Here is a 144,179-nt window from a genome sequence, read left to right on the forward strand (position 1 = left end):
CTTGTTGTAGACTATTCCTCCTTTGGTAACGTTACAAGGCGACGAAGGTGGCGTCATTCAATAAAGGTAAAGTGAGCTAAACTAAGCTATGTGCATGACATTATGTATTTATGAATTCTTAGGATGAGGCATTTTGCCAGTCCTTTCCGTTTCATTCAATAATTAATGAAGTGTGACCCCCAGTGCCCGTGAACTCAAAGAGTGATGGCGAACAAGCAAAAGTTTAGTTAGAAATGAAGGAAAGTACAGAAATACTGCAGTCAAAGCTGATACTCAGCTCTTTCCAAGGGCCTCTCCTCTCAGTTAGTATCTGCTCTGATCAGTCAAGACCCAACTGCACATGCATTCTTGCAGGATGTTAAGTCTTGACATCACGGTAATGAGACTTCTCTCTCTACTTGGGAAACCAAGTTTTAATGGACTATTTGGTAGTCAGTAGTAGCACTATGAGGAGTCAGAAAGGTGAGGGGTAGTCCCATCTGCATAGGAATTTGAAAGACGGTCTAAATGAACCAACCTTTCACATTGACAAACCACGCAAGCTTTCCGAGTCCATTTGATGGAAGGCTTGATCTTGTCAAGGGTAGATCTCGAATCATCGCTAGTGCATTATACCACTTGGACACAAATGACTGTTGAACTCTTTGAGACGTGACTTTTACTGTGCACAACATGCTTTTCCTCATTCTGGCTCATAACAGTCAACTTTTAATCTTCCAGGAAAGATTTTCTTCTAAGACAGCTGTCTGTTGGTATCAATACGGATTAGTTAACTTTTAATAACGAGAGCACAAACCAATCCCTCTGTTCCTGGGGAAGTCTTCATCATAGCTCCCGAGTGCTGACAAGTTTCTATTTGAATAAAGTTGCTAAATATTCTCCTGGATCTCATGTTAGTTTTTTATACTCTGGACCAAACTGCCATGTTTTTTCTGGCCAATGGATTTAAAATCTAAACATAAAGGTTTATTTTTCATAAATATATTTTGAGTTTGACCTTCACAAGGAACATTTTGAGTGTTGTAATCAGTGAAGTCTCAGGTACCTCTTTACAGAGAGCTACTGTGATTATGGTTTTTGTGGTTGGATTTTTCTGAACCCATTAGCTTCATGGTAATGGAGTGAAGGAATTAAGGTTTTGAGAATCATCGCAGTACCCGCTTACCAGAAATTCAATAAAAAACAAACATGAGTGATAGATTAATGCTCTAGGTAGTGTATATTTTTAAAAATGGGGTTTGGTAAGCCCTTCAGAGGAGGCATCAGAAGGACATGAAAACCCAACTTTGATCCACTGAGCCTTTTTGTAATTGAACTAGACAACTCGTGTTAAAAGATCCGATGAGTGAGACAAAATGTAGGCACAGGGATACGATAGGTTACTCCATGAGTGGAGAGGGAGGCTATCTATGTTCAGATTAGTTTAAATAGGAAGACATGCAGATATCATTTTCTAGTGACCATACACTGTTAGGCCAGCACCCTCTCCATTCATTTATAGCATCAGTGGAGCGTGTCTGATTCCTCATTATGAATGCAAAGCATAATTAGTAACTAACTCCTTGTTAAAGGAGTTAAAGATATGTAATTGTGGGTCATGATGAAAACAATAATTGAATATGAAATATTCTCTTGATGGATTTTGACTTTGTAGGAAAAATGGTATCCTAAAGCTTGGTCTTGGTAGAAAAGGAGGAAATTTTATTTCTTCACAAGTGGTATTTGTATTGCTGGTAACATGCAACAAAATACGTGAGTAGAGTGATTTAAGAAAGGAATGGTTTACATTGGCTCATAGTTTGAGAGTATAGTCCACCATGGTGGGCAAAGTCATGGAGGCAGGAAGTACAGAAACCTGGCCATGTTATATATTCAGCCAGGAAGCAGAGGGGAATGAATACGTGTATTCAGCTCTTTTCCTCCTTTTGATTCATGCATTAACTCTGGAACCTTAGCCCATGGGATGGTGTTGCCCACAACTAAGGTAGGTCTTCCTATCTCAATTAAATAAATTTAGATAATCCTCCCCAGGCAGGCCCAGAGGTTCTTCTCCTTCGTGGGTTCTAAATCCTGTAAAGTTGACACTGGGTATTAATTATCCCAGTATTCTACAAGTTAACGAATTACAATTTGGTTAAATTAATATACAAAGTCTGTGGGTTCTAAATTGTTGGAGAAAACATCTTGATTTTTTTTTGTTTTAAGTGTTGATTAGGGTTTGTTATTGATATGATTGAAATGGAAGAAAACATTTTCTTACCCTGGTTGAAACCACTGGATCTAAAGGAGGTTCTAAAGTGAGGAGGGCTAAAATTTGTATCAACACGATAAGACTATCCCATTTTAAAGCAGAAATATGGAAGAAGTGAGCTAGGCTATAAGTAGTGACTAGAATCAGAGCTCATGTTTCTGGCTTTCACGTTTCTCTATCATCTCCACTACCATAGTTGGAGTATAATTCTTTCTTGAGTGATGCTGGTGCGTCTTGTTTCAGTCAAGTTTAAAACCTAAATGACCAGAGATTGCAAGTTCAATTCCAGGAATGCTACACTCCAAGATGGAGGTTTTCCAGCGAGGGATTTTGGACCAACACCTTAGACCAGAAGGCTGAGCCTTGTGCTAGCTCTTTGTTCACTCCTGGGGTGGGATGTACTCCATTAAGGAAGTCCTTGGGTGGGTGTTTCTTCTCTTGCTGGCCATCTTCCAAGGGAAAGTCAACAGTGAGCTGTCAGTACTGAAGATCTGGGAGAGTGATCTGGCCTGTACCCCAGTGTGCCTATTTCCTGCCTTAATGGAATGAGTGTTCTGTGCCCACTGCTGACTAATCCACTCTGCACAGGACACTACTAGCTCACATAGGATCTACATCAAGAGCCGTGATGTTATCCCTGCTCCTAGCGAAGAAAGATTTAGATGTGTCTAAGCTCATACTGCAAGTTCAAAGCTCATGATCTTCTTCCTCGAAGTTGTGCCTTAGAGTAAGAGATAGGGTGGTGCATGATCTCAAATGTAAGGTTCTCTGAATCATTGGATTCTGGAGAAAACTTGAATATTGAATTGTTGTCCTGGTTCACACCACCACCACCAAAGATAGATTTGGTACTACTGACTAAACCACGTTTTAGTTTAGTTAGACATCTAACCACATAGATGTTATTTCTGGCTTTTAAGGTATAGACTAGGTTATGGAAGCAAAATAATTCATTAAAAAGAGATGCAAAAAAACCCTATTTTCTTATTAACACCTCCAAGTGTGTATGGAAGTTGCAGTAACTTAATTTACCCTAGTAAGATTACATATTAGATACAGTAATATCTATTTTCTCTGTTTTAATTCAGTACGAAATTACATTGACACTCCTCAGAAAACAGAATCATTTTTATTGTTACTTTTATTTTCAATAGTACTTTCTCCCTAGGCAAATCAGTAGATTATCCCTGGAACTTAGCCTTCTCATTGGTAAAGTTCGGATGGTGGTCTCGGTGAAACAGGTTCATAGCAAAATAGTAGCAGACTAAGAGTTAGTGTATGGCTGCTAGGGAAGCATTATCAACCCAAATGACATAACTTCATTTAAAATACATGTATATGTAGATATACTTCTGTGTATTGTGTGTAATTTTAGGTAAATATGAGACAATATGATTTTTCTAGGTCCCTTTCAAACATGCTATTTGCATGTTTCACTCATCCCTCTTTCCTTCTGTGTAGTTCTCACCTCTGCACAGTTAAATCCCATCTCCTTTGTATAGTTCATGTTCAATATCATTGTTATTCATCCCTTTATATAAGGCATGAGAACCTTCCTTTCTTGTGGTTGGTCAGGGCAATCTAAGAGACTTTCAAAAGAGCATAGATTATTCCTCTTGTCCTTTGTTGCCTTCCAGAACTTGAAGGCAAGTCCCTCTTGCTGAAGATACCATGCAATTTGCACATAGGACTCTGGTGATTCAACCTGTATCTGACCTGAAAACTTCCTTTCTAGACATTAGCACAAGAAGGTACTGGGCAGGCTGCTAAAGGAGGAAGGCAATAGTTTTACCAAGCTATGATGCCTGTGAACCACAGATGCTCTGCATGGTAAGATATTGGAAATATGCGTGCATTAGTGGCATACATATCTTGGAGGTAACCAATGGCTGATTGGCCTTACGGACCACTTAGGAGAAGGGAACTCATGCCTGATGCTGTAAGGTTTACAGTGTAAACCCAGTCAACAGGCTGTAGCTGGTGAAGTCAGAGATCCTAAAGGATAAGCTAGTACTTTCCCAGGCTGATGTAATTCCTAACCAAATTATAAATATTTATCCTGTTAGCCACAGTAAGAGTAGCTCGCATCCCTCGTCAAAGGGGTTTCTTTTTGGCAACAGACAGAGACTACCACACAAAGTCACTACTGATCAAAAAGGAAAGAAACACTGACTATGGGGTACCCAGAAAATGCATAACACAACTCATACCTCAGACTCAGGGAACTTCACATTTAAAAGAGAAAGAAAGAGTTTCAGAGCCAGAGGAGTAAGAAGTCTGCTGCAAAACTTTGTGTTCTAAAATTGACAGGGAAGTTACACCCATGAAGTCTTAACAATTTGGCTTCCTAAACAAAACCCAAACAATGACAATGCCATTGGCATGCCAGTTCTGGTAAGAGAAATCTCAAATGCACCGCCTCTAGGTGAAGAGCTATAGATAATCAATCATTGCTGAGAGAATGAAAATCTCCCTGCCTAGAAATGATCGCCATAACTGCCTATCTCACACCATGCCACTAAGTGGCCATCCCTGAAAATAAACCTACAGGCAATGTTAAATGGACCTATATAGCAATAATAATTAAAATAAAAAAGATAATAAACTTGAAAATGAGTGGCAGGGGCTATGGGAAAGTTTAAAAGGAGGAGAGAGAAGGAGGAAAATGATGGAATATTTTAATCAAAAACAAAATAAACAAATAACCTTTTGCTGATGGTAGAAGTCTTGGTGGTTCAAGGTAAAGCCTTAAGTTGGGTTTGTTTTGTCCCCTGGGGAGGTTCACAGCATTGCACCCATGGCTTCCTGTCTTTCCGACGGTAAATCCTTCTTCTCCTTGATATTTATAGTGTGTACCTCATACATAATAGGGTCTGAGAATGTTTATGTCACTATACTGGAGTAAGCATATATTATATAAAAGCAAATAGAGTGTCCACCATAGATGGAATTCAACTAAACTATTATGACCAGCAAAAGGATGATATAATCAACTTGATCATTTCTTTTATCAAGTCAAAAAATCTTGACTTATTTCAGAGAAATCTTGCAATATAAACTTATTAATTGTAGGTACATGTGGATTATGTGCATATTTTGATAATTTTGCTCAATTTTTGCACATCTGAATGGCAAGGAGAGTGCCAAGCACTGGAGGGTCAGAAATTAACCAAGCATCCGTGGCACCTGAGTACACAGGAAGGCATACACGTTGCTCATGTGCTTGCAAATGTTCTTTTAAAGCCTGACTTCTTTCTGTGAACCCGTGGTCTTCAATCAAGAAAAAGGAAATTACCAAGAAAGAAATCAAGTGTAGTGAAACACGACAAGGGAACCTCTACCAAATTTCAGAGCGACTACAGCCCTGTGCTCAGATCATCTCTGTTTTCTTTTTCCCTTCTCCCTCACACCAAGACACCTCCAGGCTTTCCCTGTGAGACCAAAGGACTTGGTGTGACTGAGCTCTGGCATCAGCTAGTGTCACAGTGTGAACTACTGATAACGCCACCACTATCTCTTAGATAGCTCTGTGCCGTTCATTCTTTCTCCTCTACTTCCGTTTTGATTGGCTGAAACCCAACGAATCTAAGAGGAAGGAGACAGCAAAGGGTTCCCACCTAATCTGTGTTCAAGTTGTTTTTTTAACTTCTATGTACTTATTGTCAGTGACCAAATAAAATCACAAATAAAATGTGATATATATATATATCCATAATAATTACATATAACAAAATCCACTTGCCTTAGATGATTTAATATCGATTTATATTATACATCCTTAATGGGTAAGGTTTCTTCTAAAAGCCAACATCAGATCCTCTGAGTCTTGCCATCAATATTTACTTATTATTTTTAATGTCTATTCTTATAAAAATTAACCAGAGGATCAGTACAGTAGTATTTCTTGGGTGTAGCACCTATCAGAGTAGGATTTATATGGTTTCTCCACGAATATATTAGTAATATTAAAATCTGCCTTTATTAATAGTCTTATTTCAAGAGAATGATCAAGCTTAAGATAGTCATTCAAGCCAATCCTTTAAAAAAATATAGTTTCTGCACTTTCTACTCAGCTTCTAACCAATCACTCAAACTTGCACAGAAATGCACGCTTTGCATTGAAAGACAGTACCTAAAAATGACATCACGGGGCGCATGGGTAGAGGGAGATAGGGCATAGTACTTTCTTTGTCTCGGGCTCCAGCAGCCTGAATCTAATGGTTGAATAATGTGCTTTGGAGGACAGTGGTGTCTTTCACCGAAACACTGAGCTGGAAGTTCCAGTCAGCCAGTGTGCTCTTTCCTCTCAAGCAGCAGAGACGTCCCATGCTGAGAGCAGCTGGAGAGAAGCAGCTCAGAGGCGAGCTTCAGCTGGTGGGCGTGAACCGCGGGTTTTTAGTATGTAGTTCTCCTCTGAGCAGATGCTTACACCTAGATGCCTGAAGAGATGCGTGAGCTGTCTCTAATGTTGGTGCCTGTTACAGACTTCTATTCAAAAGGATTTTTGTATACCTGAGATGTGACTGATCATGTCCTGTCAGCGACACAGCAACTCCCATTTGCAGCCACCTTTATAGTCTCTGTTATGTCTTGGCCAAAGGCTTGAGATGAATTTTAAAACAATGTGAGACATCTGGCATTATCTTTGTGGTAAAGTAAGTAGTGATCCTGGTCTACCATCCTCCCTCTTTTGATTCTGAGAAATGGCTTAATATTATTTTTTATAGGAAAGAAGTTTGCGAGACATTATAATATTTACAAGAAAGAATTGATTAGAGAAAAGTATTTTTGACAGTGGAAAAATCTATTCTTTTGAAAATCATGTACATGTCAAGTATTTATATACCATCAGAAGAAAAAGGTTCTGTTGGAATTTCTGCCCACTTTGTTCTGCTTCTTCTGTGCAGTGAGATTGGGAATTCTTCCACTTAGAATTTGCACGAATATCCGGATGGTTCTTTAGAAAATGCCCAATGGCATGCTCTTCCTAAAACCAAAACGGAAAAGAAAATCATGTCGAGCCTGGCGTACAGGCCTCTAATCCTAACTACTCAAGAGTCTGAAGCAAGAGCAGAGCAAATCCAGTGCCTGCCTGAACTCTGGACTGGACGCAGGGTATAAGACACACTGAGCAAAGACCCTGTCTCATAGCACAAGGGCAAATGAAAGCTACAGGTATGATTCAGTGATACAACACTTGCTTAGTGTATGTAAGGCTTTAGGATCAATGTCTAGAAACACATACACACACACATGCACACACACACACACGCACACACATGCATGCACACACATACACACACGACAAAAGGGTGTGAAAAGAAAGGAGAAAATGAGAAAATTGTACTGATTTCCTTTGGTAGAGATTGAACATATCATTTTATCCAATAACATTCAGAAAGATCTGCCATCTAAATACCCATTTCTTTTCATTCGTTAGAGGAAAATCTGTTTGCCTCGGGTTCCTTATCTTTTCTTCTGGAGATTTGAGGGCAGAGTAATCTTACCACCCTGGGTACCATGAGCCCCACCCCCACCCCCATAAGGAAACAGTATCTATTCCTTAGCTTTTTTTCTTATGTGGGAAACCAAATTGCTTTTGCTTGAAATTTCCGTTTCACTCCTGCTAAAGACATAGCTCCTTCTATACTACACAATAACATGGAACATATAAGTATGGTGTGTAATTCCGGTAATTCTCACCAGTGTTACTGTGGCAGAGAATGGGGACAATTGTGTTACAGTCCGTCCTGACCCAGAGGCTCATACCAGCCAGAGCTTACCTACCTGAGGTTCCAAGGGGACCATGAAAGGAATCTATTAATATTTTTCTTTCTGCAAACTCCCCCACAAACCTAAATGGTAATCCAGAGCATAGAGGAGATTTGGCTGAACTTGTAAATTCATCTCCTCTAGGAGAAGGGAAACAGATGCCTGCAGCCGAGCCCTCCTACGCTCCCCGCTCCCAGCAACAGTGAGGTTTGCCTCCACCCAGACTGCTAAGGCTCTGGGGCTCTTCTGTTTTTAGGCCTGGGCCTCAATTGGAAACACACTGAGCTGTTTGCTCAGCAGCCCACCCAGCCCACCCACTTTTTGGTGGTTTGGCTCCTCTCTGGGTTGCCTGCAGGTGTGACCTTACTCACCTAGAGCTCCTCTCGCTACCATTTTCCTGAAGTTTAAAAATACCACTGGCTCCGAGAGCACAGCGTGCAAGTTGGTTTTTATGCCCTCCTGGAAACGTATAATTATAAACTTTTTGTGACCTCTCTGAACGTGTGCGTGCGTGCATGTGTGTGTGTGATGACCCCAGGATTACTGAGGAGGATCTCTGGGGCCCAGGGAAAGCAGTTAAATTGCAGCCGAACTTAGTGGGTTTGCTCCACAGCTATAACCTGCCAGGGGCTAGGTTAGCTCTTCCATCAGCTTAGCCCCCAACCTGCAATCAGATAACCATCTGAGCAGCGGTGTGGCAAACCCCAGTCCAGCCTGATTCTTCATGGCCATGTCAACTCCATGGAAGTAATAAACAATTTTCTACTGCTGGACATGACTAGCACACTACCTTAGCTATATTAAGTAGAAAGGAGCTGATTTTTTTTTCCACACCGAACCACACTTTAAATCTTCATGATCTGTCAGAGCTCGTTCTATAATTCCAAGCCAGCAATATTCAAAATAGCACAATAAGTACTGTTAGCGAGACGTGGAAAATTTGTTGAGCAGCAGCGATGTACCCCAGAAGCCAGGATGTTTGCCGGACATTAGCTTCACTTGTGTTCAACCTGTATTGGCTGTCCCTTCGGGACTTGCATTTAGGGCTTCAAAGAAGACCGATGAACATAAATAGGCTGGGTCTCATGAACCCTCAAAGAGACCCTCTTGCCTCCTGACCTTATAAACTACCCATCGTGATTCTTTTCCTTAGGGAAACCTCCGATTTCCTCATAACCCTTCTGGAATTTTCTTCTCTATAAAGAAACAACTGAAGTTATACTGTTGCATGAAGACTGAACTCAATATCAGGGTTTTAGAACCCAACAACCTTTTTCTTTTTCTTTTCCTTTCTTTTGTTTTTTTTTTCTTTTTGACATGTGGAAGCCAAGGCTTTGGTGGCTCCTTACTGTCACAAGAAGGGTTCTTAGGAACGCTAAGACTACAGACTCTGTGATGCGTTTATAATATGGCCCAACTCACACAGTCAGCACAGATGGTTTTAGGGAGGCAACTGTTTGCCCTTTCTCATCTGAGAGAACAAAATCACTCACGAGATGGTGCTGATTCTTATTTTTATTTCTCCACCTCTTTCCCTGTTATTGTATTTCCTGACAGTGTATAGGGGCTTCCATGGTTGAGTTCTGGTTTAAGACTGTCCCTCGAAAGGGGCCATTTCCATTTAGAGAATCTCAAGAGTTTCCGGTCCAGCTTCCTGACTGAATTCGTCCTCTGTACTATGATATTCCACAGCAATGGAAAATATTTCATATCAGCTGGGCCCTGTGCTTTACTTAAAGTCAGAAGAAGCTTTTACGAGTTCAATTTGAGACTTACCGGGGAATTTTAAAATAGTCTTTTTCTCTTTTGTCTTTCACAACTGAACTTTGCTCAGATACTCGAGATCTATATGATGAGTCAATGTCATATAAATATCTTTAAAGTAATTGATTTTGGTGGTGAACTAAGGAAAATGGAGAGTATATTTAAGTAAGAATCCCTCACATATAGTATGTTCATACTGAAAAATTCTGCTTAGGAAATATATGTCATAGAATTTGACACCAGCTTTCCCTTACTGCTAAGAAGTTTGCATGAAGAAGTATCCCACAGTGGGACAGAAAGTGTGTCAGCTGGGCCTGCAGTTTGCCTTCCTCTAAACCTGCACTATTTAAACTGCTTCCATTTATGTGCACAAGCTGGAGTGGCTTTTTTTTTTCAATGGCCCCAAATTAAAGGCTCATGTGGAAAACTTGAGCTAACATCCAGACCTAACATCCATCCAGTTGCCATCTTCACCCGGGCCCCTCCCTCCTTATGGGGAAGGTCAACTTGCAAACCCCAAATTTGCTTCTAGCTGTTAATTTCAGGTTCGTCACCTACACCGCATTACACGAAACAAACAGGAAGTAATAACGGCTACCAGCTCTTAGAGTTTATTTTCCCCTACCTCTCCACTGACCGTGCTCTGTTGACTGTACATGAAGACATCTAAAGGAAGACTTCGAGTCATGATATTAGGCTCCCAGAAAAAAATGAATGGGCAGATGGTAGAAATGAATGTAATCAACAAATTGTGCTATTATATAACAACCACCATGAAAGGACAGTGAAATGTCATATTCGAGCACCCCGTGGTAGGTCAAGTGTACTGCCATTGTGGACAAGTTACACGCTCAAAGGTTAGTGATGTGCTAAGTAACGGGGAAAGACATCATCGCCTTCCTGGTTGTAAGAGTGGTGATTAACTTTCATGAGACTGGGATTCTCTCTCTTTCGGTACTATTTGGCGGTATCTTTTCAGGTAAGCCAGTTTGCCTATGAAATGCCGCCTAGATGATCCAAACAGAAAGCTTTTCTTCCTGTGAGACAACCGAGTGAGTCTCACCCATTGTTTCTCTAGTCTCTCTCTGTGGGTAACCAAACACAAGGACGGTAAGGCCAAACTTTGATGAACACTTGGATGTTACTTTGCTGTCCCCTCATGCAGACTGGCTTTGGCAGGTTGAGACCTTGTGTGCTCTGCTGCAGAGACCATTGTCACCTAAGCAGACCGTCAGAGTGGCTGGTCATCATTTGTACTTCTTGTCATCAGCCAAGTCTTCAGGATAAGGTGGCCATGACGGTCAAAGGCATTTTGTCCCCAGTAGCTTTGTGTTCATGTAAATGGGTGAAAATGTAAAACACTTACAGTCATTGCTGGACAAAAATTCTGGGGAATTTTTACTTTCTTGTAATCAAACCCATTTTCTTTTCTTTGCTGATCTCGTTCAGGAAGCAAGGCCTGTAAAAATCCCGTGAACTCTAACCTCATTCATTTTTGGTTCTCTACCCTCTGTTTCTCCCTATTTTGCTCTAGATCCTTGAAAGCTTCCTTCTTACCTGTAGGCAGTCATCCCTGACATATTTCCTTCCTTCCATCTGCAATCTCTATTCTCTCCTTTCATCTTTCCCGTTTTTTCTCTCTGTTTTTCCTTTCAGTCATTTTTATTTTCCTGTGATGCTGCGGATCAACTCTAGGACCTTACAAGTGCTCAAGAAATGGTCTGGTGGCCCTGGTCCACACCACAAACTAGGTTTTTGCCTACATGCTTCTCTGTGTGCCATGTGTATGCAGGGCCTACTGTAGCCAGACACCCAGGAATTGGAGTTACAGATCCTTGTAAACCACCATGTGGATATGGGAATTGAACCCAGGCCCTCTGGAAGAGCAGCTCATAATTGCTGAGCCATCTCTCCAGCCCCCTGATCATGGCACTATCACTACAAAATTTATACATAGGCTGTTGTACTCAGCTTCTTGTTCTGCTATAGTAATACCACTTTCCGTTTCTGTCTGTCTGTCTATCTATCATCTATCTATTTAGTCTGTCTATCTATCTAGTCTATCTATCTGTCTATCTGCATTTCTAATAATTTGTATATCCCATACAGTCAGGGATGCTATCTTTTTGTTTAAACAAAGCATTCTGCTTTTCGAAGGTTCATTTATTATTTTATGCATGTGAGAACACTGTCACTGTCTTCAGACACACCAGCAGAGGGCATCAGGCCCCATTACAGATGGTTGCGAGCCACCACGTGGTTGCTGGGAATTGAACTGAGAACCCCTGGAAGAGTAGACAGCAGTTTTAACCTCTGAGCCATCTATATTCATCCCCTGCTGTCTTGTATGATATTATAATTTTAGAACCTGGAACTGTGCAGACACATAGAAGTTTCAGAGGTCTTTACTGAATGAGTGAATGTAGGGGATGGAAGTAAGAAGAGGGCAGAAGTACTGTGTATGATACTCACTTGTCACTTAGAGATGATGAGACTTCCAAACTTATACTTGAATTTTGATAGCCTTTCTGGTCCTGTTATGGAGGGTAGCTTGGAGATGGCAAGAGTATTGAAGAACTGTGAGATCAGATCCTGAGCTTAATCTTGGAAAGAAAAGAGAAGATGCTTACACTGCATGACAATGGATGGAAATCAGATGAAGGGGTAGATTTGATAAACATGAATATAGTAAATAATGAGACATTTGAAACCTTTGAGAAGGAAGAAAGAGGAGATATAAAAATCTTAGCATATATCTGATATCTTTCATACTAAGAAAAATATCAGAGAAGATGCAGACCATTGTGGAATGGTGTTTGGACTGTTGGGTGTGGTAGTAAAAATCAAAAAAGGTCATTTGCTATCAGTTCCCGTGAGTCAGAACCGCTCACTCCCGCTGTCTCCCTTTCAGCCGCCCTCTCTGCACAGTCCCCTAGGCAGTAGTTACCATGCCTTGTACACACACACACACACACACACACACACACACACACACACCTCGTTCTGTGGGCCCTCGGTAAAAGTCAAAGTTTCAGAAACTTGTAATTTTAGCAATTAGATTTATATGTTAAATTCTCAGTCCAAAATTCACACACAATAAATTCACTGCTAATTGATAAAGATATGAGCTGCCCACCCAGACAAGATAAAGTCGATCGAGTTCACCCAAATCTGATCCAACCTCCTTCCTTAGACTCCATCTTAATCTCTTTTGCTCCTCCTCCTCCTCCCTAGACTTTTCCCCACCTACCCTTCCTTCTCATCCAATGATTGGCTTTGCCTTATCCACCTTATCCTACAGTTGGGCCTGAGGGGTATCCAAGAAAAGATATCTAGCAGACATTTGCAAGCAAGGATATGCATAAGCATGTATGCTGCTAGCATTTGAACACTGAGGAAGCCTTTGCTCAGATATGGTCATCTAAGGAGAAAGAGTACAGAGAGAGGAGATCTAGATAGAGCAGTGCTCACTGGGATGTTGGCTGTGGACACATTTGGCAGCAGTGGCATCGGATGTCTGTAATCAAAACAAGTCCACCTCTCAGGTCCACACTACTGTCATCTATGCTTTCTGTATCCATGCCTCATTCCCACCCCCACCCCCTTTCTTTACCAGCCCATCAGCTTCGTTCTCTGTCAGAGTGAATGCCCTGTGTCTCTATCTCGCATTTCTCAGAAAGAAAAATCTGAGGATGTTTGTGATTTGGTTCTCATCAGTTCAGGGTCCACCCCTGGAGGCAAGCTGTACAAATATCGTCATTAGTGCTGCAGAGGAAACAGATACTTTCAAGAGGAGCTTTATGCCTGGAGACTGTCATTCATGGTGGTGCAAGGGGTGGGGCCCTGCCCAGAAGGGAAAGAAACTAGCCATAGACTTAGCTGACCCGTCAGTTAGCATCTCTCTTTCCAGAATTTGAAGCTATGGATGCAGGTCATTTATTCCAGAATCTGGTGAGATAGCAGCTTCCTTGTCTATGTGGACAAGGAGAGAGGTACTTAACTGCAGATATTCCCCACATTAATGAGAAGACCTGTTCTTTAGTCTGTGATGAAACCTTATGTCTACTTTCACCCGGCAGCTTTAGGGCTTTTCAGTTGTTTTCTTTTTCAATTACATTTTTGAGATTGCAATATAACCATGACATTTTTACATTTTTCCCCTTCCCATTCTTCCCTACAAACCTTTCCATATACCTATTTGCACTTTTCTTCAAATTGAGAGATTCCTGTTTAACTTTATTATTACACACACACACACACACACACACACACACACACACACACACACACACACACATATATATATATGCATGAGAGATAAAAAAACTGGAAGAATCAGTCTGAATAATCATCATGAGTCAACACATTCTCTTAAGCAATGTATTAGGAGTGTGCTCATTGCATGGCAAGTAAGTCCTTGATTTGATTAATCCAGAGTTGTACATCTGTAGCCTACGAATATGACTGAGGAAACAAACATACCTATTGCCAAGAAGTAGATTAAGTACTCTGACATGCAGTTCATGTTGTTTCAAGTTATCTACTTTATGAGAGAAAGGAAAGGCTGCAACTGGGAGAAGAGTTTCCCATGGAAACGAACATGGGTGTGCATACGTATATAGTGTCTAATCCTCTTTCAAGGTATCTACGGTACATCTCCAGAATACGCTGACTCTAGTGGGGCTTATAACCATTCACTTGATTAATGAAATATTATCTTTTGCAGTTGAGTATGGGATGTTCTCTTGACGTGGTGACTAAGGAAAGACAGGGTTAGCTGTTGAAACAAGAACAATATTCCAGAAGACCAGGATGTGTTTGGGGGTGGGGTGGATAGGCAGACATTTAGAGAGACTGAAAACGTTTTCAAATTGAATGCTGCCCATCGGCGTCTTTCACTTCCCTGTCGTGTTAGGTTTCTCCTGTGTCAAACCTAACTGGACCGATCCAAGTAAACAATTTCCTTTTGAACTCACGCCAAAATCATTGATATAACTTCCTCTGAAGGCTGCTTCCAAAGAGATTTGGAGGTTGAATAATCGCAAGAGGAAATGAAACTGTCATCTGGTTAACTTTGGAGGGACCGTGGGGGAGGGGGGCCATGTCGTAAGGCTGTGGGAGTGAAATGGTCTCCCCACGTGGCTGCTGGAAGCTCCAGTAGGAAATGAGAATGGGCATTGTCAGTCTGGGGTAACAGAGACCCTCCTTGATATGGAAACACTCTCTCTCTGACAGCAGAGATTAAGGAGAATTGGGAGATTGGGCTGGGTCCCTTGCCAAACCTGTCACATTAACACAATCACAGATGCCACGGCCAGATTGCCTTCAGATTCTTTCTTGTCCCGAATATGTTCATAGTCATCAGAAACGAACTAAGTACCTGCTCTGATGTGAAGTCGTCCATTCTGGATATCATCAGCCACGCAAGTCTTGTCAACCTCGGAAATGTTATCTACATTTCATTGATGCGATTTCCGTCTGGCAGCTCTGCAGAAATGGGTAACTCTCCTGACCCTTTAATGATGACACTGGTCCCAGAGTTCTCAGCTGTTGACTTTAGGGCTCATCTCTAGAAACTACTAGAGCTACTAGACATTTTGAACTTTCAAAACATCAGACGAGCTCTGAATTCCTTACAACTTGACATATCACCATGTATATTGCAGACAGCTGAAAGTTATGAATGAAGCAGACAACTTCAGGTCCATCTTTCTTGGGGTTTACTAGCCACTCTCTCACAAGCTGCTAGCTACACCTATCCAAGAGCTCAAGTGAAAATATTCAAGTGTGTTTCTTTTCTTTGTTGTTGTTGTTGTCATTGTTGATTTTCAAATAAGGTCTTATGGAGCATTGGTTGGTCTGGAACTTTTTACATAGCCAAGGCTGGCCTAGACCCTTTGACTCTTCTGCCTCTTCATCTCAAATGTTGGGGTTACAGTTGTATCTGACACTTGGGTTTTGTTGACCATTTAGCCCAGTATAGAAAAAAAGTGGATCTTAAAAAATCATCTGCTTAAAAATCAGCTACAGATGATCTCTTATTTGATTTATTTAGCAATTGGGTGTCAGAAGTCCCCATCTGGGAAAGATTTAAAAGACATGCACTTTGGATTTCAGAGTGTCAGAATCAAAATCTCTCAAATTAAAAAGAAAATCGAACCATTAGCATAATGTTCACTGAAACTGGGGAGATGGTTAAGAGCAATTGATGCTCTTGCAGAGGTCAGAGTTTTATTCCCAGCATCCACATTGCTGTTCACAGCCATTAGTAACTGCAGTTCCTGGGGATCCAATACACTCATCTGTCTTCTACAGGTACCAGACACATACATGGTACACATAAACACATGTAGCAAAATATTTGCACACAAGATAGTATAAATAAATTTAATTTTAAAAATGTAAAGGGATGACTATCAAGTCTATATGCAACTGCTACTTAGTAAGCTTTGACATACATTTCCTGGAGTTTAAGATTCACTGAACACGTGGGCCTTCACAAGGTACAGTCAAATTAGTGCTAGACGTTTCAATACACACACAAGAGCTAAGTTTGAACTTTGGTTTGTTATTACTTACATTACCTGAAAACACTTTCTGGTACTCACTAGAGCTGAGAACACTTTACTGTATATGTCTTTGAGAAGCCAGTGACTTACAGACTTTTACTTGGGTAGGTTTTAAGAAGCTATGCTAACTCTGGTTTTACTGTAGTCCCACTCAGTACCTACTTCAGTAGCCAACTTTTTAAGAAGCCATTTCTATAAGAGAATGAATGAATTTCTTATAAACGTGTGCGTAGATGGTGCATATATGTATGTGTATGTGCTTGTATGTGCATGTGTGTGTAATGTATGCCTGTGTATGCATATGTATGTAGGAGTATACTCACTGGTGCATATGTTAAGGACAGAAGCTAATGGTGGGGGTTTTTCTCTATCAGGTTTCCACTTTGTAACATCTTTCATGGAACCTGAATCTTGCCATGTTAGCTAGACTCACTGGCCAATGTGGCCCCGTGATCTACCCATCTCTAGGCCCTTGGCACTCGCATTACAGATATATGCCACTGCACCCAGATTTTGCTTGGACACTGAGAATCCAAACTTAGGTCTCCCTGTTCACACTACAATCACTTTATCCACCGTGCTGACTCCCCAGCCCCTAAACATTTTCCCTTCACTTGTTTTAATTTTATTTTACTATTTCATTTTTATATCCCAACCTCTCCCCTCTCTTCCAAGCCCCCTCCAATCTCCTCTTCCCCACCCCGTCCACTTCTCCATTTCTCTTCAGAAAAGGGCCAGTCGCCTATGGCGAATTAATTTCTTAATGGAATGGCTCATAGTATAGGAGTCAACTAACATTTGGTTAGTCCATAGTCAAGTGCATACCAATGAAGTCAAATCCAACATTTTAACATTTCAAATGAATTTCTGAAAACATACTCAATTTAGGCAATGCTACTACTCATTGGAACTTTCCCATTGATAACTTCTCTCTTCATTTCCCACTTTGCCCTGCGTATTTCTATTGTGCTCGTCTTCTTTTCCACACAAGACTCTAGGCTCCCATTCAGCATAATTAGTGAATTTTGATTGTGCTGCATATCAAGCATGTTACAGGATCTCTGTTAGTGATATTTGTTTTAGCCAGAGATGGAGGTGGGAGTAACTCACCATTTTTACGATGCTGAATGAGAAAATATATAGCAAAAGTATAGTGAAGTATAGAGAAAATATATAGCCATGTATAGTGAAGCAGTTTGCAACTTTAATGAGTATTTTGCTATCATTCCTGACGTGGCCTTCCCTTCAGTAAGCTAAAGACTATACAACAGCACTCTCGAAATTCTGTCCGGCCTCTGTAGGTGGGTCATGTGAAAGAATGCTTTAAAGTAATTTTAATTCCCTTTATTGCTTTATTACTTGTCTCATTCCCCAGTGACTGCCTGAGGGATAAAGAGTCTACCAGGGTTGGTGCTATTTTAACTCGTATAAATTATTGATGCGCAGATTTTCTATTGCAGTAAGGAGCGATGAGAGTCAACACTTAAATATTAGCCCTGCATGCCTTGCACAAGTGTCAGGATGCTCCAACCCATGCCATCCTTCCAACAGCCTAGGGAGGGGTATGAGTTCTTTATAATCCCTAGTGCAAGGGAGATGAAACTGAGGCAGAAACCTGGGTTAAGGGCATCAGGACAGTTCAGTGCATAAAAGTGCGCGTCATGCAAGCCTGAGGACCTGAGTTCAATCCCCACATCACACAGTGGAAGGGGAATAATTTGGTAAATGGATACAAGAAGCATAGTATATTGTTTGGGCCTTACATATAGGGAAATATATTTTACCTTAGGTAAATAATACTCCGATCTGTTCACATAGCATGAAACAAGGTGGGTTTTTTGTTTGTTTTTGTTTGTTTGTTTTAAATCTTCCATTTTTTGTTTTTCTTGTTTTAACTCTGGTGCCTATTATTGTGTATACATTAGAGGCGAGGATGGTTTCTTTCTCCTCTGGGCCCAGGATTCAGGAAAAATAAATGAAACGTGTCTGAGAGTCTCAGTCATCCCAGTCTTAGGGCATGCACGAATGAATTACAAGAAAGAACACCAAACCCTACCCAGAGACGTGCCACAACCCACGTACTCTTCACGCATTTTCCAGGCTTACAATTCCTTTGGTTTTGCATACTGTGTGTAGTCATTCTTTAATTAAGACACATTTCTGTTCATTTAAGCTATTCTTTTGTGTCTTTACAAATGTGACCACTGACCGGCTCCTGTGTCAGGGACACCCTGGAGTGTTTCCAGCAGCCTGGCTAACATAGCCAGTAAGTAGCCTTTGTTTGTAGAGTTTACAGACCTATGGGAGAAGACAGACAGTAAATAATCCCACAAGTAGAAGTAACACAACCTCCCTGGGTAGTGCTCTGAAGGCAGACGTGGAACACGATGCTCTGGGGGTAGATAAGAAAGGGCTTTGGCAGACATTTGACAATCATAGTTTGTATTCTTCTTTCTGTCTTTGACCCTGTCCAAGTTGTCAGTGATTCTAGAAAAATAGAACAAGGACTGCCAGATAGGGGACAGGGTTGACCAAATGGCATGACACAAGCTAGTCCCGGGGAGTGACAACAGGGATAAGCTAACTTCAGCAGGCTAATACCTCTCAGCGTTTGAGCGATCACTGAAGATTAAATGATCAAAGAAGATTAAATGATGAGTGGAATAGCTGCTACTCTCAAGAAATCTATTGCAGTCAGTCATTCACCTCCACCCAGTAAATGTCGAGCACTAACAGGAAGTTTGAAGTAGTTCACACAGCACAATTGAAGTGTTATTGTTTGACGCCTTTTGTTATGGTTTTCGAGTAATTTATTTAGAGTGCTTTGCCCATAATATTGTTATCATTATTTATACAAACATTTCTAGAGCATGAATATAAACTGAAGAAACAATGGTAAACAGGGACACGGGAGACCTTGTTTCTCATCCGATCTGGTGTCCAGGCCGTAGTGCGGAATAACCAAAAATGATCCTTAATGTTCTCATACTAAAAATGCTATAGCGACACTTCCCTCTTTATCCAACAAGACTGTCTTACACGCACTCATCCAGTTAACGTTGATTGTGAGCTCTCCTAGTGCATTGAGACGATAGAGGTGTGCAAAGGAGCTGTAACCTTTGGCTTGGGGAACTGACAGTTCAACAGCAGAGAGTAAAAATTCATTTACAGGGGGCCTTAGTTTTGCTGTGTCCATTGGCCAAATTGTTCATGTCCTAGAGTGCTTATAGCACGTGCCATAACTTCTGAAGGATTTCTGTTTAAATATCACCTGTGGAGAACTATCGTGTGTCTCATTCCCACACTTGGGCTCTTTCCCTTGCTTTACTCTTTTTTCCACCTTTGTCACCATTTGTGTGACACTGTTGCTGGGTGTGTTCACTATTGCTGTGATCAAATACCCTGAGCAAAGTGACTTGGGGGAGAACAGGCTTCTTTGACTCACAGCTCCAGGTTAGTCCATCATTACAGAGAAGTCACAGTAGCAAGGGCTTGAGACAACTGGTTCCATTGTGTCCAGAGTTAAGAAGCAGAGAGACGTGGACTAATGCATGCATGCTTGTCCTGGCTTGCGCTCTCTCTCACGCTCTCTCTCTCTCTCTCTCTCTCTCTCTCTCTCTCTCTCTCTCTCCCCTCCTCCTCCTCCTCCTCCTCCTCCTCCTCTCCCCTCTCCTCTCTCCCCCTCCTCTTTCCCCTCCTCTCTCTCCTCTCTTCTCTCCTCTCTCCCCTCTACCCCTCTCTCCTCCCTCTCCCCTCTCCCCTCTCCCCTCACCCCTCTCCCCTCTCCCCCTCTCTCTCTCTCTTCATTCTTACATATAGTTCAGGATCTCCCATCTAGGGAATGGAGCCACCCACATTGGATATGTCTTTTCACCTCAATTAACATAACAAGATAATGTCCCAAGCAAGCCCACAGACCATCCTAATCTAGAAAGACTTGAGCTTGGATTCTGTTTCCTGGTGATTCTGCATTGTGTCAAGCTGACAACTAAAACTATCACACCACTTTTCAATACATCATTGTTTTCTTCAGGTCTAAGCCTGAAGTGTTAATATTTCATATAAAGACTGCCTTGCTTCTTGCTATATTCTGTATAGAACAATTTTTATTATATAATAGATAATACTTGCTGAATGCATGAGTAAACAAGATGATCATATAAACATATAATTATAAACCACAATAAACAGAGGAGACAGTGATAACCCTTATTTGAATTTGAAAAAATGCTAAAAGGTAAGTTGTCTAATTTTCCTTTCTGTTTTCTACCCCCTGCTTTATATTTCAACATTCATTTCCCAAGAGTGTATGTATGTATGTATGTATGTATGTATGTATGTATGTATGTATGTGTATATGTATGTGTGTATATGTGTGTGGTGTGTGTGTATATGTGTGTATGTTTGTGTGTGTGTGTGTGTGTGTGTGTGTGTGTGTGTGTGTGTGTGTCTATATACCCATGGTCTTTAACACTGAACTTTCCCTGTTTGGTTTTAAGGACTCTCTGAAGTAGAGACCCCTAGCATACCCAGTAAGCTTTTGTGAGATCTCTTGTTGGCTCTTAATCCCTGTATATTCTTTGCAGTCATCTGTGATGTGTGGGCCCTTGCGTATCTTGTATGAGAGAGTTCCACTGTCCTTCCCTGTCTTCTTCGAATCTCAAGTTTTGCTCTCTAAGATTTGTATTTATCATTACTTTTGGAAAGCCATTGGCATTTCTTTGTCTCCTTGAGGTCCTTTCATTCCTCTTAATTTTCATGCATCTTCTCTAACATTTACTGTTTGATTGCCCCAGTAAGTAGGATCCTTGTTTTATTATACATAATCTGATCCCAGCCCTTCTCTCTCTCTCTCTCTTTAATGACCAACAGTGTGGGGATGTGGCAACTGCAGACTTGTCCTGTCCAATCCTTCTGGGACCTTTACTTCTCCGTGTTACCCTAATGACTACCCTAACACCCAGTCTTGCTCGTGGACCCTCCGAGCCCCTACTGGCTACATCATTCAGATAACGTTCAATGACTTCGACATTGAAGAAGCTCCCAACTGCATCTATGACTCGCTATCCCTTGATAACGGAGAGAGCCAGACAAAATTCTGCGGAGCGACTGCCAAAGGCCTGTCATTTAACTCGAGCGTGAATGAGATGCATGTGTCCTTTTCGAGTGACTTTAGTATCCAGAAGAAAGGCTTCAACGCCAGCTACATCAGAGGTATGTAAACCACAGGCAGAGCCAACCTTCTGCTTCCATTTAAGATGTGCTGCAGTAAACAGCAGGGCTGGAGGACAGAATTATGCTATTTTATGTGAATGATCAGGATCTGGATTGAAGGGTGAGGATCTATTAATAGTTTCTGAGAATCCTCACTACCAAACTAGGACTACTTTATCCAAATCCTGGTTTCTTCAGAACTGAATTCTAGACTGTCTGTCTTCATAACATTTACTTTATTTTCTTCTAATATTCTTTTTTTTTTTTTTTTTTTTTTTTTTGGCTGAGGTTTTAATTTGTAGCTGTGACTGGTCTAGAACCTGCTAAGTAGTTCAGGTCAACCTTGAACTCACAGAGATCTGATTGCCTTTGCCTTCCAAGCATGTCACATGACCACCTCTGCTTAGTCTACTGGTAATAATGAAACTCTGTAATTCTAATATCAACTCAGTATTAATTGTATCTATTTAGAAATTATTTTATTTTGAACATATGCAATGCTTCCCTTAAGATAAACTCATTAGAGGACAAACAGAAAATTAGTGTGGAAGGAAAAAGGTGGAGTATAGAAATTCTGAATGAATGAGATTTGCCTGGAAATATTTGAGAAAGTGAAAGGTAAATATTAGTGAAAACTAAAGCTGGTTAGTGTTCAGAAAGTATTTAAGGAGTAGCATATTTTTTAAATCCACAATATGCAAATTAGAGCACTATGAAACTAGCCCTTTGTTATTTTGGTAATTTTGTTTCTTAATTTTTAATGTTTGTGTAGAGAAGTTAAAAAAAAAGCCAACATGGTTGTCACCAGGTGGGGTGGCCTATTGTTATTTTTGGTGTAAGACCATTGGCAAAAGGTAGGTGTTAGAGGCTAGGGAGAAAAGGGGATAACACCAGCTCACAGATTAAGCAAAAAGTTAATGGGAAGAAAGTGGCAGAGTTCTGAGAGACGCGTGACACTTTGCATCTCGGCCCATGTTCTAGAATTATCTTTCTGCTTTCTCCTAGTTGCTGTGTCCTTGAGGAATCAAAAGGTCATTTTGCCCCAGACCTTAGATGCCTACCAGGTATCAGTTGCAAAAAGCATCTCCATTCCAGAGCTCAAAGCTTTCACACTCTGCTTCGAAGCCTCCAAAGTTGGCAATGAAGACGACGACTGGACAGCTTTCTCCTACTCAGACAAATCCCTGACACAGCTGCTCAGTCTTGAAAAGGCCAACAATGGCTACTTCCTGTCCATTTCTGGCTCAAGATGCTTGTTGAACAACGCACTACCGGTGAAGGAAAAAGAGGACATCTTCACAGAAAACTTTGAGCAGCTCTGTCTTGTGTGGAACAATTCTTGGGGCTCCGTTGGTATAAATTTCAAAAAGAACTATGAAACTGTTCCGTGTGATTCCACCATCGGTACTGTCGTACCTGGGGATGGAACATTGCTCTTGGGCTCTGACAGAGATGAGATCGTCTCTCTAAAGGGTAGCATCTATAACTTCCGACTTTGGAATTTTACCATGGATCCGAAATCCCTCTCCAACCTCAGCTGTAGTATGTCCGGGAATGTCATCGACTGGCACAATGACTTTTGGAGCATCTCAACCCAGGCACTGAAAGCTGAGAGCAACTTGAGCTGTGGTAAGACTTAATGTTATCCATGGTCTTAGCGTTGCTTGGTGAAAATGCTTGTCATTAAAAAATCAGATATGCTGGGCCAGAGAGTTGGCTCAGCTGTTAAAGGTTAGGCTTACAACCAAAAATATAAGAAATATATATGCAAAAAATGAAAAAAGAGATTACATATGCATGCTAATATGTAGAATGATCACAAGGAGCTCCTTTTTATTAAATAGTTTATGTATTTACATTTCAAATATTATCCCCTTTGCCAATTCCCCCTTCTCCCATCCCCCTCCCCCTGCTTCTATGAGGATTCTCCCCCTCCCACCAATGCACTCTCATCTCAACCTCTTTTAGTTTCAGAAAACCTTACCAGTTCAGCTATTCATAGCATGCGTTTGATGATGAACTCCACTTCCTTAGTGAAAGTGGGTTTGCCATTTTGAGGAATTCCCCAGGTCTAGTTATCTCTGATGAAACAGTCAAAATGACTAAATGGCAGATGTAACCCCTGGCACTAGACTTGAACCACAAGAAACCGTTAAATAAGTGGTAATTTTACTCCTCAAAATGCTGCCCTAATATATTGAAAATAAGATCCTAAATAGAATTTCAGTTGCATTACCTAAATAAACAGTCACTGTGCAGGACAGTGTTTATTCAAATATCCAGCTTTCTATTTTATGGAAATTTTGTATTAATCTAGAATTACGAATCTTTTCATTGACCTTTTATCACTATTTACTTGACAGCAAACAGTAGTGGTTCACTTCAAACACTCTTCTCTCCTAGTTGTTTTTAGGAGACTTCAACTGTGGCAACATTGGAAATAGCTAAATGCAAATTACTTAGGAAAATTATTATGTGTAACAAAAAGCATATTGAAGTAGACTTCTTTTTAGTATTCTTTCTATCATAAAAGTCAATTCTAGAAATCATGTTTTGTTATAGGACTGATTTAAGCACCCACAAAAAATGTTTCTGTTATCAATTTAAGACGTCGTGACATGAGTTCTCAGATGCTAGTGACATATATTTTAGTTAAAGAGAGGAGCCTGCAACTCAAAAGAATTTGTATGTGACACTGGAGAAAAATCCCCTAGGCCAGGGTTTGGCAAAGTGGGAGGGCTTGTAGCAGACAACTTGCTTTATAAATAAATTTTATAGGAAGACAATGAGGTCCATAGATTTATATACTGTAAGTGGCTGGGATTATACCAACAGTGCCAAATCGTCTGATAGCGACAGATGTAGCATGGTCCGCCATCTTAAAGTAAAAATCAATTCTGAAGTCCCGCCGTCCTAAAATGTTTATTTTCAATCTTCATGAGTAAAAACATGAGACTGTCAACTAGCAGAGAATCCTAACAGTGGCTGAAACTCACACTTGGAACAACAGTGGGAAAGATACTCCAGAGGTCGTGAAGCCCTTAGAGCTGGGAGGTGGAGGTAGACTGACATATGTTCTCCACCCGCATTTCTTACACATTATGCTGCTCAATGGTGACTTTGTTTCCAAAGCTCAAAAATTAGATTCCACATAAAATGAATTATTTGGTTTTCTTGGCAAACACAAATGCCTGGCTAGAATTTCCGCATGGATAACACAGCTACGGCAAAGTGGTGGCTATTCCCTTTGAAGAGGTTTTAGAGTTCACCTCAGCCATCACACTGTAACCCCAGGCCCACAGCCCTGTTGGCTTTTTCCTCATTAGGCTCTCCTTCTGACCCTGGTTGGCATTTAAGCTGGAAGATCTCCCTTGAGACCACGCTTTTTGCTTTCAATAGTGAGGAAGTGAAGCATATAATTGATCAGTTGTTGAAGTGGCTAGTTCGCTAACACACACAAGATCAATTTATCCCTGGCAGTCTCACCTTCGAAAGCATTTTAATTAGTTAATATTATTTTCATTGAGAAAACTGCATGTATTTATACTGTATAATACAATGTTTCTCTATGTAAGTTGTGAAATGGTTAAGCTCGTGCATCCTCCTTAGTCAAGTATTGATAATGAAAAGATTTTAAATCTTTATCAATTCCCTTTTAGTGTTTTTGCATTCGGGGAAAGGGACACATCGACTAGTTATGTTGTTAGCCCTTTCTGAGCAAATTCAGGCACATACTACATCATTCTCAACTGTAGCTGTCACGCAGATCCTCTAAACTCATTACTCCTAGAATTGTACCCTTTGTTTGACAACCTCAGTCACTTTGACCCACCTTCTGCCCTTGAGGCTTTGTGAATCACAGTTCTACTTATTTCCATGATTTTAACTTCTTTGGGATTCCACGCATAGGTGAGGTCATGCATTCCTTCTATTTTCTTAAGTACGGCCCCTGAGGTTCCCATCCTAAAGCCTGAAGATTACCGGAATGTATCAGATGAGTGCGCACACATCTTAGTCATCCGTAAGTCCACAAAACGATGTCATCATAAGACAGCACACTCTTACAGGCTCTACGCATTGCATTCGATTCTCTTTAACCTTACAGCTGTCGTCTTCACGACAGTCCTTGGACACCACTCCCAACCCCCAACTGCATGCACTCAGATGTCTTGCTGTGCCTGTCAGGAGGATTGGTGGGAGAAGGAAATTCCTGCTGCTTAATCATCTGCCTGGGGCTGAAGAACCGAAGTCACTTATTAACTGACAGGAAATACCTGTACCAGATTGTATCTTGGCCTTGTTGGTTAAGCAGAACTCCAATAATCAAGAAAAATAAAGGCTATTCTGTTAACATTTTAACCTTCTTCGCCCCCCCCACCCCAGAAAATATTGTGATTTCTGTTCAGAGTCATCATAATTCCCCCAAGCTTTCAGCAAGCACAGTAACCAATGGGAAAGTGCAATCTCATTCCTTACATTCCAGAAGACTGGCAAAGTCTGCCAAGTATTGACTCTTCTAGTACCCACTTGTGGTAGAAAACGAATATGTTTTCCATCTGTGTGTGCCTGGGTAATTTACAAAAACGAGAAAGTAAGGGGAAAGACAGAACAGATCACATTGAGTATAGGAGTATGCTGTCACAAGTCACACATTAAACATAAGACTAATGTCATCAATAACTCTTTCAATAATTTTTTAATCGTGTTGGTTTGCTCTCCTACATTTTTCTAAGTATTTTGGGACTATCTCTGAATTAAAAATTTTTTAAGCTGGTTTGTCATTTTAAAAATCACAGTCAATCTTGTCTGCCCTTTTCTGATACAAATGTTGTATTATCGATAGCACTTTTTAAACCTTAGAGCATCTTTAATTTTTGTCTAGAACAGTTTTCAAACGTACCCGGTTTTATGACCTTTGGGAACAGGTCATTTCCTTCTCTGAGCCTTTAATTGTAGGTACACGTATCTGCCATGCTATGATTACAGTTTAGACAGTGGCGACTGCCCTTCACGTTTCACAAAGAACAGACAGTTCTTTGGTTTTATTTATTCAACTGATTGCCGCTCTTTCCTGAGGAGTGGTATAGTAGAACTCAATGAACAGTGTAAGTTCAAGCAAATTACATGTATTTATTCAGCATTGCTTAAGCACTTCCCTGACTTTGTCCCTGTGGATGCAGAGATAAGACACAGTTGTAAGTAATCAACTTTGTCACTACTCTTTTTCTAGAAATGTATGGATTTTTTTCAGTGGACTTTAAATTTCATCTCTAAATTCCCACTCCTGGTCACCAACTCTCCAATTCCCCTGCTTTCATGATTACCCAAACAATAAATTTTAGTCCTGACTTTCACAATTCTAAAATTCAATTACTGGTACTTAGTTTCATACATAACCAATTACCAAGTTCACTGTTGCTAGATTTTTAGAGAATTTTAAACTGAAATTATAATCGCGTTATCATGACAAGCAAATTAGTCTTTGAGGATGCTCAAACTTATGAAGAGCCTAGGTGATCTTCATAAATAATGATATATACAAAGTAATAATAAAACTGTTGCAAAATAGGACTGGAGGAGATGACAAAGGACCTGAGTTTGGATCTTGGAACCCACCTAAAAAGACTATACCTGTAATCTCAACAGCGAAAAGGCAGGGAAGGGGTCTGTGTGGCACACTAACTAGGCTGTGTAATTGAATCGTTGAGGTCTGGGTTGAATAAGAGATTGTGCATCAAAAGATAGGATGGAGAACGATTGCCTGCCATCAATTTCTGGGCCTCCACATACATGTACATATTCATACACGTGTAGATGTAGTCATGCAAACATATATATATATATATATACACCCCCATACACATACATCATAAAAAAGAAAAATGCAAAATATGAATCATAAAATAATCTTATATTTATGAAATTTATGAAAATTATAAAATTACAAAAGATGAATTATAAAATTGATCTTTTACTGAGATGCTGTTACTCAACAACAAGAAGGAACTTGGAAAACCTTTTTTTCTGACTTTCTGCAACTTACTTTAGCATGACTAAAATTATAAGGAGGATGTGCGATGAGCAACTGGCTAGGCATCGGTCCCTTGTAGCACAGCCTGTATAAGAATAGTGACTCCTTTCACTGCTGTGTCTGGGAGAAGAGTAGACAGAGGAGAAGCCCGAAGACTTAGAGGATTTCTAACAACTGCCTGTTGTCCTCTTTTGAGATCCCTAACTGGTGCTGCTCTGAAGTTCCCTGGGTTCCAATGATAATCTTGGTATGATCCTCCTGTTTCCACCTCCCAAGTCTAGGATGCGTGCAACAATGCCAGTCCAAGGTAGTGGGACTGAAACGCAAGATTACATGGTTCTAGGCAGGCACTCTACCCACTGAGCTGTATCCCCAGTCCTAACTCCCCGTTTTCAAGAGTTTTCTTTCACGCATAAAATGGGCCTCTAATTTTTTTCTCTTAGCTAATAAGCTTTGAGTACCTTTGAGTAGACTCAGAAGGCAGAGAACGAACATACAGAGATGACTTAAGCTCCAACTGATGACTGATAGGCCATCATCCCAAGGAAGAGTTTGTCGCATCTTTCACAGTCCCCCAGTTGTAACTCCGTAAGCCTAGAAAGCTGAGCAGTGAAAGTACATCACTGTGAGCATCAAGTGAAAGTCCTATGTGTTCTGGGCATATTTCCTTATTTATTGGAGGTAGTGTCTTGCTATGTTCACCAGGATAGACTTGAACTCTTGGGCTCAAGTGCTCCTCCTGCTTCAACCACCCGGGTTGGTGAGCACTGGCAATGGACAATGACATTTCAACATACCCCAGCAGTATTTTATGTATCTGTTTATGTAGTCCCACATGTTTATAATGCACGAGTGTAATTTCCTTCTAATTAAATTAGGACTTTTTTTTGTATCCCAGTTTCACTTAAAATAATTATGATGTAATTTCTATTGCTCCAGGAGACCATAATACAATGGTATCTATTCAGTATTTATACAATGCTAGCAATTCGATAAACTTGGCCTTCCTCTAGAGAGAACAACTAATTAAAATATTCAGAAGTGAATGTTTACAGTTTTAGCGGAAAGGAAGCCCCAGATTGAAATGTATACAATGAAGCTGATAAAATGGTCAAGATCTTGTTTTAAATCATAGCTCCTCTGACATTTTCCCTTATTGCCACCTCTGAGCTCTTAGTTAGATATACTGCAGTGGACATGTAGTTAGCTTAAGAACTCCTTTCCCACAACCTTGTCCCTTATCTCTCTTTGTCTTGGAGAGATACTGTATCAGTACCAGAAGCCGCTAAGGAGCCCTGGCCTGCCAGCATTGTGTGTAATCTGAGAACTACAGGAACCTCATCCAAGGGTCTCCAGAGTGTTCTGTTAGCAAGCTGAGATTTCTCTCGTCACGTGAGTCTGACAGGCTCACTACTTTTCTAGAAGTCCCTTCTAAAACATGAATGAAGGCCCGTAGAAGTGAGGTCCTGGAAAAAGTGGGCATGCACGAAGGGCAACAAGCTCCCAAGATAAGGTTCTCCCTCTCTCGCACCTCCCTCCACATCACCACATCACACGTCTTTCCCAGGGTACATGCTGGCTTAGCTTTTCAGTCTTCACAACTCCCCTTCCCTATCTCTCCTTCCTTGCACAACCAGGCTTCCTCTTGTGGCATTAACTCTCCAAAACCCCACAGCCTGAGGGTCATGGTTCCCACGAGACTGACACTAATTCCTGTGCTGCAGACTTAAAGGTCTTTTCAGTCTTTATCACTTCAGCCTTTCAGTCCCACTGATTGTTACCACACCCTCCATTCAACTTTCTTAAATTCTGTGAAGCCACCTTGACCAGGAGCTGTTTTTATCTCCCCAGATCGCTGCCCTGAAAACTAAAATACAGCCATAGCTGAAATCTGACTCTATTCTTTTCTCAAACCCATACTCCGGTGAACGCAAACCTTTCAGTGTCTTTTGTTGAGTGGTCTTAGAGAAATAGCTTCTCATGTGAACACTCTAGACGTGTGTTCTTTGTCTAGAAGGCAAATGATTTCCCATGCCAGACACAACAGAAGATAATTTCCCTCTCACTATTTCCTTTCTCCACTTATGAGGTCATCATGCCCAGTTTCTCAAGTTGGAAACCAGCAAATTACTCTTCCCTTTCTCTTCCTTTTTCCAATTAGTCACCGACTCTTACACAATCTGTCTTCACATTTCATGTGTCCATTTCTTTCAGTTTCTCTTCTTGATACAATGTCAAGCCTGGATGATTAATATTCTTTTGCCTTCTTGTACCCTGCCCACCCATCAAAAATTGTTGTTTTCCAAATGATAGTCTATGGTGTCACCATGAACCCTTTAATTTATTCCAATTGCTTAAAAAAAGAGTTCAGACATGTAGCTGTCATTCATAATGCATTGAGTAATTGATGGAGTGAAGCTTAGGCATACAGCACTACTGTGTATAGGATTCAGCATTGGGAGAAAGACTTGGTCCTGCTGCTGTGCTGTAGATGACTGCCTTCTATGCTGTTATAGGCTGCACCAGCACACGTCTTCTTATGCCTACGCTTTTCTGTAATTACTCTCCTACAGTCGTGCCAAGTGTGGGCATTCTCAAACCTCTTCAGTGCCTCACAGACACATGTTTCAGAAATCCTATCTGGTGCCTCGGTGCTCTGTCAACCTCAGTACCCATGTGCAGATTTCCTGCTCACTCTTCTCACCAAGCGTCTGTCCTGGCTCCCAGAGGGCCACCACCAGCATTGAAGGTCTTCCCTAGGCACTTGGGTATATGTCACCTAGAATAAGGCCAGCTTGTACTGGTGCCGCTCTGACAGTAGACATGGCAGTAGGACTTTTTTTCTGCCAGCCACAACTCAGAAGCTGGAGATGTCTGTGTTTGTCACAGGAACCTATGAAGTAGCTTCTTACCAGCAAATGTCACACGATAGACCTGCCTGTAGGGCTGACCTTTTCTGATGTGTCACCATCCTTTCCATGAGCCCGAGACATCTGAGAAAGAGGAAACTATACCTTCCTGGACGCCGTTAAACTGTTGAGATGTTTTCTGCTTGTTTATCTACCACTTACCTAATTAGACATTCTCTGTGAGCTCATACACCTGCTCTGTCTGCTTATATGTCTGCTTCATGTCATGTTCCCATGGGAAAGTTGGGCACATGTTTAAACATTAGAATGAATTCACCGCTACACTAATGTGTGTGTATGTGTGTGTGTGTGTGTGTGTTTAATTCTTATGTCTTTATACAAGTGCCATATTATTTTCAGTACGTTTACCCCATAATCAGCACAGGACAATTTAATGCAACCAAGAGCACCTAATATTTCTATCAGAAAAAATCAGCTCAGTGTCTATTTCCCATTGAAGAGGAATCAGAGAAAGCTCGAAGTCAAACGAAACAGGACTGACTTGAAATCTCAGGAAGATACTTCTGGAATTGTAGAGTTTGCACAATTGTGTTTACATAAGAAAAATCAGCATTTTATGAGAAGTTCACATTATCCAAGTCCTGCTTTGAAATGTACCCTGAAGGTTCATTTTATTCTATTTACATGAATTGCCATCCAAGACTCATAGTTCATTATTTAGAAAAAAAATCCCTCAAATTTTCAAATAAACTTTAAGGGACAATCACACCTCTTTATTTCGTGTACATATAACTGAGATATTGAGCTCAAGGGTATGAAGGCAATTTGAATTCTTCAATTTTTGCATTTGAGGAAAGCAAGACATAGTCACCTTAGAAGACATTTTCCTGTGGGAGTTGATTCTCCGGAGGCTGTTTCTTCTGCTTTACCAACATGACTGATAATATTTACCTTTTGGAGTATATCAGCAAATCCCAAGTTAAATTTGCACGTGCTTCTGTGTTGATCAAGGTTCCTACCTGATCCCGCTTCCTGCAGCAGAGCTGACGAACTGTTCCGATCTGGGGACTCTCTGTCAAGGTAGGGAGCTGACGTCATCTTCCCAAACCTTCTCACGTTCTTAACTCTTGCTGTCTGGAAAGTTGTTGTTGTCACTGCTGTAGATGTTATCTTGGTTTTCACCTGAAAAAAAAAAACCCAGAATTTCTGGATGTGTTTTGGCTGTGTGGGTACACAGTACCAGTATGCACAAATAGTGTGCTCTCGGGACTTATTAGCCATATTGGCCCCATTTCCGTAAAGCTCAGGTTTTCTAAATGTGAGTGGTTACACGGTGCTCAACAACAGTTAATTTCATCTCCCTCCGTGTTTCTTCTCAAGATTATCATATGCATCTTGGGTATAAGCAATACCCATATTCATAAATTGTGGGAAATGCATATTGAATATTTAGATAAGATTTGAATATGAGGCCATGAGGCACATTATGTTATATTATATATCTTAAATCTTAAGATTGGTATGGTTATAGTAGGTTAATGTTAATAATAAGGGTGTTAATTATTTTGATCCCTAATGACTATATTTTGAATAAAATTGTTTTATGTACTAATTAGTTGCATGCTAATAACAGTTACACATGTACGTGTAACATATGACATAAAATAATATGCATGTGTTGCCATAAATATGTCATTTTGCCATCTAATATTTTGTGACCCATTTTCATCCATCATCATGTTACATGTTACATGCCTGCATAAAATGTAGCATCTTCTGTGTTCCCCATGAGACTCATGGGAATGCCTTTCCATAAATGATGACTTGATTAAGAGGATCACAGCACAAAGGTGACAGATTAGAAGTCAAGCATGACAGAGTAAGGAGGAGACTCACTATTTTTAGATTTTCCTTCTAAGATACATGAATAATATTAACAATCAATTCTCCACGAGGATTGAGTGTTTTTTCTTTCCATGAACTTTGTGCAATTATGAAGTAGTTGTATAGACTCTACTTCTGTAGAACAGAAGACCTTTGATGGGAAGGCTTCAGAAACTCATTAATTTGTTTCTTATTCTTTAAATATAAGTATCTAACCTGAAACTCAGCTTTTTCTTGTTTTATGCCTTGTTTTCTCCTTGACGAATAAAAGCATTTTAACAGTACATGTACATTATGATGAACACAATTTTTCACAATTAACAAAACCATCAAAGTGATTTCCAATCTTAGATTTTTATTGTTGAACGGAAATTATTTTGCCAGACGAGATGGCTTATGCCTTTGTTCCCAGCACTCCAGAGGTAGAGCCAGGCAGATTTCTGTGAGTTCAAGGCCAGCCTGCTCTACAAAGTGAGTTTCAGGACAGCCGGGGCTGCTACACTGAAAATCCTGTCTCAAAAAACCAAACCAAACCAACCAAACAAACAAACAAAAATAAAAGAAAGGAAAGAAAATTATTGTAGCCTACATACATTCTACGTCAAGGAGTTCAACTTTTTCTCTAGTGCCATTAGAAAGTAATTTTCTGTATTTTCTTTATTATTTTATACTTATGTAACATTTAATAAAAAGATATAAAGTCATTATACTCATAACTGTGCTCCAACACAAATGCACCTAGAAGATTAACTGAAGGACAGTTATGGGCTTGGTTAATTTTATTTTTACAGAGACATGGCTTTCTTGTTTGGGCCTTTTAGATGCACAGCTCTAACACAAGACTTAGAAAATACCTTTCCTTTAAGGTCTGTCCTTATGGAATATGTCCCATCTATCAGTGTTTTTAGTTTACCCCTGCCTGACACACACACACACACACACACACACACACACACACACACACCACACACAAACACACACACACAACACACACTACACACACACACACACACATGAAACACACACAAAACACACACACACACACACACACACACACACACACCCCTCACAACACATATACAACACACACACACCCACACACACACACACACACACACACACACACACCAACACACACACCACACATACACACACACACACACACCACACACACACACATATACATACACACACATACACACAACACACACACATACACACCACACACACCACACACACACACACACCACACACACATACCTACCACACACACACCACATGTACACACACACACACAAACATACATACACACACACACACAGCACACACACACACACCACACACACACACACACACACACACACACACACACACACACATACACACACACACACACACACACACACACACCACACATACACACACAGACACACACACACACACATACACACACACATATACATAAACACACACACACACACATACACACACACACACACACACACACACACACACACACACACACACACACACACACATACACACACACACACATACCACACACACACACACACACACACACACACCACACACACACACAGACACACACACACACACACACACACACACACACACACACCACACCACACACACACACACACATAAACACACACCACACACATACACACATACAAACACACACACACACACACACACACACACACACACACACACACACACACACACCACCACCACCACCCCCACCACCACCACCACCACCATCATCATCCCCTGGACACATGTTCCACTATTTTTAAAGCAGCCTTATTTGTAATAGCCAGAAGCTGGAAACAGTCCTTTTTCCTTTTGATTGATTTTATTTTGGTATTTTATTTCTCTAGTCTTTTTATATCAGTGCAGGTTGACTCAGTAAACTTCTAAGGTTAATCTATGCAGATTGCCTGCTTTTAACCTTCTTCAAACAGTCTATGGGTCCTAGTTCTTGGAATGAGATCATTTCCCATGTGTTACCAGCCTGTTGATAACAGAAGCGGGTGTAGAGTGCTCTGTGTTTTCCATTTCCTGAGTGCCGGCTCTAGACCTGTGCACACTGTAACAGCCAAGCCACGCAAACTGATTCTTCATGTACCCTTGAAAGCCTTGCCTCCCTTTTTTGCATTGTAAGCTTTTAGTCTATTGTATTAGTAGCATGAATTTTTTTCAACTCTCCTATGCATTTTCATAAACGAGCCGTAGATTGCTTATCCATATTAACTGTTTTATGCTCCTTGTAAAATTGCATCTCTTTTATCTTTATTACCAGCTACTGTAAGCCCTCCTACTCCTCCATCACCCATTGTCACCACTAATATCCCCGTTACTAACAGAATCCGTAAACAAAAGAATGGTAAGATTCATTTGGTAAGATACTATGTGTAGTGTGTCTGGAGTATGTAAAGTTGTATTCTGAGAGTGGGAATGTAGAATGTTCCAGCAAACCTTGGTTCGTTTGTGCATTGAAAACAAGGAAAACAACCATCATCTCTGGTCCCAACTGAACCAATAGCTCTGAGGACTTCTTCACTTTGAAATTAAAAACTGGGTGATGGTGGTGGTGCACGCCTTTAATTCCAAGACTTGGGAGCAGAAGCAGGCAGATCTCTGTGAGTTTGAAGCTAGCCTGGTCTACAGAGAGAGTTCCAGGACAGCCAGGGGTACATAGAAAAACCCTGTCTCAAAACCACCCCCAAACCCCCTCCAGAAAAAGGAAAAGAAAAAGTCATTTAATTGAAAGGGATCAATTTTCATTTTAATATATCTGAGAGAAAAAGGAAGCGCTCTTCTTTATGCAGTGTTTCTGTCAAATTAAGAAACCGTTTGCTTGAGATGGGATCCCTCTGTGTACCCCAAAGGGCAGCAGGCTGGACAGTACCAAGGGCACCACCTGAGGAAACAGGTTTTAAAAGGATGTGGTTTTGAAAAGGATGTGATGTGTGGGAGACCTGCTTCTTGGCATTTAAGTTTTCGTGGAAGTCAGACTTGTTCTCAAACACTTGCAACATTTACATCAGTGGCCGTGCAACAGGTCGCACGTTTCAACCACTTCTTGATGAATACCAGTTAGCATGTTATTTTCAGTTAGTCATCAAGCAAGCGGGGGTTTATTGTTGTTGTTGGTGCTGGTGGTGGTGTTTTTTTGTTTTTGTTTCTTTGTTTTTGTTTTGTTTTGTTTTGCTTTGTGGTGTTTTTTGGCAGAGGAAGCTTAACTCCAGGGTCATTAGACAAGTGCCTGCCTCTGAGCTCCACCACTTGGAGCCCCAATATTTGAAAGGCAAAATTTCAATCGATTTCCAGCATTGACGGCCTTTTCTCTCCATTTGTATTTTTCTCTTGGTGCTAATCATACTATTCAAATACGCCTGTTCCATCTTTTGAGAAACTGTTGGACGAAAAACCCAATGTCTTTATAATCCTGCTGCACATAAGGATCACATACATGTGCAATTTGAAGTTAGTGGTTTCAGTTTCTTGTGACACAAATCCAAATTCCAGTCAAGGGACTGCCCCCACTGCCTTCAACACAGGAATGTTCTCAAATATGAGAAGCGACGGAGTTTTATAAAACCCAGTCCTTTAGCGTGTAAAGTCAAAATATTTATAATATGTCGCCAGGGTTCCGAAACCAAGGGAAAATAAAATAATTCTACACAGTTCACTTCTATTTTCCCCTTAACTACTTCAGGGGTTCCATCCACTTCCTCTGTAAGGACACTTAGATTGGAAGTATGGAATGGTTTACATGTAACATAGATATAAATTTCAATAGGGTTATAAAGACATCGAATCAAGGAAGTGTTTATGGTTATTCTGCGGGCTACACCACAGAGATTCAGCACCACCTCCCCAGGCAGGCAGTAACAGCAGCTGCACTTTCCAGAGCATATTTCACATGGACTCCTGCCAGCAGATGGGAATATTATAATTCTAACTAAGTATTTCCCTCTTTGTATGAACACACAAAGAGCCTCTGTGGCGTTCTCCCTCCAGAACTGATACATCCTTTGCTGCCCCGAGAAAGTTGACATGACTGCTTCAGAGCCCTTGACTTGGTGGATGGGAGCTGTATTCATCCGATCGTACAGTTTCTGACACTCTTGAAGAGAGCCTTGTTCAGGCCGCCCCTCTCTGCGTCATAACCTTCACTGGAGTTTCAACAAAGCAGGCAAATAGTAGAGTCACTTAGCATGGCTTACAGTGACCACATTCGTAAAGAAGAATCTAATTCGGATGACGGTCGTGGTTAACGTATAATTTTAACAGTTAAAATATTCAGTGTGGTGGAAACAGGTTCAATATTTTGGGCTCCAAATATTTTTTTGCCGTCTTAGCAATTTTAATCATATACTCGAACCATGTGCCTCTCTTACATCAGCCCCACATTCTCTTATCTGTATTTAGATGAAATTTCACTATTCTATAATGATGCTCTCACTAAAGTGAAAACTTAAAATAAGTGTTCCCAACCACCTTTCATATTCTTCTGCACTTCGGGGGCTTACAACCTGGCCCCTTCACTATCTTTTCCAAAAAAAGAGAGAGAAGTAACTTAGTATTCCAGACAAAACAATATCCACATAAATTTTCCCTCTGTTCTAATTTAAAATAATTGAGAAGAGATTATTTTTTCCTCTGTAAATAAATCACATTTATGTCATGTCCCAGACAGACCCTTTAATGTCATTCACATATTATCAACATTTTTTTTTAATCCTTTGAGAAACCATTACAGTAAACATTCTCAGGCTATCATCTGATATTTAAGAAAATCATATTTTTCCATGACTGGAAAGATTGAGATAACTGTCAAATCTATTCTCTACCTTGTCCAGCCCTTTTAATTATGAGCTCTCAGAATCTTACTGAGTTCATCAATAATAATCTACCAGTGGGGAGGAAAGGGAGAGAGTGCCAGAGAGAGAGAGAGAGAGAGAGAGAGAGAGAGAGAGAGCACTAGACCACTTGATAATCAAATAGTCTACCTCACTATGCCAACCAAATCGCTTCTAATCGTCCTGTCCCTATTTTCTTTACAAAGCTCATTTCACCATTTTAAATAGAAATTTCATCCAATACCTAATATTATATACAACGAGAGTTTAGGTAATTTTTTTTTTTTTTGCTGTAGCAAGACCGAAAGTAACTTAAGTTTATTTTGGTTCCAGAAGGATACAGTTCTCCCCCCCCCCCAATCTTTATTAACTTGAGTATATCTTATTTACATTTCAATTGTTATTCCCTCCAACAATAATACCTCCCCAACGTCTTGTCTTGGGTGTTCCCCTCCCATCCTCCCCCCATTACCATCCTCCCCACAACAATCACATTCCTGGGGGTTCAGTCATGGCAGGGAGTTTAGGTAAATTTTTATAGATAGTCTAGGCATTTCCACAAATAATGAATCTTTGCCCAATCTCCTTGACCTTCTCCCCAGATGATGCTGGGATGCTGGTTACTTTGCTTTGAACCAAAACCAATCCAACCGAACAGAGAATGTCTGTGCTGTAGGCACAAGCAACCCAGCCAGAGAGCTAATTCCACCTGTTCTCAACACTGTTCTGAAAATCCAGTTCACAAGTGCCAATTGCACTGTTCTTCCCAGTTTCTCACATGTGTTCAGCGAGTCAAATAACAAGTTCACTTGCAGGACACTTGTGGGTGTCCACCAGTCACTGTAGGTTTGCATTGCAGACGTCTTAAGACTCTGCAGATTGCATCCATCATAGAAACGCAACTTCGTAATTGCCTACTGGCCAGTTTGGAAGAACAATGTGAAATCTAAAATAACATTTGAGTTGAATTTTAGCCCTGCCTTTCAAACAAATATATTTAAGCTCATCATTTCAATCCTGTATGTTGTAACTTTATCGGTAATAAATATTCCTCAAGAAACCTGGACTGTGGCGTGGAGAGAGACCTACAGTGGGGAGCACTACGTTAATACACTATCTGCAGTAGCTGTTTGAAGTTTTATGTGTCTAGAAGAGTTACTGACTGGAAAGGCGATAGATATATACTTATTTAGTCTGCTTCTTCCCTTAAAAAATTCTATCAGAGGCTCTTCTGGTCTATACGCCATCGTTAGAACAATACACACACCGTTTGAAGTCATGTACAGTTGGCTTTCATATTAGAATATCACGCCAGTGTTTTCTATCTGTAGGCAACGACTTGCTGCTCTGATAGCATCAGGGGCCTGTTTGTGTTTCTTAATGGCATTTCCCCCCCCAGTAACAATGTTTAAACAAGTTCATTTTTAACAAAAACCCTCCCTGTCACCAGACGGCCAGTATACACTCCATGTTCTTTGGTTATAATGGTTGTACATAGTTACCCATTGAATACATAACTCAAAACATTTTAAATAAGTAACAGATAAGCCCCACTAAGTTTTTAGCTAACTTTCTAGTACCGAGGTTTCCAAGCAGAGACTCCTTGGTAATTGTTCATAGCACGAGAGAATCTGTAATACAGATAGTAGTTAATTTGTGCTATTAATCTATCTGTATCTCTCACAAGCAATACTAAAAAGCACTAAGGTTATCGGATGCTGAGTGTTCCATTTTATGAAATCAGTGAACTGAAAAACAGAGGAGCAGGGAACGTTTAAAATGGAAAGTGACTGGGCTAAATATTTGAATGCTTAAATAAATGTTCAGAAATGCCAATGGTTAAAATATTGACATTTTTACTGTTCTGAAATCTTTTCAATGTAAGAGAAAAATAATTACTTATATTTAGTACTCCATCTAGTGGTAGTTTTTGGGTAATCTTCAGGGATCTGCCACTGTTTCTAGACTACCCCTTGGATACTGGCACAGTTGGACTTCTGCAGCTTGAATATCCTCAAAGGCACTTAGCAGGGCCCTGATTTGATGAGATGTGACCTAAGGTATAGGTTTTATAAAACTTGAGTTACTACCCTCTCTTTTTACGTGCGTTCTAAATAGTCGCCATTCGCACCATGCTCTGAAGGGAAATAAAATTCAAGGTTTCTAAAACAGTAGGAGTTTTAGACATTGACGTAACCTCATCTGTATGAATTAAGTTCACCAGTCTCTGAACTTATTTTCCATATTTTATAGCTGTATGAGAAGATAGAAATGTCTATTATTTCACATGAGACATAAGACTGGGATTTTTTTGCATTTTTGGTATGGGTGGGACATACCAGAAACATAATTCTATATATTTTTGTACTGTTTCCCCAAATTTTTCATTGAATGAGCTTCTCAGCATTGCTTATATATTTCTAGATATTTTATGCTTTTGCTTAAGACTTGCCTAAAAAGCATGGAGTACGGTGGCTATTAATGGTAGATCCCCATTTTCCCCTTCTCTTTAGCTTCTGTTTTAAAAGGATGTCCTCCACCCCGCTGGCTACTTTGAGTCAGATGTGGTCTACCAAGCCCTTTGTGATGAGCTCACTTTTCATGAGGACAAAAATATTCAACTCTTTAAAGAACTACTAAGACAAAAACCCAGCCTTGTTTTCAGAACATGGCTTTCTTTATAAAACCCATTAAGGGGTTGGGGATTTAGCTCAGTGGTAGAGCACTTGCCTAGCAAGCACAAGGCCCTGGGTTCGGTCCCCAGCTCTGAAAAAAAAGAAAAGAAAAAAAAACCCGTTAAACCAGTTAAGATTCTACCTGTTATTCTCCACTCTGCTTTGGTAAAGAGGCTATCCTTAGAAATTAAATAAAATTCAGCCCAATACTTTAACTAGAAGTGCATGCTTCACTGGGGAGAGGGGCCTGAGGAAAGGTGCATAAGAGTCACTGGTTCACTTCCAGTTTAAATCTTGCTAAGAATTCCGCTTACCATTTCCTATTTTCAAACTACCATTTTAAATCATATACAAAAAAGGCATAATTTCATAGTATCAAAAATCAAGCCTCACATGGAAAAATTATCACTTTATCAGTCCTAGGTATCAGGGATCTATAGAAGTAAAAAGTAGTTTGCAATTACTGTAACAGTCATAGCCAAGTGATAATTTAGAAGCCATAGAATATCTGTAAGAGTCCGCTAATCACGAGATACTTCTAAGCACCTGCAACAGAAATTTTAACATCAAAATTGGCCCAAAACTTCCTTTGCCTATGTGTCCTTTCGTTATATGCAGTGATGTGATGATGAATTTGTATCGTTTATCCCACACGTAAGGTATGATTAATTATTAACACTATTTCCAACATGCAGACGGAATAATGTATCGAATATCTGTTGTGATTCACAATGACTTGAATCACCCTGAAGTAAGAGTGCAGAGCAAAGTAGCCGAATGGGTAAGTGAAATTATTCTATTGACTCTTTGCTTTAAAACTGTATCTTCTTTATAGACTGTAAAGATTCTGAATGAAACCAAAGTGCTTATTACTGTACAAATAATGCTCATAACAATAATAATAATGACAATAGCAACAACAATAGAGGGAGGGGCTCAGTGGATATTGCTCTTTCAGACCATCTAATTTCCGTTCCCAGCGCCCACTTCTGGTGGCTCACAAATGCCTGCCACTCCAGCTCCTGGAGATTTAATGCCCTCTTCTGGTCTCTATGGGAACTGCACTGATAGACGCATGTTCACCCACCCTCACAGGACACACATAAATAATTAAACATAAAATAGAAAACATAACAACAGTATACGACTAGACAGAAACAAGGTCTTGGGTAGAGGATACAGACGTAAACCTAAGTAGTCTTCATGGATCGAAGCAATAACTGTGTACTCAGTTTCCAGGCTGTGGAAATGGGTGCCTCTTTGCATCCCCCTTTCTTTCCACGGTGTTCTTGTTATATGTTTTTACAGGCAGAATGACTTCTAAAAATAAAATTATTTGTTTTCATTCTCGAGCCATGGGTAATATTACTAATCGTGAAAATGAGCTCTAACTGGGAACCCTGCCCCTAGACAGGATGCAATTTTACATTGCATTCAGTGTGGTTTGCAGCCCAGCATCATTGTCATCTGAGGGTAAGCATTATCAGCTACCGTTCACTTGTGATTCAAGCTTCCAAAGTAGTTGTTTGAGAGCAGTAAGGATGAGTGATATCCCTAATACCCATTAGAGGGCGGGGATCATCGAACCTGAGAACTCAAAATCTGACAGAGCTCTTTGGTATTTTGGTTTAGAGAGGATAAACCAGTGAAGCCTATGCAAATATTCTAAATTTGGGAGCAAAGTGGGGGGAGGGGAATCAGAGAGCTGAAATACTTTTGGCCCCAAGAACTAAATTTAGATAAAGCACAAATGACCTAATTTTACACAAAACAATTTTCAGAATTTTGTCAATATGTTCTAGAATTTTCATTGCATTTTAATATTTACAAAACTAAATTAATATTTATAAATATTAATATTAATATTTATAAAAACTAAAGATGTATATGAACTAAGACCTAAAGAAGCTTTGGAAGATGACTTAAAGAGAGCAGGATCTCTCTACAACGTTGGTGTAGGTAGTCCCCATGACATTGGGCTTCATCAAAGACATAGTTTTTTCTGTTTATACTTTTTTCTTGTTCCTGGTGTTTTTATGAGATGCCAATTACTACAAAACACGTTTGATTTCATCTCAATACTTATTAAATGCAGACTAAAGAAGGTGTTAGTGGAGGGGTTGTTACTAACCTATTAGACAGAGAAGAAATGACAGTGTTTCCCACTACACTGGCTCGAATTCCTCAGGGAGAACTCTATTGATTAGCAGATGGTGCCGGAATGTTTTTTCTCCTCTTCAGACTTCCATTTCTTCATAAATAAGTGGTGGCATTGGTGTGGGAGTGTAGTATCTGCTTCATTGATTAATGTGAAGGGCAAAAGAAACACCGTTCATCCCGTGGCTAGCTGGTCCAGGAGCCCTTTCTTCATCTTTCGTTCTTGTGGTTCTTCAGTGTTTTCCCATGGTCTTTGTATTGAGGACAGCTCATCTTTTGGAGGGAAGACAGCCTTGGCTCACAAAAGAATGTTCTTAAGCACTACTGAAACTCATCCTTTTCCGTTGTGTCTTCCAGCTCAATGCAACCTTCCAGAACTGGAACTACACTGTTTATGTGGTTAATATAAGGTACATGTAACTCATTATCTGAGTGATAGAAAGGTTTAATTTGTCCGCTCCTCCCCTCTCTGGCTGTATCTGAACACCTGGGCATATGGTTCCAGTATGTATAACTGAATCAATATATTATGTGTTCTAACTTATCAAAATTTAAAAAAGATAACCAGACAGAAATCGCGTTTGGCTTCCCTTAGTAAATCACACTGAGTATGCATTGGGTGTTTCACCCCAGTTTCGAGATCGCTTTCTCTACAAAATAAGATGTTAACAATCTGCTTACACCCTGTTTTCTTAAGCGAGCTTTCATTATTTTTCGACTTACTGTTTTCACCAAACAATGCTCACGCGAGCTTCCATGATGATGCTTTCATAACCTCATACTTAAACCTCAATCAGAGCTGTACTGACGCAGGAGAGGGGTCAGCTGTTCATTAAGTTCAGGAGGTATAGGAAGCAGATTCTTTCTTGGAGTGTCTTAGGGTCTGCGATCTGCTAAAATGCACTGTGGGTCTCCAGGAGATCACAGATACACAGTTATCCATTTATGCAGACCAGGGCACGTCAGAACACACACTTGGGAAAGTTATGTTAGAGTCTCCATCCTCATTTTCTACTTCCCCCAGTTTTACTGCTGACTGGACACAGTGGATGGCTCGATAAGAGATACATGTATCTGTCTTTACAGTTTTCACCAAGACTTAGGAGAAGACAGGATGAAAGTCAAGAGAGACATCATGGATGACGACAAAAGGTAACAGCGAGGAGACCTGGAAAGTGTACTCCCCCACCCCCGTCTTTGCTCATGACTTTGGCTGACGAGAGGAAAAATGAAACAATGATCAGAGAACAACGTTTTAATTGCCTAGTCCATTCAACTTATTTCCTCAGCCTGGTTGCACACTATATTTTTTCTCATTTGTGAAGCTGAAAGAGAAAACAATTGGGGTAGAAATGTTAGTCTGTCAAAAGGCCTTGAGAAGCAGAGCACTTAAGAGGAATGGGCGAGCAGGGCTAACATTTGTAGCTCACCCAAATCCATCACTCCCTATTCAAAATTCCAAACAGACCTTCATGGGAAGTAGTTCTTGGATAGGAGGCAAAATTCAGGGTGTATGAATAGCACCTGCCTAGCATGTATTAGGTCCTTAGTTTTAGCCTCAGAACTTACTCAAATAGCTCTGTTGTAAGATTATAATGACATGTGATGGCACATAAAAATATAAACAATAGCAGCCAAATATTTTAATATCAACAATCATCACTATTTTTAAAGGCGCCATTTTGAAATTTGTTTCAAGACCATGACTTAAGCACATAGGTGATTAGTGGTTACGCTCAGCACACACAACCAGTGGGCACATAACGATCTGCCCTTCAGATTGCTGCAAAGTCAACAGTGAAACCCTTGCATGGATGGGAAAAAACCAGTTGTGTTAGAATTGTGTATTGGATCTCCATAGAATTGTAAAAATCATTTGAAAAGTGCATGTTCTTAGAAAGCTTGCTAGGTTTTAATTTACTGATCTGATGTTATAAAAATGTAGCCATCGGGTGATGAAATTTCCCCGGGTAAACATGCTTGGTGCCAAGCCTAATGATCCAAGTTTGATCCCCAGAACCTACATGGTATGAGGAGAAAACTGACTCTCATTGGTTATCCTTTCACCTCCACATATGGTCTATGGAACCAACACACACACACACACACACACACACACACACACACGCACGCACGCGCGCGCGCACGCACGCACGCACGCACGCACGCACGCACACCACATGCATTCCAAAATATAAATAAGAATTTTCTTTTAAAAACGAAAAGAAAACATCCTTGAAGATAATGATGTCTACTATGGCTGCTACGAGAAATACACATAAAATTTTATTTGAGAGTTGACCAGAAAACTTTTATTATTTTCCCTTTCTATTTAATATTTGATAAAAACAAATGTTTTAAACTTTGTCATTTCTGTACGTGGTCAATAAACTGAATCACGCTGTCTGATTAGGTTTTCATTGTGACAGTCATTTATGATTTGAAAACAGAGTAACATATTTCAGGGTGGTAAATGACAAGACTATTCTTCTCCTTCTCCTAGGAAAATAGTCCTTCACACACTTATTACATCATGTTGGGGCTCCATCAATGGATCCAGCAGCAGCTAGGATCCTCTGTGGGTGTTTATCTAGCATTTGAGACAACGGTAGCTTGGAGTGAGACCAGTTCCCTTCCTTAGGAGCTAAGCATCCCACCAGCTTCCTCACAAAGGTTCCTATTTACTGATAACACTAGACACCAGCTACAGTGGGTGTGTGCCAACATCTCAGAAGCTCTTGCACAAAAGACATTTAAATAAATAAAATCTCCATTTCCTGGTCTTTCAAACCACTGAATAAATTTCACAGAAAATTATAGGGCAAACGAATCAATCTTACTTGTGGGAAAATACATTTACTTGGTTTTCCTTTGTTAAAAATTCTCAGCATTGTCTTTTTTTTATAGCTTCCCCCTCTTTTCAAAAACCCATTCTGTGCTGCTCTCGTGCCCACTGACAAGGCTTTGTGGTCGCTCTCCTAGTTTTCCTTTTGCACAGTCTACTCTATTTCTTTCTCCAAGCTCTTCCTTTCAATTCAGTCTTGCAGTTCAAGCATCAGATAATGCTGTTGCATTTCACTGCTTGGACAGTCAGGGAACCTGAAACCAGAGTGTCTGGCTTATACCAATAACGAATGGCTGGTAGCAACAGAGATAGACCTTGACCGTTGTAGAACCAGAGTTGTGTCTGTTTCCAGATGGGAAAGAAAAATAACACAGATAAGGATTGTGAAAATGTGGGCTACTTCTTGAATGGTTCGTGTTATTCATGTATCGAATACACCCACAATAATGCATTGGAATGTTCCCACGAATCATTAGGGTGCTGTCCTGGACATGGTTGTGAGCTCTCAGGAACCAGAGTGGCAATGCTTTTCTTCCGATAGCCATTTAATCACAAGACACCTTATCATATGCCATTTAGAAAGTGATCAGGGCTTCACCGTACACCATGTGTCCACATCTATGCTAGACTCGTGCTGAAGTCTGGCTTATGTGTGAGTGTGTAGTAATGGATCATTTTTAGAAGTAAAAGCCTTTGAGAGAAGAGTGTGCCACTTTGTCCTTGAGATTTGTCCTTGAGGACAGGCTGTGTAGCTACTTCATTTAACCTTGAACAATAAATACTTTCCTTATTCTTCTTTTAGCATCACAAATGTGCTAGTTCTGTATATACTTCTATTCTTACTGACAAAGTTTCATAAGTAGAATGTGCCATCCTCTGTGCTTTGAGGATGTAATACCTCCTCTTCTCCTGAGCGAGTGAATGGCAACCAATCTGGATGATAGAGTGGTGTGTGCTATAGTCTTTATTTTTCTTCAGAGTAGGGAGGAAATACAAATGCAGCACTCTCACATAAAGCAGTAAAAAATTCTCCTTTCCCTGACAAAATAACATCCAATACCTTCACCTCAATACTGAATTTTACCTTTCGATTTTTGCTGTTGGTAAAAGCTGTGGTGATGGCCTACCTGTATGTTTTGATGGGGGTTTTAAAATCTACTCTTTGATTCCTACATTTTTTTTGATTCCTACATTCCTTTGATTCAGAAAAATTTCAAGCTCACAAATTCTAAAACCATTTGCAGCATCATAGTAGTCAAACCATATATTTTTAGTGTTCCTTTTACACATTTCCACCATACAGAGCACTTGTAAAAAGCTCCATATAAGGCCATGCATTTTATTTGTAAAAATAATACAACAATTTCAATACAATGATTCAATTTTTTTATCTGAAATTTTAAGTTTTGTGTATACAGAAACAAAAAGAAGAATTAAGTTTACTATATCTTCTTTTGAGTTGAGTAGATACTGTAAGTATTATTATATAATATATGAGCTGTTGATATTAAAATATCAATATTTCTGAAAAATACTGGGGTGCCATAATAAAATTCTAAGGGAACTATCTTGTAAAATCTATTCCAGGTAGTGTGAACATACCATAGAGAAAGGCCAAGACTCCTTCATTGAGCTTTTCAGTTTCCATGTGTCCTTGTGTCTGGCTTACAGTTTAAAGAACTTCAGTCCATCATCATCATGGCAGGAACAATAGCAGCATCCAGGCAGACATGGTTCTGGAAGAGCTGAGAATTCTGTTATCTTGATCAAAAAGCTTTCTTCTGCAGTGGATGGCGCTTTGAGCATAGGATCGCAAAGCCCACCCCAACCATGACACACTTCCTCCAACAAGGCCACACCTCCTAATAGCGCCATTTCTCTAGGGCCAAGCTTAATCAAACCACCATACATGGCATTCCTGTTCTATTTCTCCCACTAAAATAGCCCAAGTCAGTGAGCAACCGAGGAACACTAGTTCTCTCTGATATCTTTTTTCTAGGTTGGTGCTCTGGGCCCTTCTAGTCTACAATGCTACCAATAATGTCAGCCTGAATGGAGAGATGATTGAGCAAAAGCTTTCAGCAAATAACGCATCGCTAGAGGATGGCATAAGGCTGTGCAAAGTGGACGTGAAGCAGCTGGGTACGTGAGTTCAGCTTATGTGATTTACACATGCAGAGTTAACTAGGTCTCTCTCTGTGTCTCTCTCTGTGTCTCTGTCTCTCTGTCTCTCTGTCTCTCTCTGTCTCTCTCTGTCTCTGTATCTCTCTCTCTCTCTCTCACACACACACACACACACACACATCTTCTGTTATCTGTCCACAAAAAGTATATTTTTAATGATAACATTTTGTTATATGGAGTCTGTTAAAAATGTGTAACATTACATTAAAGATTATCTCAATACCTTGGAATCTTAGGGAATGAAGGAAGCAAACTGTTTTTCTTTATCTTTTCTCATCCTAAAAGGAGCAAAGTACCAGAATACCCTTGACTATCATTGGCTTCCATTTATGGGATTAAAAAGCTGTCTATATGCATTTATAAGGACTCTCATGAAATAGCTAATGAAGATAAGGTCTTTATTATAAAACATTCCTTACTGTTGTGTTCTCTCTCTGTGAATGATGCTATTGCCTTCACAGGATCAAGCCGGGAATCTTGAACAGACAATCAGTTATCAACAACACACCTTCCCCATCCTAAGCTCCCATGATACATGCGAGCCAGCCTGTCTTCTCCCAAGCACCCACACTTTCATAGCTAGACCATGTACACACCTTTTACTGTAATGACCCACTCACCTTCACCGACATAACTACAGTGATAGCCACAAAACCACCTCTCCTTAGAGGCCTTTTCTGAAGTCATCGTATGGAATAGACATCGTCATGGTTTAGTCTTTGCATCAGATTGTTAAGAAACCTTGTTCCTCACATACCTTAGAAGAGAATAGTCTCTTATTGGGCTTAGCTACATTCTTATTCATGTTTTCTTTAAATATTTTGATCTTTAACATGCAATGGCATCTTATTTTTAAAAGAAAAAAATGCTTGGCCACGAGCACATAATACTTGTGGGATGAATGAATAAATGGATGGGTCTTAATGGTATATGCGTTTACAAACGAATTTTTTTTCTTTTTCTTTTTTTCGGAGCTGGGGACCCAACCCAAGGCCTTGCGTTTGCTAGGCAAGCGCTCTACCACTGAGCTAAGACCCCAACCCCTACAAACAAATATTTAAAACCATACGCAACTAAAGTAATTGCTCTGGTGTTAGTCTAGGAGCAGTTATATTCTCACTAGGGATTTTCCTAGAAATCAGGACAAAAGAAGATCTTGCTGCTTTGCCTCTGGTGCACTAGGAAGCGAAAGTACTCTTCACACCCTCCACCCCCTGAGCTTGCAAACAACCAAGGCCAGATCCAGTGTGATAAATGACCACGTCTGCAAATACCTGTAATAGAGACCGTTAGAGAGGTGGACACGTGTAAACAGTAGCCCCAGTCGAGAAGTACTAAACAGTATCTGGGGCTCTGTGGAAGTACATGATTTCTCACAAGCAGGCTTCCATAGAACTCCTGTTTCACACATGAAGGTCGCTGCAAAGAAGCACTGTAACAAATGGCAGGAAAGATAAGAGTGCACACCCCTGAGGGACCAGCCCCATCTGTCCTCAAGGGCTAGACGATCTTAGGACAGCCTTCTGTGCATACCTGGGTACTTAACTTATACTGGTCCTTTGATATTGTTTTATAGGTTTGTCTAGAAGTGACTCTTTGAACAAAGGTTTGTTGCATTGGAAAATGAAAGCTTAAAACCTCCTAAATTCAAAGGGCAGTTTGGAAGGTCATTTGAATTTCCAGTTGGTTCCCACTCATGCTCAGAAAGACTTGCTGTTTCTTTAGCACTTGGAAGGTTCTATTGGGGGGCTGGAGAGATGGCTCAGTGGTTAAGAGCACTGACTGCTCTTCCTGAGATCCTGAGTTCAAATCCCAGCAACCACATGGTGGCTCACAACCATCTGTAATGAGATCCGATGCCCTCTTCTGATGTGTCTGAAGAGAGCAACAGTGTACTCACATACATAAAATAAATAAATCTTAAAAAAAAAGAAAGGTTTTATTGGGGTGGTTGGTGTCTTGCTGTGACTTTGACATTTTCAGTGATAAAATCTGAAAATATGTTTGCTATTGTAATGATGTAGAGCAGTGGTGCTCAACCTTCCTAATGCTGTGACCCCTAATACAGTTCCTCACCTTATGGCCACCCCCAACCATAACATTTTCATTGCTATTTCGTGACTGTAATTTTGTTACTCCTCTGAATTTTAATGTGAATATTTGATATGCAGGATATTTGGTATGCAACTCCTGTGAAAGGTTCACTTGACCCTGGAAGGTCACGACCCACAGGTTGAGAACCACTAACCTAGAGTATTTTCACACAAAGAGTGGAAGAGTTTGAGGAAAGAGATAAGGCAGGTGAAGCTGGCTTGTCGAAACTTCCTTGGTTTTTCTTTCCCAGTAAGCTTGTGGGACGTGTACACCACAAGAACGGCTAGGAAGCGATCCATAACATAGGTTTACAGCTTAACCAGGAAGCATTGCATGCACAGCTTGATCCTCCTTCCCCCGTTTTAAGCTGATTACAGCACATTTTGAAATTTTCAGGTTGGTTCTCAATCCCCACCCTACTTATTCTCTGAATGTCATTCCTTTACTAATATGTAGTTAATGGTTCACAGGAATGAGCACATACATTTCATTACTACACAATGTCCTTTTATTATCAGATGGTTTTTGTAAAGTATTATAATTTTTGTCTCAAAGGTATGCATGTCCTTGCCAACTTTGGAAAATTCTGAATATAAAACATTGGTTATTTTGGTAGTATATAAATAGTTACTAAATTCCCGGGACTGTCATTGGTTTTCATTCTCTACCTTTAACTTCAGAAAATTAAGGGCTGGTCTATCTCATAATAACTCTCACTTTCTTCTAGGTATGTGTAACACATTGGGGGATCCAGAAGGCTTCAAGTGGACAGCCATTTCTCCCTCTGTCTACAAACAACCCTGTCCAAACAAGCCTGGCTTCTTTATGATGCGGACATGGTAATTCTTCCTTTGACTTTTGACTAGCCACGTGTCTGAGTTTATGATCCCTGTCATAGCTGTACTCATTCCTTGCGTTGATTTGAGAAGCAAGACAAGAATCACACACATGTGGGTGGATAGATATGAGGAAATAAAATATTACCTACAAGGCTGCTTTCCTCCGAACAGTGAGTTAATCCGATTCTCCCCAAGAAAAGATTGAGAAAATTGGAAAGCCGAAGTGGGGCTCTACCGCAAAAGAACCCTGCAGCCAACTCGGTCTCGGAGCATGCATCGAAACCTCCATGACTGCTTACCCATCTGGGGGAAGAGAGAATTGGCAGGAGGGGAACAAAGATCAGATCCAGGCTGGGCAGCCTGTTGACACAGACTGCCAAGACACAAGAATTCCCTGCATGTCTAATAAACCTTAGATGAGACCGTTGCATGGATTGGCCAAACCACCCTACATATCTAGTCCTCCACCCTCTGCCTGGGGCCCAGTTAGTTCTTTGGGAAAGGACTCAGGAACAGAAAGTGCCTAAGTGTGAGTCTCCGGCATCCAGGGCTGTGTTTGACACTTGCTGTGGAGAAGAGAGAAGTGCTCTAAGATTTATCGACGCAGGTTTGAAATGTGGCCCTACCTCTTCCTGGCTCAAGGTCTTGGGAAAATTCCTTGGCTTCTCTAAAATGCATTTCCTCTTTTACAAACGTGGATTGAAATCTACTGTCTAGAGTTATGTGGAATTGAAATTTGAGTTTTCCAGTAAAGGTCCTTAAAGCAGCACTTGACAGTGTATGTGAGGCCAGGATACAGGAGGTAGCCGGTACTTCCCTTCGAGAGGGCAAATTACTGACTGGTTTCCCAATAGGGATTCCTACTGTCGTTTATAGCATTCTTTTCAAAGGAAATCTAGCTGAAAATGAACAGTTGCCTTTGTTAATTGTGATTTTATTAATGTCGCATATTTAAATGCCACTTTGTTGTTTGGTAATTATTACAGCCTTTGTAACGAAACATCCACCTTCTGGGGCCCCATCGATGCCTCCAACTGTTCAAGTGAGTTCAATTTGTCTTCCCTTGTCAAAGACATAGTGACATGACCTCATCATAGTGAAGGCTTCATTCTCTTCAGATGTGATGTTCGCCGTGCGGTATTACTGTAATATTAAAACTAGAGCAAACGAATCTTCCATGTATTTTAGTAAGAAAATCATAGATTTCTGCATATTAGCTTTGTGTCATATTTATAACCTAGGGAAATAAAACTGTTAAGAAAATTACACAGAGGATTTAAAAGTAATGTGCGAATTGCTACTTCTATCGATTTTCCCATATTTCTGCATTATTTTTAAAGTGGAAAGCATGTACTTAGCAACTTCAAGGTGACATTGATCCCTCTCAATCATTTGTATCCTTATACCACAACTTCATACTTAAGAAATCTGTCCCTTAGTGTAAAGAATTATTACCTTATAAAGATGGGGGAGGGCTGTGCATGGAATGCCCACTTCCTCCAGTTGTGTAATAAACTATTTATACCATCTATTCCTAGAAATGTCCCAGATCCCCAGGCACACGTCAGTCATGTTGTTTCTCTCCCTGCTTCTAGGACAATCAAATGAAGTGGCCAATGAGATTTTAGACTTAACTGGGGATGGACAGAACCTCACCTCGGCTAACATTAACAGCATTGTAGAACAGGTCAAGCGGATCGTGAACAAAGAAGAAAACATCGACAGAACCCTTGGTTCCACTCTCATGAATATATTTTCTAACATCTTAAGCAGTTCAGATAGCAATTTGCTTGAGTCTTCTACTGAGTAAGTATCCCTTCCCCGCCGAGTTCTGAGAACATTCCCTCTCTCCACATGCTGTTTGCTCACACTCCATAATTCATGACTCTGAGATGCATAGGTGTTTCCCAAGGTCAGTTATGAAGGAAATGCTAAAGCTCTCTATTTCGGAAGGAAGTATAATTTACAAAGTAATTAGACTTTCTAATTTGGTAGCATATATAAAGCCCCCCAAGGCATACCCGGTATGTTGCAATATATTTTCATTCTAAAACTGTGGCTATCTGGGATTATTGTAACAGTGAATCTACTGTTCTACACAGCTCTGTCACAGCTCTGTGAACTTCTAAAATGAAAACAGGTGTAATTATATTTCTTTGTACATTATTTCCACTTGTTATTGACATTGGGGTCTTTAATTTCTTCTCTTTCCTTCCTTTAAGTAATATTTCTTTGGTTAAGATGTATTTGTTAGCCTGTTCTTTAGGTTATCTGATCTCTGCTGAATTCATTGCAAACGCTTTTGCAGAATCTTTTGGTTTCTCAAATAATATCTTTGGAAAACAAAATTTATTCCTGTTGATTGCCCTTAAGATGGTACAGTTGGGCTGGAGAGATGGCTCAGTGGTTAAGAGCACTGACTGCTCATCCAGAGGTCCTGAGTTCAAGTCCCAGCAACCACATGGCAGCTTGCAACTGTCTGTAACTCCTGTTCCAGGGGATCTAACACCTTTATATGAACACTCATGCAGGCAAAACACCAAAGTACATAAAATTGCTAATAATAATAATAATGGTGGTGGTGGTGGTGGTGGTGATGATGATGATGACGATGATAATAATGAGACAGTACAGTTTCCTTGAGGATGAATCAATTACTGTCATTCTGTGTTTTAGCTGATAGCATTGGGATTTGCGATTTTTTTTATGGCTGTATGCACTAAGATCAAAGAACTTAAAGATAATTTCCTTATTAGAGTTTTCTCAGGTGACAAGTACCTAAAACACGGTTTAATCTAACAGTGATGTCATTTCCATTTCTTTAGAGCTTTAAAAACAATTGATGAGCTTGCCTTCAAAATAGACCTGAATAGCACCCCACACGTGAATATTGAGACACAGAATTTGGCCCTTGGAGTCTCATCCCTGATGCCAGGAACCAATGCCCCTTCAAATTTTAGCATTGGCCTTCCAAGCAATAATGAATCATATTTCCAGGTAACAAATCCATGTTTGTTTTCATTTTAACCAACTAATGAGACAGAACAAATTTACTGGCTCCTTAATATTAGATACTTAAGGAAGTCTGGGTCTATGAGATGGCAGATAACTCTGAATGTTGGCTAAAATGGCATTGGCATCTGTAGGTAAAATAGAAATAAGTACAGGAGGTAATGTTTCATAGCCTAGACGATGAAGGGTACCTGCTAAAGGATGTGAGAAGATGCTAAATGTTAGTGCATGAGTATAGACCGCCTTGTTGGAAGTATGGGTTGGGAGCCATTTAAAGAGATAAAAGTCCTATTACCAACCTTCCGGTGGGAAGCGGCATAGGAGAAGCCTTCTCCTTGCCACCAGTTCTCATACTGGACTTTAGTAGTCCAGGAAATACATATTAAAAACAATTCTGGGCCTTGCCCTTGAGCTTCTAAGATGTGTGGGGCTCTGGCATGTCTAGATTAGTTACGTGCTCCGTGACTGCTGCTCTTGGGATCATGTGTTTCAAAGCCACAAGGTAGGTCTACAGCAGCCAAGAACAAGACGAGGCTGGACAAGTAATCTGGGGCTTGAGTGACCCCTTCGGGTATGTTAAAGTCACAGCTCGGCTAGTGACTTCCAAGTGCCTACCATGTTCCAGTCAGTGTTGGCAAGCACAATGAACCCAATAAATGCAACACCATTCCTGATCTGTGAGAGGATCTGAGTGGAACATAATTGGGTTGTTTTGTTTTTACCTCTTAAGATAAATCACAATAAAAAGAGAAAAAGGTCTAGGCATGAGATACAAGCAAGACTCTTTTGTTCTTTTTAGATTAGGGGTCTGGGGGCTTGCCAGGGGTTTTCCTATTTGAACAGTACAAGCTCCACTGGTGTCATCTCATGCTATGAAGACAGACAATCTCTAAGGCCTGAATTATGGTTTGAAGGAAAATGGTACCTGAGGCTGCTCTTAGTCTAGCTGTTTTTCAGTCTGTAGTCCATAAAGCAACCAGGGCGAGTGTCAAAGATGACTGAGTTGTTCTGTGTAACTCTTCTCCATCCAGAGTATGTCCCCCTGCACTTGTCTTCATTACAAATAAAGGTCATGATTTCAAAGCAAGACCAAAACAGCTATTGTCTCTTTACAGAGATAACTGATCTCTGACGTTAAACAAGTTTAGATCAAGCCCATAGTCTATGGAGAAGGACATCAAAATCTGACACTTTAAAATCTCACTCTCGTACTTGAAAAATATTCACTGGTCTCTAGCATCGTGGATGTGCTTTAGAATCAAACTATTCTTGTTTCAACTCCAAATGCCATCTCTGCATCTGAGTACCAAAGACTTAACCAGGAATTCCAGACTTCTGCAGAGGTCAAGGCCAACACTGTCTCTTTCTACTGTGGTCCTTGCCATGTTCTGTCATCTGACTCAGCCTGGGGACTGGGCTACCATTACCCTCACGATGACTATTGTACCACTGCGTTTTGTGTACCAGATGGACTTCGAGAATGGACAGACAGACCCATTGGCATCTGTGATTTTGCCTCCAAATTTGCTTGAGAATTTAAGTCCTGAGGATTCCATATTGGTCAGAAGAGCACAGTTCACTTTCTTCAACAAAACTGGACTTTTCCAGGTGAGAACTCATTGAATTTATTTAGTTTCCCAATTTTAAATGAACTATCTTTGCTCAGAGATTAAAACACTCAGATTCCTTTGAAATACACCAACAGTTAGAGAAAAATTAACCTACTATATTTTCTAAATTAAAAAAATAATATAAATGTTTAAATATTTTATTCAAATAATCTCTCATCTAACAGTATGTACTTACTTGAGTTTTAAAAATAAATATCAGGCTAAGATGTATTATCTAATGAGAAATTGAGTTAGTTATGATGCTACTATTTATTATTTGTTAATCCTTTTGTTCTCCAGACCCTGAGGCCTCTAGAGTTAAAGCATTTGTGCACCAAAGGAAAGGATTTTTTTTTAACTCAGCAGGAAGCACCTTTTACATAATGAGCGGCATTCTTGGCTTTAATCATTTTTCCCATTAGGATTTCAAATGACCTTTGGCATTCTCATATCCGCAGAGTAGGGTGGCATTGTGCTAAGCACATATTATCATTTTTATTGGCCTCAGCTCAGATACTAGATGGTCCACTGCCAGCAAACACTAGTGACCCTGGGTTGCCTTTATGAGGCCAACCCCATCGAGAGCATTTCGCTGGGTCCTTTCTTTAGAAGAAGAGTTACCAGTTAAATTCAAGGTATTAGTGTTTGTTCAGCCTTGTGTCCTGTGCAGAAGAGCATTTTGAATCTCAGGTTCATAGGAATGTTTCTCGTATGGCCATTCCATACCCACTCAGTTAAAGGAGGAGAAAACGACTGGGCCTATTGCCACACTTCTGTAATCCCAGTACTTGGGAAGCAGAAGGAAAGAGAATGAGAGGGAGAGATAAACGGGGATAGAGAAAGAGAGAGAATAAGAGAGATAGAGATGTAGAGAGAGGGGTGGGACAAAGGGAATGAATATGGGAAAATGTAATTCCAAAATTTTAGAAATTTTATCTGCAAATTGTTTAGAAACTGGTTTTTAAAATACTATGTATAATATAAATGGAACCTTGACTTTTATACAAACTTGGAGTTAGGAACCAGCTCAGCTTCCTCAGGCTTGATGAAATGTGTGCTGTCTTTAGCAGTAGGACCTTATCAGTTTGTGGAGAGCGATCTGTAGCTTTGACAATAGCCTGCGTTAATTGGGGTTTCCATGAGCACCCTTTAGCCAATAACTCAAGAAAAAAAGCCTTTTCTGGAACTGCAAGTTTTTGCTTTGTGGTGTAACATGTCTAATTAGTGTTTTGTTTCCATATTATTTGGGACTCCATTTACATTTCTTTCATATGTGCATATATTTTAGGGGGCTTCTACAGTAGTACATTTTTAGAATTTTGAAAGTAAACAAACATATAGATGGATAGATAGATATAGATATAGATATAGATTATAGATATAGATATAGATATAGATATAGATATAGACATAGACATAGATATAACATAAAACAAACAAAAACCAGTAAAGGGTTTGTATATTCTCCCCATGCTTTAGAAATAATAGAAGCATTTTCAATATGTGATGGTCACCCCCAACCCAAGTCAACTGTGTTGATAGTAATGGACACAAAAAAGTTAATCAAAACCTCTACTTTACAATTATGTTTGGAATTTAGGAGCTTGTACAATTATTTTTAATACAACTGACTTATAAACTGTGGCATAGAGACATTCAAGTTTGACAAGAAAACAAGATGGAAGAGAAAACCAGAGAACTTGCTAGAAAGACAAACAGGTGCTCCAAGTTATTGGAAAACACAGATCCAGGGACTTTTCTGGCCACCTAATTTCTCTGTGAAATCTTCAGCTGCTGTCAAGTCCAAAAGACTAAAAGGCAGATATTCTGAGTAGGACTTTAGTCCAACCAAATTAAACCAACGGTAAACATATCAGGCTGTTGGCATGGGTATAAATGATGAATCGCTTTTTAATTTTTATACTGTAAATAATTTCATCTGTTTTCTAGAGTTGGGAAATGATCTCATTGTTTCACAGCTCCTTATGAGTATGTATGATTGATGAGTTTGTATTGTTTCAGTTGTCAATTGGCTTGCATCATCCCAGTGATGGAGAATAGAGCACTTCGAACAATCCCTTATAATGCTGGTTCGTGCTGTGCACTCAATATATTTGTTGTAATAAGGGAAATAGCAGAGACCCTTCAGGAAAGCCAGCAATTGGAAGTCATAAACAGGATGTTCTAGAATTGAAGATCTTAAGTGTAAAAGTTGCTGACCGTTTGCTTATTTTGGAGCATGAAAGTGTGTGCTTATGACTTGTGCACGCAATCTGTTCTTTTCTTTAAAAGGATGTTGGATCTCAAAGAAAAATCCTAGTGAGTTATGTGATGGCGTGCAGCATTGGAAACATTACTATCCAGAATCTGAAAGATCCGGTTCAAATCAAAATCAAACATACCAGGACACAGGTAAGAAAATGCCACAGGTAGTGGTTGGGGAGTGCACATTATCTCAGAGAATGGTAAATGACAGAGAACCATGATAACACATTTTATTCAGATGACAACCACCCTCTAGAAGGGAGATGGGCTGGTCAGATAGGTAGGCACCATGAATGGCATCATCCAATAGTGAGTCGCTCTTGCCTGGTACCCAAGGATCAGAAGACAATGGAAATGATCAAGAAGGCTACTGTTTATTAATTTAATAAAGTGCTTGACACAAATACAAGGACACAGACACAGTTTTTGACAGGAGTTGTGATTGTCTTCTTCTCATTTTTAAAATCAAAAGTAATTACAACTGAGGAAACTCAAGGGACAACTGGAGAGAGTAGACTTGTCCTTTGGGGGATGTGCAGTGGCTTAAGATGTTGCAAAGTTTAGCATTCTTACCTCAGGACCTTCTCTGTTCTCCACTTCTGTGCTACAGAAAGATGTTCCATCCTTTTCAGCTCACAAACAAGTGTATTCACTTTTATAGAGCTTCTTAGTGAGGGTCTCACAATTGCCAGGCAGGACGTGAGCAGGCCGGTAATAGCTGAGGATCTGGAGTTGGAACACTGAATTCACTACCCCTTATCACAAAGCCTCAGAGACCTCCTTACTCAATTTCGGTCTTATTTGCCTCAGCATCCACAAAGGAAGACTTGTTTATTCCCCAGAGTGAAACACACTTAGTAGAACTTACGATCTTTTAAGTATATAGTTCATTTGCATTAATTTGTCAACAGTAGAGACCATTTATCTCCACTAATTTATTTAATTTACCTCAACGGAAACTCTGTGCCCATTGAGCATCATTTTCCTGTTCTTACCTCCCAGGAATCTCTAGCAACCTCTATTCATTCCACTTTCCAGCAGTGGTAATTTGATTTTAAGTCACCTTAGAAAACCGTACCGTAGTTGTTCAGAAGTGGTCTCTAAGGTCCATCTGTGTTGTATCACTTGCCTGAAGGGCAATTCCTTCAAAGACTGGCTGATACTCCATTGGGAGAACATACCAGATTTTATCCATTCATCCACCGATGCTCACTTGGGTTGCTTCTATTTTTTGGCTATGTTTTGTGAATAATGCAATCTGGTACCCAGACATATGGGAGAATTGTGAAGATGACATGAATGTTAAATTACAAAAAGCTTTGCTAGACATGAAGAATAAGAATAGAGTCAGTATTTCATGATGGAACGGAGTGAATGTCCTTAGGAAAAGCAAGTGTCATTCTTCCCGGGGATCCCAGTTGATCATTTGAATACATTTTGATACATTTGAAGTCTCTAGGAGAGAAGACCGACCCAAGCTGTTGACCTGGTCAAGTAGTACTGGCATGGTGGTGCTGGTCATTTTCCTTTCAGTTGTGGCTTTAAAACAATTTAAAATATGATTTTTCATGTTTATTTTTATGTTCATCTAGGAAGTGCATCATCCTATCTGTGCCTTCTGGGATCTGAACCAAAACAGTAAGTTGTAAAATCCTGGGGGTGCTTAATATAGATGAATAGAATTTCAAAGTATTCAAGCACCCTTAGTCCCCTCCATTTCACCCCAAACCACAACTTAAGGGCAAGCGAGCTTCAAACTACAGTTTAGACAGCTTGGGAACCAATTCTCATTTTTAAAGTAACATTTTGTCACTACAGGAAGTAAGCATATTTGACTCAGTCTGAGTGAACTAACCACTGTCATTCCAGTGCCACTTGCAGGGAAAAAAAATGACCTCCGAAATTATATTGAGCAGTCAATACAGGAAGGGACATGTAAGGAATCAACAAACTACTGGATAGAAGTGTGTGAAATCGATAAGGGAATTGTTAAAAAAGAAAGCTTCTCCCAAGAGGCGTCTTCCCTATGGATCTCCCAATACTATATTACTAATAAATCTATCCTGGTGCCATATTGGCTCTGTCCGATGTTCTGATGACAGATGGATAGTTTAGTTGTGGTTTTTGTTTTGCCCATCTTTTGAGGTGCTGATTGACTTGCATACTTGGTTAAAAATATCATCTTGTGCCATAACATATTTAAATACATAGACAAATGTAATGCCAAGATGTCAGATACGCTTTGTTCACGCCATTCGCCCTTGGTTTTATACTGGTAACTACTGTGTACATCACAAAATAGGTTAAGCCCACCTCCTATTTTCATGTCTTTCTAAAAAGTTAGTCTGATCCCAGAGAGGAAAAACATTTTGGTCTTCCGAGAGCTCATTAGCACATACTGGTGGGAAAAAAAATTAGTTTTTATAGAAGTTTATTTCAAAATTTGTTAAAACTTTAATGTGAGCATCTGCAGAAGCCCCGAGGTATTTCAGTGGAGCACAGTTTGAAACAACTGCCTGAATGATTTTGAGAGGAATTTTAAGCCATCTAAATCATTCTATGTCTTGATTATGACAAGAATGACACATGTGATTCAGATAACCACCGAGGCACAAGGGCCCATCCCTTACAGAGGGCACCGAGCTGCTGCTGTTCTCAACTCATTGTTTCCTCCTGCAGAAAGTTTCGGGGGATGGAACACCTCCGGATGTGTGGCCCACTCTGATTCGGACGCTGGCGAGACCATCTGTCTGTGCAACCACTTCACTCACTTCGGAGTCCTGATGGTAAGGGGAGATTCTTAGCTCATTCTGACACATATCATTTGAGAAGGCATGCCTCTTTTGTGTAAGTTCAGCTTTTAAAATATTATATATCCTAGATATTGTAGCCTAATCATGCCTGTCTGTACCCTGGATCATGGGGTCATAAAGAAGCATCCACTTAGCAGAGGATTTACATCAAGTGACAGCACACAGAACAACTTTCTCTTTTTCCACAGCATTAACAAGAAAGAATTCCAGAACAGAAAGAAATATCTTCACAAACCCATTTAGTTAAGGAAGAAGGAGTTTGTGAAACAGAGACAAAAGGATAGGACAACACAAGAAAGGTGTTAGCTTGTTGCTAGCATGGAAGAAGGCTAGCTATAAATACGCCAATCAAGTTTTTCTTCCTCATGTTTTATTAATACGCTTGTCTGCCTGGTGGTATGTCTTGTGCCAAGGGATTTCTCTCCTGAAGAGTATAATCTGTTAGGACAGCTAGGAGTTGGAGTCCTCCAAGAGACAATAGTTGGAGGTTTCTCTCACTTGGGGGATTTCTTACCATCCTTTCTATTCTTCCTTTCTCTCATTCTTAAAAATATCTACCTAGCCAGGAAACTCAAAAGTTTGCATAAAAATTTAAGCCACAGCAGTGTTTTGTCTTATCCCATTCAATTTTCAAGCCCCTTCTTACTCCCTTGGGCCTGTCGGAAGCCATCTGTGAGGACCATTAGCTGGTACACTTGTGTTGGATAAGCACCTGTATAAGATGCAAAGCGTCTGGAAGGCACTGCGGCCATTGTTTTGACAATGTTTCTGTGAAGCAATCAACCACAGATGCTTTTTCATAGATTATGGGAGTAATGGGAATTGATTGATAAAGTTTCTCCGATTGGAACCACAGACAGGAAGTTGTAGTCACCACCTCCCTGAAATCCTCCAGCTTTCTGCCTGTGGGGTCTGGGAAGAAGAGTGAGCAACTCTGGGCTGTAATATTTGGCTGATGAACTACTTGGCCTATGTAAACGGCCATTGTTGTTTGACAAATCTGCAGGTTGTAAATTTACTGACTAGCAGGGATACAAACTGTTTGGGCAAAAAAAAAAAAAAAAAAAAAAAAAAGAAAAGAAAAAAGAAAGAAAGAAAAGAAAGAAAGAAGGTAAAAAACAGTCTGGGTTGGGGATTTAGCTCAGTGGTAGAGCGCTTGCCTAGCAACCGCAAGGCCCTGGGTTCGGTCCCCAGCTCCGAAAAAAAAAGAAAAAAAAAAAAAAAAAAAAAGAAAGGTAAAAACAAACTGTTTGGGCAAGAAATCATTGACAAAGGTGATGAATCACAGAAAGTAGAATTTTTTCATTGGATTTTTAATTTACATTTCAAATGTAATTCCTTTCCCGGTTTCCTGGACATAGCCCCCCTATTCCATCCCCTTCCCCTTCTTCTATAAGGGTGTTCCCCTCCCATCCACAACCCTTCCCGCCCCCTGACATTCCCCTACACTGGGGGTCTGGACCAAGGGCTTCTCCTTCCATTGGTGACAAACAAGGCCATCCTCTGGTACATATGCAGTTGGAGCCTAGGGTCAGTCCATGTATAGTATTTGGGTAGTGGTTTAGTCCCTGGGAACTCTGGTTGGTTGGCATTGTTGTTCTTTTGGGGTTGCAAGCTCCTTCAGCTCTTTCAATTCTTTCTCTAATAATGCTCTCTGTTGTTTCTTTGCGACATCAAACTATAATTAGTTAAGTTACTATACTGAACAACTAAACTATAGTGTGTTTTCTCTAAGCATCTGAAAACGAAATTCACATTTCCTCCTGTCTTCTCTTTAAAAGTGACTAAAGATAATTCTTCAGAAAAAGCTTATTTTGGAGAATTGGTAACTCCAGATATATGAACTTTAGTTCAATTAATTTAACTATTTCAATGCTGTGCAGGTATATGTTTGAAAATGATTGCAAATTTTATTTCTGATGGATTAATAGATGCTAGTAACAAAGCTGACTTCTCAGAGGTGATTTATATGCAGCCCAATTTTACCTGCACATTACCTGGATGGGAAGTTTCACTGTGTGTTATTTAAATTTCATTATGGGTTTATGAACGCACATTGCATTTTCTCTTGCTGTCTGAATAAAAGTTAAGAATATATGTGTGGAGATTTGCATGTTAGTGAATTCCTTCACTTTTGTTTTTGGCCTCTGTTCTAAGATTTTAAACCACTGGAAGAGTCACTTTCCAAAATTCATCCTTTCTGGCAATGTGCCAGCATCCTTTTCGCTCTTCCAGACCAACAACTCTTGAGTCATAGTTTTTTATTCAAGCTTTACAAACTTGTGTTCACTTGTATGAGATGCCTCAGAGTCTAAATATTCCCATGATGCCGTCATTATGTCCTTTCATCTATAAATGTGAAAAATGTCTAACACCCTTCCCTAATTTCTCTGTTATAGAAATTACTTTCCTTTGTTTGACATTCTTATATCTTCATGTTGACTGGTTTGGAAGGATAAAGTTGTCATCTGATCATTGTCAGAAAGCACAACATGATATGAGAATTGCTACTGTCCTGATGCAGAACTTAATTTTTCCTAAATTATTTATTTTGCCTCATTTGCCTGGCCTAAATGGAACCCTTGATCATCCTTCAAAATTCTCAATTTCTCTACTCTAGCTGATCCTGCAGGAACTGTACCAGAGAGGCACACTCTGGAATCTAATGGCACTGACACGAACTCTGTCCCATGGGTCATAGGCCCATGTCTTCCCTGTGTTTTGAGGGACTCCTAGGCTGCTGAGGGAGGGGAAGACTTTTCCTGGCTCTAGGCCCCCACCTCTCCTGATCTCTGTCACTGTGTGTTTGTCAGTGACACAAAGCTACTGCATTTGCTCCTATAGCATTACTTGTATGTAGAACTGACTTCTGCTTCCTCATGTCAAGACATGCACACACGGCGAAATATTGTCTCTATGGGGGGGGCGCTGCGCGAGAGTACCAGTTTTCTTGACGTTTGATGAGAATGAAAGGAAAATTGACATGTAGAAAGAAAAGTTTACTTTTACCATAAAATTGAAATGTTTAAACTGCATCTTCTTTCATTTTTGAACATCTGTATGTTGGAAGTGTATCTCATCTCCCCCCAGGACAGATTAGTGGTTTTACCTCAGGTTTTATCCTTACCTCATACTTCATTTAAGGAGCAGAAGGAAGGTTTTCCTACGAGGTACAACGTTTTCAAGTTCACGTACATATGAGATTAATTCTTCTTGTCCATCCTTGCTGGTTTCTTTGCACTCTGCACAACTCCTGACACTTTAAATTATGCCATTTAAAACCTATAGGGATTAAAAATGCTAGATCCAGCACACTTGGGAACTTCCCTTTTATGAAAAAATAAAAATCACCCAACCTTATACATGGCAGGCTTTGAAATGACCATAAAAGCTCACCACCATTCATAGCAACTTCCTTCTGTTCCTGGTTGAGCATCTCTCACCTACCTCACAATCTAGGGGCCTAGGGATTGTCCATGTTTGACAGTGGACTCCATCTATGTCCATGCCCTTATACCTGCAGAAACAAGCATGACTATTAACTTACCATTAACTTACCATACAAGGCATCGACAACTTCCCCTGTTTCTGCTGGAGGGTTCAGTATTTTCGCTCTTTGGATTACCCTAGGGTACCAAGAGCTTAGATGAAGGAGGTAGTGATTTAAGACAGTGTATACCTACTTCCTCAATGATTCATCAGCTTTCTTTCTTGTATTGGTCCTCCAGAGTGTCATAAGTAGCTAAGGCAATGTTGATGGACATTGATGTTTTTAGCCCCGGACTTAACTGCTCTAATGCCCAACAGTGAACTTTCTAGCAACGTAAAGCATCACTGTCATGGAAGAGGAATGACACTTATGGCCGCTTCCCTTGTTTCGTTAGGACCTTCCAAGGAGTGCTTCACAAATAGATGGAAGAAACACCAAAGTCCTCACATTCATCACCTATATTGGGTGCGGGATATCTGCCATTTTCTCAGCCGCGACTCTCCTAACATATGTTGCTTTTGAGTAAGTATATTTCCATCTGCCAAGCCCGGTGCTAACCATTGCAAATGTGAACCTGAAAATTGCCTCAGCTTCAGAGAGCAATTCTATAGTTTATGAGTCATGCTACTGTCTCCCTTTTAATCCTCACGTTTCTCATAAGATCAGGCAGCACGAATTTTCCAGGCATAGAATTGTAGCTTACGAGTACCGCATTTCTATTGGTAAAATGGATTCAAGTCAGCCAGTGATTATTAGCACTTGTGTAAATTAAAACGACATGAAATACTTGCTACATTGTAAAGGTAAGGACAGTTTTCTCCTTGAAGTGTATGCATTCTTGAAACAGGAAACTTTTTAAAAAGGCTTCTCTGACTCATTACAAATCCAGAAACATCAAGCAATTCTAGGGAAATTACTTTTAAAATAAAAAATGTCACGGTAAAGGAATGGCCCAGCATCTGTGAGCACTGGCTACTCTTACAGAAAGACCTGGGTCTGGACTCTTTTGCTCAAACTAGGCAACTCACAGCAATCTGTAACTCTAGTTCCAGGGGCCTTAATGGCACCTTCTGACCTTTTTATGGCCATCTAAATGCAGGTTCACATACATACACAGACAGACACAAGTGGCCAAACACATTAATTAAAGTGTAAATCTTGTAAATCTCCAGAAATGGCTAACTTTAAAAAGAAAAAGGAAACTTGTGAGTGTGTTGGCTTATGTCTTTAATCCCAGCACCCAAAAGGCTCAAAGCAGGAGCATGTCCATGACTTGGAGGACAGCCTGGGCTACATGGTGAATTACAAGGCACCCTGAATTACAGTAGAAGACCCCATCTCAAGAACAGATGAGGGAATAAATAAATATAAGTTCTGTGTGAACATTTGGGAAGTTTGGAAACAACTGAAAACAGTTTTGAAATGAAAACCACATTGGAAAACTGTTTGGAACCTTGCAAAAACTCGTGAATACCTTCACTCCTCCACATGTCTCTTATGTGGAGTTATCTACTACTGAACGGTAGAAAACACAGACTGACCCTGAATTTACAATATTGGTGTATGATGTTACCCCATGCATGGCTCCTCCTTCTCCACCCTTAGGAAGCTGCGCAGGGACTATCCCTCCAAAATCCTGATGAACCTGAGTTCGGCCCTGCTCTTCCTGAACCTAATCTTCCTCCTGGATGGCTGGATCACTTCCTTTGGTGTGGCCGGACTCTGCACTGCTGTGGCCGCCCTGTTGCACTTCTTCCTCCTGGCTACCTTCACCTGGATGGGGCTGGAAGCCATCCACATGTACATCGCTCTGGTGAAAGTGTTTAATACTTACATCCACCGCTATATTCTAAAATTCTGCATCATTGGCTGGGGTAAGCCTCCCCCAAACTTCCTTTCTCTTGCACTATCCCAAAAGACACACAGAACGCCGTGCATCAGATAAGAAATTCCTGAGACGGGACATGCCCTGTTCCCCAGCACTGTATAGTTTTGAAACTCTCACCAGTACTCACTAAATTCAGGAGTAAAGGGAAAATAAGAAGCCTTAGGCCAGAGTCACCACAAACTAATTTCTGCTGCCCAGCGCCTGCCCACCCAGGGCTAAAGACACAGCTGACAGCCCATTATGCCTCCAAATATAGTAGCCAGCTAAACCTTTCACTCTGCTCACCCCTGTTGTGGAAGCCAGAAAAGGAGTGTTATTTTTATGTGCGTAAACAAGATATTTACAGAATTATTGCCTCAAGCGTTTTCTGTTTTCTTTTGTTTTATACCATGAACCAATCCTTAGTCAGATATCCAAAGGCCTGTTTAGAATCTTTTCATTGAACAACTTTCTCTATCTGGGTTTTGTGACAAGCTGGACAACTTAAAGCTCAGTCAGTCTTCTTCAGATGACAGCGTTCAAGGATGAGCCATTCCTTAATTTCCCACACCGTCTGATAAGAAAACACAGGATCTCTCAGGGACCTCAGGAGGCATGAATTGGTTCAGTGAAGGAGACAGGAATATTACCGAGTCTCTGGAGAGAAAAGAAAAGACATTATACACCTGCTGTTTACCCCCCACCCAACACACACACACACACACACAAACACACACACACACACACACACACACTCACACAGTCTTTCTAAAGTTTTGTTTCATATTTTTTTAAAAAACGGTAAAAGAAGCTAAATTCAGCCATGTGATGATGGTACACGCCTTTGATCTCAGCACTTGGGAGGCAGAGACAGGTAGATCTCTGAGTTCAAGGCCAGCCTAGTTTACAGAGTGAGTTCCAGGACAGCCAGGGATACACAGAGAAACCCTGTCTAGAAAAACAATCAAACAAAGAAGAGGAGGAGGAGGAGGAGCAGCAGCAACTACATTCTCCTTATCTTTTCAAAGTCTGGTGACCCAATGTAGCATCATTGACACAATCACCTGCCCTCTGGTGCTGAATTCAGGTGAATTCCTTCTATCACAGTAAATCAGTGAGTATCATTAAACCCAGCAGAAGATTTGAGCTTCTTATCACTAGAGAGTAGGCTTTAACTACTGCCACTTAGAGTCCTATGTTCCACACCGAGGAGGCAATTTTATTGTTGCTTTTAACCAACCAACTTGCTTGACAGCATCTGTCCCACGAGACAGTCCCATGAGTCTTCAGGAGACCTCTCAGTGTCATGGTCTTTTTCATAACAGGTCTGCCAGCCTTGGTGGTGTCAATTATTCTAGTGAGCAGAAAACAAAATGAAGTGTATGGAAAAGAAAGTTATGGGAAAGATCAGGATGACGAATTGTGAGTAAAACACATCCGGGGGGAGACTGTGATGGGATATGCACTTTGTTTCCTGAAGGTTAATATGTTACCATGGTGATAATAATGCTCCGATGTTGAAGGCTTTGGTTTCATCTGTGGACTCAGTCACAGGTTCTTCCACCACAGATAAATTACTTCAATAGTCAGAGCTGCCCTTCCTTATTTTAATAACGCTGTACTAGATGTTCTGAAGAGTTCAGATGCACAAGATACTCTCTTTCAGACTCAGAAGACGCATCTACTTTTGAAGGTTCTCTACCACTCTTGCCTCTGGCTGAAATGACCCAGTGGCAACATGAGTGTTTTCCAGAAAATGGCTTCCCATTTCTCCATGAGTTCTTTCATAAAACCTTTTTTTTTCCACAAGTTGAGGTCACTGAGATTAATGGCATTATGTTGATTAAGCAATTAGCTCTCATCTGCCTCCTCAACCACATTATGGATCATTGTTGATAGCTATTGATTTGAAGAATTACCGATGGCTTAGTGAACATTTTATATTATGTGAGATCTGTGACACCTCATGTCTGTGCAAGCTTCAGGGATAGATGCTGTCACTTCTATAGCGAATGAGTTCTCATCCCCTGTGGCCTTCCCTTCTTTGTGTTTCTGAAGCATCACTATGAACCCCCAACAAGCTGGACCTGTAAGGAGAATTCTAGGACATTCAAGTTTAAAGAAAATCTAGTGCCATAAACATGTAGTGTTGTTATTGAGGGCCTTTACAAGAAACAGTACACTTTAAGCTAAGTCAGCTTTAAATTAGGGACTGTAGAGTCTATCTTATTCAGTTGTCAGAGGGTTTGAAAGCTCTGTTTAAAGTTCCACCACCACAAAATGTCATTTAGTGAACATTCATTGTATGCTAGACATCATCTTGAGTTCTAGGATCCAAGAATGTTCAAGAAAGCATTTACCTCAGTAGCCAGGATGAGGTCAATTCACTTTAAAATAAATTTAATTTCCTGAAATAATTGAATTTTTGGTACTTAATAATTTCCATAGCCTTAAGAGGCTCTAGAGCATCTGAAAATTGCATTGCTTCTCAACTTTACTCATGTTAGACTTTGTATCACAGAATTGTTTGAATATTTCTTCCATCTGTTAGCTGATGTATTTATGAAAATCACATATATTCTTCCTAATAAAGATGTTATTCCTCCCATAAAGATGTTTATATATGCTTTATAATTGTGTGCAAAAAAAAATCTGTATACATGAACTTTCAACTTTATAATACCTTGCTTCAGCTAGAACAGTTATATAAATAATAATTGCTTTGAATCCTGAATTTTCCATTCAATGTGACAATGAAGTGTAAATTAGCTAATCACAGATGACAAAGAAACAGGGACATAGGTAGCCACTAGCACTGATGTTGTCACTAAAATCCACCAAAGCAAAAATCTCAGCAACTCTCCTGGCCTCTTGCACATGGACATAAACTGACAGCTGTAACACCATGACTCTCACAAAAATCTCTTAACAGACTTCTGCTTCCATGTTATTTTCTTTTGGAATGGTGTCAACACATTCACCCCTTGACAGGAAAGGACAGCAAAACCGAGTGCTGAAAAAAAATCCCCATTTTTAGAGTAAAGACACACAAGAGGAAAAGGATCAGATGTGTTTTCAAGCCAGCCAGGCAAGCATGCCCTCATACCAACCCGAATTCAACAAGCGACCTCATTGGGTTTTTAATGTTGATTTAAATAATGAGATTAAGACAGCAGCTATCCAAAACTAACCAAATGGGGGAGAAAAAAAACCTGTGAAAGGATCAAAGAAGACACCGAGGCCCACAGAAGTGAGCAGACATTCCGTGGTGTTTCAGAAAGAACTCTGCAAGCTGGGCAAGCCAGGCCAAGGACAGTTGCGAGCAAACACGCTTGGTTTACTCTTTTATCCGATTCTTGTTTCTTTCCCTTTAAGCTGCTGGATTCAGGATCCTGTGGTATTTTACGTGAGCTGTGCCGGGTACTTCGGAATCATGTTCTTCCTGAACGTTGCCATGTTCATCGTGGTCATGGTACAGATCTGTGGGAGGAACGGAAAGAGAAGTAACCGGACCCTGAGAGAAGAGGTCTTAAGAAACCTGCGCAGTGTGGTCAGCCTGACCTTCCTGCTGGGCATGACATGGGGTTTCGCTTTCTTTGCCTGGGGACCCCTAAATATTCCTTTCATGTACCTCTTTTCCATCTTCAATTCATTGCAAGGTAAGACAAATGGTCCCTGAGCAGAGACTGCTTTCTAATTCTTATCAAATTTGCAGACAGCTTCCCTGTGGAGAGCAGATTATGTTTCTGTTACTACTCCAGTTATCCATAATTATGGATGCAAGGGGCCATTCATTAAAAAGCTCTTGCATAGGTAAAGAGGGAGAACGTTAGTTGACTTTCTTTTCTTTAGCAATAATTCACAGACACATTACAACAGCGCCTGCTACACAGTTGGCAGCCAATAAGTTTACTGTCATGTAAGGGAGAACCGAGCAGTAGGAGGGTTGGCTGAGAGCCTAATGGTCAGTTTAAGGGAGCACAGTGACACCTTTGTCTTCCTTCCAGTTCACGGCACTACCGCTGCCCTTCATGTGGACTGTGCACTCTATGTGTGGGCAGCACAATTCAGCCAGCTCCTCCAAGTCTAATTCAGAAACTTGTCCTTTTAAGGTGCAGAAATGAATTCAACCTATCAAACTACCAATGCACTGTTTTGGAGAAAATGATAAGCTACCTTCTTCAAGGATCTTACCATCCTGTATATACATATATGTATAGGGGCTGGAGGGAGGTCTCATTGTGCAGCAATAGCTGGTCTGGCCTTGACACATAGACCAGAGGCTGGCCTCTCGCTCACTGAGACCTACCTGCCTCTGTCTCCTCAGTGGCAGTAGTGCATTAAATGCATGGCACCAACACAGCTGGCCATGCAATCTCAAGTTTGATTCTGTTACACATCCTCTAGCATGTGTAGCATGTGTCCCCTCTCGTGTTCTCTAAATGGATTTATGTCCGTTATATCTTGAAAATTCAATGACATTCTTCACTTTGTGATGCTGAGGACTAAACCTAGGGCCTCATACATGTTAGGGCTCTGAGATCCTTTCAAGTCTTTTGAGAGCATTCTTTAAGACACCAAACATGCTCCATTCTTATGACCTAACTCTCTCATGTACTGAAGCACCGTGAGCTCCACATATTATAAGAAATTAGATGGCACAGTCTAAAATCCTCTCTCTCTCTCTCTCTCTCTCTCTCTCTCTCTCTCTCTCTCTCTCTGGTGTATGTGTGTGTGTGTGTGTTTATTAGCTGATCTCAAACTCACAATTCTACTTCAGCCATTTAAGAACTGGAATTATCGGCCTCCACCTCCCCATCCTCGTACTTTCACGAGAACACTACCAATAGCTGACAGCTCACCTGAAGCTTCTCCACTGCTCAGACAACAATGGATGAGCGGTACAGATGTAAGCTGGTGTGGAAAGCAGGGCTGCACTACCCAATACCCAGTTGCCTCACTGGGTGTTTCCCAGTGCCAATTCTAAGACATGTGTGATTATCTGAAGGGAAGTAGCAGTCACTGCTTGTCACCCTGAAACTCCTGCTGGCTTTTAAATGGAAACAACTGTCACAAAGTAGATAGTCAGTGACTGCTAAATAAATAGATTGCATGATGAGGGAAAGGAGAGGGCTCAGGCATGGCCTAGATCCAATCTGAGAGGCTGCTGGCATAAGTACTCAACAATTAATTCAGCAAATATATTCCCGATCATGACACACAACATATGAAGGCTTGTTATCACAAATATGTGGACCAATAGGCCCTGGGAGTATGTCCGCATGTTGGAAGCTAAAGTTGTCCCATATGAACAATCTGCAAAGGGATCCAGCTAGGGAAAGGTACCATTTAATCCCTTTTATGATACATGACACAAGAGTGCCCAAGTAAATATTGACCAAAGTGTCCACTCACATTTGGAATTCCACGGTTTTATATTTCAGGATTGGACATGAAAGGCATAGGCATCTGCCGGCACAACCTTGGTTTCACCGTTAAAATTTCCTGGCAGCCTCCGTGCACCCCAGCAGGCACCACACAGCTGTCTGTGCAGCTCCGTTTCCATTCATGGGAGTTGAGATGCTTCAACTTTCCCAGCGTGGGTCTCTTGACCAGAGGGAAAAATGCTGTCAGCTGTCAGCAAGTTGGTGTTCCTCACAAATCACTGGCTTTTAAAGACCGATTTTCAAATCCTACAAATTCAGAACAATTTTATTCATATCCGATGATGTTCGAAAAAACACCCCCTCAACAAAAATTTAAGCAGGCAGGGCCGTGGTTCAGAGAACATGACCCTATGGGCAGTTATTTCCCTCAGCCAGGCCATATGAAAACTGCATGGATTTCATTGGTGAGCTGGTCTCTGCCTTCAACATGAGGCTTAATTTGGGGAGAACTTTATGCTGTATTAGAAGCATATAAAGTCTTGTGAGGTCGTATGTGTCAGTAACTCCAGAGCTCAGGACGTAGGTACAGAAAGATACTGAGGTATGCTTTTCTGAGTTATATGAAGGTGCTTTATTTTTAAAGGGGTAGGGAAGAAAGCCCTGTGAGGCATGAAACTTAGAACAGTCTCTTTTAATTTTTCTGAAATGAAGAGGATCAGAAGATATATATATATATATATATATGTGTGTATATATATACATATATATATATATATGAAAATTCAACAGCACATTAGTAGGTGTCACAGGATTAAAAGTATAGTTTTCAATAGAACCTGAGAACTAGAGCAAATGCCTTGACTGGCACTTCTGTTCATGTCAGTGTTCTTATTTGGGAAGTGAATATCTATGTCCATTTATTAAAATGCTAGTAAACATGTTATCAATAAGTTAATTGGAATTTAGTTTGTTGTCCAACAGGAACTGTGAATAACCTCAATCCTGTTGGCTGGCTAAGACATTAAGTCAGATTTTGAGATACATTAAATTAAGTGCCATCTGGCTCTCGGTTGGCCTGTTAGGAGACTCATGGAAGTTAAGCTTTGGCACAGTAGCACACGTAAGGCACATGTGTAATTGCTGCCAGGGCAGAGATGGACCACTACTATATAAAACTGAAAGGCAGGTATCTTTCAACTCCAGACACCTGAAATGACATCAAGTGGGATGAAACATGACACATTGCAAGGAAACACATTACTCATCTTTTGAGAGGACTTTTTTTTTTTTTTTTTGCCACGGAGAAATAATTTTGTAAAGGGTGTCTTTGTCGTATGAAAAGAAGGTTCAAAACACAGTTTCCCAAAACAGCCATAAACCCAGCTTAACAACAGTGGTCTTGAGTAACAAGAGAACCCAGGAGGTGTTTAGTCTTTGGAGCAGACTCACTCAGGAGCTTAGAAGCCATCGCCAGTGGTCAAGTATGTAGTGTGCATAGCCCTTCTTCCCAAATAGCCAGTCTGATGAATTATTGACTGATTTTTCCCATCAAAACAACAAAACACACAGTCATGACCTAAGACACCAATTGCCCACTGCTGCCTGACCCCCTCTGACCCCCTTAAAATTACGTGTGTTTATGTTAATGTTTACATCTCCCCTCTGTGTTTTTATAGGTTCAGCAGTCAGACTCAGAAAAGGCAAATGTGGGGGGTTTTTTTGTCCAAATTTATTGCTGACTCTTTTGGCCTTTAGATAGAAGAACGAACGCTCAAAGATAATCACTCAAAGCTATCATTTCCCCTCCATCTGGGTTTGCATGAGACTTTCTGAAACAGTATCAGATGGCCACTTACACTGACTTAGATTTTACATCATGATATGTAGGAAAACTCGTTCTAGCATTTCTTTAAATAGACTTCTTTGATAATTAGGCTCAACATCTAAGAAATAGCGACTCATTTCACATACATACTTGTGGAAGCTCTCTCTGCCTGACTCACACAAAGACAATGGATTCTGTATGTCAGTCAAATATTCTAGTCAAAATATCTTTCCTCCCCCAGAAATAGTTAAATAACTCCATAAGGATCAAGATTAAATACATCACATAATACACAGTTAATAAATATTATGCTAGAATGTAGAAGGAGGCTTGCGTTTATTTTCCAAGATGCTACTAAGATTCTGGGTTCACTGATAGAATTAAAAATCAGGAGGCAAATCTACTCCTTCCTAAGGTTTTTTGTTATTTTCTTTTTTTAATGCCTTCTCACTCCAAGCTCAGGGCACTCTCTGCAATCTCTTCTGTCTTCCTCTCATGTATTGGCCTAGCTAGTCTGGCTTCCAAAAGGATGTGTTTAGATAGAGCTTGTTACGTTTTCTATCTTCGGAATTCCTGTAGACAGCCCTACCTCCACGTGAACTACAGCGTTCTTTCTTCTTCATCACAGCTGGAAACAGTATTAGTTTAAAATGGAAAACAATCTGTTGCATTTATCGAGATTTAAGAAATTCTCAATTCTGAGGTAACATTGGTGTTGGGGTGAAGCGAAGATACAGTAGAAGATGGATGTTAAAGAAGTCACTGAGTGGGAAGGAGATGAGAGGGTGGGAGCTGGCTGGAAACCCATTGCTCACATGGCATGCAGTGGTTTCGACTAAGTGAAACAAACAAGGCAGATTACAAGGTGAAGCTACTGCTGCTACAGAACTCTGGCTTGGATTCCTCAGAGCGGTAGTCTCTCAGACCAGGCTTCAGTTCACCTAAAGATGGACAGTTGTGACACTTGGGTCTTGTTCGATTTTATTGTTGGTTGTTTTTTGTTTGTTTGTTTGTTTGTTTGTCTGTTTTGGGACAGGAAGGCTTCATGAACTTAGCAGGAGACCAATCAAGATGGAGTAAAATCTTTTTGCTATATGCGCACTCCCAACCTTCCCTGGGATGACCCTTACACCTCAGTTCAGTAAAGTTGAAGGTACCAAGGAAAGCTCCCTCATCACCACCCCAGCCACACAACGAGGCTTTTTCCGTTGTTTCCTCAGTAGACTGAACATTCTCAAGGAGGAAACATATGGAGAGGATGAAGATTAGATTGGAAATGCAACGGACTCCTTTTAATGCCTGTGGAGACCCTATTAATATTTTGTAGCTAGCTTGGCTTCTGAGGCCATGATGTTTCTATGTAGTGAACGCTCAGCAGTTAAGAGGGAATGTGGGTCAGTTTTCTTTCCTAGCCCCCACCTGCTGTTGGCTTTCATGGCTTAATTTTTAATACTGCTTCCTAAAAAGGCTTAGAGTACAGCGTGGATTCAACCACATTTCTCATGGCTGAACTTTAAATAGAACAGTTATATTTTCCTGAAAACAGATGTTTTATCATTCATTATTTGATTTGGCTTAAATTCATATGAGGAATATTCATTGCTGCAAAAAACAAAGAAAAAATAAACAAAGCAACCTACAAGGAGATTTCTATTCTGATTTAGAATGAAAAATGTGTCTCACAGCAAAAAAAAATATATATATATATATTACCTTCAATTTTCAAATAAAACCTTCACACTAAGTTTTCATTTCTCAAGATTATTAACTTCTTTGATCACATCTTATTGTAGAAAATAGGACTTTAACATGACAGTTGTCTATCATGTAATTTTAGAGGAGATGGTCAAATCTTAATCTGAATTTACTTGATGCACATCTATTTACAGTAGATTTACAGAGATGATTAAAAATGTAATGTCATCTCTTGTTATATAATTGTGATGTAGACCAATGTTGCCTAAGCTATTTCTCTCTCTCTCTCTCTCTCTCTCTCTCTCTCTCTCTCTCCTTATTAACTTGGGTATTTCTTATTTACATTTCGATTGTTATTCCCCTTCCTGGTTTCCGGGCCAACATTCCCCTAACCCCTCCCCCTCCCCTTCTATATGGGCTTCCCCTCCCCATCCTCCCCCCATTACCACCCTCCCCCCAACAATCACATTCACTGCGGGTTCAGTCTTGGCAGGACCAAGGGCTAAGCTATTTTTTAAAGATTTATTTATTTATTTTTATTTTGTGTGGGTGTTTTGCCTAGATGTACGTCTGTGTACCAAGTATGTGTCTGGTGTCCTCAGAGTCCAGAAAACAGCATCAGATCCCCCTGGGACTGAAGTCACAGACAGTTGTTGGTCCCCATGTGGGTGGTAGGATAGAACTTAGATCTTCTGTAAGAGCATCTCTCCAGCCCCTGGTTATGTAATCATTAAAAATGGTTCACTAAGTCAGTTTATCATCTTTGACCTCATTCTCTCTAACTACAGTTGGCATATGATTCTCAAAATAACTTAGAGTTTTGCTCCCCAAAAGATCCAAAAAACAAATTTAAAGCCTAGTCTTTTCTAGTGAAATGTCCACTGAATATTTACTGAAAATATTATAAACATCTTGTGAAAATTCTTTTCTCCCATTCCTGTGATATGTAAAAATACCTAGTATTACCAAAAGAATATTAATAGAGTATGAAGGAAAGCAATGTCCACAAAACTTCACCTTCAGCTCTCAACTGGAAGATAATCATTGACTCAGCATGAGGCCCTAAGGTAACCATTCGATTTGTGCTCAAAATGAACATCTTTAAATGAGGAAACTGTCTTCAGGCTCACAGCGAGACTGACATATACATTAGGATCACACGATTACTTACATTCTCAGTTACGTCACAACAACAAAACCCTTGAAGAACACATGTAGAAAGTTCTGACATCATTAAAGGAAAATAGATTAGACTTGAACCACCAAACAACCTCTAAGCAATGGCCCTCTTTGTCTGCAGCCTCCATAGATCTCACCTCAGGCCTCCAGTCTCTGTAAATCTGCCAGGACCCTCAAACATAAAAACATCTACTAAACAATTTGATGCATCCACCAATATCCTGTAGGAGTACACTGGATTTGGTAGGCATAACCCTCTGATTCAGTCATTTGGATGTAGAGATGAGGTCTGGTCTGACTATACTCCTCTCAACTCCCTGGGGAGTTTGAGAGAGTCAAACCCCAGGCATTGCTTCTAAGTGGGATCAAGTATGGAAGAATGTCCTTCCTTGCTCTGAGACCTTTCATGCCCTCAATAGATCAGGCCAATACTCGAGCTGGCATACATAGAGACCTTGAGGGTGGGTGTGTTTCTGAACGACTACAGTTTCACATTTATTAAAGCTATCTTTTGTAGTTACAACTCCTTTGTTTGTTGTTTGAGATACTCATATCAAGACTCTCGATCAAGACTATTTCTATCCCATCCACTCCAGTTCCTCCTTAGTCTCCCTCCCAACACTTTTCTCCTCCAAGTTCAGGAGCTCTTTAAAAAAAAATAAATAACTCTCTGAGTCCATTTACACTATTGCTAGAATGTACATGAGTACATTCATCTAGAACACGGGTACCCCCTCAGAGATCAAAATCACTGTAGAAAATGACTCTATCCCAGCAGACATCAGTTGCCCACAGTTCCTCAGCTGATGATGGGCCTGATGATCACCTTCATATAGAGATTTTTGTCTGACCATTATCGTATGCAGATCTTGTGTATACAGTCAGAGCCACTGTGAGTTCATGTGTGTAACTGCCCTGTTGTGTTCAAAATACACTATCTTGCTATAGTCATCCATTTTCTCTGCCTTACAATCTTTCCATTTCTTCTTTGCTGATGATCTCTGAGCCTTAGGCTGGAGACATAGCGATATACATGACCCATAGGCTTGAGTACTTTGTGGTCTCTTACTGTTTGAACATTGATGGTTATGGATCTCTGATGAGCGTTGAGAGATGCACTAATCTCTGGGAATAACGATGAGTCACTAGGCGCTAGATTAACACTAGGTCAAGTTAGGAGAATGTCCAGATAGTAGTGGGTTCTCCCCTAGGACTTCTGACCTATCTAGCCATGGGTTCTTGGCTGACTATGGTGCCAGGTGTGGATTTCATCTTTTGGATAAGGCCTTAAATTGAGTTAAAAAGTGATTGGCTATTCTTGTGACATTTGTTCACAGTTGCACCGGTGGATATATCATGCCATAGCAGTCATAACAGTAATTCCCAGCATTCCCAGTTGGGTAAACTGATGTTTACTTTCTACCTCGGTAACATGCTTAGAACCTTTCAGTTATGTAGACGCTAGACAGCGGAGGTGAGATTTCTGATCAAGACAGGTTTGCTGTAGAACTTCTTTAAGCTATCTGATAGAACATTTCAGACAAAGAAATGGGCTAGTAACCATAATCACTGACAAAATAGTAGTAAGTGATATTGTAATGAGAAAATATAATTACATACTAAACCTAAAATTACATGATTGTTGTAAAACTTATTTAATCCCAACCTGGGGTTTCTACCTTGCCTTTGACCATTTAATTCTCAGATAAAAGACACGCAACATTTATTATTTACAATAAGTCTAATCAGCACTAGAGCTGGGCAGATATCTACCCACTAGGCTATGAAGATCTATTTCCCATCAATAACCCTGAGTTATTACTTCCTATGTTTCATCCAGGCTGCTCTTAACTCCAATTGGCCAACCACCAGAGCTATGCTTTTTTGACTCCTAACCCAGGCCCCAGTTTTGCCTCCCTGCCCCATGCTCCCAGAAATAAGACTCGGACTCAAATTATACTTTCTAATACCTTGGCCATATCGCTAGGCTCTACACTGACTAGATCATAACTAAAGATACCCATTTATTTCATCCTGTCATGTGGTTGGTTACCTGTGATCAGGAACTATGTGTCCATGTGTCCATCTCCTCCCCTCTTTTCAGGTTCCTCTTCGCTGCCTCCTTCCCTCCCAGAATTCTTTCTCCTCCCAATATTCACCACTACTTCCTACCTAAGCCGTGTTTGTGTGAATGTGTGTGTGTATGTGTGTGTGTGTGTGTGTATGTGTGTGTGTGTGTGTGCACATGAGCCTTCATGTCTACAGGCCTAAGGATGATATCGATGTCTTACTTGCTTTCTACCTTATTCACTGAAGTAGGATCTCTCATTTGGACCTAGAGATAATCAGTATAACTTCTCTGGCAAGCCAGCTTGCTCTGGGGATCCTATGTCTTTACCATCACCCTGACTACCTAACATCTATAGAGGATGTAAGGATTTGAATTCCTGTCTCCCTGCTTTTACAGTAGGTGCTTTACCCACTGAGAAATCTCCTCAGTCCCCACATAGGTCTCATTTTTAACTCCATACTTCTAATCACTTCTCATCCCTTAAAATGAGCGACAGCTAGATTCATCTTATTAGCTTGGTTGCTATGATCCACACACTAAGGAAACACTCATTCATCTGTTGTATGATCCCTGGCATCGTCCCAGGAAAAACTACAGCACAAAGACAGACAGACCAACTGCTATATTTGGAGCTTTATTTTCCACTAGGAAAAGATAATCAAACAAACCAGTGACTGACTCTACAAGGAACACGGGAGCATCAGTGTACACGAAAGAGAATGGATTAAATAGTAAATAAAGAATTATAACTTGAGACAATAACCACTGTAGGGAGTGCTTGCTCACCTGAGGCAGGAGACTATGATTTAGTATGATCTGAAGAGAGTGTTCAGCATGTTTTTGGACAAGAACAAGCCTGATACACACTGACAGATGAATATTCAAGTGGTTTGGGCATCACAGTCAGAACTTCTCTTAAGAAAAACTGATGTTTGAGATGCAGCTAAGAGAGACTCAGGCAAGGCAAGATATCCTAGAATCTGTGGAATGCTGCACTGGGGAGAGATGGGTAGGAAGCCAGCGATGAAAGTCATCATTTAGCCTTAGGAGTGTAGTTAAGTCATAAGGCAGAGTCAGATCTGTGTACCTGTTCTGAATTCTGAGCGTCTGTGTTCTTCTGCAAAAGACTAAACTGCTGACTGCCTACACTGGGTCCATTCCTTAGGATCTTTGTACCCCGGTGACGGTGACTTAATAACGCTTGTCTTAGTAATGAGCCATTTGTCTTAAATGTCCTCGTGTTCTCTCGTCACAGGTTTATTTATATTCATCTTTCACTGTGCCATGAAGGAGAATGTGCAGAAACAGTGGAGGCGCCATCTCTGCTGTGGCAGATTTCGGCTAGCAGACAACTCAGGTAAAGGCCTGGCGTTAACTGGTCCCACTTGGCAAAGCACTCGAAATCGATGGCATTCCTCCTTACAGCCTAACCACACTGAGAGGGCCTCTCGAACAGAGCATGTGAGGGTACTGAGCTGGCATCTTGCATTGTCAGGGCTAGAAAATATCTGAGTACAACGGACCCCATCCTTCAATGCTGGAGACAAGAAACATGATGTCCAGACAGGTTTTAAAAATTGCTCAAGTTTTGACATCTAATTTGACAACTCCTGTGCGGGGGTGTCTTCCACACGAGATCCACCTTGCCATTTTTAAAGTCTCAGTTGCATTTTTGGTGAGGAGATTGTTCTTAGGCTATATAACATTTGGAGGAAACTGTCGCTAACTTTTTAAACACCTGCAAATGCTTCCCACCTATAGGGCATTGGAGAGAGATGCTGCATAACATATGCGCAACCTCAGAGCAAGACATTCCTCTCTCCTCAGCTTCTTACTTTCCCATGTCATTCTCTTTAAGTCACTGTGAATACCAGGAAACGGGCTGTTCTGGATAGATTAAATGACGTGGCAATAGGTTTAGGGAGAGCTTGTATTTTCTATATGCCAGCCTATAATGTTCTGTTCTCCATTCTTTCCAGATTGGAGTAAGACAGCTACCAATATCATCAAGAAGAGCTCTGATAACCTGGGGAAATCTTTATCTTCAAGCTCCATTGGCTCCAATTCAACGTATCTCACGTCCAAATCAAAATCCAGCTCCACTACCTATTTCAAAAGAAACAGCCACTCGGGTGAGTCATTCTGAACCTGCAAAGCTTCCCTAGGGTTGGTTTCCGTTTCGCCATTTTCATCACAGAACTGACTTATGATGCCTGGTGGATCCCAGTGCTTTCGAAAGGGGCTGGTTTAAGATTTACCTAAACTACCATGTCCAGGTAAAGACTTTATTAATTGGCTTTGTAAATTTTAAATTGAGAGTAATTTTTAACCCAACTGCATCCTTATGGTTATAATACTAGTAGCTCTCATTATTATTATAACTTCAAAGTTTGACTTGAAACATTTTTTCCCTTTTAAAAAGCACTTTTATTTAAATATATAGAAACCAAATTGCAAAACATTTCAACCCAGTATGAAACTTGGCAGTATAAAAAGAGAAACTTAGTATGGGGGGCAGGAAGAAGCATGATGTGGAATGAATATTTCATTTAAGACTTAGTTCCCTACCCACTGGAACTGCTGAGGAACAGTAAGAGGCTGCTACCCCTTAGCTTGGTAATACAACACGAAAGAATAGAGAACATTCATGAAGTAACAAAGACTGTCAGAAACGTTGCTGTTGTTTATGTCCTACTTGGCCAGCAGAGCTCCTGTGACCACACATTCCGACACTAAGCATATACACAGATAATCCTGAAGACAACTGGGAAATAAAGAATGTGGTTGCAGTGCTTGATCGTGAGATGTCGGAAAGGTTTCGACATTTAACTTCAAAGAAATGATAGGATTTCTAGGTTCAGATACTAATTAAATCTCTTGACAAGCAGGTGTAGTGTCTTAGCACACACTGTGATATATCTAGGAGCATAATAGAAATAAGTTTTAAATGTTTACTCTAGTAAGTCGTTACAGGGGTCGACAGAGATGAGCGACATAGGAAAGACTAGTGTTTGATATTTTTCTAAAGAGGCGTGAGATGCGAAGTGTCTATACTTGCAACTCAGGTCGCAGTTCATTTGCAAGTCTAAATCCCCACCAGTTGTGGGTGGGATAGCTGTCACTGAGGATGGTTTGGGGTGTGCATAAACGCTCCATAACCTCAGAAATATATAGTTGGATTGTTTCTTGCAATTGATCTAGACATTCATATGTTTACGGTGTAGATAATTTCTCCTAAGAGAATTCCTTCAACAAAAGTGGAACATTCAGGTAACTTCTACTACTTTTTTTTTAGCTGCATGGGTTTGTGCAAGGTAATGAGAACATCTGCATGGGTTGAGCCAGGGTTCTTGCTGCACCAGCAGAATGGCTTGTTCTTTTCGGTACATCTTAGCTAGCACACCAGTACTCCTGCACTGAGGTGGAATCTGAGGTTTCTGATAGTGGGCTGTGCCGGCTCTTCTCTGCATGGGGTGTGCAAGCTATGCCTTCTAGGAAATGTACCATGCTCTGGATGAGTGGGTTACCTGTCATGTGATATAATGGCAAAAGCAAAAGAAGAAATGCTTAATAAGCGTTTTGTTATATGATGTGACTCTTCTTTAACTTTTCATTGTTTCTTGGATTACCGGGTGTGTCATGGTACATTCATAGAAGTCTTGAATGAGAAAGCGTTAGCTGCAAGCTGCTTCGTGGTGATTTTTTATCTGCTTGAGACTTCAATATATGTCAAAAATTGGTTCATATCTCTAGCCCCTGGTTTTCACAAATACAATCTAAATCTTTGTCACTCTTAATGTGATTTCTAAGGAGTAGCCATGGGATATCATGTGTGTACAGAACATATTGAATTCGCACAGTTTTACTCTATCAGAGTATGGCGAACCACCAAGTAGGACCATATATTTGGAGTGGGGCCAATTACAGTCTATAAAGACAAATGCCTTTGGAAAACTGTCCAGGAAGCAGAAGGGATACATCTTCAACATTTCTCTGAGGACCTGTGGTTTGCTACAAACATTAAGCACAAATTCTTCATCATTTGTATTTCATTTAATAAGAAAATCCTCTGCAGAAAACCAGTGGCTAGTGGAGCTGTGAACCCGAATGGAGCCCAAAACCAATGAGCTTGCTGAGAGCCTCATGAACAGGACTTTGTATGGGACTCCAGGCTTTTTCTAATCCATGCTAGGACACGCTTTAATCATTCTGTCATTCCATCTGCCCATCATCGAACAAATCATCTCCCCCTCCCCATGGTTTCCTTTGGAATGGGATGAAACCACCATGTCCTACCTTTACCCTTTTGGCTTGGTGTTTGCTCTAATACAGAACAGTAGTGGAGAAGTAGACACCGTGATAATGACCTGGACTTTGATTCTTATTGACACATTTTACAGGTCATTTCGTACAGTGGGCCCAGTTTACTCAAAACATAAAAGTAAACACTCAAGCCTGGGATCAGTGTTCTGTGGTGGCATTTTTTTGCTTCTCTCACCAAGTATAGAAGAGATATAACTACTGTGAAGCCATTTTTTCTCTTTTACTGAAATCTGTCATTTGGTTAATCTAGGGCAAAACATCTCCCAAAGCACATTAGAAGGGAGAAGAAAAGATAGTCATCGATTATATTCATAGAAGCACAAAGATTTACATTAATAATGATAAGTTTCAAGTTTCAGACCATTATCTGAGTCAACTTTAGAGATTCTGAGCCTGTGGAAAAATAGAATGTGCTTATCTAGTACTGGAAACTCTAGAAATATATCTAGTGGTCCTTAATTGCTATTAATTTCTCTGATGTTATTGCTTTAGAAATGTTTCTGGGGAAGAGAGTTTTGATTTTATAATATGATAATGCTTTCATTGACTTCCATCATATCTCAATTAACAACCTAAGGAAACAATCTTTGATGTTTATTTTGATTGATGTTTACTCCCCAAAAGCATTTAAATTAAATTTTGTCAATTGTGTTTATGAGTGTAAACCTTACATAAGTAGAGTATAGTGAGTCTCCTTGTACTCATAAACTCAGAGGCAGCTATCTGATCATTTTTCCTACTCTTTGCTATTTGTAAAATATATCTTAGATATCATATCTTTTTTTCATGACTGTTCCAACACATTTCATTCAGTTTTTATCTCACTTCTGATTTTGGAGCCATTTGGTGCATACCTTTTTTAAGTTTAACTATTTTATTTATTAATTCTGAAAAATGACATTTTGGGGAATAGTTTTCAAAGACCATGCCACAATAAAAATTACTCCAAGGCAAGCTGAGGTTCAGTGAGTATTAGAAGTGCATTTGAAGGTAGGAACTGCCTACTCTGTAACCTGTCAGAGAATCAAGAATTTCCTTCTTTTTTGTGTTCTTCTTGGGTGCCGTGGCCTTGGCCCTGTCTAATGTAGCTTGGCTGCAGACTAATCTCTTGTATCATTTCTTGCAGATAGTACTTCCACGGACAAGTCCCTGTCAAAACTGACCCATGCTGGTGGAGAGCAGACATCAATCATCCCTGTCCATCAGGTTATTGATAAGGTCAAGGGTTACTGTAATGCTCATTCCGATAACTTCTATAAAAATATCATCCTGTCAGATGCCTTCAGCCACAGCACAAAGTTTTAACGTCATTGATAGGGGAAACAAAGGGGAAAGAAAATCCGTCTGGAGAAGTGTGATGCTGGACAAGCAGCAAAAGCTACGCCCGAGGGATGACAGTGTGCTGCTCCCTAGGAAACTCCAGAGCTTAGAGGACCTACTGCATCTTGTTAGGGAAGCATCTGTGAGACACAGAATTTATCTGTTTTTGGAGTGCTTCTGTGGGCAAGCTCAGATATCACACCAGAACCGAGAACATTCTGAGCCCTGCAAGGATACGGGACTTTTCAGAATGCAATTGAATCAAACTCATCGGAATGAGAGGAAAGGCATTAAAATTAAAGGCCATGAGAGGAAGAAATTCGACTTTAGACCTCTTGTACCACACCTCATTGTTAGGCTCGGATGTGGCCTGACTCTCATAAAGGTGTTGTAGAAAACACACTAATTCCTGTTTGTGGTAACTTTGGATGCTCACGGGCTCTGCTCCAATGCTATTTTCTATGAATATAGCAGCATCTTTTCCTTTTTCGGTGAAATTTAAATCATAAGTAGAAAAGAGTGTTTACTATTTGACCCACATATTAAACATGCTTTTTTTTTCTCTGTTATGGCAAATATTGAATGTTCGTGAACATAACCAAAACAAAAGTTCCAAAAATTCGATCTAGTCGCTATCTTGTGTGAATTTCTAATATCTCAAGACATGCAGCTTAAGCATCCCTGTTGTCCCACGCACATGAACAAGTCCAATTGAGGGTGGCCATTGCGTTAAAGTGGACCTCCCGGAATGTAAGAACAAGCACCTCTCCTGCCCCCTCACTGTGCCAATAGGCTCAGAGGCTCGTTAGAGGAGTGAGATTTCCTGTTAAACACTCTGTGTGCAATGGCCTCTCACTGTTTAAAGAACACAGTTTTGAGACTACAGGGTCCTATCCTTGTTTTAATGATATTAAGACCTTTCAAATCACATAGCCTTCAGAGACCTCTGGCTCCCCCTAGTGATAATTTTGTTCCAAGGAACATACACTGAAACACACAGCTGCCTTGGTTAACGGAAATAATTTATAAATATGTAGGTCTACAACTGCTAGTCTAAAAACTATTTGCACTGAGCCCTCCGATCAGAGTGTATGAGACCCTAAGGAGGGCTGGCGAGATATATTACTCTAGTGTATGTAGTACGGATGGATCAGACCGCAGCATGCAAGTCATACACAACATTAAACAGCTTATTGAACTCTTAAGCTATCCTAAGCAATGTGTGCTTGCTCGTGAATGAGGTTATGGGTTGACCCCACGTGATGGAATCCTATCCACTGGCCTCAGCACATGCTGACTTTAGCCTTGATCAGGGTTCTCTGGGAAGTTTCAGGTTTCCAAGATAGCAGCACAGCGACTACAAAGGGAGATTTTAGCAGAGCCCAGCTTGCTTGAAGGCAGAGGCTAGACAGAACATCTGTGCAGAAAGTAGGCCCCTCTTGGCTATGACATAGAAGACCTTGCAGGCTTTGAATCCGCTAACAGGTCCCCTTATCTCTCTGAGTGTCAGTCATGAAGCTATTTGCCAGGCTGCAAAAGAGGTCAGTAGAACACGGCAATGGATTGTTATTGCCGTTCATTCTTGTAGCAACCCGGACTACCTTCTCTGCAGACCATGTAGAAGAAAAGAATAGTGTCATAGTCTTAAAGTGACTACGACTCACCTCAATAGAGCCAATCCTTTCCTTTGGGCTTATATTAGCAGGCTGTTCACTGCACTAAAGGATACATATAGATAAATTTTAATCTCAATAGACATTGAATATTGACATAGTCACCCCCAAACTTAGGTGTTCATGGTAGACTCTAAGTTTCTACTGTGAGATTTCTGCACAAAGTGAATATTTAGCTAATAGAAATTGCGATTTAGCTTCAAAAGTGGCTTTGCTTTTGATTTCTTCTTGCCCACATTCAGATCTGAGGAAATATTTTTTTATTCAGCAATAACGTCAGCTCCATTTTAAAAACTTGTGACTACCAGGTAAGAGAAAGAAAAAAGGGAAGAAACAACAGACTAGATGCATTTGCAAGTGGTTTTAAAAGAATGGTCCAAATTTTGCCTTCAGTTCCAAGTCTGTGGCTCTCATTTGTCCCCTCAGAAGAATGGGGCAAGGTTCCCCAGGAGAGCCAGAATTCAGGCTGCACACAGCTTTAAAACAGCACCAATGTAGACTCTGGTTGCTTGCTTCCCACCCTCTCTTTTCTCTGTGTTGTGTTCGAGTCGTAGCCTAGGCTTCCGAGATAACCTCCATTCTTGTCACCGTTTCTTACCGTGTAAAGAGTGTCACTGGCAGTGTCTCCTCAGTACATATTTATTTATTCGTGTTCATGTCAGTTTGTTTCATACCTTAGCTTTCTTTTGCCCAGCCTTATTGTTTTAAATTAACCACCCATTAGAGAGACTGTATTATTTTTTTCTAGAAAAAAATTGTGAAACAGTTCTCTGTAGCAATATTGTTGAATATGACAGACAAAACAACTGTGAGGGTGAACTAGAATTAGTAGTGAGAAACTGCTAAAGCTGATTTGCCATTTTACTGAAATGGAAAATGATTTTTTTCAAATAAATACTTATATTGTTCATGTTCCAAATTATTCAGTTCCTTTATGAGGGAGTGTTTCTATTTCTGCCTCTTAAATAGGGAAAAACATTATTTGACAACTGGAAAATAACCCTGCCACCAATAAATCCAACGACATGGGGCGACTTTGCCAAAACACTAGGAATGAATATATGATGACGGTCCAGGTCCCAGGATTAATGCACTCTGACGTTAGAGTTTCTCAGGATAACTAATGCAGAGCCAGTCTGTGTGGCAGCTTAACTTAGGTTTTTTTTTCCCCCTTTGAAGCAAAGTTTAAAGCATCCAAAAAAAAATAAGTAAAGGAAAGGAAGAAAGAAAGAAAGAAAGAAAGAAAGAAAGAAAGAAAGAAAGAAAGAAAGAAAAAAGAAAAAAGAAAGAAAGGAAGAAAGGAAGGAAGAAAGAAAGAAAGAAAGGGAAAGGAAAGGAAAAGAAAAGAAAAGAAAAGAAAAGAAAAGAAAAGAAGAGAAAATGGACATAGTCATGTTATGCGGAATTCAGAGCCATATTTTTCTTAAAGTTGCTATTTCCATGGTGGGAGACTAGGGAAACGATCAGTTTTAGTTAACTTCACTTGCACAGTCAGACCAGAGGTACCCCACTTCCTTTTTCCTCTGGTAACTTAGAATCATTCCTTTCTGCGGAGCCAAGGCCAACTTGGCTCATGATCTCCCTCAGCCAAGTGTGCACCCAGCACTGAGTTGTCAGCCCCTTTGGCAGGTCACTGCAAGACCAGACCTTCTGTGCCAAGGTTTACAACTCCGGGCCAAGTCATGTTAAGAAAACAAGAGTTGCTCAAGGGCCATCTGCAGACCTGGGTGATCAGGTCGCATCTGAAAGCATGGGTGAGCAGCAGAGGAGAGTTCACAGGAAACTTGTGTTTGATTTCCACACTGCTCCACGTTTATAGCAGTTTTGAAGTCAGTATGAGTTGGGCTTTGTAAATACAGAGCCTTGGCATGCTTTGGTGGGCTTTGGAGTTTGCAGTTAAATAACATGCTGTGCTTTCCTATCTGAAGCTAAGCTCTCTGCTCCCACTTCTCTCTTTCCCACTCCATCTCTCTCCTCTATATCACCTCCTTTCTTCATTTCGGGGGAAGAGAATTTATGTTAAACGTTTCCTATTCCACCTCCCTCAAGAGAAAGTGAGAATAAAAGTGAGTTTCAAATATTTTAATGTATAGTCTACTTTCTCCCAAGAAATAAAGGAAAAGGGAAGACTTCATACTTTGTTACCATAGGAAACACCAATAAAAATTGGGTAATTTGAACCTGATAGAAAAGAAACTCATAAAATCAGTGATAAGCTTTGGATGTCAATGGACATAGATCATAGTGTAATTTTCATCATGACCCTACAAGGAAATGCTAGTATCTATCTTGCATCCATGAGAAGCTGGTCATTAAAAATAAGTTCCCTCAGAGAAATGGAATCCCCCACTTCATCCTGGAGCATCTAGTCCCAAAACTAAACACCCCCTCTCTCACTGGGGCCCAACCAGGCAGTCCAGGTAGGAGAAGAGGATTCACTGGTAGGCAACAGAGTCAGAGACAGCTCCTGCCCCAGTTGTTAAGGGACCCACATGAAGACCAAGATACACATCTGCTACAAATTATGGGGGGCTCCTGTACGCTCTTTGGTTGGTGCTTCAGTCTCTGTGAGCTGCCATGGACACAGGTTAGTTGACACTGTAGGTCTTCTTGTGGTATCATTGACCCCTCCAGTTCACTCAATTCTATCTCCCACTCTTTCACAAGACTCCTCAAGCTCAGCCTGATGTTTTCCTGTGGATCTCTGCATCTGTTTCCAGCCACTGCTGGATGAAGCCTCTCTGGAGATTGCTATGCTAGGCACCTGTCTACAAGCAGGGCAGAGTATCATTAATAGTATCTGGGAAAGATAGGAGGGGACTGGGAGGAGAGGAGGGGGTCTGCAGTTGGGATGGAGTATGAATAAAATTAAATAAATAATGGAAAGATAAATAAGTACCCTCCCTATGACCAAGCTAAGTCCTTAGACTCTTGTTCCCTCTTACCTCAGCATTCTAACAGCTTTCTCCTTGGCCTTAGATGTGATAAAAAAAAAAATAATCAAAGGTCAGCACAACTGCAGGGAAAGTTGAAGCGAAGCTTCTATGACTTCAGACAAAACTATGAAGTATTAAATGTTGAGTGAGGATTTGACTTGATCAGCTCAGATTAAGGATGAGGAAAGTTATTCCAGGCACAGAGGTCAGAAAACCCAGAGAACTGGGTGGAAACTGGTTGGGATTGGCTTGATAGCCGGGTGCAGAAAGGGTACCAGGTTAGAGTGGGTGTTTCAGACAAGGCAGACACTAGGCCATCATGAAAAGAGCCCAAGGTCCTAATTAAAGAGGGGTGAGCTTGACAGGGCCACAGAGCAGTCACAGAGGCTGTTAGACAAATGAGCCTGAGTCTAGTTGGGATTTAGGGAAGTGAATGGAAAGATGGTAAAGAAGCAAGACTGAACAGAGAGAGGATGAAAAAGCTGCAGAACTCCACAGAAAAGACAATTTAAAAACCAAAAGTCTAGAGGTTGTAGCTATCAGGAAAGTGGTGACACTGTCACAAGCCTTCAAGACACAGGCAAGGCCATATTTTGGTTGGAGTGAGCTTACCAATGCTAGAGTCACAACCACTGCCCTGGTTGTTCCTGGGCATTATAAAACCAAAAGAACCAGGAAGGAAAGTCAGCCTTTTGTGAGAAGAACTCTGTCCTACAATGTGAAAATGGTGGGAAGGAGGAAGGGTGGGTACTTACGGGAGTATGACTGACTACGGGGGAAAGTTTCTTATGGAATTTTTTCTGTCTGCTTCTTTGTGGATGGAATCCAATATTTGAAGGGAACTAAAAAAATCACCAGGTGAGAATGGATGTTTCAGGCCCTGCCAGTGGCAGATGATAGATGGGAAGACAGACAATAGAGGTTGTCATGCCCTTAGGTGTACTGTCCATACACAGACACATAATTAAAATGACATTAAGGTATTTTCTCAAAATTAGGCTAGGAAGACTCACAAATCTATGTCATCACTGCAGTGGTTGGGCATCGCAAGAATAGGCCTGCTATAAAACCATGTTCAGCCTCCTTCTGATTACACATGTTCTTTCCTACCTTTTTCCGTGACGTGATTCAGCATGAAGGCCCTTGGCAGGGGCCGACCCCTCAACAGGAATTTCCCATTTCCAGAAGTATGAGAAATATTTACTTATAGTGTCTAGTCCCTCATACTCTGAACAACACAAGACAAAGATAATACTTTTTTTTTCAGTACTTAATAATACTATGGCCTGTTTGTACCGGTGTTTAGGTAGACCTCTTCCTGATGAAAAATATGTTGGCAACATCCACATTTGGGCAGCAGTGAATTGAGCTGCTGTAATTGTCTAGGTCCACGCTTTCACGTTCTTGAGTATAACATGAAGCCATGGGAGTGGGTCACAGGACAAGAACATAGATACTGCAACCTGCCTCTCAAAGTTGCAATTGGATAGGGGTTTGAGATTTTTTTTAAAGCGTGTTGTGTGTGTGTGTGTGTGTGTGTGTGTGTCTGTCTGTCTGTCTGTCTGTCTGTGTCTGTCCGTCTTTGTGTGTCTGATATATGGATATCTAGTTGCAATTAAATCTCAATTAGGTCTTAACTTAGTGTCAGTCTGGGTTCTCTTAATATCTGCCCAGAAGTTTTGGTACCCTAGAAAGCCACATTACACATTACAGCCTTCAGGGAGGCTGGTAAGTCACAATCGTGGCAACTAGAGAAGGCAGTGGATACAGTTGTTATAAGGTTCAGAAAGGCAAGTGGATCCCATTCCGCTAAAGTCAGCAGTGCCTTTACTCTGACATGATCACACAATGCAGATCAAATGTCACAGAGTCATTTCGTAGAAACCATTTTTTTTCTTTTGCTAGTAAATGACTGTTAGCATGAGATATTGCTGTGTCTCATATCTGTTGTAGGACCCAGTTTACCCATGAGGCAAACAAAGAAATAATGGCAAAAATATTCCCAGCAGGAACCCCATAATAATGCTTATTCTTTTAAAATATGTTTAAACCATGGCAGTTCCCAGTGAAACACAAAACACAAAGGCTGAAAGATGAATGCCTAGTAAGGCATTTAATGTTATTAAATGTGGATTTTCTCAAGAAATCAACTCATTCCTCAAAGATTGACTCACCTGTCAATCACCTGCTTAAAAAGAAATTCGATGATCTGGAGAGATGGCTCAGTGTTTGAGAGCACTGACTGCTCTTCCAGAGGACCTGAGTTTAAGTCCCAGCAACCACATGGTGGCTCACAACCATCTGTAATGGGATCTGATGCTCTCCTCTGGTGTGTCTGAAGACAGCTATAGTGTACTCATACAAATAAAAATCTTTTTAAAAGAGATATTCTATGTTCTATATTCTATAGTTTATATCCCATATTCCATATATTCTATATTCTATATATCCTACATTTTCTATATTCCTTATTCTACATTGTGCAATTCTACATTGCACATTATATATTATTCATTATACATTATATAGTATATAGTATGTAATGTATAATTCTATATTCTCTATCCTACATTCTACATTCTATATACTCTATATTCTATATTCTTCTATAGTCTATATTCTTTCTTCTATATTCTATACCTATATTCTATAGCTCTTCATTTCCAAAATAAGTGTCTTCTTCACACACATTTTGGTACTTTTCTTCTAAGGACAGGCTTTGTAGGAAGACTTATTTCCAGATGTAAAAGAAATGATGGTTTAGAAAGCCACCAATGCCAAGTGAGTACCAGGGATTAAACCCCGTTTCCTCCCACCAGCTGTGAGTTATGGTAGAGTGCAAAGTTCGCAAGGAAAAGAAGAAACCAGCAATAGGAGAGGCAAAGACAGTAAGCCAGGTAGACACTGCCCTCAGATGTGTATGTGGTTGGGAGGCTCTCCTGGGCCACTGAGAATGTAGCATCCCTGGGTGTCATTCCCAAGACCATTCCTTGGGCCTCACAGCAGGGAGAGCTGTCCTTATCCTTTTTCTCTGAAGAAAGCAGAAAGCTGCTGTGCACACGGTCTGGGGTTTTGCTTTCCCTGGAACTGCACGCCAGAGATCCAGGAAGCAGGTGAGCAGCCGATGGGTTTCCAGGTCTCAGAGCAGCTCCTTGTAAGTTGTTTCAAATCTGCATTTACAGACTTCGTGGCCATAAGTCCCATTCTATGGTTGTGGAAATAAGTGTAGCGGGATGGGAAGGGTGTTTAAGTAACCAGAAAACCAGTACATTTAGTGGCCTAATATTTAAGAAAAAAAGTAGTTCTTATAAAAACAATGGTTGACACCTTGAGTAGCCCACCTCTAGTTAGCACGTCCATCTGAAAATGAGTCATTCCTTCAAAAATTTTGCTTAACAATACTACATGTGTTTATACATCTTTCAAAGAATCTTTAAGGTAGGTACTCAGAAGAGTTTATTATATTATTTTATTGAAAATAAAGTTTTTACAATACATTCTGATTATTATTTACTCTCGACACCTCCTCCCAGATCCTCCACACTCCTGGCCCTTGTAACTCCGCCCTTCTTCCTCTTTCTTTTCAGAAAACAAACAGAAAAGTAGAAAATACAGGCAAGGATAAAACAACGAACAAACAAACAAACAAAAGAAACATAAAGAGCACAAGAAATTCATATGTGCCCACACACACATACACACACCTTCAAATGGACAAACATGTACACACACATGCATGCACACAGACACACACAGTCATAGACACACATGTATGCACACATATATACACATTCATACATGCACACATGCATATTCACATACATGTGCACATATGCATACAAACATATACACAAACACATACACATAAACACATATAAATACACTCACACATACACACAAACACACGTGGACACAAACCCCATAAAAACACAAAATGAGAAGCCATAATATACACATAAAAGATCAGTAAGGTAAACATTGTCCCCCCCACCCCCAAAATCAACATGAGACTAAAAATACCTTCAAAAGTAGCTTTTGGTAAACAGAATCATAAGATAACATTGTCTTTTCTAGAATAATTGCAAGAAAGTGTTACAAACGTGTAAATTAAAGTTTACTAAACTTTCGTCACAGTGACAACGAAGTCATTAGTAATTCTAAAGCAGGGTTCTTCTCTCACCACAGAGCCTGTTAGGGGATGTGAACATTGCTGTGGCTTTCATTATTCTAAATAATTCACAATTCGCTGGGAAGGAGAATTTTCCCTCAAGAGCTCTTTTCTCTGTCATTTGCTCTGAGGGTCGAATGTCCGTGTTAATTAAGCAGAAGCTCTTGTAGCTCCAAATGCTTGCTGGCTCACTTGCTTCCCCTCCTCAGTTACAGTTCTCCTCATTTCCCAAAGCACAGTGTATGTGGATGGGTCACATGTGCCTGGATTCACAAATAAAAGACAGGTTCTCCCTCCCTCCCCCCTCCTCCCTCCTCCTCCCTCCCTCCCTCCCTCCCTCCCTCTCTCCTTCCCTTCCCCTTCCTTCCTTCCTTCCTTCCTTCCTTCCTTCCTTCCTTCCTTCCATGTCTTTTCTTCACAGACAACTCTAGCCATAACAAGGGCAGAGTCCGAGAAACCCTGACTCTTTCAAACAAGTGCTGCGCACTGTTCAAGTCAGCGCAATGGTCCTCTAGAGCCCTGCACGCTCAGCAGGGGAGAGTAAAGCAATACCAGGGCCCAAAGGAGGTCGGTGCCTTCCCTCTTCTACTCTGAACGTCAGTCCTAAGGGCACTCAGGGTGCAGGTGGCGTCTTCTGCACCCTCAGTCAGTAAGCGAACTTTAACGTCATGTGAACACCGCAGACTTGTTCGTTTCAGTCATCAAACTGAGTGTGTGAGTGTGTATACAAGTGTGTGTGTGTGTGTGTGTGTGACTGAATGTGTATGTGTGTGTATTTAAGAGGATGCTTACCGGAATGTGAGTGTGTGGCGAGTGAGTGAGGTATACGATTGTGCTGGTTTTTACCTGGGGAACTTCTCTGCCAACCCCTGCCTGCTTACTCTGATGATATTCATGCTAAAGTAGAGTCAAGGAGAAAACAAGCCAGAGCTGATGCTCCTGGTTCCAAATAGGCCTGGAAACCTTTGCAACATTTAATGGTCAACACTTAAACCTGACAAAATGGATTTCCTTAAATTACAGCATGATCTCCTGGGAGGAATCAATAAGCTAAAATCTCTTATGAGAAATGGATTCCTGAAAATCCCGCGTTAAAACCCACAGCTTTTGATCACACGGCTTTTGATCTTTCCTTGCTTGCCAGACGACGCGGTTCTTTGAATCTTTTTATAACAAATGAGAGGAAACATACAAATCCAAGAGTCAAAAATATGCCCAGATTTCATAGACCTTTAACTCCCATCACATACAAAGCACCAATTACGGTTAGATAGCTATCTTAGGATTTCTCTTGCCGTGAGGAGACACCGTGACCAAGGCAATTCCTAAAAAGGAAAATATTTAATTGGGGCTGTTTCACAGTTTTAGAGGTTTAGTCCATTTTCATCATGGCAGGAAGCATGGAGTTGTGTAGACAGACGTGGGGCTGGAGAAAGAGCTGAGAGTTTTACATCTTGATCTGAAGGCAGCAGAAAATGGCAGCGGTGAGCCACTAGGCCTGGCTTGATCTCCTGAGACCACGCAACCCAGATCAGTGATATACTTCCTCCAAGAAGGCCACACCCACCCCAACAAGGCCACACCCACTACAACAAGGCCACACCCACTACAACAAGGCCACGCCTCTAACTACTGCCACTCCCTATGAGCCTACGGGGATCATTTTTATTCAAACCTCCCTTGCCCAGCTCTCAGTCTTTCAAAGAAGGGGTCAGACAATGTCCAAATAGATGCTCTGCCTGACCTGATGGTACTGGAGGCTGATGGTGGTGAAGGTGTGTCTGTTACCATGCTAAGTACACTGCAGTTCTAAAGGAAGTCCCCCGCACGACCACCACCATGGTTATCCCATGCATAGTAAAGCTTTGGGTCTATGGCTGTACGTGAACTATACTCAGCTCTCCAGGATCAGTCCCATAACTCTTTACTGAATAAAAGAGTTTGTGGAGGTAATTATCCCTAAAGAAAAGAATAAATGCACCAGGGACTTCAGGGTAAGCAAGCCCTCGGAGCCCCTAAACAAATACAAGGAAGCTTCAGGTCTAAGCCAAGCACGGTTGGTACAGTCCTTGACCCACGGGAGGCAGAAAGAGGAAGTGTTGCAAGGTAAGAGGCAGCCTGCGCCGTACTGTGAAAGCCAGGATCAAACAAAACCAACTGAAATAAAAACCCTTCAGGGAGGGCTTTCAACTGTGTGCCACCCTCTTGAGGTCACTTTTAGAACAAATGACAGACATTTTGCAGTTGAGTAGCAGACCTTATACCAGGAAACTTTTCATAAGACTTATCGATATTCCCTTCTGCTACAGAAGGTTTAAGACAAGAGACTAGGCAATATGGCACTCAAATGTTCTGAATGTTCCAGATTCAGGATGACCTTTATTGTCTTGGTTCAGTTTTGTACATAGAACTTCTAAGATTTTCACTCTGTCCTCTTTGTAGTCTAGAGTTTCTGACACTGGAATGGCCTTTCTTCCAAACACCTTGCTCAAGTCTCTTCACCCATCACTGTGTCCCCCTCCCTGTCCACACGTCTGCCTTATTTCCTGGCATTCTCACATCCCATGTGACCTTTGCTTTCACCACACTGCCATGTCCTTAGTGTCTAAAATTATTGAAAAGCTTCATTTACCTGTGTATACGGTCTACCTTACCATTTTGTGGATAGCTTGTGATTTGATATCCTTGTCTTAGGATAACTTTTGGAGCTATAGGACAAAAACCAGCAATAATCCATCCTGCACAAAACGACTTCTGGAACTTGGAATGCAGCTCGGTGGTAGAGCCCTTGGTATGAATGAGCGAGACCCTGTCTTCCCTCTGAGTGCCGCAAACAAACAAAAGCCGGGCCCTTCATGTCAAGCGTTTATGTTAGTGTCATAGTTAAGCAGTGCTCAATTCAAAGGTTGTGACCCCTTTGGGGGTTGAATGAGGGTTGCCTAAGATTATTGGAAAACAGACATTTGCATTATGATTCACAACAGTCTTAAAATTACAATTATGAAGTAGTAGCAACAGAAATAGTTTTATGGTCGCAGTTCACCACAGCACAAGGAAGTATATTAAAGGGCCACAGCCTTCGAAAGGTTAACAACCACTGGTCTAGGATATGCCTTCATCTCAAACGGTTGGATTTAACCTCACTAGCAAAGTTCCTTTTGTTAAGCCAAGTCTTCAATGGTACTTTACCCCAGAAACAACAATGGATGAAATCTGGAGAAGTCTCGCTTGCCAGCAACCTGTCTTGGAACCCTTAAACTGAACCTAGTGAGGGGAAATTATTGGGAAACGTCTGGTAGAGAAGATAACTGCTTTAAAAGCACAGCAGTCTAAAAAGGTAGAGACACCTGCGTTTGTTTCTTCAAAGGTTTGGGAGCTCACTGTGAAATGCAGACTTCACTCTTCCACTCTTGACAAGGCTGTATGAGTCCACTGGGTGGCGCCCTGCTCCCTCCCTCTGCTCCTTCAGCCTGAACGCAAACCATTTGAAGACCAGGCACTCTCTGGCGTGTTGGGCTCTATCTGTCGAGAGCACAGACCTTGTCGTTTTGCACGGATGATTAAGAGGATTTCTTTCACAAGACAATGAAATGACACGATCCCTCACCTTGATTCTCTAAATACTGTTAAAGCGATATTAAAACCAAAGAGGATTCATCACCTCAAGGATATCAACGTCAGGCAGCAACGGCAAATATCGACATCACCAGCAGATGGCACTGTACTATTAGCGATCAGCTAACAGCCCAAGAACACAGCAGTCTGTCAAACCCGGGCGATTGGTAGTGCTAGATACTGCACTGTTGAGCTTTTGCTCGGAGTCAGCCTTGCAGTCTTTGAGCAAGCAGTTGAAATGTATGCTCCGTGCTTCTGGTGACGTACATGGTTAAGGAGGAAAAGAGAAATGCCCAACCTGTCTTTCAATTTCATCCTGCCCTTCCCTACTTGCTTAAAGTCACGTTTCTGAGAGAAAATGTTGTACTGAAAGGCAGAGAAACAAAATATAGCTGAAATTCATGTCTTTTTTTCTTTTTCTTAAATGTAAAATACATTCTTATCTCACACAATATATCCAAACAACAGTTTCCCTCCCTCCAGCCCCAAAGATCCACTTCCGTTTTGTCTCCCTTCAGAAAAGAGCGGGCCTCTATAAACCAAACATGACAAAACAAAATACACAAGGCAGGGCAAAAGGCCTCACACTGTAGCTGGACAAGGCAACCCAACAGGAGGAGAAGAGTTTCGAGAGCAAGCAAAAGAACCAAGAGAGACAACTGCTCCTACAGTCAGGCGTCTCAAAAAACACGGAGCTAACAGCTACATCATTTACAAAGAGGACCTGGTGCAGCCCCATGCAGGCCCCAAATTTGCCACTTGAGTCTCTGTGAGCCTGCGAGCCCTGCTTGGCTGATTTTGTCGGCCATACTCTCCTGGTGTGAGTCAGTCCCTCTGGCTCTCTTACAATCATTCCTCTACTTCTCTCACCCGCTTCTGTGAGTTCCGAGGGGAGGAACAGGATGGAGACCTCCAGCTTAGACTCTCTCTCTCCACACAATGTCTCTGCCTCTACTCCGGTCTGCTTCCTCTGGGTAGCCTCTCTGATGACGTCTAGAAAGGCACCAATCTGTGAGCATAGCCGAATCTTAAAAGGAAACATTTCATGATTTTTGTTTGTTTTCGTTTTATTGTTTATTTTTTTTTGTTTTGTTTTGTTTTTGACAAGTCTAGTTGACTTCTACCCTAGGTCTCTGGGCTATCCAGTCTCCAGTTCCTGGCCATTTAAACAGCGTCCTCCTTGGCTCCCTCTGGTGGAATGGGCCTCAAATTAAATCAGACATTAGATGGCCGCTCCCACAAGTTCTGGGCTGCCGTTGCTCCAACACATCTTGCAGGCAGGACAGATTATAAGTCAAAGGTTTTGTGGTTGGGTTGGTGTCCATATTTTTCTTGCAGTAACCTGAAGAGTACCCACCTTCCCACAACATGGAGACTAGAAAGTCAGGGTGAGGTGCCATACAGGAACCAGCTTGGCCTCTCCATGTTCACTGAGCTGTGAGAAGGTTCAGTGTTGCTGTTGTCCTCAGCAACGGGATACTGATGTGAGTTTGCAGCCAGCAACCAACCCTCTGTCTGAGCCTCTGTTGTTTGGAAGTCTCCACAGGACCTCCTCAGCCAACGACGAAACCAAATGCAACCTGATCCCAACACAGTTTTTTGCTTTTGTGTTTTTGTTTTTGTTTTTTTCAACGTGCCTTTATTTGGTTACAGTTCGCTGTGTTTTGTTGTTGTTGCTGTTTGTTTTGGCTAAGTTTAGTATTTTTGTTTGTTTTGGTGTTGTTTTATTTTGTTTGCTTAGTTTTTGGGGGACTTCGTTGTATTTTAGTTGTTCGTTTGAGAAAGAATTAAAAGTTGAGTGGATAGAGGGAGGATGATCTGGAAAAACGTGGGGGGAGGGAAAGAATATAATCAAAATGTATTTGAATATAAATTTTGTTTTAAATAACAAGATATATGATAAATTGAAAATGGTTTTGATGGTGCTGAAAATTGAGCCCAGGGGCTCTGTAGATGCTAGGCAACCCCCCATCTCCATTTAACATTTAATTGGAGATAAAGTCCCTTTAAGTTATTTAGACAAGTTTCACACCCACCATACAGCCCGGGCTAGCCTCAGACTTGCAGTCCTGTTTCCTCAGTCTCCCAAGTAGCTGGAATTACATGTGTTTGCCACCAAAGTAGCTTTGACTTTGAATTTTCTATTCTAGTTATATATGAGATCTTTTTTGGAAGAATACATTGAAGTATTCATGAACAACAAATTAGCACTATGCTTGTGACAGTCTACTCTCAAATGACAGAAAAAGATGTGGTCTCTAAGACAAATACATACATGCATACACACACACACACACACACACACACACACACACCCCACACATACACACACACACACACACACACACACACCACACACCCACACACATACCCCACACACACCCACACACCCCACACATACACACACATCCACACACACACACACACCACACATACACCACACACACTTGGTCTTTGCTTCTAGCTCTTGGTCATCATTTCTAAAGTTATTATAAAATCATTGTACACTGTCCTGGATAATAGCAGTCTAGGAGCATCTTTTGTTATAATGTCTGGCATTTCCTGGCACAAGAGCTTCAAAGACTGTGGAATCTCTGCAGTGGGAATTGCAGTCTCTTCTCATATGATAATGAGCTGACTGGATGCTTAATGCCTGTAGGTAGCTTCAGGCCATAGAATGGTTGCCAGATGACCCAGTCATGGAATCAGAGGGTTGGAAACTTCAGCTCTGCCCATACCCCCAATTTCTGAGAAGGGAAAGGGGCTAGAGATTAAGTCAAGGGTCAATGACTAGTTAATTCATCATGATTATAAAATGGAGCCTACATAAAATTCTCAAAAGAAGGGGTGTAGGTACCTCTAGGCTCTTGAACACATGCAAGTTCTAGAAGAGTGGCATAGTGAGAAATGGCATACAAAATCCATGTGCTTTATCATGCTTCACCCTACATAATTCTGCCCCGGGCTCTAAATCTGTCTCCTTTACAAAACAATGAAAAATGTAAGTAGAATGTTTGCTGAATTTTGTGAACTCATAGCAAATTAATGAACACAAGGAAGAGGTCATAGAACCCTAATTTATATCTAATTGGACAGAAGGGCAGCAAGAGAATTGAAACTTGCACTTGGCATGTGAGATTGGGAGAGTCTTAAGGGACCAAGATCATGATGAAGTTGGACCATGGGTCTCCAAGTTGGTATCTGCAGAGGACTGGAAGTCCTTGGTGAGGAAACCCATGTTTTGAGGGTCAAAAGTATCAGCCCATTGGCATATACAGCAAAATAGATTTTTCTTTTACAGCCTTTATCATTTACATAGAAAAAATACCTTGAATAAAACAATAAAATAAATGTGATTGGATGTTGATACTTGGGAATCAGGTTAGCATATTGAGAAAATAGATTTTGCATAGACACCGCAAAATACATTAATTTAGGGTTCAAATTACAACATTATTTCATGGCAAACAGTGGGCAAGTAACATTTGCTTTGTGTGATTAAGAACCCTAAAACCTTAGAATGAACCAAGACATGCTAAACTATTAGAAAGGATCAATTCGACTTTAATGCACACACACGAAGAGAAACAAACCAGAAATGTATTAACAATATTTACCTTTGAGTTTTTTTTTGCTTTCTGATATTAATTCTCTTATTCCAACATATGTTTCTGTGATTCGATAATTAGTGATTGCTAGTTTAATACTTAGGCCTTGAGTGTCTGCTTTTCCCTAGTTATGGAAAAGAAAAACAGAGGAAAAGAGGATGAGGAAACAGGCACGGGAAACAGAAACCAAGAAGAGAAAGAAAGAGGAGGAGATAGGGAGAGGCCCAGAGAGTGAGAATGGAAGGGGCTGGATTTTGTATGGAAGCTGTTGACTGAGGCCAGCAGGGAAGTCCCTGGGCTTGTGCAGCATCACCTGATATAAACCATGGCCCCCAGGCCTGTGGTCACCTAGAAGTCTGAAAGGCAATGCCACTGTTCTGCTCTCCAGACTTTCCAGTTAAAGGGTCATTGAGATCTAAGGTGGCAACCAATCAGACAGAAAGCTCTATGATGCACCTACACAAAACCAAAATGATGTCCCTGCCACATGGAGCAGAACTGGGGGAAAGGTGAAGAATGAATAGAGACATGATGTTAGATAGGTAAGAGGTGAATTGTGCAGATCCTCATAACAGTTCAGCCAAGTAAACCGGGGTTAAACCGACAACCAGAGCACCACCAACCTCGTAGTTTCCTTGCCTGGGAAGATTTTTCTGCTGAAGAGTACTGAGGAGCTGGAATAAAGCCATTTCTCCATTACCCTCTCTTCCTGGCCTCGACTCAAAAACACACAAAGAAGTTTCTTCCTCCACGCCTTGGTTTCTAACTCCTGTAGATAGATTTACACCCCACACCTGGTGCTGCTAAACATATGAAAGTGCTTTGTGTTGCTATTAACAAAACCATGTGTGCATGTGGGAGTCAGGGTGGGAGAGGGAACTTCATTTGATTCAATTACTTACCAGAGAGTGAGAGATCCAAGTACCTGGTCTTAAGGAAATCTTTATAATGTATGGTTGAGAAATGTCTGGATCCACTCAGTGTTGGGCTTTCTGTCCAAGTAGCCCAGGACACCTGTTTGGAAGATGCTTTACAGGCTGCATAGGTGGGGGTGGAGAAACACTGCGTCTCCACTTGCGTTTCTCTCATTCATTTTTTGGTTCTTTGGAGTCATGGTTTCAAGCATTCATGCCTCATAAAAATTATTTTTGCTGTCATGGCTCACAGGCTAAGTCAGGACCTAACACCTCTTTAGTGTCAGCTAAGCCAAGTACATAGGGGAAATAATAATTTACTCTTGAGTTAAGGAGTTGTATCTGGAAATATTCCATTTGAAAAACCAACTCTCTGCCAAGCCTGGGTATCTTCAGAGCTTCTGAGACAGATCTTGGGGTGTTGGGAAAATAGCAGGGCATTTGCTTTCCTTTGCCCCTCGATCCAATCTAAGGTCAACTCATGGAGAGAGAGGAGAGAGAGAGAGAGAGAGAGAGAGAGAGAGAGAGAGAGAGAGAGAGAGAGAGAGAGAGAGACCTCAGGCCAATCCCTAAGGAAAATGCCTTTAGACTGAGATAGGGAAGTCAAATTCAAGAATAATGGTCTTCAAGGTAAGAGGATAGATATCTCTGCTCAAGAACAGATAACAAATTTGCCACCACATTCCCATTTTATCCTTCAGACACTCAGCATGTTGGGTCATGTTCACCTGAATGGTGAAGGCTATCTTTTTCACCAAGCCTCACATGAAAATGATGATTTCTTCCACAAGCGTCTATGGATATTTCCATAAAAGACACTTTCTCAGTTATCTGTGAATCCTTTAGCCCAGGGACTCACACAACCACTAGACACTGGGAAATTCCACCTAAATTCTCTTCTGTTAAAAGGAATGTGTGGCAGCTGAGTGCCACGGGCATTTTATTTTGGCTTAGAGAACTTTGTTTCATCATCCTCACTGGAAAACATTTAGATTCTTTTTCATTTTTTCTAGTTTTAAATGATCTCAGGGCACAACCAGCCACAAGGAGTGGACATACCTCAGACTCCATAAGGTTTGTTCTAAAGCCCTTGCCAGAGTACAAAAGTGACAAGATAGTCCCCCATCTTTGTTAAGGCACTAAGAAAGTTGCCAAGTTTAGAACTGATTTATAGGTTGTTTTCTAGAGAACGACCTAGGCTAATGCTTCGTTTTCATATATGGTGATGTTATGAAATACCTTGTAAACGAGCTACTCAGATCACTATCCCAGGTTACCATCCATCATTGATGGAGAGTCACTGAAGCAAGATGGTGAAGCGACTGGTCATATTACAACCAGTCAATCCCAAAAGAAATGAATGCGTGTGCATTCATGCACATGTCCACTCCCTTGCTTGCTTAAGCTCACCTCAGTGTTCCTACCTTTTGCAGTTCAGAATCCAGCCCACAAAGTGGTACTGGTCACATTCAGAAGGACCCTGTCCACCTGAATGAGCCCCACTAAAACTAATCCCACACAGGCATTCCCATAGGCCAGTTACACCCAGACAATTCCTCACTGAGATTTTCTTCCCAGGTGATTCTAGGTTGTGTCAAGATAACAAAGTCAACATTCCCAGCTACTTCTTGAAAGGGTTGTCAAATTCAGCAAATAGACTGAAACAAAAAATTTTTTTCCAACATGAAAAAAAAAAAAAAACCACAGCAAATGCCAGCACAGAATGAAAATTAAAAGTGTGGACTGGGTACCAGTAGTTGAGTCCCAGTCCTAGTAATTATAAGATATGCATATCTGAAATAATACTGCCTATAGAAAAAATACTGAATTAGGTCAACTTGTATGATTTAAGGATTTTTTTTAGCTCTTTTCCATTTATGGCATGAAGGAGTTACACTGTCCAAGTTAAAAGCAGTCCCCAAATGATTACATTATACAAGTTGTGAGGTTTTTAAACGTGTGACAAGGGACAGAAGGGAAATTCTACTCATTGCAAGGAAATCCTCCCTTAAGCCACATCGAGCCACAAGCACTTTAAAACCCCTGAACCTTCAGCTGATGGTCCTTAGCCAGTCCAGTCTTTGCCAGGAGCTTGAACATGTTCTTTCACCCTATATGAATTACTTCTCCATATTCTGGATGCTCAATTGCAGTACCACTGTAGGGAAATTTCTTCTCTTTTCTGATTATTCATTGTTTTACTTTTTTATTGGATATTTTTTTATTTACATTTCAAATGTTATTCCCTTTCCTGGTTTCTCATCCAAAAGCACCCCATCCCTTCCCCCTCTGCCTTCTTCTATAAAGGTGTTCCCCCTCCCCAACTACTCCCCCTTTCAGCCTCCCTGTCTTGACATTCCCCTACACTGGGGAGTCCAGCCTTGGCAGAACCAAGGGCTTCTCATTGGTGCCCAACATGGCCATCCTCTTCTACATATGCAGGTGGAGTCCTAGGTCTGTCCATGTGAATCTTTGGTTTAGTCCCTGGAAGCTCTGGTTAGTTGGCATTGTTGTTCTTATGGGGTTGCAAGCCCCTTCAGCTCCCTCAATCTTTTTTCTAATTATTCCAATAGGGACCCTGTTCCCAGTTCAATGGTTTGCTACTAGTATTCACCTCTGCATTTGTCATGCTCTGGCTGAGCCTCTCAGGAGACAGCTATATCAGGCTCATGTCAGCATGCACTTCTTGGCTTCATCAATATTGTCTGGGTTTGGTGGCTGTTTATATATATGGGCTGGATCTCCAAGTGGGGCAGGCTCTGAATGGTCATTCCATAAGTCTCTATTCCAAACTTTGTCTCCATATCTTCTCTTATGAATATTTTTCTTCCTCCTTTTAAGAAGGACTGAAGCATCTGCACTTTGGTTGTCATTCTTGAGCTTCATGTGGTCTGTGGATTGTATCTTGGGTAATTTGAGCTTTTGGGCTAATATCCACTTATCAGGGAGTGCATACCATGTCCATATTTTTTGTGATCAGGTTACCTCACTTGGGATGATATTTTCTAGTTCCATCCATTTGCCTATCAATTTCATGAAGTCATTGTTTTTGATAGCTGAAGAGTACTCCATTGTATAGCTGTACCACATTTTCTGTATCCATTTGTCTGTTGAAAGACATCTGGGTTCTTTCCAGCTTCTGGCTATTATAAATAAGGCTGCTATGAACATCGTGGAACATATATCTTTGTTCTAATTTGGAACATCATTTGGGTATATGCCCAGGAGTGGTGTAGCTGGGTCCTCAGGTAGTACAATGTCCAATTTTCTGAGAAACCTCCAGAATGGTTGTACCAGCTTGCAATTCCACCAACAATGGAGGAGTGTTCCTCTTTCTCCACATCCTTGCAAGCATCTGTTGTCACTTGAGTTTTGATCTTAGCTATTCTTGACTGGTGTGAGGTAGAATCTTAGGGTCGTTTTGATTTGCATTTCCCTGATGAATAAGGATGTTGAACATTACTTTAGATACTTCGCAGTCATTAGATATTCCTCAGCTGAGAATTCTTTATTTAGCTCTGTACACCATTTTTAATAGGGTTATTTGGCTCTCTGGAGTCTAACTTCTTGAGTTCTTTGTATATATTGGATATTAGACTTCTATCAGATGTAGGATTGGTAAAGATCTTTTCCCAATTTGTTGGTTGCCATTTTGTCCTAATGACAGTCTCCTATGCCTTACAGAAACTTTGCAGTTTTATGGTGTCCCATTTGTAGATTCTTGATCTTAGAGCACAAGCCATTGGTGTTTTGTTCAGGAAATTTTCCCCTGTGACTATGTGTTCGAGGCTCTTCCCCACTGTCCTTCTATTAGTTTGAGTGTATCTGGTTTGATGTGGAGGTCCTTGATCTACTTAGACTTAAACTTTGTACAGGGAAATAAGAATGGATTGATTTGCCTTCTTCTACATGCTGATCTCCAGTTGAACCAGCACCATTTGTTGAAAATGCTATCTTTTCCCCACTAGATGGTTTTAGCTCCTTTGTCAAAGATCAAGTGAAGATAGATGTGTGAGTTCATTTCTGGGTCTTCAATTCTATTCCATTTATATACCTGCCTGTCTCTGTACCAATACCATACAGTTTTATCACTACTGCTTTGTGATATAGCTTGAGGTCAGGGATGGTGATTTCCCCCAGAAGTTCTTTTATTGTTGAGGATAGTTTTCATTGTCCTGGATTTTTTTGTTATTCAAAATGAATTTGCAAATTTTTCAGTCTAATTCTAGGAAGAATTGAGTTGGAGTTTTGATGGGGATTGCATTAAATCTGTAGATTGCTTTTGGGAAAATGGTCATTTTAATCCTGCCAATTCATGAGCATGGGAAGTCTTTACCTCTTCTGAGATCTTCTTCAATTTCTTTCTTCAGAGACATGAAGTTCTTATCTTATAGATCTTTCACTTGCTTGGTTTTTAAAGTTGTTTTAACACTGAAATGGAAGCATAGAGTATGCTACAGTGGGGAAGAGGTTTTATCTGTATATACTTCCATGGGTGGGTGAGGAAAGATCATGGATTCCATCAAAATTGATAACGATCACATCTGAGTAAGAGAAGCTTCCACATGAAAGGGACAACTAAAGGAAGGAAGAGATGCAAAAAGGCAGCAAGGCAGACAATGCAGAAAGCTGACCCCTGTGTGGGGTCAACTCAACAATGGAAGATTGCTCATGGGACCGGCAGACCGGAAATCCTTGATGCTGAAGTGGACATTTGCTGAAGAACAGATACTCAGGACAGCAGTTATGAAGGATCATGGTATCACCTGAGCCTCATAAGGACTGTTAAGATTGCGGGATTGATATTTGTGAGTGTTGCAATGGTTAACTTGTGTGTGATTCTTAGTTTAAACAGAAAGGGCGAATATAGAGGAATTTTAATCTATCAACATGGCTGTTCTGGCAAGTGATCACATCCAAAGATATGATCAGGCTAGAAGCAGACACACCAAATGTATTTAGTCCCTCTGGCTGGAATACAGATGTGCCATTAGTACACACCTTTAATCCCAAACAACAACATCAAATTGAAGGGAAGACAAAAGGATCAGAGAAAGATTTGACAGAGTGGATCAGAGATAGGACACACCCACCTCTCATGAGAAAAGACAGAAAAGAGAGGCTACTTAAAGAGCAGCAAGGGAGAGAGAGAGAGAGAGAGAGAGAGAGAGAGAGAGAGAGAGAGAGAGAGAGAGAGTTTAATTCTCTTCAGTGCAGTTTAACCCATGGAATTCCGAAGCAGTTTTTCCAAGTGGAGAAGTTCAGTCAGAAACAGAGAGAAGCCAATATAAATCAATCAGCTTGAAGAGGAGTATGAAACAGAACAGCGGGGTTGAACCAGCCAGCCGAAGTTCAGAAAGAGCTAGAAAGAGTAAGCATATTCAGCAGCAAGTATTATAGACTGAAACATTCTAGGCCTAGGTTAACAGAGACTGGAATCTGAATCTTTCAAGGTCCAGGCTTGCAGAAGATTACATTGTACAGAGGCCCGAAGCTTTCCCAGGCCTTGGCCTAGGGGTAGAACCAAGAAGAAAAAGCTCTGAGCTCAGCCTAAGACAAGTGTTCATAAGGTTTAGTTATGGCTCTCATCACATTACTTCCACTGAGGAAATAAAAGTGACATTTACAATTATAACCGCCATATAGGTTGTTAAACATATAAATAAGTAGACATTTTGGAAGCATTTATGACAGTTCCTGGTACATAGAAAGTACTGTATTCAAACATTAGTAAACATACTCAATATTTTTTCTTAGCACTCTAACTAAACACCTGTCAAGAAGCAACTTAAGGGAGGAAAGGCTTATTTTGGCTCATGATCTGAGGGCGTACAGTCTGTCATGGCAAGAAGCAGATGATAGCTGTAACATTAGTACCTGGTTACGGTTTTAGCAGTCAGAAAGAAGAAAGCAAATGCTATCACAAGCCAGGCTTTCTCACTTTCTCCATAAGTCTTGATCCTCAGCGATTGGGCGGTGTCGGCGCCTGCGCCACCAGTGTGCGAATATCAGGTGTAGGTTTGCGGGATTGAAAGAAAACACGTACACGGGTCACCCGTTTTCAGTCAGTGCCACCAAGGCTTTACTGAGATCTTTTTATATACCAGAGGCAAAAGCCGTGGAAAACAACAAGGCAGGTGAAAAATCCCCAACCAGGAAAACAGGAAAAGTCTGTGTCGTGAAAGTTCCGGCTCAATCAGGGGCATAAACAACTTCTTAACAACAACAAGCAGGAAGGCTCGGTGGGGAGGAAGGGTGCCATGGAAAATCCCAGCCCCAAATCAGGGGCTAAGAGCAGCTGCCAAGGGTGTAAACAATTTCTTGCTATAGCAGGCTGAAAGGCTCAGCGAGGGGGGGGGGAAACACCAAGGTAGGGCCCAACAGGGCAGCTGCTGCTGAGGTATCTCTCTTAGCTGATTGTAAATCCAGTCAAGTAAAAAGCAAGAACCTATCACAAGCCCATCTCACGTCAACTTGACACAGAAACATATCAGTCTTTAAACCACGGCCTTCTGTCACTGACCCTCCAAAGTCCATGGCCATCTGATAACGCAAAGATGCACAGAGTTCATCTTCAACAGTCTTAACTCAAAAGCCTAGTACTTTCCGAGACTTAAGATGTTATCTTAACTGTGGGATCCTGTGAGATTTTTGAGTTACACACATCTAACATAAAATGGCACAGATTAAAGAACATTCCAAAAGGGAAAGATTGGGACATAAAAGAAACACAGCGTCAAAGCAAGGATGAAATCCAGCAGGACAAATGTCAAACCTTGGAGTTCCACATCTGGTATCCTGGTGTCTTCATAATATCATCTGTACTCCAGTGATCTTTGGAAACCCCACCCACCCATCCAGTTATGTTGTCTGTAGTGCATATGGCCTCTTTCTCAGACCAGCTCCACTCCATGGATGAAGATTTGGTTGGCAAATGTCCTGGAGTTTTGTATCTCCAATATCCTGTACTCTTTATTACAATATAAGTTTTACTTTCAAAACCTATAGCAATGGCTACTTGACACTCTTCTGCAAGGAACCTGACCCTACTACATATTGCCTTGCCTCAGATGCTTTCTGGAACCATGACACAAATCTCTGTGAACCCATCGCTTGCATTTTGCATGTTTGCAAAACCAGCATGTGGATACCATCATGTTGTGTTTCCAGATCAAGTTGTATCCTGACCCTCTTGGGCCATGCCTATAACAGCTTCTATGTGCCTTCTGGGGTGAATCTGGTAAAAAGACTTCTACAATTGTTGGTCTTCCATAGGAATGGTCTAAAAACTCTGTCTTTTCTTCAACTTTACATAAATTAACATAGTCATATGCTATAGTTCTTAATGGGTAGGGTCTTGTCCCCAAAGTAATTTTCCTATTGTTCAGTCTGTCCATGGATTTTCTTTAATGGTACTATCTTTTTAAATAATTACATATCCTTTGTCTGTACCTTGCAAGTGGCTTTAAACTCTCATTTTCCTTTCTTCATCATAATACACATTTTCCAAATCTTTCTGTTCTGTTTGCCTGTCTTTCTTAACATACCAACCACACACACTGTAAACATGGCTAAAAGCACCAAACAGTAACCATGTCACATCCTGAATTCTATTTCCTCTCCCAAACAAATTAGTCTACTAATGTTGAATTTAACTTCATGTGAGTCTTTAAAACAGAAGGAGATTCTTTATCAAAATCCAGCCCAAATAGCCTATTACACAGATTCTGACAGAGCTCTTGTTTCTGTTTAAAACTTTATAAGTATAATCCTTTGGCGTGCACCTCTATCAGAATTCTGGCTTCTGAACACATACCAGAATGTCCCATTCTGCCTTTTAGTATTCTAGGGCTTTGCTTCAAACCTTTCCATATTCCTCTTGCCAACCAACTTCTAAAGGTACAATCAGGTCTATTTAAGGTAATGGTCATATTCATAGAATAAATTTTCTGTAATAATTCTAATTTCTATACCAAATAATTGATAGGAAACAACAAAAAGGAAGTAGGACTTATTTTTAATCCACGCGTTGAGGAGATGAAGATGATCATGGCAAGAAACTCAGGGAAGCAAGTGATACTAGGTGAGGATGTCCCTTCCCTGGGGTTCTTAGTCTCATTAACAAAATAACTTAGGAATAGATTAAAACAGAGGTCTGGGGACAACTTTTATTTCAGTTTAAAGTAAAATCCCCAGGGCAGGCAGGCTATAAATGCTCACATCTACATTGAGAAGAGAATGGAGATGAGAGTAAAACCATACATTTTAGTTAAGCCAGCATGAGGTCAGCTATATAGCAACAAAGCAGCCAGATGGCATGGAGTGAAGCCAACAGTGCCAGGAAAAGGGTACTTAGGTTCCAGACAGCATCAGAAAGAGACAGAAAAGAGAAATTAAGTCTGAGTCAGGACTCAGAAAGGTAGGCAGACCCATGAAACAGACCCTCATGACAGATTGTAAGAAACGTGCTGAGGCCAAGAATACTGAGAAGTCCTGAGTGATTGTGAATTATTTACATGATTGCGGCCATATCATGGCATGGACTCAATACCTCAGACTTCCCTGCATGGGTCAGGGTTGAAATGAAAAAGCCCTCTGCTCTGAGTATGAGTATGTACAATAATTGACCAGTATATGGCAAAATCAGCCACTGTAGACTTCTCCCTCTAGATGTTTACAGCCTGAAATTGCTCACCTACAGACACCTTCTATGTAGATTCACCAACTTGTCTTCTCTGAGATGTACAAAATAGACTTGTTGAACAGGATACAACAACTTAATGTCTTGCGAATCTAAGCCAACTGTAGGAGGTAGGTGGTCACACTGTGTCAGCAGACAGGAGGCACAGAAAAGTGAATGTTGTTGGTCATCAGGCTTTCTTTATAGCTCTATTTTTTTTAACTTAGCATAACATAGGCTATGCTCCCTACCTATGGAATGATGTCACACATATTTAGGATGTCTCTTTCTCCTAACTTGATTTTTCTTTGAATATGCCCTCAAAGACACATTGAGAGGTACGTCTCTTGGATGTTTCTATATCTACAGTCAAATTGAAATTTATAATTAGTTAACTATCAAAGTTAGATAAAAGATATTATCCCTAATAAATGTAATCACAGCAGAATATGGCTGTAACTAATGAGTGTCTGACATCACAAATGAAAAATAAATGGAGATCTGTTTTAGTCCCTTTAACCACACCCCTTTGTCTTTCTGTGTGTGTGTGTGTGTGTGTGTGTGTGTGTGTGTGTGTGTGTGTGTGTGTTGTATTCACTACTTGTAAGGTCCTTACAGTTTTATAGCTTGCGATACCCATTCTTGGTTGGTACTCTTCTTATTTGACACAGATGTCTCACAGACATTTGGTGATGGTTCATGGAACAATTCTTGGGACTCATATGAACTTTACTAACACCTCCAGTCTGACTCTTCTAATTCCCCTAAGGTTCACTCAACACTTAAACAGATGCTCAACTTCTGTATAATAAGGAAGATTCTAGAGGAATTTCCAGATGGTTTTAAGACAAACAAAGGATCCATCACAGGCAATAGCCCCAAAGGTCCAAAGTGGTGTTCTATTTTTATGTTTATGATACTTTTTCCTTTTCTCTATTTTTCAAATTTCTCTTTTATAAAGTTATTACCTCCTCAAAAATCCATACATTCATCTTTTATAGAAGTAATAGCTGATATAAAATTGTTTTGTGCTCTATATTCAGACTACATTTGAAAAAAACTGTTTCACATCTAAGGGAAAAGTTTGTAGAATTTCTCCAAACATAAAAACTCAAGAATCAGGTAGTGGCTAGAAGTGGAAAATCAGGAACTCTCACACCCATCCTTACATGTGCAATTTTTTTTATAATCCAAAAATCCTACATTATTTTTCTGATTTGGTCAGCATCATAGAGACTTCAAAAATTATAAGAATTACCTTAATCCTAGATAGATCAAACCCTACCTCTTTCGAGAAATACTCAAAGAGCACAAAAAGTGAACGCTATGGACAGTCCAGATGTCTTCTAGACACAATGGCTTGGACACTATATACATGAATTGTGTAATAGAAAGACTAATGTAACATCCACTTTGGTTCTACTTGCACAATAATGAACTGTAGGTGTGATGTTTTTGTGCACTGTGTAAAAAATTATCCTTGTATCATTTAAATGCTGATTTCTCTGCCCTCATATCTGGTTGCAATCTGAACATGCCATTGTAATGCTTTTCCTCAGTATCTTCTATTTCAGTTTGTGTAAACAGTGCTCCCTATCTTTTCTCTGACTTGTCAATAAAGGCTGATCAGCCAGTGGTTGGTCAGAAGATTGAATAGGCCTGGGCTTCTGCTAGACAGAGTAATGGGAGAGAAGGAGGAAGAAAAGGGGATTCTCCCCTAGAAAGGTCTGGGAGAGACATCATGAAAAAATATCTGAAGTCCAGAGAGTCAGACCTATACTAAAATGGAAGTATCTTGGGATTTTGACTGGGATTAGCTCAGAGGATTAGAGTAGATTAGTATAACTGCTCAGCTACTGAGCCATAGAGTTTATCAAAGAAATCTTATAGTCTCTGTTTCATTTATTGGGAACTAGCCAGGGATACAGACATTTCAAAACAGCCACCTTGAGAATGCACTTAACAATGGACAGACACTAACCAAAATGTATGGCTTGTCAGCCTCTTCTTAGCTTTCCCATACTGTGGGCTCTGCTACTCTGTGAGTCATGGTACTTGTGGCCCATTCTCACTTGAAAGTGAAGAGGTATATCTTTTTTGGGACATATGTCCCCAGGCATCTGAATTTGGAGACTGTCATATGAACATGAGAACAGACCTAAGAATGTATTCAATGAAGGAGCAGCAGAAATTTCAGGCACCATGAAGCCTTGCAAAGACAGGGTTGCCTGGGCCATGACCAGTTTTTTACTAAGTGTTCACTAACACTGCCAAATAGATTCTGGTGTGTGATTAACTAAAAAATATTTTTATGAAAAGCACACAACACAAGCCTGAACATGTGTATGGACAGACATTGTCAAAGTTATTATGTAAAAATTTTTCAAGTGTTTTCTGGGTTCGGGTGGGTTGGTGGAATGTAATACAACTGAGAGGATGAGGACTGACTTTTCCTGCGTTTGAAGGGCAAACGTAAGAACGGGCAGATGTTTCACAGAATAAGGTCTGTGGGACAAAATATATCAACATCTGCTCTCTGCCCCAATAGAACGTGTATTGTTTGGCTCATGAAGAAATAAATATTATAGGTCCCAACCGACTAATTAAGAGCATACACAAGACAAGCATTGAACAAATACTGATCAAAGACAAGAGCATCTGGCTTTTTGGCAGTGGGAGGGCAGGCAGTCAAAGGCAGTGGGAAATGATTCAGTGAACTTCAGAGAAGTCAAGCAGTATTGCTCTTTTCTGAAGAAGAAGCTAACAAGGTCATGCTATCATGCAATAAAAAATAAAATAAAATAAAAGTGCATGAAATAGTCTGTAATTTCAATGTTTTTTTTATCTTTTATTGTATACCAGATTATACATTAAGTATAAGCATGGTTGAAGAAAGGCACTTACGTTCTTTACAGGTAGCTTTACCCCAATTAGAAACACCATTCTATTTTCTGTGAAGATAGGCACTCAGATTTCATATAGATGCAAAAATGTCTACATGCCTTTTCTATGTAGCTCCAATGTTCACCATGACTTCTCGGAGGCTAGCCATGCACTGGTTTCTGTTGTGGTTGTTGCTGTTGCAGTTCATAGTATTCCATGATGTAAATTCCTCTTTCTCATCCTCCTGCTGATGTCATTGCATTATTTCCAGTTTGGTATTTAATGAATAGGAGAATTTTTGTTGCCATTGTATTCTTTCTAGTTTGATGTTTAATGAAGGGGAGACTTTTTGTCAGTGTTTATTTCTTTCTCTTGGGTATAAAAGCAGGCTTGGGATGGCCTCATATGATAAGACATGTTTAAATTTACTAGAAATGGCCCATATAAGTCTCTGAATGACTGTGTATTTTACTTCCATCTCAGTTACTTTTCCATTGCTGTGATAAAACACCCTGACAAAAGCACTTGAAAGAGAAAAGAGTTTGTTTTGGCTCCCAGTTCCAGAGGGGTCCAATCCATCATGGCAGGAGCAGCATGGCTAGTATGCTGACTGATCACATCACAACTGTAATCAGGAAATTGAAAGTAAACAGAAAACAGGGCTGGGATATAAAGCCCCAGGAATGCACAGCTTCCAGTGAGGCTCCACCTTCCTCAAGGACTCAGACACTTTCTAAGTAGTGTCACCAGCTGGGAACCAAACATATGAAATTCCACACTCCACAAGCATCAGCCAATGTGGAAGAATAATCATCTCCTATATCCTTGCCAATCTCTTATACCCTTTACTTCTCAGTGCTCTAATGGGTCAGGTGTTAGGGAGTCACAGTTCAATTTCCCTGCATATTGTTCTGGAATGAATCTTACTTGGATGAAGTGGCTGTAATAGTTTCCTGTCAGTTAATAGATTAGGTTTGTTCTCTAAGCCTCTGTTCCTCACCTGTAAAACAGTGACTGGTAGTATAGTGTCTTGTAATTGCTATGGGAATATGAAAATATAGTGCACTCAAAGTTATGATCCCAACACCTAGCAAATACAATGACTAAGAAATTATACCATTTATTTTCTAACATTATTATTTTTTTCTATATGGGTGATAAAACAACTGTAAGTAAATATGGTCCTGGACTTTTGCAGTTTGCCAAATGGGAAGAATTGGAAACGTAGAAGCAGACATCCAGTTAGATGGGAGGGAACACTTTCATGAAGAGGTAGCCATTAGCTGTCTGACGTTTGCAACTTGCTAAGTGCATCTTATGTGCCTTTGCCATTTTGATGTAACATGAAGGATAAAGGGATTTAAATCTCCTTTCTCGTGTCCAGTTCATGAATGACTAAGGATGAGAAAACTGTGAAGAGGCTGCAGATAACAGTAAAAGGCCTTTGGACCATCAGTGATGAAGTGGGGGACTCCATCACATACCATGATTTCACACGATTTGCTGAACTCTGCTGTAGAAAACAACACCTTTTCAATGACAGCCAAAGGTCAAGAACCAACAAAGTTTTTAGCAGTCTATGGAAGAACATGAAAATTGAGTCTAAATATGATTTCCTGTGAATAAAAATAATACATGGGGGAAGTAACTACCCATTTTCTAAGGCAAAAAACACCCTCTTAGGAACTAGTACATAAACCTCATAATCTGTTTGAGGTATCACGAGCATGCAATTAAAGCATCTATTTTAAATACGTAAATCCAAGTTATTGTGGAATATATGTAATCTTAAAGTTTAAAGACGGTCACACAACTCTGAACTCATTGCCACAAACAAGATAGAGAATGTAGCCCTCCTCATTAAAGGTCCTTTCGTTATCCAAGTTCTTATCTCCCCAAAGTGTGCTGCAGTTCCTGTATCAAGCAAACACTGATTTGTTCTCAGTTACTCTGAATTAGACGATACCCCCTCTGCTTTTCCATGAATGGTGTCCTTCCTGGACACTGTTTGTGCCTGTGCTGTGCCATTTTGGTTCTTGCCACCCTATAGTAAGTCTGAAGATAAATACTACACAGTCAACAATGTCTTATTCTTCCTCAGATTAGCTTTAGGTCTTCTTTCTTCTTTGTATCTGAATGAGTCTTAAAGTCTGATTGCTAAAATGAGGCCAGTAACCTGTTAGCATTCTGATTGGCACTGTTGTTGTTGTAGTTGTTGTTGTTGTTGTTGCTGTATTTTGTTTTGTTTTTTGTTTTTTATTTTTGTTTTTGTTTTAGAGGAAATTGGTATCGTCTCAATATTGAAAACTTTTTTAAGAGGAAATTAGTATTGACTCAATATTGAAAACTCTAACTGACAACACGGTTTATTTGTATATATTTGTAATCTGACTTAGGGATTCCTTTTTAATTTACTAGTCTCAACCTGCTCTTACCTGATTCACCACTGAATTGTTGCAGTTTTATGGTACTTCTTTTAAATTTTCACCTTGTGATTGCCCTAATTGAATTGGTTTTATAATTGTCAATCTTCAGTGACTCAAAAAGAACACTTCCAGTACTCTTTTGCGTGTTCATCTCTTAACTCTGTGTTCTAGTGCAGATCTAGCAACAATTAAAATCTTCAAACTAATAGTAACTCTGAAGAAAATAGAATATCAAATGTAAAAAGCAGTAACTATACCTAGGACAACAATATAACAGCCAAGGAAGAGGCCTGTGCTAAGACAGTACCTAGCCAATCTCTGTAGTACACGTCTGTAATCCCAGTACTCAAGAGGTAGAGGCAGGAGGATCAAGAGATAAAGATCATTCTCAATTCCACAGTAAGCTTGATGCCACCCTGGCATACACAAGAGCCTATCCTAAAGAAATTAGAAATAAAACAGAACAAGCCACCCATGTCTGATAGAGAGGGCATAGCTGTGACTCAGCATAGGTAAAAATTTCACTGTGGAGCCACTCAAATGGAACTTTCTGGAAGTTTCACCTCTTGCCTGCCAGGAAAAGCTTCTGAAAAGGATATTCTTAGCCTCAAGAAGTTCCACTAGGAAATGGCCAGTGGCTTTTATGGGAGTTGTTAGTGAGCTGGCCATTGCTGCCTAGAGTGTACTGCTGGAACTGACTGTGGCAGAAGCCATCCTGGAATGGTATAAGCCATTCTGGACTGAAGAAGCCACCAGGTCCTTATTTTCACATCTACCATATATCTCTTTCACATTCTGAGCATGTGGAACACAGCTATGGTGCTTACCACACCTTCACCAGTTGATTCTACCAGTTCTTGGGCATTGTTTTTTTCATTATGAGCATTGCTTCATTGATAACCTCAGATGAATGACGCATACTGTGAATTTCACCCTGCAGTGTGGATTAATTAATATTCTTATGAATATTCTTGAGCTGTACTTCAGAATGTGGCTAAGCTACGTGGAAATGGTTTTATCCTTGGTCTCTTTTTATAGTAAAATGGAGCAACAGGAGCTCCTGGTCTGAGGTTAATGATTCCCTTTAAAGTAAGCAAGGACTAATGAGTATTTAGCAAGGGGTTGCATGAATGATACAGTTTTTCAGTCTTACTGGTGACATGAGGCACTGTCCCTGGCCCTGTGGGAGCAGAGGAAACTAGTTCTTCAGAAGCTCTCACTAGGGCCCTTCTTCATAGTTTCTGGTAGTTTCCATCTATGAGTTTAATCAACATGTTCCTCATATGGACTCTTAAAGCTGCAAGTTCATACCCTGTGTGCTCTCCCACCATTTTTCTGTGAACTACCTGCCCTCAGTGTCTAATTTTTATCTCCCAGTCTCAGATGTTCTTGTGCTCTTTCTGGATTCCAGGATGCACCACAGCCTGAAAAAACCTTTTTTCTACTCTATTTGGGATTCTATATTCCAATAGCATGAACTGGGTAACTCAAAGGTAAGGCAGATTGCACTGAGAGATGGCTCAATAGTTAAGAACATTTGTTGCTCTGCCTGGGGATTAATGTTGGGTTTGACTCACTCATATGGGGTAGATCACAGCTGCCTATAAGTGCAGCTCCAGGAGATCCAATACCCTCTTCTGACTTCTGTGTGCAACACACACACACACACACACACACACACACACACACACTCATACACACACAGAGAGAGGGGGGGAGGTCAAAGTGGAAAGGAATACATATGTACACATAATAAGTGTACATACATTTATATACACATATATAAATAGGAAAATTTTGCAATCTATGTGCTATAATAAAGTATAATAATGAGAATTATGTGTTAGAGTTCTGAAGTTATTAAGAAGAATATTGAGTGTCAGAAGGTTTGGTGTCCTGGAAAGGATTTTTCTCTATTTCAGGTATCATCTTGCTCCTCCTTGTCTCATTCTTTCGGGTGTTTTTCATGAAGACACAAATTCAATTCACGAAGGCAGTTTTCAGCTCTGATCATTTCCAGGTCTCACCTTTTGAAACAATTACATTAGAGATCAAGTTTCAACATAAGAATCTTGGGGAGACATCAACATTAGACTATGGTGTCCTTCAAGGCCACAGGCTGAGGTAGTCTTAAAAATTACTTTACTAAAGCTCCCTTCACCCAAATCCCGTGGGGGAGAGAGATGAATGCCAAGAAGTTCAAACAATCCGGAGACCTCAGCACAGACCACCACTTCTGCCCACTTCTGCCCACATTCCTGGCCCTGGAGGAAACTGCATAGTGCCTCTGGATACAGGAATATAGGAACAGTCAGTGGCAGGAACCAGCTCTGCCTGCACCCAGAACTCAACTGAACCAGTACCACACCTCCCTGCACCCAAATCCCATGGGGAAGAGAGCTGGATCCTCAAAAGTGCAGACACTCCTGAGAACCTAGAAGACACAAACATTTTCTGCCCACATTTCTGACCCAAGAGAAAATCGCCTAATGCCATCTGTGCCCCTTGGGCACAGGGACCTAGGAGCAGTCAGGGGCAGGACTCTTCAAGATTCTGCCTGTGCTGAGAGCTGAAAGCCAGCCACCAGGAGTGCCTACACACCTGAGAGCAGACCTCTCTATTACCAGATCGGACTGAAAGAAAACAAGTCTACACGAGTTCTGACACACAGGCTTACAGGAAGGTGAAGCCACTTTCAGAGTCAGCAAGACAAATTAATACCAGAGACAACCCGATGGCAAAAGGCAAGCACAGGAACCTCAGCAACAGAAAACAAGAATACTTGGCATCATCAGAGCCCAGTTCTCCCACTAAAGCAAATACTGAATATCCCAACACACCAGAAAAGCAAGATCTGGATTTAAAATCACATTTTATGATGATGATGGAGGACTTTAAGAAGGACATAAATAACTCCCTTAAAGAAATAGAAGACAACACAAGTAAACAAATAGAAGCCCTTAAAGAGGAGACAAAAAAAATCCCTTAAAGAATTACAGGAAAACACAATGAAACAGGTGAAGGAAATGGACAAAACCAACCAGAATTTAAAAATGGAAATAGAAAAAGAATCACAAAGGGAGACAACTCTGGAGATAGAAAACCTAGGGAACAGATCAGGAGTCATAGATGCAAGCATCACCAAGAGAAAACAAGAGAAAGAAGTAAGACTCTCAGGGGCAGAAGATACTGTAGAGAACATCGAAACAACCATCAAAGATAATGTAAAATGCAAAAAGCTCCTAGCGCAAAACATCCAGGAAAAAGAACGCAATGAGAAGATCAAACCTAAGGATAATAGGTATAGAAGAAAGTGAAGACTCTCAACTTAAAGGGCCAGTAAATATCCTCAACAAAATCATAGAAGAAAACTTCCCTAACCTAAAGAAAGAGATGCCCATAAACATACAAGAAGCCTACAGAACTCCAAATATTCCACTATTCCTTAATAGCTCTTAACATCAATGGACTCAGTTCCCAAACAAAAAGACATGGACTAACAGACTGAATAGTAACAGAGAACCCAGCATTTTGCAGTGTACAGCAAACATACCTCAGAAACAAAAAGAGACACTACCTGAGACTAAAAGGCAAATATCAGGTACCAAAGTTAAATCATGATCAGATAAACCATCTAAACAACCCCATAACTCCTAAAGAAATAGAAGTACTTATTAAAAGTCTCCCAATGAAAAAGACCCCAGGACCAGATGGGTTTAGTGCAGAATTCTAGCAGACCTTCATAGAAGACCTCATACCAATACTGTCCAAACTATTCCACAAAATAGAAACAGAGCACTACCCAATTACTTCTATGAAGCCACAATTACTCTTATACCTAAACCACACAAAGACCCAACAAAGAAAGAGAACTTCAGACCAATTTCCCTTATAAATATTGATGCAAAAATACTCAATAAAATTCTTGCAAACCGAATCTAAGAACACATCAGAACGATCATCCATCATGATCAAGTAGGCTTCATCTCAGGGATGCAGGGATGGTTCAATTTATGGAAATCCATCAATATAATCCACTATATAAACAAACTCAAAGAAAAAAAACACATGATCATTTCATTAGATGCTGAGAAAGCATTTGACAAAAATCAACACCCCTTCATTATAAAAGTCCTGGAAAGAATAGGAATTCAAGGCCCATACCTAAACATAGTAAAAGCCATATACAGCAAACCAGTCGCTAACATTAAACTAAATGGAGAGAAACTTGAAGCAATCCCACTAAAATCGGGGAGTAGACAAGGCTGCCCACTCTCTTCCTATTGATTCAATATAGTTCTTGAGGTTCTAGCCAGACCAATCAGACAACAAAAGGAGGTCAAAGGGTTGCAAATTGGAAAGGAAGAAGTCAAAATATCACTATTTGCAGATGATATGATAGTATACTTAAGTAACCCCAAAAGTTTCTGATAAATAACTTCAGGAAAGTAGCTGGGGATAAAATTAACTCAAACAAATCAGTAGCCTTCCTCTACTCAAAGGATAAACAGGCTGAGAAAGAAATTAGGGAAATGACACCCTTCATTATAGTCACAAATAATATAAAATACCTCGGTGTGACTCTGACCAAGCAAGTGAAAGATCTGTATGGCAAGAACTTCAAGTCTTTGAAGAAAGAAATTGAAGAAGATCTCAGAAGATGGAAAGACCTCCCATGCTCATAGATTGGCAGGATAAATTTAGTAAAAATGGCCATTTTTGCCAAAAGCAATCTTCAGATTCAATGCAATCCCCATAAAAATTCAACTCAACTCTTCATAAGAGTTAGAAATAGCAATTTGCAAATTCATTTGAAATAACAAACTCCAGGATAGCGAAAACTATCCTCAACAATAAAAAAAAATTTTTTAAGGAAATTACCGTCCCTGACCTCAAGCAATATTATAGAGCAATACTGATGAAAACTTATAGTATTGATACAGAGACAGGTAAGGAGATCAGTGCAATAGAATTGAAGACCCAGAAATAAACCCACACACCTATGGTCACTTGATCTTTGACAAAGGAGCTAAAACTATCCAATGGAAGAAAGGGCATTTTCAACAAAAGGTGCTGGTTCAACTGGAGGTCACCATATAGAAGAATGCAAATCGATCCATTTTTATCTCGCTGTACAAACCTTAAGTCCAAGTGGATCAAGGACCTCCATATAAAAGTAGATACACTCAAACTAATAGAAGAAAAAGTGGGGAAGAATCTCAATCACATGGGTACTAGGAAAAATTTCCTGAACAAAACACCAATGGCTCATGCTCTAAGATCAAGAATGGACAAATGGGACCTCATAAAACTGCGAAGCTTCTGTAAGGCAAAGGACACTGTCATTAGGACAAAATGGCAACCAACAAGTTGGGAAAATATCTTTACCAAGCCTACATCTGGTAGAGGGCTAATATCCAATATATGCAAAGAACTCAAGAAGTTAAACTATGGAGAGCCAAGTAACCCTATTAAAAATGGGGTACAGAGCTAAACAAAGAATTCTCAGCTGAGGAATATCAAATGACTGAGAAGCACCTAAAGCAATGTTCAACATCCTTAGTCATCAGGGAAATGCAAATCAAAACAACCGTGAGATTCCACCTCATACCAGTCAGAATGGCTAATATCAAAAACACAGGTGACAACAGATGCTGGCAAGGTTGTGGAGAAAGAGGAACACTCCTCCATTGTTACAACCACTCTGAAAATCAGTCTAGAGTTTCCGCAGAAAATTGGACATCACAGTACCTGAGGACCCAGCAACATCTCTCCTGGGCATATACCAAAAACGATGTTCCAACATACAACAAAGACACATGCTCCATTATATTCATAACAGCCTTATTTATAATAGCCAGAAGCTGGAAAGAACCCAGATGCCCTCAACAAAGGAATGGATTCAGAAAATGCTACATCTACACAATGGAGTACTACTCAGCTATTAAAAACAATGACTTCATGAAATTCATAGGCAAATGGGTTGAACTAGAAAATATCATCCTGAGTGAGGTAACCCAATCACAGAAAAACACATATGGTATGCACTCACTGATAAGTGGATATTAGCCCAAATGCTCGAATTACCCAAGATACAATCCACAGACCACATGACTCAAGAAGAATGACAACCAAAGTGTGGATGCTTCACTCCTTCTTAAAAGTGGGAACAAAAATATTCATAGGAGGGGGCATGGAGGCAAAGTTTGGAGCAGAACTTGAAGGAATGGATACTCAGAGCCTGCCCCACATGTGGCCCCTGTATATACAGTCACCAAAACTAGATAAGATTGATGAAGCTAAGTGCATACTGACAGAAACCGGATATAGCTGTTTCCTGAGAGGCTCAACCAGAGCATGTCAAATACAGAGGTGAATGCTAGCAGCAAACCACTGAACTGAGAACAGGACACCCATTGGAGGAATTAGAGAAAGGATTAAAAGAGCTGAACAACAATGTCAACCAACCAGAGCTTCCAGGGACCAAACCATTACCCAAAGACTATACATGGACTGACCCATGGCTCCAGGTGCATATGTAGCAGAAAATGGTCTTGTTGGGCACCAAAAGAAAAAGAAGTCCTTGGTTCTGCCAAGATTGGACCCCCAGTTTAAAGGAATGTCATTTGGAGGGGCTGGGAGGCAGGTGGAAGTGAGGGGAACACTCTTATAGAAGAAGGGGAGGAGGAGGAGGAGATAGGAGCTTATGTACAGGAAACCAGGAAAGAGAGTAACATTTGAAATGTAAATAAAAAAATCCAATAAAAAATTACTTTACTAATTCCCGTGTTTTAAGACTTGTTTTCCTAGTTGTCGGTTGTCAAGTATTCTCAACAACCCTTGCTCTTTCTCGCTTTTCTAATTTTGTTTTTATTTTTAGAAGGGGTGGATGAGCTAAATCCTTGTTATAATAATCTGGGGGTTTGGAAACCTCTATATGGATATTGTCTCCTAAAACATTAAGCATAAACAGAAGATTTTATAAAAGGCTCTTAATCTCAAACATTTTGCTCAGACTAGTGGGAAAACTAAAATTTCCTAACCTTTAGAAAAAGACATTTTATACCAACAAATGACAAATTTCTACAATGAAAGAACATGATTTTTTTAAAAATATTTCGGTGTGACTTTCTCTTGTTCATTTAGCCCTCTGGGATTTGGAGATAATTCAGTGTATATAAATAAGTACTAGACTAAACATTTGAAGTTCTGTGTTCTAACCACAGGTGTGACACTAATTATCAGTACAAACAGTAAATAGATTCAAAATCTCTCCGTGGATTGGCATCTTATGGGATTTTCCATTATAACAGTACTAGCAACTCACAGTACCATTCAAAATCCCAGCGCTGGGCCACTATAGGACTCAGAGGATCAGGCTGAGTGTGGCACTGCCACTACCCATATGCATGTATTTAAGAGAAATTTGACTTCATGGATTCTTGCATCCCTCGTGGGACGTCTGAAAAAATATCAATTGCGTTGATATTTATGCCAGAGGGATTGCTCTCTCAACAAGAAGGATTCCAGGTTCTTAATCTTTCATTCAGAGAACTGAAAAGGTCCACACCAACAGCCAAGCGGCACGGGATTTTATTCACAAGCAAAGGGAATGTTCAGAGGACGTTGCAGGCCATGATGGGCCTGAGCAAGATTTACTTAAGAGCCCTACTTGTCGCTCAGGGGTTCCTTTTTTAGGTCCAGGAAGAGGAGAAACTGGTTATTGAGGGGTAGGATGACTTCCTGTTTCGATGGATAGACATGGGTCATGCAAGCTGTTCACAGTTCACATCCTATCCCACGATGCTTTAGATTTTAATCATTTGCATCTCCAACCATTTCAAAGCAAAAGATAACGAATGTTTTCCTTAAGAGTTCACTCAGAAGACAAAGTGTAACTCACTCTACAGGCACCCAAAGCCAGTACAGGTTGGATTGTACTCTGTTACTAAGATACGTCCAGACTGTCACAAACAGCAGTTGTCAGGGAGCTCTTGGCTATTAGTAGTTACTCAGGCACAAAGACTGGTGGATCTGTGTTGCACGGGATGTGTGTACCGTTCACTGCAGGTGGGATTCCTACTCGCAAATCTTTCCTTATACCTGTTTGCTGCCAAGAGGCCAGGTGACGTTAGGCTTCTCATCAGGGAAGTGTAATATTTCAATGTTCATTGATAAAATACAAGAAATATAACACTACATCCAGGATTAGAGAAATAACATACGTGGATGCTATAATTATGAGAACAAGAAGCATCTCTAGGTTCCAGATCTAAAAGAATGGCAATGTGGTGTAACTTTAATGATGTCTCCTGTTAAAGGCCCCCTTAGCTGACTTAATGTGTTTGTAAGGATTATTGGGTCAAGCTACACACAACAGCAAAGTAAAACATAATGAGTCCAGCTGGAAAGATTTTGTCTGCCTGACAGTAATAGGCCATTTCGAAATTGCTATAGCAAGCCAATTTTGTATGATGTGAAAATTTTGGTGAGCACAAAACTCTCCTGACCTCTTTGCTCCCAATTTGTATGTTTGGACATCGTTAGTCACCAGTTTCTAGGCATGGATCCTTTCATTCTATATGAGAAGGGTTTCTTATAGTTGAAGCACCATGCTAAGTGCTAGACCTGGACAGGGAGAAGAGGATAATTCCAAGAATGAGCAAACAAGTTCTGAGAAGAAAAGAGTGCAGTTAATAAAACATGGACAAGAACACTCAGACGCCTAAGACTGTGAAGAAAACACAGTGCTGGGGAAATGGTCCACAAAGTCTAAGTAATGTGCATAACCAGAAAGGTTTTTATTATTCTGGCATATCATTAAAAAGAAATGAAATGCTTTGTTGGGAGAAAGACTGAAACAGATGATCAGACTATTTTTATGAAAGATATTGAATTTCTACAACCATAACTGGTACCCTGGTCCTGTTTAACTTGTGTTGAAGTATCAGGTACACTTCTTTAAGTACCATCATACATATGTATAAAATTTATATTATAAACATTTACATATATTATATTTATATTATATTACAATGTATTTTACACTGAAAATATTCTGTGTAAAGGAGAGAGTGGTAAAACTTTTGTACACACTAATTTGCGCATCCCTCATTGACAGTTATGAGATAGGGTTTTTCCAGATCCCTCCCATAAGATATTCATGTCAGCTATGATGGTGCATGCTTTTAGTCCAAGCACTTGGAATCAGAAGCAGAGGGATCTTTGTAGGTTTTGAGACCAGCCTGATCAACACAGTGAGTATCAAACCCTCCAGGGTTACATAGTGAAACACTGTCTCAAAAAGAAGGGAAGAATCTTTCCCCAGTCTAAAGGTCCATTCTTACTTTGTGAAAAATGAAAATGATATATACTCATGGTAATAAAAGTATTCTGTGAAAAATACCTTTTCACTGACTTTTTGAGGATCAACGGGTAATGTTTACACTATTAAACATCATGTCTTCTTCAAGTTTCTTTTTTAAAAATAATTTTATTTTTCTTGGATATTTTATGTATATTACATATCAAATGTTATCCCTTTCCCTCCTCTATCATACCCCCTCCCCCTGCTTCTATGAGGCACCCACCCACTCCAACCTCAACAACCTGGCATTACCCTACATTGGAGAAATGAGCCTTCATAGGACCAAGGACTTTTCTTCCCATTGATGCTGGGCAATGCCATCCTCTGCCACATATGTGGCTGGAGTCATGAGAACTTCCATGTGTACTTATTGGTTGGTGGTTTAGTCCCTGGGAGCTCTGGTGGGGTTTGGTTGGTTGATATTGTTGTTCTTCCTATGATGTTGCAAGCCCCTTCCACTCCTTCAGTCTTTTCTCTAACTCCTCCATTGGGGTTCCCTTGTTCAGTCAAATGGTTAGCTGCAACCATCCTCATCTGTGTCAGTAGGGCTCTGGCAGAGCCTCTCAGGAGACACCCATATCTGGCTCCTGTCAGCAAGCACTTCTTGGCATCAGCAATAGTGACTGGATTTTATGGCTGCAGGATGGATCCCCAGGTAGGGCAGTCTCTGGATGACCTTTCCTTCAGTCCCTGCTCCACTCTTTGTGTATGTACTGCTTGAGTATTTTGTTCTCCCTTCTAAGGACTAAAACATCACACTTTTGTCTTCTTTCTTCTTTGGCTTCATATGATCTGTGAATTTTTTTCTTAGGTATTCCAAGCTTTTGTGCTAATATCCATTTATCTTCTTGAGTTCTTTATATATATTGGATATTAGCACTCTATCAGATGTTGGATTGGTAAAAACCTTTCTCCAATCTGTTGGTTGCCATTTTGTCCTATTGACAGTGCCCTTTGCCTTACAGAAGTTCTCTGGTGGAACTTTTGGGGTCACTTAATTGTACTATCATATCATCTGCAAATAGTGATATTTTGATTTCTTCCTTTCCAATTTGTATCCCTTTGACCTCTTTGTTGTCTGATTGCTCTGACTAGGACTTCAAGTACTATAGTGAATAAGTAGGGAGAGAGTGGGCAGCCTTGTGTAGTCCCTGGTTTTAGTGGGATTGCTTCAAGTTTCTCTCTATTTAGTTTGACTTTTATCGTGAATGGGAGTTGAATTTTGTCAAATGCTTTCTCAGCCTCTAATGAAATGATCATATGGTTTTTATCCTTGAGTTTGTTTGTATAGTGGATTACATTGATGGATTTCCATATATTGAACCATCCTTGAATTCCTGGGATGAAGCCTACTTGATCATGGTGAATGATCATTTTGATGTGTTCTTGGATTCAGTTTGTGAAAATTTTATTGAGTATTTTTGCATCAATATTCATGAAGGGAATTGGTCTGACGTTCTCCTTTGTGGGGTCTTTGTATGGTTTAGGTATAAGCATGATTGTGGCTTCAAAGAATGAGTTAGGTCGTGTTCCTTTTGTTTTTATTTTGTGGCATAGTTTTAATAGTATTGGTATCAGGTCATCTTTGAAGGTCTGATAGAATTCTGTGCTAAACCCGACTGGTCCTGGGCTTTTTATTAGTTGGGAGAATTTAATGACTGCTTCTATTTATTTAGGGGTTAGGGGAGTGTTTAGATGGTTTATCTGATCCTGATTTAACTTTGGTACCTGGTATCTGTCTAGAAAATTGTTCATTTCCTCCAGATTTTTGAGTTTTGTTCAGTATAGGCTTTCGTAGTAGGATCTGATTACTTTTTTAATTGCCTCAGTTTCTGTTGTTATGTCTCCCTTTCCATTTCTGATTTTGTTGATTTGGATACTGTCTCTCTGCCCTCTGGTTATTTTGGCTAAGGGTTTATCTATCTTGTTGATTTTCCCAAAGAATCATCTCCTAGTTTTGTTGATTCTTTGTATAGTTCTTTTTTGTTTCTACTTGGTTGATTTCAGCTCTGAGTTTGATTATTTCCTGCCTTCTACTCCTCTTGAGTGAATTTGCTTCTTTTTGTTCTAGAGCTTTCAGGTGTGCAGTCAAACTGCTAATGTATTTTCAGTTCCAGGTGCAGGCAGAAACCAGTAGGTTCCTGCTGCTGACTGCTCCTATTTCTCTGTGTCCAGAGGGCAGTAAGCCTTGAAGACAATTACTACAAAACAATAAAGGTAACATTTACATGTATCAGCATTCAATGGTAGGGTGTTAGCTATCAGTGAGACAACACCCATACATTCTTGTAAAGTGAAGTTTGTCTTTTTGTCCAAAGACTCTGAGTAAAATACATGACTCAGACCCACTTTGTAACAGATAGACAATTGGCCATGCTGTAAGAGGGTCATTTTTTCTTAGTAGTCCAGTTCCATTAAAGCAAATTATATTTAATATCTTAATTTCTGCAATTCCATTAATTACTCTAGTCATGTGACTTGAAAATAAAGGAATATGTTTTTCTCAAGATAAATGTAAACTTAAGCATAAAAATTAGGTTAAAATCTGGAACAGTTCTCCCCAAGGTTAAAATTGGATCTACAAGTAATTTCTTGGCCAAAATGACATCCTTGGAGACTTGGGTACCGAACAGAAATGACCAACCTCTGTTCATGAGAAAATATACAAACTGAGATTATTCTTGAAAGAATCAGTTAATATAATACTGTCTCTTTCAGTCCTTAGAGAACATCAGGTTTCAAACATATGAATGAATATAAATTTAAAATTTATATAACTTTACTAATTTCAAAGAAAATTTTCAATGACTTCATTAAAATGTTCATTTACAGAAAAGGAAACTAAAGGGAAATCCATGCAAAAGAAAAAAGAAAAAAACACTGTCAAAAACAGATTTTAAGGCTGTGGGTATAGCTCACCATTAGAAAGCTCACCTAGGTTCCAAAAAGTTGGAGTTTGATCGTCAGCACTGCCCCCCTACCACAAGTTCACTTAAATTAAGATTATTTCCTATTCTTTTACTCATTTGCTGACATTGACATCTAACTTCAACAGTGCTCTGGGATTCTTCAGAACATTTTCTCATTTGTAATTGTTACTAATTACTACCTTTGAAAGGGAATCAAACTAAGTCATTACCTGAAGATCCTTGGTACAGCTCTGCAGTTCTTTACTGTCAGTTGGATGTGAAATGATAACAGGAGATAGATTTCGTTTGAAGGAGAACACATAATGCTAAATACTCCTTTAGAGCTGTAAAATGTGTGTGTGTGTGTGTGTGTGTGTGTGTGTGTGTGTGTGTGTATAGGTGCATGAGTATTCATGTGCATGTGTGTTCGTGTGCATGTTAAGAGGAAAACCTTGCCTTTTGGTTTTTGGCTACCATCCAAATTGTATTTTTGAGACAAGGTCTTTCACTGACCTGGAACTTGCAAAATAGGACAAACTGGATAGCCTCGGGGAGCCTCCTCCACATCCCCTGGCAGTGGCTGTTGCTTCTGTTATGGCTACTGCCATCCCCTCTTTCTTCTTCTTCTTCTCCTTCTCCTTCTTCTTCTCCTCCTTCTTCCTCTTCTTCTTCCTCTTCTTCTTCTCTTCTTCTTCTTCTCTTCTTCTCCTTCTTCTTCTTCTTCTTCCTCTTCTTCTTCTTCCTCTTCTTCTCCTTCTTCCTCTTCTTCTCCTTCTTCTTCCTCTTCCTCCTCCTCCTACTCCTCTTTCTTCTCCTCTTCCTCTTCTTCCTTCTCCTCCTCCTCTTTCTTCTCCTTCTCCTCTTCCTCCTTCTATACCAATGATTTCCCCATTGCCAACTTATGTCCTATTTGCCATTCTTCATTGTGTTTAGGTCTCAAATTTATGGCACATAGCAAAATATTTACTATGTAACTATGCTGTGAATAAGAAATGCCCCTCAAAGGCTCAAGCATCGACTGCTTGGTTCCATGGTGGTGCTATATAAACTGGTACTGGAAACTTTAGAAAAATGGGTAAAACTGAAGTAAGCCACTCACTGGGGATGTGACTTTGAATGCCATCCATTCCTATCAGTCCGATCCTTCCTCTGTTACTGTCCTTCTTGAGGTAAAGAACATTTTCCTCCACCCACTGCTATTAGCATGATGTTCTTCCCAAGTACATGGGGCCAGGCAACCATCGATCAAACCCATTCAAAGCTCAATAAATTATCCAGGCAGCTGTAGCACACTCCTTTAATCCCAGCAGCTTGGAGGCAGAGGCAGGAGCATCTATGAGTTTGAGCCTAGCCTAGTCTACAGAGTGAGTTCTAAGATAATCAGGACTACACGGAGAATCTCTGTCTCAAAAAACTAATTAATAATAATAATAATAATAAATCATTTCCACCTTAATTTGATTATGTCATGGATTTTGTCACAGCTCTGCAAAATTAAGTAACACAGAAAAGTGCTGTCAGAAAAGGGCTATGCTATAACCAAACATGAGGAGGACCTGTTTTTTAAATCTTTGAAAATGGTTTACTAGAATAAATTGTAAAAGTCGGAAGATGTAGACTCTAGAAAATCTGAAATAGTTTAAATGAAGAGTAATGGATGACCCTGGTGAGAGCTATATAGACCAGGTCTTGTACTCAGCGTGAACTGTGAAGCCCTAGTCCACAGGGTTTGGGATAGGAAGATAACTTTATTGGCATTTGGACTTCATGTCATTTGTGTTATATCGTGAATTGTATGTATTCATAAATACTTTGTGTGTTTTTGTCCCTGACTTAAGACTTTGTGGAAGTCTGAGTTTGAAGGCAGTAGGCTGCTTAACCTGGTGAAGAAAATGAGAAGAATCCTATCATTCGACTCTTCACCAACCAAGGTGAAGGCCTAAGTCCACCATCCTGTATTCATGGTCACTGTTACGGTTTGAATATGAAATGGTCTCCATTGGCTTATACGTTGAATGTTTGGTCTTGCATGGTGGTGTCATTTAGGGATGCTGTGGGAATGTTAGAAGATGAGGCAGGGGAAAACAGAAAGGCTTTAAATTTTCAGTTCGCTTAGAAAGGCTGGGGAAAGTTAGGGCTAAGGAAGCCCTGGCTTTTAAAGAAATCACTGCTGTTAAAAAGAATTCAAACATTTTTTATTTGAACAGTAGAAAAAAGGCTCTGAAGGCATCTCAGGAAGTAGCCATATCCCGTCAATTGCAGGTTGAGGGCAAGAAAGAAGAGTTTCATTGGAAGGGATTTTCTGAGAAGAGAGTACTTTCATGTCACCCTGTGAACCAGGGATGCTAGTCAATTTCGTCTCTATGATCCTTTTTACTGTGGTCATCTGCTGAGGTATCCAGAGGTAGCCTCAGTCATAGTACAAGGAAAGAAACTACTGGTCAAGCTGACAGCAGATGTTGGCATGGTCCACATGAAGCTTGTGTAGACAGGCATAGTTACAAAGTCATGGTGGCTTCTACCTACATTTCAACAGAAAGCCTGGGAGTCCAGGCTATGTGTAATGGGGTTTGGAGTCCCTGGAAGCATTTTTGGAGATGGCAATGTTTGAACCTGTGAAGATAAAGCCTAAGCTGCAGGGGAGATGCCAAGAACATGGAATGCCAACCAAGAAAAGCTGCAGACAATGAGCGGAGACACTCCAAGACAGAGGAACACATAGAAAACAAGAGCAAGGCCATAGGGGTGGGGGTGGCCAAGCCCATTGCAGCTAATACCATGGCACTACTGTACCCAGCTGTAGGACATGTAGGCACAGGACTTTGCGTTTGTCTCCCTGCATTTCAGCCTTCTAGTGACACATTTGCTATTGTCCTGTTCCTTCCTCTTGGAGCTAGAATATTTGCTGTGTGCTTACGATGTGCTTTACAGGGTCTTATACCAAAGAGCCTTGAGGGAGACTGAACTTAGACATTTAGTTTTATTGGATATTTTTTATTTGCACTTCAAATGTTATTACCTTTCCTGGTTTCCCATCCATAAGCCGCCTATCCCATCCTCTTCCCCCTTATTCTATGAAGGTGTCCCCCCCTCTCAAACAACTCCCCTTTCCCACCCCATTGCCATGACATCCCCCTACACTGGGGGGTCCAGTCTTGGCAGGTCCAAGGGCTTCTCCTCCCATTGGTGCCCAACAAGGCCATCCTCTGCTACATATGCAGCTGGAGCCATGGGTCTGTCCATGTGTGCTCTGGTTGGTGGTTAAGTCCCCGGAGCTCTGGTTTGTTGGTATTGTTGTTCTTATGGGGTTGCAAGTCCTGTCAGCTCCTTCAGGCCTTTCTCTAACTCCTCCAAAGGGTACCTTGTTCTCAGTTCAATGGTTTGCTGCTAGCATTCGCCTCTGTACTTGTCATGCTCTGGCTGAGCCTCTCTATATTGGGCTTGTGTCAGTATGCACTTCTTGACTTCATCAATATTGTCTAGGGTTGGTCTCTCTCTCTCTCTCTCTCTCTCTCTCTCTCTCTCTCTCTCTCTCTCTCCTCCATACATACATATATATATATGCTGGATTCCCAGGTGGGGCAGGCTCTAAATGGCCATTCCTTCAGTCTCTGCTCCAAACTTTGACTTCATATCTCTTCCTATAAATATTTTTGTTCCCCCTTTTAAGAAGGACTGAAGCATCTGCACTTTGGTAATCCTTCTTCTTGAGCTTCATTGCTCTGTGGATTGTATCTTGGGTAATTTGAGCTTTTGGACTAATATCCTCTTATCAGTGAGTATATACCATGTATATTTTTCTGTGATTGAGTCACCTCACTCAGGATGATATTTTCTAGTTCCATCCATTTGCCTATGAATTTCATGAAGTAATTGTTTTGGACAGCTGAGTAGTACTCCATTGTGTTGATGTACCACATTTTCTGTATCCATTCTTCTGTTTAAGGAATCTGGGTTCTTTCCAGCTTCTGGCTATTATAAATAAGGCTGCTATGAACATAGTGGAGCATGTGTCCTTATTGTATGTTGGAGCATCATTTGGAGCCCAGGAGAGGTATAGCTGGGTACTCAGGTAGTGGAATGTCCAATTTTCTGAGGAACCTCGAGACTGATTTCCAGAGTGGTTGTACCAGTCTGCAATTCCACCAACAATGGAGGAGTGTTCCTCTTTCTCCACATCCTCCCATCATCTGTTGTCAGTTGAGCTTTTGATCTTAGCCATACTGCTGGTGTCAGAAGGAATCTCAGGGTTGTTTTGATTTGTATTTCCCTTATGACTAAAGACTTTGAACATTGCTTTAGGTACTTCTCAGCCTTTTGATATTCCTCAGCTGAGAATTCTTTGTTTAGAGCTGTTCCCCATTTTTAATAAGGTTATTTGGGTCTTTGGAGTCTAACTTCTTAAGTTCTTTGCATATATTGGATATTTGCCCTCTATCATATGTAGGATTGGTAAAGATCTTTTCCCAATCGTTTGGTTGCCATTTTGTTCTAATGACAGTGTCTTTTGCCTTACAGAATCTTTGCAGCTTTATCGATTCTTGATCTTAGAGCATAAGTCATTGGTGTTCTGTTCAGGAAATTTTCTCCAGTGCCCATGTGTTCGAGACTCTTCCCCACTTTTTCTCCTATTAGTTTGAGTGTATCTGGTTTGATGTGGAGTTCCTTGATCTACTTGGACTTGAGCTTTGTACAGGGCAGTAAGAATGGATTGATTTGCATTCTTTTACATGCTGACCTCCAGTTGAACTAGCACCATTTGTTGAGAATGCTACCTTTTTTTTCCACTGGATGGTTTTAGTTCCTTTGTCAAAGATCAAGTGACCATAGGTGTGTGGGTTCATTTTTGGGTCTTCAATTCTATTCCATTGATCTACCTGCCTGTTTCTGTTCTTATATCACAGTTTTTATCACTATTGCATTGTAATACTGCTTGACGTCAGGCATGATGATTCCCCCCAGAAGTTCTTTTATTGTTGAGGATAGTTTTCACTATCCTGTTTTGTCGTTGTTGTTGTTGTTTGTTGTTATTTGAAGTGAAAATTGCTCTTTCTAACTCTATGAAGAATTGAGTTTGAATTTTGATGGGGATTGCATTAAATCTGTAAATTGCTTTTGGCCAAATGACCATTTTTACTATATTAACCCTGCCAATTCTTGAGCATGGGAGGTCTTTCCATCCTCTGAGATCTTCAATTTCTTTCTTCAAAGACTTGAAGTTCTTGTCATAGAGATCCTTCCCTTGTTTGGTTAGAGTCACACCGAGGTATTTTATGCAATTTGTGACTATTGTGAAGAGTGTCATTTCCCTAATTTCTTTCTCAGCCTGGTTATCCTTTGAGTAGAGGAAAGCTACTGATTTGTTTGAGTTAATTTTATACCCAGTCACTTTGCTGAAGTTGTTTATGAGGCTTAGTAGTCTCTGGTGGAACGTTTAGGGTCACTTATGTATACTATCATATCATCTGCAAATAGTGATATTTTGACTTTTTCCTTTCCAATTTGTATCCCTTTGACCTCCTTTTGATGTCTGATCTTTTAAGCAATGTTAGAACTATTAAAGATTTTGGGGACTTCCAGAGGTGCACTAAATGCATTTCATATCATAAAGTGGCCATGATCCTTTGGGGTACAATACTGTGTTTTGAAAATGAAATGTCTGTCCCAAGCTCGAGTATTGAATAATCATGCGGTTGGAGATATTTGGGGGAATGTTATGAAAACTTCAGGAAATGTGGCCTAATTAGAGGAAACAGATGACTAGGGATAGGACTCTAGGTTATATTCACTTATCAGTACCCTCTTCACTCTGATTCTTGCAGACCATGAAGGCAATAGCTTCCTCTTCATATGTTCCTGTGATTAGCATGTCCTACCTCACCACTGCCAAGACTCAGGCAAGAGCAGAGGATGGGTGAAAATCCTCTCCTGAGCCCTGGGCAAAAATAAATCTTCTCTGCTGACTTGTTTGCCCCTGTTTGTAGCCATAGTGACATAAACTAAAACAAATATAACTGTAATGTCAGCGTAGTTAGTACACATCATTATGCCTCAACACATCTGCGTGTTACATGGTTCCTCCATGTAAAGAGAGAAGGCTGCTAGCCGGGACTCTCATTATCCTCCAAAGTCAAAGTGAACAAAGAAACCAAGGATAGCTGCATTTAAGACTATGATATGTCTATAAGTATGATTTGGTGACTGTTCACCAGTCATAGGTCTCCATTGTAATATACACATCCAGAGACTACATTTCCCAGAGATGAGTGCCACCATGCTCATCTTCAATACGAAGCAAGCAAAGACTCGGGATGGAGCAGACAGGTAGGGGAAGCATAGGCATCTTGCATATGGTACACTTAGATTACCTTCAGTGCTCCTTCCTCAACTTCTTCAATCCAAAAGCTACATTTTTTTTGCATATATTATCTGCTGGCTTCTGTATAAAATACTACCTGTGAGGGTAGAAAAGGGCGCTGTAACTGAAAATTTTTTCTACTTGAGATCCTGTAGTTCTTTTACATTCTGCTCTTAATTGTCTGTCATGGAAAGACTCTATAAAGCTTTACACTGTCCCTTCTGCTCTTTGACTACAACTGACATTCTCGGATTGAGCTGGTCATCCAACACATGTGTTATCTGATACAATTGTTCTACTATTCTTTCTGTGTTCATAATGTTGATAGTAAATATTTATAATTGTTACCATAGCTATGTGTAGAATTCTCCCATCTTTTATTCTACTTTCAAAGTTGGTTTTCTTCTCCAACCTTCCATATTGCATAGCTTTGCATCACCAACTTGGTTTTACCATCAGATCTGTGCCAACAAAAACATACAGAGGAAATGAAGCAACAGCCCCGTCCTCATCAGCTGACGTCTGGAGAAGTCCACACACTTAACCAAATTCTGGTCTCAAGTTGAAGGAACTGTGGCCTTATGAAATATTAATAGGTAAAAAACCTGCCAGTTACACGTCTGTAACAATTTGTTATTTTCCCAGTGGGATTTGAATTATGCCTAGCATGCCCTTCAGAGGGAAGGATTTTACTACATTCTCCCTTTTCTGATTATGACCAAGAAAATTAGGAAAGAAAAAAAGTTTCTATTTTGGTGGTGGTGGAGGCTATATTTGGAGAGGAAGCTTGTGTTCTATTTGAGGCTAATTTTGGAAATGATTGCAGTGGAAATGCAGGATAACTAAGTTGGAGGCCATGAAGCACAGGGAGTTGAAAATATTACTTTACCTGAAAGTAGCCAAACTAATTCCAATCATGGAATATTCTTCTGTGACCCTTTAAAGACGCTATAGATTCTGCATTAAACAAAATACATTAATCAGTTTAGCTTGACCTTCTTTTAGTTGAAAGACCAAAGTTGGAAGTCTTTTTAACACTATTTCTGCTTTGAGGAAAATTCAATGTTATGAGCTGATAAACGTTCTGTGGCTTAGTGCCTGAAGAAACAGCCACTCAGCTGCTGAGAACTCTTAGGACAGTCAGGGCATCTATTGATCACAAAATGTAAACTTCCTGGTCCGCACTGAGAAATAAAAAAAGCTTGTCAGACTCTTACGTGCCTCCTAGATGAGGACTCAAGCTGTAAGAAGAGAACTTTCTTTCAGAGATTAACATTGATGTTCATGTTTACTGTGCAAGAGATGAGGATGCGTTCTCTGTTAAGGTGTATGACGTGAGGATTGTGGGACATGCTGGCAGTGCGTCGATTGTGGGATTTTACATAGTAGACGGCAAACCTTTCCCACTGAGTTAACAACATTAAAAAATTAAAAGCAATACATTTTCATTGCAGAAATGTAGAGAAGGTATATCATAAAAACAGAAAATTTAAAAAGTAGGAAGTATTTTTTTAAAATGCACTTATGATTCCAATGTGTATGGGAAATGAGTATACTTTACCACATAAGCCTCCAGGAACTTGGAAATTCATCAATGCATAGTTTCCATTTAGTATGCGAACACATGATTAGTAAACTTTATTTTGTTCTAGTGCTAAAAGCTGAGCTCAACGGACTCACATATGCCAGGCAAATACTCTACCACTGAACTGTATTTCCTGCCATAGTAAATAATACCTATTTTTCCATTTATCTATCTGTCTGTCTATGTATCTATGTATCTATGTATCTATGTATCTATGTATCTATGTATCTATCTATCTATCTATCTATCTATCTATCTATCTATCTATCTAGTTATTCACTTTACACCCTAATCACTACCCACACCACTCCCAGTTCCCCTCTCACACAGTTCCTCTACTTCTCCAAGAGGGTGGAAGCCCTCCCTGGGTATTCCCCCACCCTGGCACATCAAGACTCTACAGGGCTAGGCGCATCCTCCTTCACTAAGACCAGACATAGCATCCCGGTTAGGAAAACAGATTCTGCAGATGGACAACAGCTTTAGGGACAAACCCCGTTCCAGTTTTGGGAAACTTGATTGAAGACCAAGCTGTGTATCTGCTACATATATGCAGGGAGGCCTAGGTCCAGCCCCTGTATACCATTTGGTTGGTGGTTCAGTCCCTGAGAGACCCTAGTAATTCAGGGTAGTTAACTCTGTTGGTCTTCCTGTGGAGTTCCTATCTTCTTCTGGGCCCTCATGGCTTGCAGACAGGAGCTTAGCATAACTGTCCGCTGAGAGGTTCCATCCAACAGATGCAGAGACCAACAGCCTAACATTGAATGGTGCTGAGGGAGTCTTATGGAAGGATTGAGGGCCCAGAATATTCCATAGGTAAGCAATTTCTTTTAAATATTTATTCATTTATTTTATGTATATGGGTGATTTTCCTAGATGTATGTTTGTAGCATATGTATGTCCACCAGGGTGAGTGATGGAGAACCGATAGAGGCCAGAGGAGGTCATCAGTTCCTCTGGGACTAGAGTTATAAATGGCTGTGAGCCACAGGAGGGTGCTGTGAATTAAGTCTGGCTCTTCTGGGGCAGCAGACTCTTGATGGAGGAAACACATCACTAGATGGTTTATAGCCACAACCCACTTCCTGTTTTCCCTTTCTTTGCTTCCTATACACTGGTGAAATCATGACCAGGAGTGTCTTGCTCCTGTCTTCATGCCTTTGCGGTCTATGGTCTTGCTTTCTCTTCCTTAAGGGACTCTATCTTGCTGGCACTATAAACCATAAACCAAGATAACATCTTTATCCCTTCAGTTGCCTTTCTATTTTTCAGAGCAACAGAATATATATATATAAAATGTTTTAGTTACTTTATGCATGATATATCCGATGTTTGCATATATGTTTATATTTCATATATACATGTACATACTGTCTCTGTGTACCTTATACTCCAATGCTTACATATCATATTATCTTTATTATTCATCCATTGATGGGCTCTAGATGATTCCGTACTTGGCAATCGTGACTAGCACTGCCATGAATGTCAGAACGTAGTTATCTCTCTGTCATGTTGATGTTATTTGGATTGTGTCTACTATAAAGATTGCTGGATAAGGTGGGTTATTTTTAATTTCTTGCTATTCCTGTGATTACTGTACTGAATAGCATACCCATGGGTATTATACAATTTTCCTTTTCGACACCTTCGCAAATGCTTATTATGTGCCGTCAGTAATCATACATGTAACTAAGATATCTGAGATGGTATTTTATTATGGTTTTAGTTTGCATTTCTCTGTATGACTAATGATGGTGCATTTGTATTTTGTATAAACCCTTGGCTGTTTCTTTAACTTCTGAGAAATTTCTTCTCAGATCTTCTGTCCATTGTAAATCGGGTTATTTCTTTTCTCATTATTGGACTGGACCCTTAATATTACTTGGATAGTAACTCCGTACTCAATGTACTGTTTGAAAATGTTTTCTCACATTTCATACATATTTGTCTCTTTGTTTCTTTAATGCTTTCCTTTGCCATTCACAAGTTTCTCATTTTATTAAATCTCATTTGTTTATTGTTGCTTTTGTCTTCTGTACTTTGAGGCTTATATGTAAAATTTAAAAAATATAATTGCTTAACTGTAGTCAGAAACTTTTTACTCTATGTTCTGTTTTCATCTAATACCATTATGGTTATATACCTTATACTTGAGTATTTGGCCTGTTTTGAGTTGAGTTTTGGATGATGTGTGAAAAAAATCTTAATTTCTTTTTTATTAGATATTTTATTTGTTTACATTCCAAATGTTATCCCTTTTCCTGGTTTCCACTGCAAACACACTATCACATCCCCTCTGCCCCTGCTTCTATGAGGGTGCTCCCCCATCCAGCCACTCCCACCTCATCACCCTGACATTCCCCTATACTGGGGCATCGAGCCTTCACAGGACCAAGGGTCTCTCCTCCCATTGATGCAAGATAAAGCCATCCTCTGCTACATATGCAGCTGGAGCCCTAGGCCCTCCATATGTAGTCTTTGTTTGGTGGTTTAGTTCCTGGAAGCTCTGGGGGTTCTGGTTGGTTGATATTGTTGTTCTTCCTTTGGAGTTGCAAAACCCTTCAGCTCCTTTACTCCTATCTCTAACTCCTCCATTGGGGTCCCTGTGCTCAGTCCAATGGTTGGCTGTGAACATCCACCTCTGTATTGGTCAGACTCTGTCAGAGCCTCTCAAGAGACAGCTATATCAGGCTCCTGTCAGGAAGCACTTTTTGACATCAGCAATGGTGTCTAGGTTTGGTGTCTGTATATGGGATGGATCCCCGGGTGGGGCAGTCTCTGGATGGCCTTTCCTTCAGTTTCTGCTCCACACTTTGCCCCTGTATTTCCTTTAGACAGGAGCAATTCTGGGTTAAAATTTTGGAGATGAGTGGGTGGCCCCATCCCCCAACCAGGGGCCTTGCCTAAACTCTGGATATGGTCTCTACAGGTTCTCCATCCCCTTTGTTGGGTATTTCAGCTAATGTCATCACTGTTGGGTCCTGGGAGACTCTTGCTTTCCTGGTGACTTTCTGCTGGCTGTGCCCAGTTTCCCATCCCTCATTGCTACGCACCTCTGTTCAAATTCCTGACCCTCTGTATATCATCCCTGTCTCCTCCCATACTTGATCCTGCCTCCTTTTTTTCCTCCCATTCCTCTCTTCCTCCCAAGTCCCTCCTACCTTCTACCTCCTGTATCTTATTCTCCCTTCTAAGAAGGACTGAAGTATCGACACTTCTTGAGCTTCATATGGCCTGTAAGTTGTATCTTGGGTAATCTGAGCTTTGGGGCTAAAATCCACTTATCAGTGAGTGCATATCATGTGTGTTTTTCTGTAATTGGGTTACCTCACTCAGGATGATACTTTCTAGTTCCATTCATTTGCCTATGAATTTCATGAAGTCATTGTTTTTAATAGCTGAGTAGTACTCCATTGTGTAGATGTACCACATTTTGTGTATCCATTCCTCTGTTGAAGGGCATCTGGGTTCTTTCCAGCTTCTGACTATTATAAATAAGGCTGCTATGAATATAGCAGAACATGTGTCTTTGTTGTATGTTGGGGCATCATGTGGGTATATGCCCAGGAGAGGTATAGCTGGGGCCTCAGGTAGTGCAATGTCCAATTTTCTGAGGAACCTCCAGACTGATTTCCAGAGTGCTTGTACCAGATTGCAATCACACCAACAATAGAGGAGTGTTCCTCTTTCTCCACATCCTTGCTAGCATGTGCTGTCACCTGAGTTTTTGATCTTAGCCATTTTGATTGGTGTGAGGTGGAATCTCAGGGTTGTTTTGATTTGCATTTCTCTGATCACTAAGGATGCTGAACATTTGTTTAGGTATTTCTTGCCCATTAAAGATTCTTCTGTTGCGAATTGTCTGTTTAGCTCTGTATCCCATTTTCAATAGGGCTATTTGGTTCTCTGTAGTCTAGATTCTCTAGTTCCTTGTATATATTGGATATTAGCCCTCTAATGGGTGTAGGATTGGTAAAGATCCTTTTCCAATCTGTTGGTTGCCATTTTCCAAATATAGGTAGCACAACACCATTTTTAGAATGCTTTTTTCATTAATTTATCTATTTACTTTATGTCCTGATCACAGCCCCCCTTCTCTGTCCCCTCCTTATATAACCTCTTCTCCCATCCCTCTTCCCCTTCTCATTTGAGATGGGAAAGGACACACACACACACACACACACACACACACACACACACACACACACACACACACACAGGGTCTTAATCCACCCTGGCACATCAAGTTACTGCAGGACTAGGCACATGCTCCCCCACTGAGGCAGACAAGGAAGCCAAGCAAGGGGGAACAAGAACCATAGGCAGGCAACAAATTCAAGGATTGCCTCCACTCCAGTTGTTGGGGGACCTGAATGAAGACCAAGCTGCATATCTGCTACATATTGAGGGACTTGGCGCAACCCATACTTGCTCATTGGTTTGTGGTCCAGTCTCTGGGAGACCCCAAGGATGCAGGTTAGTTGACCCTGTTGGTCTTTTTGTGGAGTCCCCATCCCCTTAGGTTCAATCAAGCTTTAAAAATAAGCTTAACATGAAAACTTAAAAATAATATTAAAAGTATCCTCATGTTATTTGGGGTCTTATACAAAAACTTTAACACAGAAAGATGGGCCTGACGGTGCACAGATGTAATTTCAGCTCCTGTTCCAGGCCCTCCTGGCCTATACAGTGAGATATTATCTCAAAAAGAAAAAAAACATAGTTGAGCATTTCTCTTACAGAAGTATCATTTCTCTAAGTATCTGATATTCTCCACCTGTTCATTAAGCCTCTGCTAAGGGTTCCCATCTCACTCTCCATCTCTCTGTCTCTCTGTCTTTCTGTTTCTCTCTATCTCTCTGTCTCTTTTCTCTTTCTTTGTGTGTGTGTTCACACCTAGGAGCTTAATTTAATTAAAAACTTTATATGTTGACTAGAATATCAAAGTGTTTTGATTTTCCTTAGAGTGTGAATGTGCAATCGTATCTATGTGTATGTATGCATACATATGTGTGCCCCTGTGGAGGCCAGAGGTCCATGTCAGACACATTCCTTGTCACCTATTTTTTGAGACAGGGTCTCTCATTGAGCCTTGAGTTTGCCGATTTAGTTAGACTGACTGGCCAGCAAGCACTAGGTATTCTCTGTCTCTGCCTTCCCAGTGTTGGACTTACAGTCACTCATTGTCCTACTTTCTATGTCAGTGCTGGAACGCAGACTCGGGTCCTAATACTGAGTCAACCTTGAATTCCGAGCTGGGCACTCCTTCGTTCTAGATATGTAGCGAGATTGAATGTGTTCATGATGTTTAGAATATCAATTCTTTATGTCCTTGTCCCTCAGGAAGGGTTGCTAATGATTTTCTCTCCTGTAATTCCTAGTTTTTGCTCCCTCTGCCTCTCTATCCCAGGTTTCCTCCACTCGGCCTATCTTTCTTTCACTACTCACCCTTGCGAGACCGATATCAATCGCTGTGGAACCCTAGTTGATTAGAACTTTTCTAGGTTTTTCTATTTTATTCCACCTGAAGCACTGTGATGTCACTGCCTTTGCTTTCACTGATGAGCTGCTGGTCTCATTCCCCTAAAAGGCTGTTTTCTATTATTCTTTATTTAGATTTTTCTTTCAATGTGGTGAGTTCTGTAAACTCTCTAATAATGCACCTAGGATGCTCAGGGTCCAGCTCACAACTCATGTGCTGTAGTAAATATTTAGTCTCAATCAAGGGCTTCCACCCTACCTTAGATCATTCAGTTCCCAGACAAAAGACACTTTCATGTTTATAATAAGCCTTGGACAGCATTAGAGCTGAGCGGATATCTACCCTGTATGCTATTACGTCTACTTTCCTGTAAATAACCCCGAGATATGACTTATCATGTTCTTCCAGGGCTCTCTTACTGCAGCTGGTCAGTTAGCACAACCCCTTTCCCCCAGGACATATCTCTCTACCTTCTCTGTCTCCTCGCCATCATGTTTTCTGCATCAGACCCCAAGCCTGGGAACCAAAGCACTGCCTACTTCTCTTCTGCCCAACTCTAGGGTATAAACATCTTTATTCAACTGACAGTTTTTAACTATGGAGCAACGTTACACAGCATCACTTGGTGTGTGGACGGATCTCCTCATCCTTAGGGCAACCAGACCTTGGGGACCAATGTTTAGCAAAAGTCACCTAGCAAAAGTCAAAACCTCAACAATCATGACTCCTTACTGCTTCTCCCTGGAATCATTATGGGTTTGTTCCTTGTCTTCTCTTTTCAGCCATCTACACCCTCATCCTTCTAATTTACGTTTCGACTCCCTTGGTGCCTGTGATCACACTTGGCCCCTGCATCAGTCACCATAGATTTTTCTTTTCGCCTTGCCTAACCTGTCACTAAGCTCACCTGTTCTTTGTCAGCTTTAAAACCTTTCATCACTAAACAATCTCTTATCTCTCTCCCAAGGCCACATTATTTCCTATCCATTTCTGACCTTAATTCCTGTTTCTTCCTTTAATTCCACTGACATCTTACAGAACCCTTTTCATAATCTTAATTCCTTGAGGGTTTGGATTTTTTATTCCTTCAAATTCTCATCCCATGTCTGGTGATATCTCATGTCCTTATGTGCTTTGTGGATTTTTTTCCTATGAGCTCATTTATGGACTAAGAATACATATTTGTATCTATATTTTGTTCAGAACCATACTTACATCAATGGAAGATTTTTCTAGCCAGAGATCTTATATTTGCTTTCTGATGGCACTTACAGGTTGCACTATTCAGTGTAACTTTTCATATCAATGACATTATCATGAGCTGAAGTTTTACATCCAGGAACGTGTGAGCTCTGGGACCTGTAAACATGACCTTATATGAAAATGGGTTCCTTGCAGATGTTAAAAATAACAAGTTAAAAATAAATCTTATCTGTTCTGGATGAGCCCTGATGCAGTAACTTTATATCAATGATTTTAACTTCTGTGTTTGTGCACATGCATGTACTTGCGCATAGGAAGGTGGGGCACATGCCTGATGGAGATCAAAAATCAAGTTGAGGTTCCTGTCCCTTATATCTTGTTTGTGATGGTCTTTCTTTTGCTTGTCTCTAGATCACCTGGCTTTGCGTTCTTGGGGATTGGTTCTTCAATTTTGCCTTATTTTGTATTTTGCCTTATTTTGAGTACACATGGTTTGATTATCAACCATGAAGCCTGAAATTGGTTCAAGTTTTGTTGTTTATTGATAGAGAGCTTTGATGTTGTGTTGTTTCAAGGGTGACTGGTTGAATTCCCTTGTTCCATAATTCTACTTCAATCATATTTTTCTGTTCATTTGTCTCTTCATTAAGAATGTCCTTGCTCATTCTATGTGTCATAGAGGGCTTAGTACATTTTTTTAACATTGTTAAATGTTAACATTGACAAGAATATTGAGGAAATTGTTTATACAAGATTGAGGGAAGTACATTTAGGCAAGAGTAGTCCAGCATTGAGTGGGCAGGTAGTGTATCTTCCCCAAACTCATGATTGCAGAAGGTGATTATTTTCTCCATATCTTTAATTCTTTCCAGATCAATATGGAAGGCTGAAAGGTTTCAAAACGGATTTGGGGGACTAGAATGGTGGGTCAGTGGTTAGGAGCATGTGCTGTTGTTCCAAAGGAGAGAAGTTTGTTCCCAGTGTCCACGTTATGTGACTCCCAAGTCCCTGAAATTTTACCTCCGGGGGATCCACTGCCCTCTTCTGGCCTTTGCAGATACTTGCATTCATCTTTACCCCCACCTACACACACAGAGAGACACACAAACATGCATGCACCCTAAAAATGAATCAGGGATAAAGGTATTTTTTCATTGCAGTAGCTGTTCCAAAACCATAAAGTCAGGTTCATTTTCTGAAACCTCCAAGGTCAGCACTGCCCACTGGCAGCAACTGAGCAAGCAACTCGCATTTTCCCTTTTCCAAACACTGAAAGGAATTCAGTGTGAAGGGAGATCCTTGGTGCCAACGAGCTGCACCTCATCATTCCTATCTACAGCAAATCCTGTCCAAAAAAAAAAAAAAAATCAAAAGCAAGACCCAGCTACCAAGCACCTTGTCTCCAACACTTCTGGCTGAATCAGCTGCTTTCTGATTCTAATTAACTCTTTCCAAAGCAAAATTATATGTCAGCAAAAGTGAGAAAAATGAAGGAAGCATGTTTATTTGGCAACCATGAAACTTTCCATTAGCCAAAAAAATAAAAATGTGAATTAAATAAGCTCTTAGGAGCTTACAGTTTCTTTGTCAATAGGAACCTAATAAATTGAAGTTGGAAGTATTTCCTGCTATCCCCCCCTCCCCCCGACAGGACCCCATCAATCACCTCTTTGCTTCGTCTCCATTCCATCTCAAATAAAGAAGGACAGCTGGCAAGCTCTGGGGACTTCGTTAAAGAAAGCCATATTATTTGAGAAGAAGTGGACCTCTTGCTAAAGGAGATTTGAAGTGCTAAGTTAAGTTTATAAATGGGCAAAAGAAAGGGGGGTGTTCTGAAGACAGAAACTTGCGGTGGACAAAGGAAACCTTTGGCGTCTTCAAAGTTGGTGCTGTTGACATCGTACCCCAGGCTGAGCACAAAAAGCCCTGAAGATGTGGAGATGAAAGGGTTAAGTATTATCTTTCTGCAACACTATTCTGTTTATATGGCATGTAGCACCATTTAGGTAGAGCAAGGGGGCTCTCGAGGACAAATTTCAAAAATCTCTGACTAGGTAAAACTTATAGCAAATCAAACCTTTTTTTTTTTAAACCCTGATAGATTCTTAGTCTACAGTACGAATAACCTATTTGAATGTAGTCTAAATATAATAAAGTCTGAAGCCCTGGCTGTCTTCATTCTTGCTTTAAAAAAAAGAAAAACATAAAAACAATTTTGCATTTGGCCATTAAGTATTAGACCTACCACAGCTTGGAGACGAGACCACTGTAAGCAGTTGTTGAAGGAAAGACCTGGACAGAATTTCACGCATGCCACGACTACAGGTCTGGGTAAGCGTACCTGAAAGTTAGCACAAAATACATATGAGAATTAAGCATCACAGAACAACGGGCAGTTGAGTTTCTGTCTCAGAGCCTTGGTGTTTGAAAGGTGTGCAATATTTAAATTACTTTCATAAAACATACTAAGCCAAGCAAAGTTCATTTGTATGGCTCATACCTCTCAAAATACAACTCGTCACCTGCCCAAAAGGGTTGCAAAACTCCTGGAGGAACTCAAAACGGTATTTTGGGTCTCTTAAAAGATTGTATGAGACATGCTGGAGCCAATCAGGACTCTGCAGCCACCTCCCTCTTTGTAGTTAGCACGTAAGTCAATCAGCACAAGAGACGTGGATTATGTTACTGGCTATAAGAAAATCTCTTGCTACAAATGGTCTGCCTTTATCTGGAGAAACCTAGACTAGTTTTCTATTCTAAAGAGTAAAACATATATAAAACACTACATTGGCTAGAATCTAGAACCCAGAACCCCCAGTCTGCCTCTACAGGAAACGGTCTGGGACGCTGACTATAGGACACAGATGTTCACAAACTGCAGAGCATTGCTCCATGGTTATGAGTAGAAAGAGGGCTGACCTGGAGAAGATGTTGTAAGTTGAAATTCCCAGTCACCTTGTATCTGAAGAGCATGCTGTTTGGGCTAGCCTTGACTTTCTTCTTGCAGAAGACAGAGGAAGCAACTGCACCCATTTCACTATGGTTGCCATAACAAACCACCCACCTCTGGGTGCCTTAAACAAGAGAAATTATCTCACTGCTCTAAATATTAATATTCAAAATCAAAGAGACACAGGGTTGGTTCCTCCAAGAACTGTGAAAAATGATGTCTTCGGTGCCTCTCTCCTTTTTTCCTTCCTTGTAGTTTGCTGATAATCTTAACTTCTCAGTCACACCACCCTAATTCTGGCCTTTATTTCCACTGGTGTTCTCTCTGTGGGCACACGTGTTCACAGTTATTTGTTACAAGGACACCAGCCATATTGAATTAAAAGCCCACTCCATTTCAATAGATATTGTCCTTACCGTTATATCTGTAATAACAACCTTGTCTTTAGATAATCCAATATTTTAAGATATTGAGAGGAAGGATTTCAGAGTGTGGATTTTGAAAGGACATGTACAAACCATACT

At 40.5% G+C, this 144,179-nt stretch overlaps 1 protein-coding gene across 1 annotated transcript; it reads left to right on the top strand.

Moving 5' to 3' along the window:
• Positions 1-15,135: 15,135 nt before the first annotated feature.
• Positions 15,136-85,490, top strand: Adgrg6 (adhesion G protein-coupled receptor G6). Its single transcript, XM_032895281.1, has 24 exons — positions 15,136-15,286; positions 21,229-21,570; positions 22,576-23,199; positions 31,483-31,551; positions 34,679-34,762; positions 40,615-40,700; positions 42,434-42,486; positions 43,163-43,228; positions 46,921-47,063; positions 49,927-50,038; positions 51,025-51,080; positions 51,634-51,844; positions 52,864-53,035; positions 54,518-54,658; positions 56,953-57,072; positions 58,518-58,563; positions 59,605-59,711; positions 63,623-63,750; positions 64,834-65,102; positions 66,421-66,517; positions 68,471-68,754; positions 78,508-78,609; positions 79,232-79,384; positions 82,702-85,490. Exons 1-24 carry the CDS (start codon positions 15,136-15,138, stop codon positions 82,878-82,880), a joined length of 3,795 nt encoding a protein of 1,264 aa, XP_032751172.1. The 3' UTR covers positions 82,881-85,490.
• Positions 85,491-144,179: the final 58,689 nt, after the last annotated feature.

The sequence above is a fragment of the Rattus rattus genome, chromosome 2 (genome assembly GCF_011064425.1).
Source record: "Rattus rattus isolate New Zealand chromosome 2, Rrattus_CSIRO_v1, whole genome shotgun sequence".
NCBI classification, from domain to species: domain Eukaryota; kingdom Metazoa; phylum Chordata; class Mammalia; order Rodentia; family Muridae; genus Rattus; species Rattus rattus.

Coding starts and splice junctions, on each gene's coding strand:
- Adgrg6 (XM_032895281.1), top strand. CDS start 15,136: ATGTTCATAGTCATCAGAAACGAACTAAGTACCTGCTCTGATGTGAAG. Junction 31,552..34,678: donor TCTGGGGACTCTCTGTCAAG/GTAGGGAGCTGA, acceptor CTTTATTACCAG/CTACTGTAAGCCCTCCTACT. Junction 51,081..51,633: donor CGATGCCTCCAACTGTTCAA/GTGAGTTCAATT, acceptor CCCTGCTTCTAG/GACAATCAAATGAAGTGGCC.